Below are 122,586 nucleotides of genomic sequence, written 5' to 3'. Positions count from 1 at the left end.
AGTTGAATGATGAGTATGTACAGATGCTTCACTCTACTTTTCTACCTGTACACAAGTTTGAAAATGTCCAGTAAAAAAAGTATTTTAAGTGTTGTCAAAATGCTTTTGTTATTTTGGATTTTCCTTGCACCCGGAGACCAGGTGTTACCCTGCAAGGCTCCTCACCCCAGGAAAGTGTGGTTTCCTCCCCCAGGGAGTTTCATCGGCCTTGGCAGGTCTTCACAGTAAATCATTTTCAGGAATTAATTGCCTAACAATGCAAAGTTTACTGTAGAGCTTATACACACAGGGAGGATTTGTGCTATAAACCCCACAGCAAACCACCTAATTAAAATTCCCATTGCACATCTCTGTCCTCTCCCAAGTCGTCTCTGGTAGCAAGCCAGCCACAGGGAGTCCACTTTATTTTTCTTTTATTTTTTCCCCCAGGTTAACTTGGCATTTTATTTCATTTTGTAATTGAGATATAGTTGACATATAACATTGCATTAGGGGTGTGTATGTGTGTGTGTGTGCACTTAGTTGCTCAATCATGTCCAGCTCCTTGTGACCCATGGACTGTGTAGCCCTCCAGGCCCCTCTGTCCACGGGTATACAACAAAACAATTTGATACATGTGTATATTGCAAAATGGTCACCACAATCATTTTAGTTCACATCCATCACGGCACAGTTACAAGATTTTTTCTCGTGATGAGAACTTTCAAAATCTACTCTCTCAGCAACTTTCAAATATGCAATAAAGAGAAGTGAAATGGCATTTACAAGGTCACCAGTATATACAGAATGGCAGTGCTGGGTCCAGAGAGCAGGGTTTTGAGTCCTATTTTGTTATTCATGACAGCACACTAAAGTTGTTTTTTTTTTTTCTTATAAAAATTAACCCTAGGACTTCCTTGGTGGTCCAGTGGTTAAGAATCCGCCTGCAATGCAGGAAATACAGGTTCTATACCTGGTCAGGGAACTAAGATTCCACAGGCCACGGGGCAACTAAGCTCATGCTCCACAGCTACTGAGCCTGCGGGAAACGGACCCTGTATTCTGCAACAAGAGAATCCTCTGCAGTGAGAAGCCCACACGTCACAGCTAGAGAGTAGCCCCTGCTCACCATAGCTAGAGAAAACCCGCATGCAGAAACAAGGACCCGGTGCAGCCAAAAATTAATAAATAAAATTTAAAAAACTGGCCCCAGTGCTCAGGCTTCCAAGGATTGCTATTATAAACTTAGAGAATACCCTGTCTTTTGCCTTCCTAGCAGTCTTCATCTTTCTGTGTTTTGGTTTAACACCTGCACCGATGGTAATTGATAAGCATCATGAAAACAGAGACAGACCATATTTGTCCTAATTTCTTTCTTACTCACTCAGCACATGGAAAATATTGTGTCAAGAAGTCACTAGATTAGGTTCAAAGGTATAAAAGGTGGCAAGGATTGTAATCAGATAAGGCATTTGTGCAAAATGAAACTATTTGGAGTTTTTCCCAAGTCATTTTCCTTATGAAAATATGGGGTGATGTGCATGCTGTTTTATAAACTGTCTTGTTTTATGGCTTAACGACAAATTATGAAAGAGTTCTCATATTAGTAAATATCAAAAATAAGCAGTACAATGTTACTGACTATAGTCAGCATGTTGTACTTTGTACCCCCATGACTTATTCACTAGAAGTTTGTATCTTTGGACCACCCTCATTTGCCCACCTCCCACCTCTGGCAACCAACAATCTGTTCTCCGTATCTGTGAATCTGGGTGTTTTCGGTTTTGATTTGGTTTGGTTTTTTAGATTCCACATGTATGTGAGATCATATGATATTTGTCTCTCTGTCTGACTTATTTCACTAAGCATAATGCCTTTAAGTGGATATGTTTCACACACACACACACACACACACACACACACACACACACACGGTTTTCTGTATCCATTCATCTGTCTTGGTTGTTTCCATGTATTGGCTACTGTAAACGAGCTGCAGTGAGCGTGGGGGTGAAGCCCACGTACCTTTCTCATGCAGAGCAATTTAGTTCCATCTCAGCTTTCTAGTCCCAGAAATCATAGTCCCAGAGATGCAGAATGGGTCTCGTTGTTTTTCCATCTCTAAGTTGTGTCCAATTCTTTGCAACCCCATGGACTGCAGCACACCAGGCTTCCCTGTCCTTCACTATCTTCCCGGAGCTTTCTCAAACTCATGTCCATTGAGTCAGTGATGCCATCCAACCATCTCATCCTCTGTTGCCCTCTTCTCCTCCTGCCTTCAATCTTTCCCAGCATCAGAATATTTTCCAATGAGCTGACTCTTTGCATCAGGTGGCCAAAGTATTGGAGCTTCAGCATTAGTCCTTCCAATAATACTCAGGGTTGATTGGAATGGGTGTGGAACTCTGCTATTAAGCAAAATAATGTGCTTCCTATGTAGCTTATTTTAAAATTACTTTAAAGTTATGATAAATTAAAAAAAATTTTTTTAATCTTTGCTGTAGCTGTTGACAGTTTTTAGTGGTCTCAGTTTCCCACTCTTGATATTATGCTGTATCCAATATATTCCCAGTGGCTAAGGTTCCCTCACACCAGGCCAGTTCCCTTGTGTGTTAGTTGCTCAGTCATGTCTGACTCTTTGTGAGCACCACCAGGCTCCTCTGTCCCTGGGATTTCCCAGGGACTAGAATGCTAGAGTGGGTAGCCACTGACTTCTCCAAGGAATCTTCGCAACCCAGGGATCAAACCCTGGTCTTCTGCATTGCAAGCAGATTGCCATCTGAGTCACCAGGGAAACCTCCTGAAATCAAAACCTCCTTACATGCTACTTCATGCTAGAAGCAAATTGCCAGAGACAAGAAGGAGCAACTCTTCAGAGGAGGCTGAGGTTGGCGAGAAGACAAGTATTAATAGATTTACAAATTGACAAAGCCAAAGACAGCAGAAGAGAATTCATTTCACTTTTCCAGGGTATGTAATGATTATCCACGGAGCAGGCAATGGCACCCCACTCCAGTACTCTTGCCTGGAAAATCCCATGGACGGAGGAGCCTGGTGGGCTGCAGTCCATGGGGTCACTAAGAGTCAGACATGACTAAGTGACTTCACTTTCACTTTTCACTTTCATGCTTTGGAAAAGGAAATGGCAACCCACTCCAGTGTTCTTGCCTGGAGAATCCCAAGGACAGGGGAGCCTGGTGGGCTGCCATCTATGGCGTCAAACAGAGTCAGACACGACTGAGGTGACTTAGCAGCAGCAGCAGCAGCAATGATTATCCACACATTCTATCTGCCGTGGCTGCTCTATCAGAGTCAGCTGTTGCTGCTTAGTGGCTTAAACAACAGCCATTTCTTCTACTCAAGAGTCAATAATTTGCGGGACTTCCCTGGTGGTGCAGTGGATAGGAATTCACCTGCCAATGCAGAGGACACAGGTTCAATCCTTGGTCTAGGAGGATCCCACATGCCGCAAGGCAACTAAGCCTGTGCACCAAACTAATGAGCCCGTGCTCCACAACGAGAGAAGCCACCACAATGAGAAGCAACTAGAGAGTAGCCCTTGCTAGCTGCATCTAGAGAAAGCCCATATGCACCAACAAGGACCCAGGGCAGCCAAAAATAAATTAATTACTTAAAAAAAAAAAAGAGTTTATATTTTGGCACTTCCCTGGTGGCTCAGATTGTAAAGAATCCACCTGCCAATGCAGGAGACTTGGGTTAGATCCCTGGGTCGGGAAGATCCCCTGGAGAAGGAAATGGCTACTCACTCCGGTATTCTTGCCTAGAGAATTCTGTAGACAGAGGCGCCTGGTGGGCTACAGTCCAGGGAGTCGAAAAGAGTCAGCCACGACTGAGTGACTTTCATACTTTGGGTAGGATACTCTGCCTCTGTTCATGACGTGTGAACTGGGGAAGCTCAGCCAGGGCTGGGAAACAGTGCTGCCTCTTGGCTGTGGTTCAGCCAGGCCCGAGCCTAAGGGGTTGGGTTCCTCTCCACATTAGCCACGCCACCAGCTGCTCGGACTATCTCACCGTGGGGTTGTTGGGTGTCCAGGGCAAGCATCTTGATAAAACCATAAGGAAGTGAGTGATATTTTTATGATCTAGTTTTAGGAGCCACACAGCTTCACTTCTGCTGAACTGTCTTTATTGAGGAAGTGGCAAAGGTTAGCCTGGTTTCAAGAGAGAGTGGACACAGACTCTTACTTTTTAAAAACAAAAAATAAGGAAGAAAGAAAGTTTACTGCATCCGGGGAAAACAAGAACAACTTCTCATTTAAGGAACTCCAGACTCTAACTCGGCAGTCCCCAAGCTTTTTGGCACCAGGGACTGGTTTTGTGAGAGACAATAGGGGTTTCCCTGGTGGCTCACTTGGTCAAGAACCTGCCAGCCAGTGGAGAAGACATAAAGAAATGTGGGTTCAACCCCTGGGTCAGGAAGATCCCCTGGAGGAGGGAATGGCTACCCACTCTAGTACTCTTGCCTGGAAAATCCCATGGATGGAGGAGCCTGGTGGTCTACAGACCATGGGGTGGCAAAGAGATGGACACGACTGAGCGACTAACATTAATTTTTCTATGGATGGAGGCTGGGGGGATGGTTTTGGGATGATTCAAGTGCATTAGTTAGTGTGCACTTTATTTCTATTATTACATCAGTTCCACCTCATACTATCAGGCATTAGATCCTGGAGGTTGGGGACTCCTCCTCTAACTCTTAACGGAGTGTGGCCAAGTGCTTGAAGAATGCAAGAGACAGCTACTGTTGTAGCCATTTTGGAAAATGCAATCTGCCACAGACGCCTCGAAGTGCTCCGTGTCGTGTGTCTTGGGTCAGAGCTGCAGGCCATCTGTTCTCAGTAAAGTTCCTCTTGGAGGGCTGAGGCAAAGTGATGGCACGCTGCCCAGCCCGGGTTGTCAGTTATAATGACATAAATTCCATAGTACCAGCTAAGTCTTCCTGGTGACATTGAAAAGACTTCAGAGCATAAACGTGGTTGAAGCTTATAACAATGGCCTATTCTTCCAGAGGTTCTCATTCAGATCTATGGTGGGATCCAGGAGTCTGAATTTTTTAAAGGACAGCAAGTTTTTCTTTCTTTAATTTTTATTGGAATATAGTTGCTTTACAGTTAGTTTCTACACTACACCAAAATGAATCAGCCATATGTGTATATATATATATCCCTTTCCTTTTGGATTTCTTTTCCATTCTGGCCCCACAGAGCATTAAGGACAGTTCCCTCTGCTGTACAATAGGTTCTTATAGTTATCTGCTTCGTGCATGATAAGTGTATATGTCAAACCCAATCTCTCGATTTCTCCCACCCACCTCCTTTCCCCTTGGTGTCCATACATTTGTTTTCTACATCTGTGTCTCTATTTATCCTTTGCAAAGAGGCTCATCTGTACCCTTTTTCTAGATTCCAGATATATGTGTTAATATGAAATATTGGTTTTTCTCTTTCTGACTTACCTCACTCTGTATGACAGTCTCTAGGGAAAAGGACCACAAGTTTTCCTTATTCAGGTTGTCCCTCTGCTGTGAGACCAGTACCCTTCCCAGTCGCCAGTCACTGAAGGAGCCCAGATGTGGTAACTCGGGTACAGACCATGCTTGCAGCACTGGGGTTGAAGTTCTGAGCTGGGGTACCCTGTTTTACCCTCTGCTTCCTTTCTCAGTCCTCTCCACTTTAGTTTTCTTTTCCATTTCTGCTCTGAGCCCTATGTCCTGGCAATCTGGTTCTCTCTGTAGGGACAAAACCTCTATTCTATTCTATTCTACTCCTATTCTATCCTATCCTATCCTATCTTGGGAACAGGGCAGAACACAGTATTGTCGTTGCTCAGTGGCTGAGTCGTGTTAGCCACTTGCAGTCCCATGGACTGCAGCACGTCAGGCTTCCCAGTCCCTCTACAACAAGTCATTTTTTGCATTTCCCACAATCTCATCCTCCCGTTAATCAGTCTATTTTTCTCCACCCTCTACAGAATGTCGAGGTTTTCATTCTAGAGAGGCTGCTTTCTGCCACGAATTGCTGGGGGGCTTCTCCTGGGGGAGGTATTTTTGCAGTACTCTAACTAGAGAATGTCCCTAAAGACTTCTGAGCTGGAGCCCGGTCCAGATCATCTTACCACCTGATGAAGGTGACCCCCAAGCTTTGTTCTTACTCTCTTTCTTCCGTCTCAAGCTTTCACAGAACCTCTGCTTCAGACCTAGAAGTTAAGTTCCATTCCGCCACAAATTTCCGTGCGGCAGCAGGTTCTCAAACTGTTACCACTAATTTTTTCCAATATTTCTTATTGAGGTAAAATACACAACATAAAATTCACCACTTTAAAGTGCACTGTTCAGCAGTATTAAGTGCATTCACACTGTGGTACAGCCATCACATCGCCCACCTCCAGAACTCTCTCCATCCTGTAAAACTGAAATTCTGTACCCAAGTTACATTCCCGCCAACTGTGACCGAGGGTCTTCTTTTCTCCCCATCCTCACCGAAGCTTATTGTTTCCTCTCTTTCTGACTGTTCTGAGGGGTGTGAAGCGATGTCTCATCGTGGCTTTGATTGGGATGTCCCTGATGATTAATGTTGTGGAGCACCTTCTCACGTTGGCCATCTGTGTGCCTGCTTTGAAAAAAAAAGTCTATTCAAGTTCTCTGCCCATTTGTTTAACTGAGTTGTTTTTCTCCTTCCAGATACAATGAGTTCGGAATCTTTCAGTCTGGCCTAGAACAACCCAGGAATGACGGGTGTGGTAGCACTCCCTATTTGGTGGGTGGGCCACTTCCTATTCGGAGAACGCAATGGCACCCCACTCCAGTACTCTTGCCTGGAAAATCCCATGGATGGAGGAGCCTGGTGGGCTGCAGTCCATGGGGTCGCTAAGAGTCGGACACGACTGAGTGGCTTCACTTTCACTTTTCACTTTCATGCAATGGAGAAGGAAATGGCAACCCACTCCAGTGTTCTTGCCTGGAGAATCCCAGGGACGGGGGAGCCTGATGGGCTGCTGTCTATGGGGTCACACAGAGTCAGACACGACTGAAGCGACTTAGCAGCAGCAGCAGCCACTTCTGGCATGTTCAGTTTCAGATAATACTGTTTGGTGGTTGTTGTTCAGTAGCCCAGTCATGTGAGATGCTTTGAGGCCCCATGGACTGCAGCATGCCAGCCGTCCCTGTCCCTCACCATCACCTAAAGTTTGCCCAAGTTCAGGTCCATCGCATCGGTGACACCATCCAGCCATCTCATCCTCTGACACCCTCTTCTCCTTCTGCCCTCAATCTTTCCCAGCATGAGGGTCTCTTCCAATGAGTCGGCTCTTCTCATCAGGTGGTCGAAGAACTGGAGCTTCAGCATCAGTCCTTCCATTGAGTATTCAGGGTTGATTTCCCTAAAGATTGACTTGTTTAATCAACTGGTTGCTTACATTTAAAACCACACCGCTTATCTTCTTCTCATTCCTCCAGATGTGTCTGATGAAGATACATTAATACTTTTAAAGCCTCTGATGATTTGTTCAAACCAAGAAATGACTTTCTTTCCCCTAAATCTGAAAACAAAAGTATTTCTTCCAGGACAAAAGAGGACTCTTCCCTATGAATTTGCAATTTTTACTGACAACAGAAATAGAAATTTCTGGCGACTAAAATCAGCCATTTTTCAAGGTTTCCAGCTTTCAAAAGCATGTAGGTCCATACTCTGAAAGGCACAATCAAGAAAAGCTAAACACTAATGGATTTAACTGAGGGATGTGAAAAAAGGGAAGAAATTCAGGATAATTTGTTTTCCAGCATAAGCAGCCAGCTGGAAGAGAGAGCCAGATTGGAGTAGGGTGAGAAAAGAGTTTCAAGAACAGGAACACTGCAAGCTCTTTGGGACTTGTTAAGTTTGAGGTGAAGCATCCAAGGGGAGTCAAGAGAGCAGATGTCAAGAGTTTGTCAGTCAAAGGAGAGACTCAGGGGAGAAACACAAATTTAGGATTCCATGACACTTGAATCCATGGGAATGAATGAGATCAACAAGGAAGGGGGAAAAGAAAAGAGGAGGGTTGAGGGCCAGCACTGAAGAACTCCAAGATTGGGAAATCAGCTGGGAAAGGAAAGGATAGGGACTCCCTGGCAGTCTTTGGTTAAGACTTCACCTTCCAATGTAGGGGGTGTGGGCTTGATCCCTATCAGGGAGCTAGGATCCCATATACCTTGAGACCAAAAAGCCAAAATATTAAACAGAAGCAATATGTAATAAATTCAATAAAGACTTTTAAAATGGTCCACATCAAACAAAAAAATCTAAAAACAAAAGGAAAGGTTAGCAAAACTCAGAAGGAACAGCTTGTGTAAAGAGAGAGTAAAACCAAGGAAGATAAAAAAGCAGAGTGTTTCAAAAGTGAGAAACCAAATAATATGCAGACACTCAGTTTGAGCAGGTGGTGCCAGTGGTAAAGAACACTCCTGCCAACACAGAAGACATAAAGAGACACGGGTTCAATCCCTGAGTTGGGAAGACCCCCTGGCAAAGGAAATGGCAACCTACTCTGGTATTCTTGCCTGGAAAATCCGTTGGGCAGAGAAGCCTGGAGGGCTACAATCCTAGGGTTGCGAAGAGTTGGACACCACTGAAGCAACATAGCACGCACACAGAGACCTTTTGGAGAGCTTCTCTCATTTTGCAGGAGCCTGGGAAAGGACAGAAAATGATTTCCCCTGGAGCTGGCTATGGAAGGGTAAACATCTTGGGGGAGTGAAAGTGCTGGATCTTTCCTTTGTACATGTTGAGGATGATAAAGCCCAGAACAATGAATGGGGCAAGGGGAGGAGTTAGGAGGGAGACAACAAGAGGGCTAAACCAAAGAAAACGTCCCTTGGGTCCCTCAAATGAACTCAGCTTTGTTGGCGTGGCTCACTGTCAAGCCCCAAGGGCCCACTCTACCGAATAATCACTTGCAAAAGACTGATTGCTCAGTTATCTGCATTGCTTTAGAAATAAACTATCATCATTCTGGCATTTTACAGGATATGGCTGTCGTCTCAACCTTGGGTCATTTTTTAAAGACGTGCTGACCTGCATTGCTTTCTCAGAGCTTCAGCCAAGAATATCATTCATGGCAGGATGGGAGGCGGGGGATGGAGGGAGGCAGGCTCTGTCCACCTTCCCGGCAGTGTGATCAGGAATCTCACAGAAAGCATCCTGTCTTCTTCATTTCTTTACCCTCTTTGGAGCTTCGCAGATAGCTTGGCATGCAGGAAGCACTCCACAAATAATTCATTCAGCAAGTATTTACAGAGTGCTTATGATGTGCCTCTCTGTGCCTCAGTTTTTGAGCTCACAAAATGAGGATAATATTAGTACCTACTTCACAGGGCTGATGTAAAGATATAATGAAAATATATGTATAAAGTGCTTAGAAGAGAATCGAACACATGGCTGTTCAGTTGCTAAGTCATGTCCGACCGTGCAATCCCATGAACAGCAGCACACCAGGCTACCCTGTCCTTTATTATCTCCTGGAGCTTGCTCAGTTTCATGTTCATTGGTAATGCTATCCAACCATCTCATCTTCTGTTGCCCCCTTCTGCTCCTGCCTTCAATCTTTCCCTGCATTAGGGTCTTTTCCAATGAGTCAGCTCTTGACATCAAGTGGCAAAAGTACTGGAGCTTCAGCGTCAGCATCAGTCCGGTTCGGTTCAGTCGCTCAGTCGTGTCCGACTCTTTCTGACCCCATGAATCGCAGCACACCAGGCCTCCCTGTCCATCACCATCTCCCGGAGTTCACTCAGATTCACATCCATTGAGTCTGTGGTGCCATCCAGCCATCTAACCCTCAGTTGTCCCCTTCTCCTCCTGCCTCCAATCCCTCCCAGCATCAGAGTCTTTTCCAATGAGTCAACTCTTCTCATGAGGTGGCCAAAGTACTGGAGTTTCAGCTTTAGCATCATTCCTTCCAAAGAAATCCCAGGGTTGATCTCCTTCAGAATGGACTGGTTGGATCTCCTTGCAGTCCAAGGGACTCTCAAGAGTCTTCTCCAACACCACAGTTCAAAAGCATCAATTCTTTGAGGCTCAGCCTTCTTCACAGTCCAACTCTCACATCCATACATGACCACAGGAAAAACCATAGCCTTGACTAGACGGACCTTAGTTGGCAAAGTAATGTCTCTGCTTTTGAATATACTCTCTAGATTGGTCATAACTTTTCTTCCAAGGAGTAAGCATCTTTTAATTTCATGGCTGCAGTCACCATCTGCAGTGATTTTGGAGCCCCCCAAAATAAAGTCTGACACTGTTTCTACTGTTTTCCCACCTATTTCACATGAAGTGATGGGACCAGATGCCATGATCTTAGTTTTCTGAATGTTGAGCTTTAAGCCAACTTTTTCACTCTCCTCTTTCACTTTCATCAAGAGACTTTTGAGTTCTGCTTTCACTTTCTGCCATAAGGGTGGTGTCATCTGCATATCTGAGGTTATTGATATTTCTCCTGGCAATCTTGATTCCAGCTTGTGCTTCCTCCAGCCCAGTGTTTCTCATGATGTACTCTGCATATAAGTTAAGCATGGTGACAATATACAGCCTTGACGTACTCCTTATGGAATACAGTCTGTTGTATTTGGAAGCAGTCTGTTGTTCCATGTCCAGTTCTAACTGTTGCTTCCTGACCTGCATACAGATTTTTCAAGAGGCAGGTCAGGTGGTCTGGTATTCCCATCTCTCTCAGAATTTTCCAGTTTATTGTGATCCACACAGTCAAAGGCTTTGGCATAGTCAATAAAGCAGAAATAGATGTTTTTCTGGAACTCTCTTGCTTTTTCGATGATCCAGAGGATGTTGGCAATTTGATCTCTGGTTCCTCTGCCTTTTCTAAAACCAGCTTGAACATCAGGGAGTTCACAGTTCACGTATAGCTGAAGTCTGGCTTGGAGAATTTTGAGCATTACTTTACTAGCATGTGAGATGAGTGCAACTGTGCGGTAGTTTGAGCATTCTTTTGCATTGCCTTTCTTTGGAATTGGAATGAAAACTGACCTTTTCCAGCATCAGTCCTTCCAGTGAATATGCAGGGTTGATTTCCTGATGCCCAAGAAAAGTTAGTTGCCTTTGTTATCATTCTTGTCATTTGCCAAACATTATTTGAAGCTCTGGGGACACAGTAGGTTAAAAAAAAAAAAAAAAGACTCTATTATCATGGAGCTTAAACTCAAATCTGCTGTTGTAGAATGAGCAAATAACCTTTCCAACAATTTCTGTACAGGAATGTTTCCCTTTGTACTTTCTCTAGATCTCTGCTCACTCCCTCCAAGTTCCCCTGTGGTTCAGATAGTAAAGAGTCTGCCTGCAATGCTGGAGACTCAGGTTCAATCCCTGGGTAGGGAAGACCCTCTGAAGACAGAAATTGCAATCTACTCCAGTATTTCTGCCTGGAAAATCCCATGGACGGAGGAGCCTGGCAAGCTACAGTCCACGGGGTCACAAAAAGTCAGACATGACTGAGCAACTAACACACGCACACTGCTCACTCCGTACAAGTTCTCCCATCTCTACTCATTAAGAAACAGAAGAAAACAAAGCAGAAATTTCCTGTGAGACTCTCAAATGAGTGTTTTCTCTGGAATGGAAGGATTTGCTTTGGCGGCATGGCAAGGGGCCAGTCACTCTATGAAACTGGAGGGAATGCCCCACTCTAGGAGCACCCGCAGTGATGGGCTCCCCTCTGTTCAGCCAATGTGCCCTGAGTGTATTCTGTGGACAGGGGACATGGCATCTGCTCTCAAGAGCTCAGACAGGAGCCCAGCCTGGTCACCACTGCCTCGGCCTAAGCTGTCTGCCCTGCCAGAATTCAAACAGCTTTTCCAATATAGGATGAACTTGCGCCGTCTGTAGTCAATCTGCATGAAGACTGCAGAAATCCTGATTTCCCAAACCCCACCTTGCAAGAAAATACTCAGAGGTGTAAGCAGGGTGGGTGGGGAGGGGAGAGGGAAGCTGCACTTTCAGCACACTTACTGGTGATTCGGAGACACGCCGAAGTGTCAATATTGCTGCTTATTGGGTTAGTGGAAGTTTGACTCTGCTCTGTGGTTAGTCTCATTAACTGTAGGCTTTGCATGCTAAGTCCCTTTAGTCATGTCTGACTCTTTGTGACCCCATGAACTCTAGCTCGCCAGCCTCCTCTATTCATGAGATTCTCCAGGCAAGAATATTGGAGTGGGTGCCATGCCCCTCTCAGGGGATCTTTGTGACCCAGGAATTGAACCCGACTCTTTTGCATCTCCTGCATTGGCAGGCAAGTTCTTTACCACTAGCGTCACCTGTGAAGCCATTCTGTATGCTTAATCCCAGGTTACTTCAATTTCTGAGCTCTCAAGTCTTGGGTGAATTACATGAGTGTTCAGTTCAGTTCAGTTCAGTTCAGTTCAGTTCAGTTCAGTCGTTCAGTCATGTCCACCTCTTTGCGACCCCATGGACTGCATCAAGCCAGGCTTCCCTGTCCATCACCAACTCCCAGAGCTTACTCAAACCCATGTCCATTGCATCGGTGATGCCATCTAACCATCTCATCCTCTGTCGTCCTCTTCTCCTCCCTCCCTCAATCTTTCCCAGCATCAGGGTCTTTTCAAATGAGTCAATTCTTTGCATCAGCTGGCCAAAGTATTGGAGTTTCAACTTCAACATCAGTCCTTCCAATGAATATTTAGGACCAATTTCCTTTAGGATGGACTGGTTGGATCTTCTTGCTATTCATGAATGTTAGTTCTGTTTATGACAGCTACCCTGCTTTTGGTTTTTCAAAGCACCTTACCAGACGATAATTTTAAAATGTCACTTCGTTCATCAACATCCAAAGAAAAGTATTGAGATTTCATTTTTTTTGCAGATCATAAAGATGACTGTGTTCACCATCATTCCAACTTCTCACATCTTTCTTAGTTCCTTATTCATGCACAACAAAATTTTCCTATACTTACTGGTTTAAAATAACAATCATCATGTATTCTACCTCATGGTTTCTATGAGTCAGGAATTCAGGCAGCATCAATGTGAACAGCTTATCTTTGCTCCATCATATCTGATATCTAATTGAAAGACTCTAAGGCCAGGATTTGGAACAATGTGAAGTTCATTCATTCACGTATCTGGTGGTTGATGCTGGCTTGTTGACTGAGGGCTTTGTGACTGTTGGCCAGAGCACCCACATATGGCCTCTCCATATAGCTTGGTCTTCATCAAAATACAGTGGGGCTTTCCTGATGGCTCAGATGATAAAGAATCCTCCTTCAATGCAGGAGACCTGGGTTTGATCCCTGGGTTGGGAGGATTCCCTGGAGAAGGGAATGGCTACCCACTGCAGTATTCTTGCTGGGAGAATCCCATGGACCAAGGAGCCTGGTGGGCTACAAGCCATGGGATAGCAAAGAGTCAGACATGCCTGAGTGACCAATAATTTCACTTTTGCAGGGATAAGCACGGAGGGTGAGACAATCGTTTATATGACTGAGCTTGGAAGACACGTGGCATCGCTTCCACTGCTGCTCCACAGGTTGAGCAGCCACAAGCCTCTATCCAGATTCAAAGAGAGGGACATAGACCCCTACATGTGAGATGAGATTATCAGTCACATAGTGTGAGAAGATTATGACAAGCCTGTGGATTTTTATCTTTGGGAAATGTGATCTGCTATGTGCATGTACTTGGTAACAGGAACTTGTGATAAGATCCTTTCACCTTGTGTCAATAAACTTATCCTTGAGCACTGACACATAATTAACGAGGTTTGTTGCTATTCAGTCGCTCAGTCATGTCCGGCTCTTTGCGACCCCATGGACTGCAGCACACCAGGCTTCCCTGTCCTTCACCATCTCCCGGAGCTTGCTCAAACTCATGTCCATTAAGTCGGTGATGCCATCCAACCATCTCATCCTCTGTCGTCCCCTTCTTCTGAGGTTAGACCCCACAGAGGTTAAAACTCTTCCAGTGTGATACTAGAGCATCCTGCTTGCACGTACCACATGGAACTAGAATTGCCCTTCTGTCGGTCTTCCCTGAGAAAATGACCTAGACTCAGGAATTCTGTCTTGCTCACTTCTGCATTCTCAGAGCTCTGTGATGCCAGCTACATGCCTGGCGTTGATCATCCCACCAGTGCTGGCTGACCCAAAAAGCTGACCAAGCACGTCCCAAGTGAAAAAAGAAGTGAAAGTGTTAGTTGCTCAGTTGTGTCCGACTCTTTCTGACCCCATGAACAGTAGCCCCCCAGGCTCCTCTGTCCACGGAATTCTCCAGGCAAGAATACTGGAGTGGGTAGCCATTCCCTTCTCCGAGGGATCTTCCAGACCCAGGGATCAAACTCAAGTCTCCCGAATTGCAGGCAGATTCTTTATCCTCTGAGTCACCAGCCCAAGCACATACCCAGGGACCAAGCAAATCAGGGACACACACAGAGAAAAGAAAGGGAACAAGGTATTTCTCATCATTTGTCTAAGATTTGGCAAATTGAACATGCATTTGAATTTCTGCACATATAAATGCTGGGTCATTTCAAAAAGTAAACATTTATTTTGAACTAGATTTGGTAAGACAGAGAAACCATGATCTTTTCAGGGCTCAAGAGCTTGCAAGATTCCATCTGCAGCTCCTTCTCTTCACTACGGTGTGGTTACTTCCCCCCCCAATCCATCCCTACAGGTGAGATGCTGCGGAGGGGATGGCATTCTCATCACTGCTCCATTCCTTTAATCCCTCCTACCATCACACGCACAAGGCCTTATGGCTGGATTATGCTTTTCTAAAACACTGGCAGCTATTGCAAGGAATTATTGAATTTAATGGACAGGGAGAAAAAAAGAAATGATTAAAACGTGTATAAATTTATAAACCAAGACACATAAAATACTTTTTTTAAAAAGTAGAGGCTGTACCTCCTGGGATTTATTTTGTACTTTAGATTTTGTCAGAAACAAAAATCTTCAAGATAGATTGACAAAAATGCAAACAAAACACAAAGCCAGGAGGAGCATACAGCCATCGTATATAAGCCATTGTGTCTTTATACAGGGAGACAGTATAACTGGGGGTCCAGAGAGGGAAAGAAGACTTACTTTTCACAATGCACTCTTCTATCGCTTTTGAATTTTGTATATTATCTTTCCAAGTAAATGACACAATATTTAGAAAGAAAAATAACCGAAAGGGACAGTAACTGAAGAGAAACAGAATTCACTTAATCAGCAGAACCAACCAAACAAGGCTTGTCAGCAAGAAAATAGTGCCTGGGTCAACAAGACACAGAGGAAATACTGGACAATTTGACATCCTTGAGATGAGAGGCAAGACAGAAGGCTGGGGTGGGGGAGGATTTAGGAGGAAGCTGTGCAGAGAAATGGCAACCCACTCCAGTATTCATGCCTGGAAAATCCCATGGACTGAGGAGCCTGGTGGGCTACAGTCCATGGGGTCGCAAGGAGTCAGACATGACTGAGCCACTTCACTTCACTGTGCAGAAGTCATAGAACGAAACCATGTAAGGGAGACGGTCCAGCCCCGAGGTTGCGGGGCGGGGGTGGCGGGCGGATGTCGTATTAACAGAAAGAAATACACAGCACGGAGCGCTGAAGGTAGCAGGTCCGGAAAAGCTTCTCAAGGAAGCTGACAATTGAACTGAAATCTAGAAGATGATTAAGAATCAACCAGCCAAGAGGGACGGGAAGGGCAGTGCAGACAGTGAGTGAAAGAGCATGTGCAAAGGCAACGTGTGCAGAGAGCACAGACGCAGTTCACACTCAGAGCCCACACACCCGCTGCCACCAGGGAATTCAGATTTAGCAATCAGAATGTTCACTCCTCCCTCTGCCCAAGAGAAACCTTCCTCCACAGAGCTAAACTGTGGTGGGGAGCTGGCACCAATTATGTATCAGGGGAAGACATCTGATATAAATTGTGTGAGTGATAGTCACTCAGCCACGTCCAACTCTTTGTGACCCTATGGACTGCAGCCTGCCAGGCTCCTCTGTCCATGGGATTCTCCAGGCAAGAATACTGGAGTGGGTTGCCATTTCCTTCTCCAGGGGATCTTCCTGACCCAGGGACTGAACCTGGATCTTCCACATTGCGTGACACCTATGATTTTCTCTATTTGCTCACTGGTATATCTAGCATAGGAGAGAGAAGGAGAAGAGGGCGGCAGAGGATGAGACGGTTTGATAGCATCACTGATTCAATGGACATGAACTTGAGTGAACTCTGGGAGATATTGAGAGACAGGGAAGCCTGGCGTGCTACAGTCCATGGGATTGCAAAGAGTTGGAGACGACTTAGTGACTGAACAACAACATATCTAGTATTATTACCTCCATTTGAAACTAAAGCACAGATAAGAGAATCAACTTCTCTGTCCTAGATTATGCAGTTAGTGAGTAAAGGGTATTTGGGGGCACTCATTCAGGTGTACAGGTATGATTTCATCCAGGCACAGACTTCAATTCCTTTAGCTCTAGGCAATCCTCTCCCATTGGTTCGGTTTTCTCTCTGTATCCCAGAAAAACTGACAGAGTTTTGTGCTGAAGAGTCAACAAACAAGCATTTAAAAGATATTCCTGGAGGCCTGATGCATGAGACAGAGTGCTCAGGGCTGGTGCACTGGGATGACCTTGAGGGATGGGATGGGGAGGGAAGTGGGAAGGGGGTTCAGGATGGGGAACACATGTACACCCTTGGCTGATTCATATCAATGTATGGCAGAAACCACTACAATATTGTAAAGTAATTAGCCTCCAGTTAAAATTAATTAATTAATTAAAAAATATTCCTGGAGACTTATAGTTAAAATCAAGAAACTGGGAAAAGGGTCATCATAAAAAAGAAGAGAGTTCAATGAATTTCTAGATGTAGAGTAGATGAGAAAGTGGTAGTTGAAGAAAAACTAGCGGAAGCTATATTCTAGAATGCTTGTCTTCTACAAAGCTAAAGAGTGGTGGGAGATGCTCTTTCCCGTAAAATCCTGAAGACTGTTTCAGAAATATTGAAAACAATGGGAGATGGGATTAAGACATGCACTGTCATCAGAAGCAATAGCTGAATGAAATAACATGAGATTTTCCTAGTGCTGAAGGGATGAGTTTTTAGAGTGAAAGGAACCACGCAGGACCCAGCACAATGAAGGGGGGAATAGCTACGGCTAGACACCTGAGGTTACAAAACTTCAGAAACATAAGCATCAAAAAGAAAACTCTAAAAGCTTCCAAAGACACATTGCTTCCAAGGAATAAGTACTAGGTTGACATCTCAGTCACATCAAATAGTAGAAGACCATGGAGCAATGCCTTCAAAATTCCAAAGGATATTTGTAAATAAGAGTGCATATAACATACAAACTTGGCTTTAAAATAATAGTAAGTGAACACTCATGAATCTTCCACTTCACTGAAGACACTATAAACCAGGCCCTGTGACACACCTGCCAGCCCCACCATGGTCCTGCTCTTTCTTTCCCCACCAGAGGTAATCTGAATTTTGCACTAATCATTTTCTTTATTTCTATTATAATTTCACCACATATGTGAGTTGGACCATAAGGAAAACTGCACCGAAGAACTGATGTTTTTGAACTGTGATGTTGGAAAACACTTGACAGCCCCTTGGAAATCAGTCCTTGGAAACACGGAAGGACTGATGTTGAAGCTGAAGAAGCTCCAATACTTTGGAGCTGATGTGAAGATGAACCATCTGATGAGAAGAACTGACTCATTGGAAAAGACCTTGATGCTGGGAAAGGTTGAAGGCAGAAGGAGAAGGGGACGACAGAGGATGAGATGGTTGGTTGGCATCATCAACTCAGTAGACATGAGTTTGAGCAAGCTCCAGGAGTTGGTGATGGACAGAGAAGCCTGGTGTGCTGCAGCCCGTGGGATCACAAAGAGCCGGACACAACTGAGCAACTGAATTGAACTGATGTGTATTTTGCTGACCGATATAAATTTTGGTTTGGAAATATTACTATAAAACATACATTCATTATGTGAAATTTCTATAAATATCTTCTTATCATGTTTACTCTTTTGACGTGCTTTTTCCATGTGTTTTTGAGCTCACCCGTGTGGGTGTTGACCTCTGAGGTTTACCTACTTTCACTGCATTATAATATATTTGTCTCATAGTACTTAAATGATACTATCTTGCTTTTGGCTCGTTGCCTGGTAGATTTTTATCTATCCCTTGACTTTTAAAGTCTCTGGGTATTATGTTCCTGCAAATCTTGATGAGAACATGTGGTTAGATTTATCGGTTTATTTTAAATGTCTGATCTGATCTTTTTTTGTGTTATAATTGAGGTATTTAAAGTGAGTAATACGTCTGAGGGAGGGGGGAATCTGCCATCTTATTTTCTGCTTTCTATTTCTCTCTCTTTCTTTTCCTTCCTTCTTGTCTTCTTTTGGCTTCTGTCTCTCCTTGCATCTCATTCCTCCTTCCCATTTAGGACTTTTCTTTTAATTTATAATGTGATAATTTATTACATGTCTTTTCCAGTATTCTGGCCTAGAGAATTCCACGGACTGTATAGTCCATGGGGTCGAAAAGAGTCGGACATGACTGAGTGACTTTCACTTTCACCTCACTTTTTCCCATAAATAGCTCAATTACATTCTCCGTGTATTTAACAGTTCCATCTGGGGCAGCTCGTACCATATAGGGCAAAGCTGCAGTTTCTATTTTTCATTTGTGACTTGTTTCCATTAGAGGAAGTGTTTTCTCTTTTGCTCCATCCCTGGCTCCTTCCTCAACTCACCATGATAAGGCACATATAGCTCAGATGTATCCATATTGTTTTAAGTAAGGAGAGAAATGTAAAGAAATAGAGGATCTGGTCCCTCCCCCTGAGGGGCTTATTATTTAGCTTGGGAAGAGAAGTCTAAGACACATAGAGCAAATGGAAAACAGCCCAGAAGACACTAATGAAGCGCTGGAGCAGACGTTGCTGTCTCCGTGTGCTGGGGGTTGGCGGGGCGAGGGGAGAGATGGAGCTGTGTATTAGTGGGCTGAGGTTATAGGAGGGGGTCCTCTCCTGGCTCCCCTACTCATTGACTTGCACCTTCAAGGGGACTTTTCTTCATCTTTTATCCTCAGAGTTCCTGCAGCTTCAATTTCTAAGGGGAATTTATTTTAAATGTTGTTATAAGTCTAACTGAACTATGAGGTATGAAGGAAGGAAAAAAATTTTTTTTCAGATGTAGAAAGACTCAAAATATGAACTTGCCAGACTTCTTGTCTTAGGAAGTCCCATTCAGTGTGATCGAGCTAAATGAGAGCGTGAACCACGAAAAAGGATGCCTTAGACTCTGAAACCTCCTGAGAAGAACTAAAGGAAAGATTCAAGTGAATAGAAACACAGCAGGTCTAGAAAACAACTGGGTTGGCTGAGCGCCGGAGAACTGATGCTTTCGAACTGTGGGGCTGGAGAAGGCTCGAGAGTCGCTTGGACTACAAGGAGATTGAACTAATCAATTCTAAAGGAGATCAACCCGGACTGTTCATTGAGGGGACTGATGCTGAAGCTGAAGCTCCAGTACTTCGGCCACTTTATCCAAAAAGCCGACTCACTAGAAAAGACCCTGATGCTGGGAAAGATTGAAGGCAGGAGGAGAAGGGGGCAACAGAGGATGAGATGGTTGGATGGCATCACTGACTCAATGGACATGAGTTTGAACAAACTCTGGGAGATGGTGAAGGACAGGGATGCCTGGCAAGCTGTAGTCCACGAGGTCGCAAAGAGTCAGCCTGACTTAGAAACTGAACTACAAGAACAAACGAGAACAACTGGTCCAAACTGGAACAAGAAGATGCAAGGTTTTAGGAAGGAGCCCTCCAGGTACAACAGAATTCCCAAGATTTGAAACTGGCATTGAGAAGGTGATTAAAGTGCATAAGAAATACAGGAATAGAAACTTCAGAGGAAAAAAATCCTGACTCTTCAGTTAACTAACTCTGTGACTTTTTGCTAGTTGCTTAACTTTTCTACCTGGCAGTTTCAAAACTCATAATACGAGGTTAATTATAGTCCGTCTTTATAGAGCTGTCATGAGAACTAAGTTAGTAATTGCACAGTAACTACAAAAGAGCCCAGCAATTAATAAGGGTGCATTAAATGCATAAAGAAAAATGAAGTTTGGCTCTGCCCTTAAAAAGTCATATAGTCATAATAATGTTAATATTGCTTTAAAAAACTATTTAGATACAACAATTGGGCAATATACACATTTCTCAATTATGGGCACATAACAGGATGTAAGTTGTATCAGTTTCAAAAATGGAAAAGTAAAAACAGAAAGGACAGAAGCTGGGAAGCAGAAATGGGAAGGAAGGCAGGAGGGTATGGTCAAGACAAGACTCCTCTCACAAAAGGCAAAATTGGGAAATACGGTCACAAGCAGAGAAAACCAAAAACAAAGGTCTACATACAGCATTTAAAGTCACAAAGAAAGGACTTCCCTGGTGGTCCAGAGGTTGAGAATCTGCCTGCCGGTGCAGGGGTCACAGGTTCAATCCCCGGTCCAGGAAGATTTCACAAGCCAAGGGGTAGCTAAGCCTGTGTGCCACAACTACTGAGCCCGTGTGCCACAGCTGCTGAAGTCCATGCGCCCTAGAGCCCGTGCTCCACAGAGAAGCCACCACAACGCCCACGCACCACAGGAGAATGGCCCCCACGTGCTGCAACTAGGGAAAACCCACTTGCAGCAAAGAAGACCCACCACATCCTCCTCATCGTCATCAGTTCAGTCGCTCAGTCGTGTCTGACTCTTTGTGACCCCATGAACCGCAGCATGCCAGGCCTCCCTGTCCATCACCAGCTCCCGGAGCTTACCCAAACTCATGTCCATTGAGTTGGTGATGCCATCCAACCATCTCATCCTCTGTCACCCTCTTCTCCTCCCGCCCTCAATCTTTCTGAGCATCAGGGTCTTTTCAAATGAGTCAGTTCTCTGCATCAGGTGGCCAAAGTATTGAAGTTTCAGCTTCAGCATCAGTCCTTCCAGTGAATAATCAGGACCGGTGATCTCCTTTAGGATGGATTCGTTGGATCTCCTTGCAGTCCAAAGGACTCTCAAGAGTCTTCTCCAACACCACAGTTCAACCACAGCCATTAATAAAAAAATTTTTAAGTAAAGTTATGAAGGAATGAATGCAGAAATTTAAAATAGTCCTGATGCTATATCGAGAGTGGAGAGAAGAAGGAAACTGGGAATGTGTAATCCTCCATCATGCAGCAAGCCAGAGATAATGTCTAAAATTATTAACCAAGAAAGAGTAGTATATTTATGAAAAATATGAAGATAAACCCCAAAAAACTAAAAACAGAAACAAAAATGATTGAGTTAACATGATTTTGCTCTATGGAACAAGATTGCATCAACTGAAGGGTGGAACAGAAAGCTGCTACTTCTCTGGTTATAAAAACCTTCTGTATCATTTGGAAAAGTTCGGTTATTTGTATGATCTTCACTAGTGGCTCAGTGGTAAAGAATCCACCTGCCAATGCAGGAGATGCAGGCTTAATCCCTGGGTCAGGAAGATCCCCTGGAGAAGGAAATGGCACCCCACTCCAGTATTCCTGTGTGGAAAATTCCATGGACAGAGGAACCTGGCAGGCTACAGTTCATGGAGTCACAAAAGATTTGGACACTACTTAGCCACTGAACAAAAAAAGTTCACTTTGAAAAAAAATGAAAATGTTTTTGAAAATATATATTTACAATTTTTCTTGTAACAATTTTGCAGTTGTCAGGTTCTTAAGTGGTTCCTATAATTTGCTATCATTAGCATCTGAAACTGTTCTCAAATTCCTTCTTTTTTTCCTCTGGAAAGATGTATATGTATATGTATGGCTGAGTCCTTTTACTATTCACGTGACACTATCACATTGTTAATTGGCTATATCCCAATACAAAATAAAAAGATCAAAAGCAAAAAAGATAGAGAATTTTATTCAAGCCAACCTGAGGGTTATAACCCAGAAGACAGTCTTTCTTTGTTTTCAATACAGTTCCAGTTTTGGGGGGCTTTTTTTTTTTGGTTGTTTTTTGCTTTTTTTTATGACTCCTTGAAGATTAAATTTCTCTCTGATGCTGGAAGGAGGTTTTGATGTTGAACAAATATTGATAAGTTTGAAGGGGTACAAACTACTAGCTTTCCCAGTGAGTTCTCAAGCTGCAGTCTCTCCATTTTAATTATTTATTCCTTTGGTCTCTTGTTCAAGAGCTGGCAGATTTGCACAAAAATTAAAGCTTTCTAAACCCTCTAGAAACTTCCACCACAGCTGTCATTTCTCTTATACGCATCAGTTTTCTTTCTTGTTTGAGATGGGGAGGAAGTTAAGAAGAATCAAAGAATCAAGGTTTCCTTGATACTGGGAAGGAGGTTCAAGATCTTGCAAGGGTCCTCGGACTCAGTAACAAAGCTGGGTCTTTGCACATCTGAGCGCAAAGGGACGCCAGTGAAACCAAGGACACGGCTCAGTTCCCGGCTTCCTACTGAGCCATCACAGGGACCAAGGACACACTGGGGCAGTTGCACCTCCTCTTCAGTGTGCTTCTGCCAAGTGCCAGGCAAGCCTGTGATAAAAGGCATTTTCACCTGTTGAGATAGGAGGAAGTCATTCTGGCTATGCATGAGTTAACTTGAATTTTATGCTAAGATATCCTGTTTGTGGCCTATCAAGGATACACCACCATACATCTGTTTTAATTAGTATAGAAAAGGGCACGCTGATCAGAAGTAAAGAATGTCTGTGTGAAATATATAGAGGGTGGGATGATTTGGGAGAATGGCATTGAAACATGTATACTATCATGTAAGAAACGAATCACCAGTCTATGTTTGATACAGGATACAGGATGCTTGGGGCTGGTGCACGGGGATGATTCAGAGAGATGATATGGGGTGGGAGGTGGGAGGGGGGTTCAGGATTGGGAACTCATGTACACCCGTGGCTGATTCATGTCAATGTATGGCAAAACCAATACAGTATTGTAAAGCAAAATAAAGTAAAAATTAAAATTAAAAATAAATAAATAAATAAATAAAATGCCTCTCTTCCTGGAATTCCAGTGCTGGTCCTGCTTTGAGGATAAGATTTCCTTCCTAGGTGGCAAGGCCAGACCGACTGGCTGTATATGTACTGATCGATGTGGGGTGATTTTTTGGGAAATCTTGAAGACATGTATGGATTTCCCTGGTGGCTCAGATGGTAAAGAATCCGCCTGCAATGTGGGTGACCTGGGTTCTGTCCCTGGGTTAAGAAGATCTGCTGGAGGAGGGCATGGTAACCCCCTCCAGTATTCTCGCCTGGAGAATCCCCATGGACGGAGGAGCCTGGTGGGCTATGGTCCACAGGGTCACAAAGAGTCAGACACAACCAAGTGCCAAAGCACAGCACAGATATGTATCCCCAAGTTGGTTTGTTTTTGTTTGTTTTCTTTGTTTTTGTTTTGCTTGTCTGAGCTGAGTCTTCTTTGCTGCACAAGGGCTTTCTTTAGTTGTGGTGAGTAGGGTGGGGGGCTTCTCTCTAGTTGCAGTGGTCAGGCTTCTCACTGCAGTGGCTTCTCATGTTTCAGAGTATGGGCTTTAGGGCACATGGGCTCAGTAGTTTGGCTCACAGACTTACTTGCCCTGATGCATGTGGGATCTTCTTGGACCAGGGATCAAATCCGTGTCCCCTGCACTAGCAGACGGATTCTTAACCGCTGGACCACCAGGGAAGTCCCATTTAATGTTCTTTGTTCTGACAAGATACAAAATTGTGCTGGAAACCATGCTTTTCTGGAGCAGCATCTCAGAGCTCTCTGGGAAACTGACTTCTGGGCTAGTCTGTAGTTGGGCTCAGATAAAACTCTTTTGGGATTGTTCATTGATTATTTTCATTGACACTGTTCTACCACAGGTAGAATATTTGCAGCTTCCACTTCAATGAGTCTGGAGGAGTCCCATCATTTGATATGATTTTTGTCTACCCTGAGCCACACACCCACTTCCTATTTCAGACAAAGCCAGTACACAGTTTTAAAAAAGATGAGATGAAAAGAGATCACAACCTTATCCAAGTCCCTGGTTCTAGACATTTGGAAGGGCTGTTAAAACCCCTGTCTCAGTCTCTTGTTTCTTATTTTTTATGTTCTGCTTGGGGAAAGGGGTGGGGGAGTTGGGTAAGTAAGTGGGTTCTGTTACCTGCAGCCTATACACGGCCTCTCCCTAAGGAGAGTTGCTACATTTCATGAAGAAAGTTGGGCCTGTCTACAAGTCTACAGCCACTGAGTATGGAGACCGGATTCCCCCAAGAAAGGGAGAGTTGTCTTCTAGCTATAGAAGGACAGGCATTTAACCTGCAGTTGGAGCCCCTCAGTAAGATACAGGGAAACAAAGGTCACAACCTCTTCTATAGCACTTCCTCATTTATCATAAAACCATGTTCTCAGTTGCAACCTTCTGGAAATGTATATCCACCAGATATAAACTGACAGATTGCTGGCATGAGCTGGGGTGAATGCACATCTAAGCACAGAAATATATTTCCACAGAAACTGGTTTTGTAATATTGATCTTCTCCTCATTGGTACATATATACAATGGAATATTATTCAGTCATTAAAAAGAATGAAATAATGCCTTTCGCATGAGCTTCCCTGGAAGCTCAGCTGGTAAAGAATCTGCCAGCAATGTCGGAGACCTTGGTTAAATCCCTGGGTCGGGAAGATCCGCTGAAGAAGGAATATGCTACCCACTTCAGTATTCTTGAGTTTCCCTGGTAGCTCAGCTGATAAAGAATCCACCTGCAATGCAGGAAACCTGGGTTCAGTCCCTGGGTTGGGAAGATCCCTCGGAGAAGGGAAAGGCTACCCACTCCAGTATTCTGGCCTGGAGAATTCAATGAATTGTATAGCAGCCCATGGGGTCACAAAGAGTCTGACACGACCAAGCAACTTTCACTAATGCCATTAGCAACAACATGGATGAACCTAGACAGCATCATATTGACACTATCTGAAGTAAGTCAGACAGAGAAGGTGAAATATCATATGACATCCCTTAAATGAGAAATCTAAAAAGAAACTATGCAAATTAACTTACAAAACAGAAAGTGATTCACAGACTTAGAAAATGAACTTATGGTTGCCAGAGGGACAGGATAGGTTAGGGACTTTGGGAAGGGCATGTACACACCGCTATATTTGAAATGGATAACAAACAGACCTATTGTATAGCACAAGGAACTCTGCTCAATGTTATGTGCCAGCCTGGATGGGAGGGGGGTTTTGGGGAGAATGGATGCATGTGTATGTATGGCTGAGCCCCTTTGCTGTTCACTTGAAACTACCAAGACATTGTTATTGGCTATATCCCAATACAAAATAATTTTTGGTGTTAAAAAATTAAAATTAAAAAAATTTTAATAATGAAAAGCTATTTTGATTTTTTTTTAATATATTCTTCATTTCCTTTAACAAGTGTGTTGTGAATCATCTGGTATTTATTTATTCATTTTCCTTCCCCAGGAAAGAAATAATTATGTGAGCTGGACCCCTCTCTGAGCTGCACTAACTGTGCCGGCCAGTTCCTCCTCAGTCAGAGGTCACAGACTCTTAGTCTTCTCTCCACAGGAAGCTTAATCATTTGTATGCTATAACTAAAAAACAAGAACTCATAAACCAAGAGAATCTTTGGGAGCTGTCTTTTTAGGACAAAATATGACTGCTCCTGGAGAGCTGCCACGATTTCGAACAATGTTTATAACAATGAGCCCAGAGTAAAGCAAAGGAAACCAAGATTCATTTACACATGCCCTGAGAAAGAGAAACGCTTTGCCCTCATTCATATCTGAAACTGCTCAATTTTTCTACGAAATTTTTTACATAGTGGCCAATTTTCTGGCTAGAGGAATATGAACTACAGTTTTAAAAGAAACTGGTCCTCTGCTTGCTATGAATGATAGCTCCAATTATTCCAGATGCTGATTAGAAAATGGCATTCAGTACAGAACATAGCTCCAACTATTTTCTTTTTAAGAACGAAAAAGATTTCTAACTCACAGCTTTTTAAAATTTGACAGATGATTCACATATAAAATTCACCCTTTCAGAGTACAGTTCAGTGACTTTTGGCATGTTCACAAAATTGTTCAGAGGTGTAGCTTGTGCTAGATGTCAGTTCCTCTCCACACGAGTACAACATAAATGAATGAAGAAACGAAAAACCAGAAACTAAAGAGGCTGGTTACCTACAGGGGATGGGCAGGTAAAGAAGGTGGGAGGGGGACGGGAATAGGGCAGCAGAGATGAAGTGGGATAACCCTTTTCTGGGTAACCACGTCAAAGTGGACAGGAAAGAAAAGAAATAACCTACATAAGTTTGGATACCCGTGCTTTGACCTGAACCTGTAAAGCTAAAAACAAAAGAACTGTACACAGCTGAAGTCTAGTTGGTACATTGGCTGCTCACAGAAGTATGGGTTAGCAATTCTGAAAGCATCCTGTGTACATACTAGGAGTGAACAAATAAGTAAATACATTGTAGAAACCGAGAGCTCACTTTTTCATTGTCTGAAAAAGAACTTAAAATAAGACAAGTGGGAAAGCTAGAATTAAACCTCATGGAATTGGATTAGAATTAGAAGTATCAGTATGAAGTCATGGTTTTGATGGATAATGATGGATGGATGTACATGTATACAGATTCATTCATGTGTATAAGTAAATATACGTATGTCTCCTCTCTTTACTAAAGGACCCTAAAAGCAATGAGAATCCAACAGCCAGGAGCTTGCCTAAAACAGATCTTTTCTAAATACCATTCTCCAGTGAAAGAACCTAGGGCTTCTTGAAGAAGAGGTTAATTCCGCACAGATACTCTTCAAACAAGCCAGTCATGAAAACCAAGAGAAACCTGGGGCACTTCTCCAGTTAGCCAACCCAATAGTTGAGGCGTTCTCTACAGAGTTTGTTGTATGTTGCTTTGTCAAACAAGACTAGGTTGTTGAGCTTGTCACAAACTCTGCCTTCAGACTTCTTTTTGGCCTGGCCCCTGGATTTGTTCACTGGGTCTTTGTCTTTCTTGGCCGACTTTCCAGCATCTTTCTTCCTTCTTGTCATCTTTGAGTGGCACAGTGAAGCTGAAAGAGCAGATGCCACCTCTGCCACCTTGCTAAGATGTTGGTCCAAAAGGCTAGTCTTCTAATTTTAGAGGTAAGGAACCCAAAGGTTACATTTTGAGTTGATTTCCAGAGGCCTCACAGCTATCAAGGTGCACAACCAGGATTTTATTCCGCATCAGCTCAGCTACAAACATGTCTAATTTCTACATGTGATGTTACTACATCACATCCAATTTCTATGTAACATTTTTTTTTTACGCTTGAGCTTCTTCTTTTTGAAATAGCTTCATAACATTTTGATTTCTGATTCATAATTTAAGCCTTTCAGAAATGAGAGTGGCCAGTCTTTTCACTCCCTCTGAGGTTGTGTGGAATGGCAGATCTTTCTCCCGAGAGCAGACTGTAAGGTGAAAACGTGGGGCGGGATACAGCGTAGACCTCAGTGGACAAAGACTAGAGTCCCACGTCAGCCAATTCCTAGCTGCCACTTAACATTGCTGTGACTCAGTTTCCCCGCCAATTAAATGGAGGTGACAATCATACCTACCCCACAGAATTGTGTGTGTGTGTGTTCAGCTGCTCAGCCATGTTCAACTCTTTGAGACCTCATGGATGGTAGCCCACCAGGCTCCTCTGTTTATGGGATTCTCCAGGCAAGAATACCAGAGTGGGTTGCCATTTCCTCCCCCAGGGGTTCTTCTCAAGCTAGGGATTGAACCCTCATCTCCTGCTTCTCCGGCACTGCAGGTGGATTCTTTACCACTGGGCTGCCATACAATTTACATACAGAATTGTGAGGAAAATTCAATAAATCAACACATAAAAAGCTTTTAGAGGACCTCCCTGGTGGTCCAGTGGCCAAGACTCTGTGCTCTCACTGCCGGAGGCCCAGGTCTGATCCCTAATCAGGGAACTAGACCCACATGCTGCAACTAAAAGCTCACATGTGTCAACTATAAGTTGTCATTTGCCATCTGCCTCTGCAGGAATTCCTTGTGACTCAGCTGGTGAAGAATCTGCACGCAATGCAGGAGACCTGGGTTTGATCCCTGGGTTGGGAAAATGCCCTGGAGAAGGGAAAGGCTACCCACTCCGGTATTCTGGCCTGGAGAATTCCATGGGTCCATGGGGTCGCAAAGAGTCGAACATGACTGAGCGACTTTCACTTCGCTTCGCTTCACTTCTGCGGGAGCTGATTTCTGTGCTGCTGCAGCTCTCGACCTCCAACACGCCCTGAAGGGAATTCAGGAGTGGGGCACTCTGTGTTGGCAGAGTCAGGTCTTCAGAGAGTTAAATATTTTCGGGAACTGATTTTCTGAGCCCAATCCTTGCATTTCCTTGTCTCTAGAAAAGTACTAAATCCCTTCATGGGGGACATCAGCTCCTTGTGACTAGAAGAAAACTTTTGCCAATCAGGCAACTTTTGCCTGATTGAATGAACTCCCCCTTCATCAAAACCACATGTATACCGACTGTCCCCCCATCACTGTGGAGCAGCTTCTCAGCACTATCTGAGGTGCTATCTCCTGGGCTACAGTCCTCATTTTGCCCCAAAGAAAACTTAACTAGCAGCTCTCATGTTGTGCATCTTTTTAAGTTGACACATACCACCACTAAAGATCCCACATGACCCAATGCAACCAAACCCAAAATAAATAAATACTTAAATTAAAAAAAAAAAATTTTCGTACAGTGCCTAAAGTATTCCCACATGGCTCAGTGGTAAAGAACCCGCCTGCCAATGCAGGAGACAGTTTCGATCCCTGGGTGGGGAAGATCCCCTGGGAGAGGAAATGGTAACCCACTCCGGTATTCTTGCCAGGGAAATCTCATGGACAGAGGAGCCTGATGGGCTACAGTTCATGGGGTTGCAAAGAGTCAGACACGACTTAGCAACTAAATAATAACAACAATAAGGGAAAACAAATGAGTCCAAAGAGGCAGAAGAAAACAAGCAGTGTCTGATTAGATACAGAATTCCTGATAGCTTGTTTTCTCTTAACACTACCGAAGCTCCCCAGTTTAAAAATGGCAATAAATACACACTAAATCTTATTTATTGAGTTAAAGGGTAAAATTTTAAAATTGCTAAGTTCTGCCTGGCAGGTAAAATCAATCAAATTATATAATGAATCAAATCTGTTTTCACCTTAAAAAGATACGAGTGTACGTGATAAAAGGTAGGAGAAGGAACACTTTTTTTTCTTTTAATAGTTTCAGTTTCTAGGAAAAAGAAACATACTTTGAAAATTCTTCTGCCTGGATTTCATTGGCCAATAAAAAACCGCTGAGTATGTACTTTGACTAAAACAAACTGCAATTGACTACACTTCTTTCCTGAGTCTTTCACTTCTAGTGAGATTCTCTAAGCCACAAGACACAGCTGCCCAGAACCTATTTCTTAACTGTAAGTACTTTGAAATGAAGCATTTCTTTAAAACTTATCTCAGCACTTAACAAAGAAAGTTCTCTTTAAAAGTATTTGATTTCCTTGTTTCTATTTCTCAACTATAGAGAAATGTTTTAATTTGAGGTTCAGCAGAAGGACCAATGTTTTTTTGTCTAATTGTTTTAACTGTAGTAAATTGAGTCATATTCAACATGTGCTAAGCATGTGTGAGGTGCCACACTTTTCATAAGGTAGTCTTGAACTACTGCTTTCAGCAGGAAACATATATTAGTCTTTGTGTCTATAACGGGGTCATGAATTTCACTGTTTATTTCATACATAGGTATGTTTACTTGTGCTGGTCTAATGTCTTTGTATTTTGTAAACATTTTGCTTGGTTTTTGAAACTTGAGTTTTGAAACTATTCTACTTGAAAACAGAAGATGAAATTTTGCAGTTTTAGCTAAATTATGAGAATAATGAACGAACGAGAATAAATCTTGAGAATCCTTGAATGTGAATTTTTGGTAAGAAAGTAAGGAAAACAGACTAGAATGCTTCAGACTTAAATTCTAGTGCTTTATTTATATGTGTGAAGAAAGAGACCATTTCTCACTATACATTTGTGAGCTTTCAAGATGAGAAGTTATGAGATGAAAATGCTTCCATCCAAGTAAAAAAAAAATTTAACATGGATAAACACCAGAAAGAAGAGGAAAATTGAAGCGATATATTGTTTAATATTAATGAATTAGTGTAGTGTATTAATACTATTAGAAAGATAAGGGGCTATCCTTTTCAAGATAAGGGGCTATTCTTAGAAAGATGACATGTTCCAAGACTGGAAAGACAGGTATAATATTAATTGTGACTATTAGTGAATGAAATGAGGACGTTTAAATGGTGAACCAAATCCTGCAAGGTTTCTAGCCATTGAGATCACCCCATGAAAGGAGTCTTTTGCAGACAGGAGTCCCAGTCTCTCTTCCAAGCCTCTCCACCAAGATCCTCACTTCAATTCCTCCCGCCTCCATTCTACCTTTTTTCCTGAGTGGCCCCCGTCAACTCTTTTATCACTCACTCTGCTCTGTGGGATCAAAGTTGGCAAGAAATGCAACAACCGTGTAGTCACTCAGTGTTGGGCAGAGTTGCTGATCATGGGAAGGGAACTACAGACTCTCTTGAACCTCCGCTACCTTAAACACAGACACTTCACACACTGGGCACCCAGCAGTGTTTGCTAAAGTGGGTTCGATCTGCAGGTATGTTTGAATTTGTTTTCAGTTCTGCTGGGTCTTCACTGCAGCACACGAGCACTCCTTGTGGTTTGGAGCATGGACTTGTGTGACTGCAAGGCGGATTCCTAACCATCAGACCACCAGGGAAGCCCTATGTCAGCAGTTATTCTTTTTATTTTTAAAATTTTTACTTATTTATGGCTGAGTTGGGTCTTTGTTGCTGCACAGGTTTTCCCTAGTTGTGGCAAGCAGGGGCTACCCTCTAGTCGTGGTACACGAGCTTCTCATTCCAGTGGCTTCTCTTGAGGAGCTCTAGGGTGCGCGGGCTTCCATAGTTGCTGCATGGGCTTAGCTGCCCCTTGGCATGTGGAATCTTCTTGGACCACGGGTCAAACCCGGGTCCCCTACATTGACAGGTGGATTCTTAACCACTGACCACCAGGGAAATCCTACAGTTATTCTTAACAGACGAGAAATAAAAATGCCCAGAGATGTGGGTTAAAAATGTCCGTGGTAAAGTCACTGATGCTCCATTCTCCTGAGATGCACGGGCACACAGCCCAGGGGTGAGCGGGGCTAGTTCAGCCTGCGCTCCTTGACCAGCTGGAGGTCCTGGCATGACTGCATCTACCTGGAGAAGAGGAAGGCATTTTTTTTTCAGATTCTCACCAAGGTGGGTCTATGAAGAAGGGCTACATTACTCTACATGACAGCACCCTACGGCAAATGGGGCAGCAGGCCTGGGGGGCCTCAGTCAGATTCCCGGACCTCAGCCCAGCCCACCTAAATCACAATCTCCGGAGATAGTGCCCAAGAATCTACATTATAAACAGCCTCTCCGAGCGGCTTTTACGCACTGAAGCATTGAAGAACACTGAACGGAGGAGACAGGCTTATAGACAAGGTCCCAGAAATTCTTAGGAACGTTGCCAGGCACTAAAGTGATTTCGGGGAAGTTGTCTTTTGTTATCTTGCCCTCAACTCCTGCTGTTGATCTTTAACCTTGAGGGGTTACAGTTAAACACCGTCAGGGACTTAATGGCTGAAGCAACGAGATTTGCAGTTGTTTGGATGTTTTGTGTTTGTTTTTCTTTTATATTTTATTGCAACCTAAAGGATCCCTAGCGGAGAAGGCAACAGCACCCCACTCCAGTACTCTTGTCTGAAGAATCCCATGGATGGATGGGGGAGCCTGGGAGGCTGCAGTCCATGGGGTCGCTAAGAGTTGGACACGACTGAGCGACTTCACTTTCACTTTTCACTTTCATGCATTGGAGAAGGAAATGGCAACCCACTCCAGTGTTCTCGCCTGGAGAATCCCAGGGACGGCAGAGCCTGGTGGGCTGCTGTCTATGGGGTTGCGCAGAGTCGGACACGACTGAAGCGACTTAGCAGTAGCAGCAGCAAAGGACCCCTAGACTTGTGAAATGCTATTTAAGCCTCAGAGAAGCAAGCGTGTTTGTTTTCTCTCCCACTTGATGACTATCAGAGAGTTGAGTAAGAACTTGAATAAGTTCTTGAGTAACAACTCTCATGTGAGAAGATGTAAGATCTTTTACAGGATAAGCTACATTGGTCAAAAAAGAAGTCTGGGATGCTGGTTCTTACTGCTGTTTGCTCTGAGCCAGGCTGGATGGAGCAAGCTTCCCCGCTGCTATAGGAAACCTTTCCGAGAAATGAAATTTGAAACCTCCTGGGGACCCCACTCTCTGCTTGCTTCTCTGTGCTGAAGTCCACAGGTGCACCTGGGGCCTCACCATTTTTCATATTCAAAAGAGGAAGTCAAAAGAAATGAAAGAAACAGAAACCAACCAGAACTTTGACTTTGGGACTAAAAACTGTTTAGGCTCCTGTAAACTTTCCAACAAACTAACTGGCAGTCAGCACACAGCTGCTGGCTACAAAATATTCATATTACCTTTGGTGGACTTCAAAAGCACTGAGGATGCTCCAGTCTCTGCTTTCAGGGCTAACAGGAGCCAATCTGACTACACAAATACATGTAGTATATACTGAGTGAAGACAGTCAAAGGAAGGAAAGGATGGCTAGATAATTGCAGGCAAGTTTTTATTCTGAAATCTTCAGAAAATTATAATTAAATATTCATATAATGATATTAAAAATCACAGCATAAGTTTTCCCCATGGCTCAGTGGCAAAGAATCCACCTGTAAAGCAGGAGACACAGGAGATGCAGGTTCGATCCCTGGGTTGGGAAGATCCCTTGGAGGAGGAAATGGCAACCCACTCCAGTATTCTTGCCTGGAAAATTCCACAGACAGAGGAGCCTGGTGGGCTACAGTCCACAAGGTCACAAAGACTCAGAAGCAACTGAGCATGAGACAGTCAAACAGACAAACAAACATGTTTTTCCTGAAAGAGATCATGAGAAGCATATCAATTCATTCATTCATTTCTGAGTTTCATGAGATTCATGAATGCTAACTGTTTCCAGGCATTGGCTAGGGTCTAAGGAGAAAAATATTCAGACAGCTATAGGATAATCGGTGCAAACCTATACATTATTTTTTGGTCACTGCATTTTCTGTTTGTTTCCAAAATGGGTATTTCTTGCTTTGATTATAAAAGGAATAACTGCTAATTGTAAAACAAAGCTTTTTTCAGACAATGTACAAAATCACAAAGGTAGTTAAAAATATCTATCAACCAGGAACCTAGTGACAACCCCACTCTGCTTGGTTCTCTGCGCTGAAGAGAGAAAATGTGCAACATTTTGTATAGCCTTTCCTGGTTGTTTCGTTCTGATATCTGAAGATGAAAAGGAAAGGTAAAAGAAAGTTCAAACATACTTTGAAAAAAAAAAAAAAAGGCATTTCCTGCGATGCCTCTTCTTCCCAGGCCCCAGAAACGGGAAACCATCACTCAAAAGGATGGTTTCTGTCATGTGAGTACTGAGGTTTGGAATGTGGGCTGCCTGGCAGCCTAAGGAGTTTGGGAAAGAACTGCCACTGCTTAAGTGGTTTCCAAGGATGAGCGCTAGGCTGTGTCTGATGCACCCCAGCTGTAGTCAGGACGACACACTGAGACTAGTACCAGGCACGCTAATGGGCACCTACTGTGAGCCAGGCCCTCCACTGAGATTTGGAGATACCTCAGCAGACAAAGCCCACAAATATTCCCTGCCCTGGTAGAGCTTACATGCAGGATTGGGAGCTTCCTTTTTCTAAAATCAAGACAATTATTGTTAAAAAAAAAAAAAAAAGGTGCACAACAGAAATGGCATGACTGCAGTTTGTTGGAGAAGGCAATGGCACCCCATTCCAGTACTCCACTCCAGTCCTCTTGCCTAGAAAATCCATGGGTGGAGGAGCCTGGTAGGCTGCAGTCTATGGGGTCGCTAAGAGTCGGACACGACTGAGCAACTTCACTTTCACTTTTTACTTTCATGCATTGGAGAAGGAAATGGCAACCCACTCCAGTGTTCTTGCCTGGAGAATCCCAGGGACGGGGAAGCCTAGTGGGCTGCTGTCTATGGGGTCGCACAGAGTCAGACACGGCTGAAGCGACTTAGCATCAGCAGTAGCAGTAGCAGCAGCGGTTTGTTTACTTTTTTGTCATGAATCCACAGAAGGAATTTGTTTTGAAAGCTGTGGTTGCTTCTTGTTTATTAAAAAAAAAAAAAATAGACGTGCGCAGGAAGTAGAATCTGAGGCCAGCCTGTGTGTGTGCTGTGCTAAATTGCTTCAGCCGTGTGTGACTCTTTGCCACCCCATGGGCCATAGCCTGCCTGGCTCCTCTGTCCATGGGATTCTCCAGGCAAGAATACTGCAGTGGGTTGCCATGCCCTCCTCCAGGGGATCTTCCTTACCTAGGGATCAAATCTGGGTCTCCTATATTGGCAGGCAGGTTCTTTACCAAAGTCATGCCGCCTGGGAAGCCCGCTAAAGGGGTGCTAAAGTCAGCAGGGCCAGGAGTAGGGTGCTGGTGATGATATTTCTGTCTGTCTTACTTCCTGATCAGAAGTGAGCTGATCAGTCCACTCATCTGATGAAAACTTTAAAAAATGTATTATAAATGCCTGGTGAGGCTGGGTGACTCCTGCAGACAGAGCGACACGGGGCCAGGAAGGAGTGGGGCCCCAACCTCTGTCTCCGAGATAGGGACCAGCCCGAGTCCTGGCCTGGATACCCACCCCGTGGCCCTGAAGGTGCAGCCGCCTGGAGCCAGCCTGGCCCTGATCGCCTCTGACCCTGCCCTCTGGCTCCCCGTTGGCTGCCCCCGGCGGAAAAAGGTCAAAGTCGGGCCCCAGCAGAGAAGAAAGCCGGGTGCACAACCCACTTCCTGGAAGGCCGAGTGTGGGTGCCTTGTGAACACCGCACGCCGCGGGCACTCTCCATCCTGAGAGGCGAGCAGTCACCCAGCGGAGAACCCCACCCCGCCCTCCGCCCCGCCTTGCCTCCCCGCGGAGACCACACCTCCCGCGGGCACTGGAAAGGCAGGCGAGCGAGTTCTCAGCCCTAAAGGGCAAGGCCGAGACTGTTGCTGGGCAGAGATGGTTTGATAACTTGGTTCTGCCTAACGCGGACCTACCCGTCGGAACACACTCTGTCCTGCCCTTGTCACGGCCCCCCCTTGACCCTCCTCCCTGCAAGGGAGCCAGAGCCCAGGCAGAGAGGCAAGTTCACTTCGTTCTCTCGCCTGATGAACCTGCCCTTGAAGACAGACACCTCCTCCCTACACAAGGAGACCCACAAATAACACACGCCCACCACCACCAACACCAACACCAACACCATCCCTTCCTGCTTTTTGTTCACTTGCTAGAACCTTCTTTCGCATTGTTTCCTGAGAGATCCACAGTGGTTAGCATCTCTCTTTCATTGTAAAAAAGCAGTAAAAAGTCATTACGGCACATTGAAAAAAATAAAAAACCAAAATAAAAAGCCACCTTAATGTATATAAAAAATACAAACCTAATAAATTTTAAATAAGCTTCACCTATTCTGAATACATTTTACAGTGCTTTATACAAAAAGAAAGAAAGAAATTCTTTAGGATGGTTCCTAAGAATTATAAGGGGGAAAAGCAACCAGAGTTCAGAAATATTACAGCTATATTTACACCATATACTACTAGGATTTAGGAATATATATTTTTTACAGCTTTTGTGATAGATTGCTTTTGTATTTTTCGCTCTAAGTCCTATGGGGGCTTTTCCTTTTCCCATATTCTCTTTCATATCCTGTTTTTTATTTTTTGGAAATAATTTTAGCCTTATGAAAAGTATTGCAAAGTAACACATAGAAAGACAAGCAATAACAAATGTTGGCCACGATGACAGAAACTGCAAACAAAACCCAACCTTTTTGGAAAATAGTTTGAAGTAGTTGGAAACACTAAACATGGCTTTGATGGTATAGTGGTGAGCATAGCTACTTTCCAAAATGCTAAACGTAAGTTAGCATTTTGACCCAGCAATTCTACTTCGAGATATGCCCAAGAGAAATGAAAATACATGTCCTCACAAAAACCTGTGTGGTAGGCAGATAGTAACAGGAGCATTATTCATAGTAACAAAAAAGTAGAAACAACCTCAATATCCATTCACTGATGAATGGATAAACACAAAATGGTCTATCCACATAATGGAATATTATTCAGCAGTTTAAAAAAAGTACTAATACATGTTGTGACAAGACTGAGCCTTGAAAACATTGTGCTAACTAAAGGACATCAGTCACAAAAGATCATATATTCTCTGATTCCATTTGTATGAAATGACTAGAATAAGCAAAGCAATAGAGACAAAAAGCACATTAGATGTTGTTTGGAGGTGGAGGAGGCAAGAGGAAAGAGGAGTAACTGATAATGGATGTGGGTTTTCTTTAGAGGGTGTGCGTGAACATATTTCACAATTAGATTATGGTGGTGGTTGCGCAACTATAAATAGGCTAAAACCACTGAACTATATCCATTTGGAATGAGTGAATTCTATAGTATGTAAAATGATCAGTCCAGTGGTTAAGAAGACTCTGTATTTCCACTGTGGTGGGGCTGGTGGGGACAGGGTGTGCAAGTTCAATCCCTGGTGGGGGAAGTAGGATATAGCATGCTCCACAGGGCAGCCAAAAATAAATAAATAAATACTGCTGGCTACTATATTGTATGTAAAATGAGTATAAAATATATCTCAATAAAATATTTTTAAAATAACACACAGACTCCCCATACAGCCCTCACCTGGCTTTTCCAGTTAATATTTTACAAACCATAGTATAAATATCGAAACCAGGAAATTGATGTTGGCAAACTGCTATCAACTAATTAACCTATGGATCTATCTTTTTTTTTTTTTTGGATCTATCTTATCCAAGTGTTACCAGCTGTCCCACTCACATCCTGAGAAAGAGAAAGCAGCGCCTGCCACCTTGGAACTTGAGCGCGTGAGCTAGACTTTGGTCAGCTGTGAGCTGGCCTGGCACGCACACCAGGATGTTGGGTTTCTGGAGGGGTGGTTTGGAGATATAATTGACAGATAACATTATATTAGTTTCACTTGTACAACATAATGATTTGACATGTGTATATGTTGTGAAATGATTATCACAGTAAATCATTAACATCCATCACCACACAGTTACAAGTTTTTTCCTTGAGATGAGAACTTTTAAGACTTATTCTCTTAGAAACTATGAAATATGCAATACATGTTAGTAATGATAGTCACCATGCTGTATATCACTTCCCAAGACACATTTATTTTAAAACTGCAATTTTATACTGCTAGATAGTATAGCTTGTTGTTACTTCACCCATTTCACCCACACCCCACCCCTTACCTCTGACAACCCCCAACCTGCTCTTCATATACATAGTTTGGTTTGCTTATTTTAGATTCCAGGTATAAGCAAGATCATACTGTGTGTGTCTTGCTCTGTCTGACTTATTTCACTTAGTGTAATGATAGCTCAGTTGGTAAAAAATCTGCCTGCAATGTGGGAGACCTGGGTTTGATCCCTGGGTTGGGAAGATCCCCTGGAGAAGTGAAAGGCTGCCCACTCCAGTATTCTGGCCTGGAGAATTCCATGGATTGTATACCATAGGGTCGCGAAGAGTCAGACACGATCTTTCACTTAATGCCTTAAAGAATCAGACACGATCTTTCACTTAATGCCTTTAAGGTCCATTCATATTGTCCTTCACGCTGAGTCCTGACGCTCTCCTCTAGCACATGAACAATTTCACAGAGCATCAACATCAGCTAAGACCATGAGGGATCAAATAAAAATACTAGCACTCCATAATCAAATTTGAACACAGATGAACTTTAAACATTATCCAAGCCATAAAATATCAAACACTTCCCTTTCTTGAATAATATGAGTGATTGCTGTTTCTTTGCCTACTGCATAGTTAGACATGCTCTAGTCACCCCTACTCCATAGATGAGATTTATTAATATATCCAGTCATAGCATTGTCTCCACTTTTTGGAACACATCAGTATGTCCCACTACTGACAATTACTAACTTTGGTCACTTGACTGAGATAATGTCTGCCAGCTTATCCACTGGAGAGTTGCTATTTTTCCCTTTGTAATTAGTCAGCAGCCTGTGGGGTAATACTTTGAGATCATGTTAATGTGTTGTTTCTCATCATACTTTCGAAGTCTAGAATTAGCATCTACCCATGAGCCTTGCCTATAACAATTATTACTGTTGCCGTGCTTAGTTGCTCAGTTGTGTCTGACTCTTTGTGACCCCATGGACTGTAGCTTGCCAGGCTCCTCCATCCATGGGAATTCTCCAGGCCAGAATGCTGGAGTGGGTTGTCAGGCCCTCCCCCAGGGGATTTTTCCAAACCAGGGATCGAACCCAGGTCTCCCACATTGCAGGTGGATCTGAGCCATCAGGGAAGCCCAAGAATACTGGAGTGGATATCCTATCCCTTCTCCAGGGGAACTTCCTGGCCCAGGAATCGAATGGGGTTCTCCTGCCTTGCAGGCAGATTCTTTACCAGCTGAGCTTCCAGGGAAGCCCCAATTATTACTGTAGCATTTGCCAAATGATGATCTTATATTTCTATCACTCCTTTTTTAATTGATGGGAAATCTACCGAAAGAAAGCACTATCCCTTCTCCCTCATTTTAAAATTTATTCTTTTATTTTTATCAGTACTTGCATGTGTCCTAAGTCGCTTCAGTCGTGTCCAACTCTTTGCAACCCCGTGGACTGTAGCCCTCCAGGCTTCTCTGTTCATGGGATTTTCCAGGCAAGAATACTGGAGTGATTTGCCATTTCCTCCTTAAGGGAATCTTCCTAACCCAGGAATCAAACCAGCCATCTCTTATTGGCAGGCAGGTTTTTATTTATTTATTTATTTTATAATTTATTTATTTTAATTGGAGGCTAATTACTTTACAATATTGTATTGGTTTTGCCATACATCAAAGGTTTTTATTTTTACCACTAGCGCCACCTCAGTATAGAATTATGGATAGTTACTTTGCCTATAAGTTATAACCCAATATTGACATTGTTTGGTTACTCATATTGTCCCAGATTTAGCTATTGGAAGAGCTCTGAGGCCCTGTCTCTAGTCCAATTTTGAACTTTTTCACCTTGTGATTCCACAGGATGTTCCAGGCTTCTCTTGTACTTTACCTGCCCCAGTCCTGGAATCAGCCATTTCTCCAATAAACTCAGGCTCTTTTTTTAAACTGGAAAATGGCATTTAGAAACCAAGATTTGGGCACAAGATATGTTCATTGACAGTGGGCTGTTTTTGCTTCTAGGTCCTCTCAACAGACAGGGCTAGGAAATATTTATGTATTCATACATATGCACAAACTTCCCTGGTGGCTCAGCGGTAAAGAATTCACCCGCCAATGCAGGAGATGTGGGGGTTTTGATCCCTGGGTAGAAAAGATCCCCTGGAGGAGGAAATGATAACCCACTCCAGTACGCTTGCCTGGAGAATCCCATGGACAGAGGAACCTGGTGGACTATAACCCATGGGGTCGTGAAAAGCTGAACACGACTTAGCAACAAAACAACGAATAACAACATACACACACATTTCTGTGTGTGTGTGTGTGTGTGTGTGTGTGTGTGTGTGTGTAAAGCTGTTGTTTGTTGCCTCGGTGGCTTCCTAAGTGCTTGTCTTGAACTTTGACAGGGTTACTGCCCATTTCTAAGTTCTAAGCGACTGTACTAAGTCGCTTCATTTGTGTCTGACTCTGTGTGACCCATGGACTGTAGCCTGCCAGGCTCTTCCGTCCTTGGGATTCTCCAGGCAAGAAACCCACTGGAGTGGGTTTCCATGCCCTCCTCCAGGGGCTCTTCCCGACCCAGGGATTGCACCCATGTCTCTTATGTCTCCTGCGTTGGCAGGCATGTTCTTTATCACTGAGTCACCTGGGAAGCCCTCTTATTGTATAACTATAATCCTTTAATTAAAGTTTAGAAAAATATATGTTTGTATACTGCACTCACCAATGGAAAGGGAAATACCTAGAGCTATTTCTGGTGGTAGAAATGTCTAACAGGTATGAACATTTAGAAGAACATTTTACAGCTTCTTCTGTCTAAAAAATAAAATAAAAATAAACTCGTTTTATTCTCATCCAAAAACACTGAGTATTCTTCACATGAGGCTGTTGCTAGGACTCAGGGGACAATTTATAATGATAGATCTGGCTAATTTACAATTAGCTCCACTGGATCATAGAAAAAGTAAGAAAGTTCCAGAAAAACATCTACTTCTGCTTTATTGATTATGCCAAAGCCTTTGTGTGGATTACAACAATCTTAAAGAGATGGGAATAACAGACCACCATACCTGCCTCCTGAAAAATCTGTATACAGGTCAAGAAGCAAGAGTTAGAACCAGACATGAAACAATAGACTGGTTCCAAACTGGGAAAGGAATATGTCAGGGCTGTATACTGTCACTCTGCTTATTTAAAGTATATGCAGAGTATGTCATGTGAAATGCCAGGCTGGATAAAGCATAAGCTAGAATCAAGATTGCTGGGAGAAAGATCAATAACCTCAGATATGCAGATGACACCACCTTTATGGCAGAAAGTGAAGAAGAAATAAAGAGCCTCTTGATGAAAGTGAAAGAGGAGAGTGAAAAACCTGGCTTAAAACTCAACATTCAAAAAACTAAGATCATGGCATCTGGTCCCATCACCTCATGGCAAATAGATGGGGAAACAAGAAAAACAGAGACAGACTTTCTCTTCTTGGGCTTCAAAATCACTGCAAATGGTGACTGCAGCCATGAAATTAAAAGATGCTTACTCCTTGGAAGAAAAGCTATGACCAACATAGACAGCATATTAAAAAGCAGAGATATTACTTTGCAGACGAAGGTCCATCTAGTCAAAGCTGTGGCTTTTCCAGTAGTAATGTATGGATGTGAGAGTTGGACCATAAGGAAAGCTGAGCAGCAAAGAAATGATGCTTCTGAACTGTATTGGAGAAAACTCTTGAGAGTCCCTTGGACTGCAATGAGATCAAGCCAGTCAATCCTAAAGGAAATCAATCCTGAATATTCATTGGAAAGACTGATGCTGAAGCTGAAACTCCAATACTTTGACCACCTGATGTGAAGAGGGGACTCACTGGAAAAGACCCTGATGCTGGGAAGGATTGTAGGCAAGAGGAGAAGGGGACGACAGAGGATGAGATGGTTGGACGGCATCACCAACTTGATGGACATGAGTTTGAGCAAGCTCCGGGAGTTGGTGATGGACAGGGAAGCTTGGCATGCTGCAGTCCATGGGGTCACAAAGTGTCGGACACAACTGAACAACTGAGCTGACGATGAAGCCTGGGCAGATTTAGGCATGTTTGGATCATTGCTGATACACTGTCCCTGTGTGGATAAATATCCAAGGTGTTGCCCTGTGTTATGTACTGCTCTCCTTTTTTTGTTATGGGCACTACCCAACTATCCAGCTCACCTCAGACATGACTGAGCAGTGAAATCTAGAAAAGAAACCAGTGAACTCAAGAAATAGAAAAAGTAATATAGAACAACTGAGGTAATTTGCTTGTTTTTGAAACTGCCCTATGAGGAAAACAATACAAGAAAGCAAAGAGTATAATCATATTTCCTGAGTATCCGGAAGCACTGTATTTTCAATTTTAGCGTTTTTCTTTTGTCCTGATTCTGAAATGGAGATGTATTACATCTCACTGTCTAACACACTGTGAGTGAATTAAGCATATAACAAGCGCTTAGTTCAAGAAGACAATGAGAAGTACCTCTTATGAGCCTAATGCTTAATGTGATGATAACAGAATAAATGGGAAGAGAGGGTTCCAGTTCTCAAGGAGATCACGACAAACCAATGGCAATGCTACAATGCAGTCAGTGCTCTGAAGGAGCAGGCTCTTTAGCTGAGAGCAAAGGAAGGAACAGGGCCTGTGGAGTGAGCCAGAGAAGGGTTTGAATTTCACAATTTACTTAAAGTCTCAGAGCCTCCATTTCCTCATCAACTCAGTAAAGATAATAGTTCGTACTTAGCAGGGGCTATTGTAACATGAGGTGGACAGTGTGAGTCTAGTACAGTGCCTGATATAGGGTGACATCTCAGTAAATATTAACTGATACTTTTGCCAAGAATTATTTGTGGAAATGATCAAAAGAAATTTCCTTGCTGCATTTTTGTACATTTTAGCCACTCCCCTTTATATGAGTCTGATTTTTTTTAATGGTTCGTTAAATTCATCCTTGGACTTCATCTTACTTAATGCTCTCAATGAGTATATAAGGTGGATAGGTCAGACACCACTTCCATTTCACAGATGAGTAGGAGGAAATTTAAATGACTAGTTAAATGACTAGGCTGATCAAAGACTAGTCCAAGATCACATAGTTTAGAAAAAGAGAATTTGAGCAAAGATATTCTCACTTCCTGGTATTCCCTGGTAGCTCAGCTGGTAAAGAATCTTCCTGCATTGCAGGAAACCCTGGTTCAATTCCTGGGTTGGGAAGATCTCCTGGAGAAGGGAAAGGCTACCCACTCCAGTATTCTGGCCTGGGGAATTCCATGGACAGAAGAGCCTAGCGGGCTATAGTCCATGGGGTCACAAAGAGCCAGACATGACTGAGTAACTAAGCGCATCACAGCACATTCTCACTCCAAATCAAATCAGGGACTTTCCTGGCAGTCCAATGGTTAGGACTTTGCCTTCCAATGCAGGGGATGCAAGAGAGATCACTGGTTGGGGAGGGAGCTAAGATCCCATATGCCTGGTGACCAAAACATAAAACAGAAACAATACTTTAACAAATTCAATAAAAACTTTTAAAAATGGTTCACATCAAAAAAAAAAAGTTTTTTTAATCAAATCAATATTTAATTACCCCACACTGCCTCTCAGGATGGAGAGAAATTAGGACAAACCTAACAAAATGTACTTCATAATAAGCTTTGCTTGGGCACGCTATCTTTGCTTGCCCCCTAACAAGGCTTCAGGTAAATTTCAGGTGAAGGATCAACTTGGATGCAGGAAGATTGGAGAGGATTACTGTCATCATATCCCTGGAGAATGGATAGGCTACCCACTCCAGCATTCTTGGATTTCCTTGGTGGCTTAGATGGTAAAGAACCTGCCTGCAATGTGGGAGATCTGGGTTTGAGCCCTGGGTTGGGAATACCCCCTGGAGAAGGGATAGGGAACCCACTCCAGTGTTCTTGCCTAGAGAACCCCATGGACAGAGGAGCCTGGTGTGCTACTGTCCACGGTGTCGCAAAAAGTCAGACACAACTGAGTGACTAACTCTTTGCCTTTTGACTGTGGTTTATACATATTTGACTTTCATTCCTGTTCAGGGTACAGAGCTCCTAAAACCTTTGGAATTTATTAAGTGATAAAAGTGATAAAGGTGTCTTGTTATTCACAACAAGCTCCTCTCAACTACAGAGTTTATGCTAATGAAGGAACTTTTGGAAAACCCTTGAGGATGGGGAACCAACCTGTGATTGTTGTTGTTGTTGTTCAGTCATGTCCGACTCTTTGCAGCTCCGTGGACTGCAGCACACCAGGCTTCCCTGTCATTTGCAGTCTCCTGGAGTTTGCTCAAACTCATGTCCATTGAGTTGGCAATGCCATCCAACCATATCATCCTCTGCCACCCCCTTCTCCTCTTGCCTTCAATCTTACCCAGCATCAAGGTCTTTTCCAATGAGTCGGCTCCTCACATCAGGTGGTCAAAGTTTGGAGTTTCAGCTTCAGCATCAGTTCTTCTAATGAATATTCAGGATTGATTTCCTTTAGGATTTACTAGGGGTGGAACGTTCAGCCCCACCTCCCAGACTTTGAGGCAGGGAGGGGAGAAGAGTTTGGAGACTGAATTCAATCACCAATGGCCAATGATTTCATCAATTACGCCTATGCAATGAAGCCTCCATAAAACCCCAAAAGGACAGAGTTCAGAGAGTTTGGGGGTTTGTGTGCTGGGAGAGTGATGCACCCCAAACTCCACAGGCTCTGAATGTCCCCTTAGATACCTTTTCATCTGATTGTCCATCTGTATCCTTTAATACCCTTTGTAGTACATCAATAATATAATAATAAACTGTTTTCCTGAGTTCTGTGAACCACTTCAGCAAATTAATGGAAATGAAAAGGGGATCATGGGAACCTCTGATCTGCCTGGTCAGAAGCACAGGTGAGGACTTCCCTGGTGGCTCACTGGATTGGAAGGCTGCCTGCCAATGCAGGGGCACATGTGTTTGATCCCTGGTCTTGGAAGGTTCCACATGCTGTGGGATGTGCGCTACAACCACTGAGCCCAGGCACTATAGTCCTTGAGCAGCAACCACTGAGCCCATGTGCTGCAAAACTACTGAAGCCCATGTGCCTAGAGCCTGTGCTCCTCAGCAAGGGAAGCCGTCGCAATGAGAAGCCGGTGCACCCCAGTGAAGGGCGGCCTCCGCTTGTTGCAACCTGAGAAAGCCCGCGTGCAGTGACGAAGACCCTGTACAGCCAAAAAAATTAAAAATGAATAAATGAAAGGAATGCTTTAAGAAGAGGCACAGGTAACAAAGTGGATGTACAGTGGATATCTGAAGTAGGAGAGGGAGGGCAGTCCTATGGGACTGAGCCCTTAATACGTGGAATCTGACACTGTTTGCAGGTGGCAGTGTCAGAATTGAGCTGAATTGCCCTGTATGGGCAGGCTCCCCAAGATGACTGTACGCTTGCTCTCTCTGTTCATCCTCTGCTTGACCAGTCCCGTGTCACCTACATTCTACTCAGATGACTGACCTTCCCCAATCAGTAGATGCCTGCGTCCTTGCCAGCGACCCCAGCTATTAATTGTTCTAGGTTTTAGATCAGAACATCTCCACCCTGAGAGCTTATCAAAAGTGAAAGTGAAGTCGCTCAGTCGAGTCTGACTCTTTTGGACCCCATGGACTGTAGCCTGCCAGGCTCCTCTGTCCATGGGATTCTCCAGGCAAGAGTACTGGAGTGGGTTGCCATTTCCTTCTCCAGGGGATCTTCCCAACCCAGGGATCAAGCCCAGGTCTCTGGCATCTGCCGCATTGGCAGGCAGATTCTTTACCACTAGCGCCACTTGGGAAGCTATCTGTCTCCCAGAGTTTGCTCAAATTCATGTCCACTGAGTCAGTGATGTTATCTAACCATCTCATCCTCTGCTGCCTCTCCTAGAACCTGTACGAGAGAAAGCTCATGCAGCAAAGAAGATCCAGTGCAACTGAGAGTAATAAATAAAATTTTTTAAATGTGAGATCCCTCTACCCATGAAATTGAGGCAGGATGTAGATGGAACCCTCCCCCCCCCCACCCCCTCCTCCGGCCCACAGGGTAAATCTCAGGGTAAAATTCACTCTCTGTGGACAGAAACCCCATGACAAGAGTTAAGGGAGGAGGCCAGGCCCTGCCCAGACCACATATTTCTCATTCTTGAAGTCAGAAGACCTCCTGTAGACTGAAACTCCAAGATAACAATAGCAGGACAATTAAGGGAGGACTCTGGGCCCTGCCCAGACCACATATTTCTTGTTATCAAAATCAGATCCCCAACCACACATGCACAGAAAGGTCCCCTGGTGGTCAAAGGCTAATGATGCCAAGGGATGCTCTACCCTTTTGCCTTTTTGGTAGAATCCATTTTGGCTAAGAGATAAGAGATAAATGCACACACGGGAGGATCCTGTGATATACCAAATATAGACTGTGAACCAGGCAAACCCAAATGATTGGCCAAGGAAACCCAGAAGAAATGCCACATGAAACTGTTCAGACTGCCACAAGGGCAAAACTCAGTGACTCTCTCTGAGTCCCCCGCTTGAGTCTATCCACACGTACTGTGCTCTCTTCCTCCTAATAATCACTTCATTTGTTTCACTACTTTCTGTCTTTGCGGGAATTCTTTTTTGCAAAGCCAGGAAGCCAGGGTCTTGTCACTGACCATAGGTCTAGTGGTTAGGATCTGGTGCTCTCATCACTGTGACCCAGACTCAATCTCTGGCTGGTGAGCCCAAACCCCACTTCAAGCTGCTGCAGACTGAGGCCCCCCGAGATCAGATCTGGTATGGCAACTCGGGAATTTGGAAAGTCAAGATAAACCACGGGCTTCGCCCAGCTGTCACTTACAGCCCCTGACTTTTACTCCTGCCTTCTTTCTCTCATCTCCTCTTCACTTTCTTTTCAAGATTCAAATAATGCTTGGGTGACAGTTGATGCTGTCCTCTGGGACAAGGTGGACACGCAATTTCCAACCATGCAGGAGCCTGAAAGGCCTCTGTCTCTCCCTTGTTCTCACCATCTCTCTCTCACTGTCCTGTGTGAAACCCTCCACTACAGTTTTCTTTTCCACTTTACTCCCACAACTAGTTCTCTTTCTCACTCCTTATCTCCTTCTTATATATCCTTCTTCTAGGGAAGGATTTCTTGGATATCATTCCTAAGCTGCATCCCAGCCACTCTCACACTCTGTGCTGTCTGTGTCAGACAAAATCATCAGATGATTCTTAATTCTATCTCAGCTGCCAGGAAGACAGAGAAAAGGATTTGGGGGTTCTTCTGTTGTCTAGTCTCTCACCTCACTCAACGCCCAGAAATCTACTCTGAGAATTTTTCTGCCTGCTGGGCCTCAAAGCTTGAGCCCCATGCCGTCTTCCATAGTGCTCAACTCTAATCTCTCCAAGTTTCTTCTTTGCATCTATTGGACCCCTTCATTCCAGGCCTTGGTAGCCTACACATTCTTCTAGGGACAGCCTATTGGACTGGCTGCTACCCAGAAGCCCGAATCATAAACTTTGTAGATGCTCATTCATGAGGAATACACCCCAGCATGGAAAGACTTATCATAGGACATAAGCTCTACAGACAAGGGATCCCTCCTAAGGAAAGTCCTGGCAACCAGTTTATACTTAGCTTGAAAGCACTTCTCTAATTGCTGTGTGGGGTGTTCTGCATGTGGTATTACGGAGGCCAGAGATATCTGGTCAGAAATCAATGGGAGAGAAGAGGATGCTTGAAATACCATTAGGTCCAAAGAGAAACCCCTTCAGGTTAAAACCTCCTGGTAAAAGTTTCCGGGATGATGGATTCCATTCTAGGAGCACTGTCTGGTTCTCAGTTGCAGGTTACTCAACATGGGAGAATCCCCCTCCAAGTTAGAAAAAAACATCTCTGGAGTGTATCCTTAAGAACTGGAAATTCTTTAAAACTGAAGGGTTAAAGAAGGAGAAACTTAAATTCTACTGTAGCGGTGCCCAGACTTTGTTTAAGTTGGGAAATGGAGAAAAATGGCCTGAAAATAGGTCTCTAAATTATAATAACCTTCTGCAATTGCATCTTTATTGCCACCAGATGAGAAAGTGGAGTGACATTTCCTATATTCAGGCCTTCACAGTCCTTTACCAAAATCCTACCCTATGTGGCTCCTGTAATTTAAAACCTGGAGAACCAGAGACTCTCCCAACACTTTAGACGATCCCCTTCTAAGCTCTCTGATCTCTCAAGGTGGAAAAACCTAGCATATCCTCCTCCTGACAGTATTCCCACTTAGCCAGTCCACCCCTCATATCAGGCAGAAACTCCCAAAATTACAACTTGGCGCACAAACGCCCATGCCCCAGCTCACAGATGTGGCCTTTGGGGTATTTAATAATCAAGACCAAGCTCAGGAGGAAGAGAGAACCCAACATGAGAAAAGACAGGCCAGGGCTCGTGCAAAACTGATAGCTGTTGCTGTCAGTCATGCTTTGTGGCCTCAGGGGGGCCAAGAAAGCTCAACTATTCATCTGGAAATAAGACCAACAAGAGAAAATGCTACAAATGCAAGTCAACTGGCCACTGTGCCCAAGACTGCCAGAAAGAACCTCTCCACCTGGGCTATACCTAGAGAGCAGACAAACAGGTCATCGGAAGAGGGACTGCCCCCAGTCCTGAAGGGGAAGGGGGACTTTGGCTCCTGAGATGGCCATGCTGGACAACTGGCGTGGCCCTGGGGATTCTGGCGGCTCCCCTCAGTGAGATGCTAATCTCCATCAAGGATCCCTGGGTAGTCCTTGACTCCCATAGCAAAAAAGAAAATTGATTACTTAATTGATACAGGAGCCACTTGACTTTGTCTTAATTTTTCACACTGGACCTCTCTCCTCCAAAAGCTGTACCGTGACTGGCGTCGATGGAAATCCTTGCACTCATTATTTTACTGGGCATTTCACTTGCCGATTTAAACCGGCGGATTTTGCATGCCTTTCTAGTTGTGCCTCAGTGTCCTACCCCGTCCTTAGGAGAGATCTTCTGAGCTCCCCTGGGGCCATACTCAGGTCAGGAGGCCCTGAGCAGGCTTTTATCTTGACTCTGACTAAGATAGACCAGCTGCAAGGTCCTATTCCCAGCCATATCCTACGGGCAGTAGACCCTTAATGAGATAAAGGAACCATTGCAAGAGCAGTAAAGGCCCAACCTGTAAGAATGAGCCTTAGGCCAGAACCTGGCTGTACGATAAAGCTGGAAGGGAAGAAGAGTTTACAACCCCTCATGGATAAATTCCTAAAAGCTGACTCCATAAGTCAGGTTATTTGCCTTTTTCCTTTAGTTCCGCAAATCGTCCCCTTCTGTTCTATAAAGGAAACTAGCATCCAGACCCTGCCAAGATGGTTATTTTGAGACATTAGTCAACTATCCTCTCGGTCAGTCAGCTTTCCGAATAAACTCGCATTCCTTGCCTCAGCATCTCATCTCTTGGATTTATTGGCCTGTTGTGCTGAAAGCAAAGTTGAGCTTGGACTCATTAACAGGCAGGTGTGAGTTAAGTTTTATTTGGGGCAAATGAGGTCTATAGCCTGAGAGACAGCTTCTCAGATAGCTCTGAGGAACTGCTCTAAGAAGGTCAGAGGGGAGGTCGGTATGTATATGATTTTAGTGAAGAGGACACGTGCCATCAAGCATGCATTTTGGCAGAAGGTTGCTGCAGGTCAAATGGAGCAGTTGTCTCCGTTAATGATTTTTGTTCTTTTCTAGATATGAGACGATGTGAGAGACTGGGCCCATAAAATCTTGTCTCAAAAATATCTAACTCTCTGAAGACCTGTTCCCTAGAGCGCAGAGTGCTTCATTCCTAATTTCCTTTCAGGAACTCCTTTCAGGGCGTGTTGAAAGTCAGCAGCTGGAGTGGTTAATGACTTAGTTCTTGTGGCACCAGATAATGAGTGACACTTTTTAATTGGCATGGCTTTGCAGGTGGCACAGTGGTAAAGAATCTACCTGCCAATGCAGGAGATGCAGGAAACAAGGGTTTGATCCCTGCGTCAGGACGATCCCCTGGAGGAGGAAATGGCAAACCACTCCAGTGTTCTTGCCTGGGGAATCCCATGGACAGAGGAGACTGGTGGGCTAGAGTCTATGCGGTCACAAAGAGTCAGACACGACTGTGCACACACACGTGCCTTTTACACAGGTTTCCTCATCTGTTTCCCTGTCTTGTCTGGAGACCAGATAGGTGTTTAAAACAGTACTTACAAGCCTGTCTCATTTCCTAACTCCAAGAGAAGCATCTGTTCCTTTAACTGATTCAGTGAATCCCTTCCTCCAGGAGCCTCTGTAGAAACAAGTTCTTCCAAGATCAGCCAGCAGCTTGATCTAAACTGCCTCACTTGCCTGTGAAGCAGAGTCCCTGAAAACAGGCTTCCAAGAGCAACCTCCAGACTACTGACACCAAGTTTTTCCTTTCAGACCACACCTGCTTAAGGTCCTGCATCGAAAATGCAAGCTGCGCCTTCTCCAGTGGTCATTGTAACTCAGCCTGGAGTTGCAAGCGGTCCAGTACCTCAAAACTCCAACTGGCAGACGGGCATGTGTGACTGTTTCAGCGACTGCGGTGTCTGTAAGTGCTGGGATAACCTGTAACTGACTCAGAAGTGAATTTTAACCTTGTTGTTGTCCAGTCACTAAGTTGTATATAACTCTTGGTGACCCCATGGACTGTAGCATGCCAGGGTCCTCTGTCCTCCACAATTTCCCAGAGTTTACTCATATCTTTCCTTCATTTCTCCATTATGGTGTAATAAAAGTTCTCCTCTCATTCCTGCCTGTCAGGCAGTGCTTTGCTGATAGAAAAATCCTGTACCGATTGTAGGTTCATTCTTCTTCACCCTTCAAAGGATAGTCTTACTAAAAAGTAAGTAAAAGTAAAAAGTTAAAAAAAGGTCTGGAGTTAAGGTAACTGTAAAAAAAAAAAAAGCCAATGATTTGAACAATGAACAGGCTTGGCCTAATTATTATAAATAGACCATACATTATATTAGAAGAGACATTTAAAGTTTAACTTGTTTAAAAAGAAAAAAGACTGCTTTTGTTACACATCAATTAAACTCATTACAGTTACACTGTGGCCCGTACACAAGGGTTCATTTTCATCCATGGTTGCAGCATGAGCTCACATAAGCATTCTTTTTATTTATACATTTAGGATTGTTATACAGACAAGAATAAAGAACTGTGAAGGCAATTAACTGCTCAGTGGGTAAAATATCTCTAATTCTGCTTCATCTTCTGTTTTGTTTCATTTTATGAGATCTAAGTAAACCTGAGAGAAGAAAAGTTTGGGCTAAGATGTGCATGTCAGAGAGGCCAAATGCTTAGTTCTCAACAGGAAGCAAGAAACAAACAAACCTGCCTACAAAATTAAAAAATGAAACAAATTTTACTCTGAGGTTTTTTGTTCATTTGTTTCTTATTTTTACCTGTTTCAAATCTACCCAGTGTTCTGAGACAGGGAAGGAAAACCTTTTAACCTTTAACTCGGCAGAGGAATTAAAATTTGGAATGGGGTTGATAATTACATTGAAAAGCGTAGAGGGAAAGAATCACCTGGTACATGGAACCACTGAGCTTGTTGCTTTGCTCTCCTTGTCCTGCTGCATGACCCGGGCTGATGACTTGCACTTCTCAGGAGGTTAGTTCAACATCTGCAAATCATAGTGATCATGAAACCACAATAATAAAACCTTCTAAAGAGGAATATTCTAATCCTCCAAACCCTAGTATTGTTACTTGAATAAGTGAATTACAAGTTCTAATATGAGCTTAAAACCTTCACATAGAATTTCTTAAATCACAGATCTGACCAAATCGTTCTCCATTCTTAAAATATTTCAGAGGTTCCTCATGACTTCTGTGACCCCTCTGAACACTCATACTTCCAAATCATCCAGTCTCCACCCTGCCTTGGATCCAGCTTCATCCCCATTCTTCCCCATTCCTGGTTCCAGCCACGTTATGTGTAACCAGCCGTTTGCCAAGACAAACCAAGTTATCTAAAGAGGCTCTTTCCCCTTTCCTCAATCTATAAAATTCCTAATCATCATTACATATTCAGATCAAGCAATAGCATCTTCCCAGAGCACTGAAGGCCCCATTTCTGTGAGTGACACCTTGGCATCTTGAGTAGGTTCCTGTTGGAGAACTTTTCACATTATTTGACCTCACTCCTGGACTTCAGACAGAGGCATTGTGGGTAGTGAGGATAACCTCTGGAACAGGGCCAGGTTTCAGTGAGTCATTCAATGCATGGAAGAAGGCAGTACTGGGGGAGGTGGGGGGAAGCTGATGTGATGTTGAACAGAAGCAGTGAGGATGGCCTTGGCAGCAGACTAAGGCCCCAGGGTTTGGAACCCTGACAAAGGCCCCAGGGTTTGGAACTCCCATCCATGAGCACACCCTAACTCTCAACCATGGTGGAGGGCAGAATGGAGTAACGCGTACCTCTGATTCCACGCATCCAGGTCTCTGCGGCACATTTTGCTTCACGTGCCTTGCGTGTCAAGTTGCATCTGATATGAATGAATGCTGTCTGTGCGGAACAAGTGTCGCAATGAGGACCCTCTACAGGACTCGATACGGCATTCCGGTGAATCTTTACAATATTGTATCATTCGAATACACACCCACATTCAAAATAATTGTGATAAACATGGAGGCCATTTGATGGTATCTGTCAACTGAATGGGGGCTTCCCAGGTGGCGCTAGCGGTAAAGAAAGAGGCAGATGAAGAAGATGTAAGAGACGTGGGTTCGATCCCTGGGTGGGAAAGATCCCCTGGAGGAGGACACAGCCACCCACTCCAGTACTCTTGCCTGGAGAAACCCATGGACATAGGAGCCTGGCAGGCTACAGCCCACAGGGTCACAAAGAGTAGGACACAGCTGAAGCAACTTAGCAGGCCCACAGGCATCAACTAAATTTGGTTGGTAGGAGTTTCCTGGCATGTTCATTCTATTTTTGTAGCAATAGATCCTCTGGTTATGTGACCTCCTTCTACATTTCTGTGAAAACCGTAGAAAACAAACAACTCTCATATTTGCAATGTATGTCATACAGTGGAAGAGGATTGTTCAGGGCCATGCACGTACTCTGCCCCAAGTACATTACACGTTGTATCACAAAACCTTGCACCATCTCTGTGAAGTAAGTAGGTCTATCACACTCCACAGATGGGAAACGTTTTAAAAGGTAGAATAACTCAGGCAAAGATATGCACTAGTCATAAAGGAGTCATTACTCAACTTTTCATCCCTGCACATTCCATTACACCATGCTAAGTCACGTCAGTCGCGTCGGACTCTCTGTGGCCCTGTGCACTGTAGCCCACAAGGGCTCTGTCCACGGGACCCTGTCCATGGGATTCTCCAGGCAAGAATACTGGAGTGGGTTGCCATGCTCTCCTCCAGGGGATCTTCCTGACCCGAGGATCGAACCAGCGTCTAATGTTTCCTGCATTGGCGGGCAGGTTCTTTAGCACTAACGCCACCTGGGATGCCCCCTTCATTACACCATAAGCTTCACTTACGTAACAGAAGGTTTTAGTGCTCTCCAGAAACAGAATCAAAAGGAGATAGAGATGATGTGAATATAGATATATAAAGAGAGCAAGAAATTTTAAGGAATTGCCTCATAACATTGTGGGGACTGGTAAGTCCAAAAAGCAAGATAAGCTGACAGGCTGGGAAGAGTTGCGGAGTCCAAAGGCAGCCTGCTGGCAGAATTCCTTCTTGTTCAGGGGAGATCGCTCTTTCTCTATTAAGGCCTTCAACAATTAGGTGAGGCCCACCCACATTCTGGATGGTTACTCTAAGTTTACTGATGTAAGCCTTAAATTCATCTGAAATATTACCCTCACAGAAACATCCAGAATAACATTTGACTGAATATGTGGGTACTATGGCCTAGCCAAGTTGACACATAAAATTAACCATCATAGAACAAATAAATAGAATATTTAAGGAACTTTTTTTTTTTTTGCTTAAAATGTTTGTTAGATTTTTAATCATAAAAATACTACATGTATAGGTAATATTATGACAAATTCAAACACAGATATAAAAAATGAAAATTTAATTGCTTTATGCCCAATTCCACTACTCAGTGATAAATTTTATTAATATCGATTATTTGCTGTGCATCCTCCAATAAGGCTTTACCTCTTAGTGGTAAAGACTCTGCCTGCCAGAGCAGGAGACACAAGAGACACCAGTTTGATCCATGGATCGGGAATATCCCCTGGAGTACGAAACGGAAACCCACTCTAGTAACCTTGCCTGGGAAATTCTATGGGCAGGGGAGCCTGATGGGCTATAGTCCATGGGGTCACAAACAGTCAGACACAACAGAGTACTCAGTCTTTGGGCTTTTGGTTTCCTCTAAAGCATATAACGGGGAGAAGGCAATGGCAACCCACTCCAGTACTCTTGCCTGGAAAATCCCATGGGCGGAATAGCCTGGTAGGCTGCAGTTCCTAGGGTCGCTAAGAATTGGACACGACTGAGCGACTGCACTTTCCCTTTTCACTTTCATGCATTGGAGAAGGAAATGGCAACCCACTCCAGTGTTCTTGCCTGGAGAATCCCAGGGACGGGGGAGGCTGGTGGGCTACCGTCTATTGGGTCGCACAGAGTCAGACATGACTGAAGCGACTTAGCAGCAGCAGCAAGGCGTATAAACAGATAGATGGATAGATAGACTAGATGAAGCTACAGCTATAGCTGTAGAGCTAGACATATGTGATTTGGGATTTACAGGGCTCTTTTATTCTGTTTCTATGTTTTAATGGGTTTATACTATACTGTAACCTGTTTTTTTTCCACTTAATATATAGTAGATCCCCTTTATGTCCGTAATATAGATTCTTCTTCATGTCTGCATAGTATTCCATCATATAGATTATTTACTTAATCACTTTCTTATTGATGAAAGCTTAAACAACATTGCAGTTGTACATATATGATTTTGTACACACGCTGGTATTTTTGTAGAATCAGTTCAGTCGCTCAGTCGTGTCCGACTCTTTGCAACCCCATGAATTGCAGCACACCAGGCCTCCCTGTCCATCACCAACTCCCGGAGTTCACTCAGACACTGATCTCCAGTAGCGTGTTGGGCACCTACTGACCTGGGGAGTTCCTCTTTCAGTGTCCTATCATTTTGCCTTTTCATACTATTCATGGGGTTCTCAAGGCAAGAATACTGAAGTGGTTTGCCATTCCCTTCTCCAGTGGACCACATTCTGTCAGCCCTCTCCATCATGACCTGTCCGTCTTGGGTGGCCCCACGGGCATGGCTTAGTTTCATTGTTTTTGTAGGGTAATGTACTGTTAATAGATTTGATTGATAGGTCACAGGATATGCACATTCAAAATCTGAAAGGTACTATCTACTCACATACTTTTGTAATCTTTTCTTCTTTTCCCCCCTTCTTCCCAAAGTAACCACAAATATGCTTCTGTCACGGTAGATTAGTTTTCATTTTCTGCCATTTTATATAACAGAACTACATAGTGTGTGGGCTTCCCTGGTAGCTCAGCTAATAAAGAATCCGCCTACAGTGCAGGAGATCGCAGTTCAATTCCTGGGTCAGGAAGATCAGCTGAAGAAGGCATAAGCTACCCACTCCAGTATTTTTGGGCTTTTCTGGTGGCTCAGCTGGTAAAGAATCTGCCTGCAATGCAGAAGACTTGGATTCAATCCCTGGGTTGGGAAGGTCCCCTGGAGAAGGAAACAGCTACCCACTCCAGTATATAGTCCATGGGGTTGTAAAGAGTTGGGCAGGACTGAACGACTTTCACTTTTCACCACACACTGTGTACTATTTTATGCAGCTTCTTTCACTCAGTATGATTTTTTGAGGATTCATTAAGTTGTTGTGTATACCTAAAATGTGTTAAGAAGGCAGATCTCATGTTAAGTATTTTTAACCCCCCAAAAAATTAGAAAAAAAAAAGAAAATATTTGAATGGCAAATAAGTACATAAAAAGATGTTCAACATCATCAGTCACTAGAGAAATGCAAATGAAAACCATAGCGAGGTACTGCCAGACACCTATTGGGACAGCTAAAACAAACAGATGAACTCACACCAAGTGTTAGCTTATATGGAGGAACTGAAACCCTCGTGCACTGATGGTTGGAGTGTAAAATACAGTTTCTTAAAAAGTTAAACATAGACCTGCTTTTTGGCCCAGCCATTCTGCTCCTAGATATCTACCCTTTAAAAATATATATCTGTATCAAGACTTGTACACAAATGTTTAGCGTAGTTTTGCTTGCAATAGCCAAAAACTAAAAAAAACAACCCAAATGCCCCCCAGCAGGTGAATGAATAAACAAACTGTGGTCTATCCAGGTAATAGTATACTACTCAACAAAAAAAAGGAATGAACTATTGATACAATTTGGATGAATCTCAAGATAAATATAATATTAAGTTGTGGGTAAAAATTTCAGGATCATCACTAAAAGGATAAAAATTAGTTGTGGAACATCTGAAAGTATTAGATGAGGACTTCACTGATGGTCCAGTGGTTAAGACTTCACTTTCCAACGTAGGGTGGGGCATTCAATCTCTGCTCAAGCAGCCAAGATCCCACCTGTCTCAAGGCCAAAGAAACAAAACATGAAACGGAAGCAATAACGTGACAATTTCAACAAAGGCTGTAAAAACAGTCCCCATCAAAAAAAAAAAAAAACAAAAACTACTAAAGGGAACAAAGGGCTTCCCTACTGGCTCAGGAGGTAAAGAAACTGCCTGCAATGGGGGAGACCTGGGTTCAATCCCTGGGCTGGGAGGATCCCCTGGAGGAGGGCATGGCAACCCACTCCAGTATTCTTGCCTCCATGGGGTCGCAAAGAGTCCGACATGACTGAGTGACTAAGCATAGCACAGCAAAGGGAACAAAAGGAACCAGGAAAGGTCTATTCAGCCAAAAAAAAAAAGTAGGAAAAATTAACATTTGATGAATAGGAAACATAAAACAATTTGCCTATCTCATCGGTGGGAATGATTTAGATGTCTCTGCTGTACTAAAATGTCTTTACCTCTTATTATTTCTCTTAGCGCTTTTGTGGTGAGTCCTTGGGAGCCTGCGCTGTTATGCAGTGGGTAAATAGCTCCCCACTTATCTCACCCCTCTTCTTCCCTGGGGCCCCGAAACCCACATGAGGGCTGTCTGTTAAACAGCTCTGCACTGTGTCCCAGGCAAGGCCACAGCTGGCAGTTCTGGGCTGGCCCAGCCACTGAAGCTGGCTTCAGTTAACCTCCCATCTTTCATTCCCCAGCCTGTTCCTTCCTCCTTTCTGATCGCACAGGTTTTGGTTTGGGGTTTATCTAATGCAGTGCCCCTGACTAAGTTTCATGTTTCTGAGTTCTGTTTTACTTTCTCCATCAACATAATCCCATCTGCTTCATTTTTTTTTTTAATTTCTGAAGATTTCTGGCTTACTAAGTTCCCCTAGCCCTATTTTCTAGTGCAGCTTGAATATTATTTAACAAAGCTCTGCAAGCACATAATTGTTAAAATTATCTAATTTACAAGGTTTTTTGAGAAAAATAATAGTCTCCAAACTTCGATTCCCTATTTCCTCTTTCCCAGAGCCGTTTACCTCCATCTCTAAATTGTAGACTGGTATTGCTACCTTTTGACTGTTCAGATGGGGGCGTTGTCTATGGGCCTCCCATTGTGGAAGATGAGAATTTAGTTTTGTTTTCTCCCCCTTCTGCACCACGGACATGCACCCTACCCCCATCCCACTGCCTCCAATATGTGAAGTGAAAGCTGCTCAGTCGTGTCCAACTCTTTGCAACCCCATGGACTATACAGCCTACAGAATTCTCCAGGCTAGAATATTGGAGTGGGTAGCATTTCCTTTCTCCAAGGGATCTTCCCAATCCAGGGATCAAACCCAGGTCTCCCACATTGTAGGTGGATTCTTTACCAGCTGAGCCACAAGGGAAGCCCCCTTCCAATATGATTATATATAATTTTGGCTAAGTCCATATTTAGCATTTACATTATGACACTTATATTTGCTCTTCAGAGCTGAGTTGAATTGTGTAATGAACAATGATTGTCTTTTCTGCTAAACTTAGTTTTTCCTACTATTAATAACTTTTGACTTTTTCATTAGGAGTTTCCCATTTACTTAGAAGTAATCCAATCCCAAACTCTTTCCAGTTTTCTAAATCTCTTCCCTAAACATCAGACAGACATTATATCATCTTCATCTTCTTGATGAAATCACTCCAAGACCCTGCCATCTCCATCGTCATGACCTGGGGATTCCTTTAACCAATCCTGCATGTTAGGCTCTGGTTTCTTATACCCCACATCCTCTTCTTTCTTAGTTTGCTTCTTCATTCTGGTGGGGGCACCCTCTAGGAGCTTCCTGATACAGGGAAGGGTATAGGAGAAAAGAATTTTGAGATTTTACTTCCTGAAACCGTTTATTTTATGTTCCTTTGATAGTTGGTTGGATATTTTCTTTTTTTTTTTCAATCTTTTACCTCTCTTTAATCTTTTACCTCTTTTTAATCTTTTACCTCTTTTGCCTCATGGACTCTTTTTCCTTTTTAAATTTTATGTATTTAATTTTGGGGGCGCTGTGTTGGGTCTCTGTTCCTGCGAAGGCTTTTCTCCGGTTGCGGTACATGGGGGCTCTGCAGGGTGCGGGCTTCTCATTGCAGTGGCTTCTCTTGCTGCAGGGAACGGGCTCTAGGGAGCATGGACTTCAGCAGCTGTGGCACGTGGACTCAGTAATTGTGGCTCCTGGGGTCTGGAGTGTGGGCTCAATAGTTGTACGGGGATTAGTTGCTCCATAGCATGTGGGATCTTCCCAGACCAGGGATCCAACCTGGGTCTTCTGCACTGGCAGGCAGGTTCTTTACCACTGAGCCACAGGGAAGCCCCTGGTTGGATATCTTCTATTTTATATATTATAAAGTACAGGAAAACATTTGATGTGATAAAAAGAGACAGGAGTTATATAGAGACATCAACTAACATTTTCCTGAATGTATCCATCCAAACTTCAAATTCAAAGGCTCAGCGCCTTCTGCTTCTCTTCAAAATGTCTTGAAAACCCACAAGTCTTTATTTCCACATAGGTGGGTTTTTACATTCTGTTTCTTTTCTATTTTCCAACAGGGATCCATTTGTGACGACTACATGGTGACCCTTTTCTGTCCTCTGTGCTCTCTTTGCCAAATCAAGAGAGACATCAACAGAAGGAGAGCCAATCGCACTTTCTAAAAAAAGAATCAATGGTAAGTCCCAGAATCTGTGAATGTTTAGGAATGTAATAAAGGGCTTTGTAAATGAAGCATTATTTTGAACAATAATTCAATAATAGCAATTCTTTAAGTCTTTCAAATGTTATCTTAATATAAAGATAGATTTTGATTTCTTCTTATGAAGAAGATAGCCGTACTGGCTTGTTAAAGCTACTATGACAAAATCGCCTGAACAGGTTAAACATCAGGAACTTATGTCTCACAGTTCTAGAGAGAGAATATGTTTTGGTCTTTCTTCTTATTAGGACAGTAATCCCATCAAAGGGACCTCATCTAAACCTTGGGGACTTCATGATCTCATCTAAACCTTATTACCTCCCAAAGGCTGCATATCCTAATACCATCCCAGTTTGGGAAGTGAGACACAAACATTCAGCTCATAACTCTGTATTTTGAAACTGTATTTTTATAAATAAAGGGATGACTTTTCTAGACTTCTCAGAATTCTGGTGGTCTAATGAAAACATCACTTGCAAAAGCATATATATATATAATTATATATATATATATAATACAAGAGTGTGGTGAGATACGAAAGTAGTGGAAAACATGCTCCCTCCTAATACAAACAAACTGACAAAAGAAAATGGTAAATAATTATAAAGTAGTATAGCAAATGAAAATTATGTTATGTAATATTTGGATTGATTGTGGCATAAAGCATATCAACACTTGAGGTGAGGTTAAACAGAAAAGTCCTATTGGAGATGGTGGAATTTGAAAGAGGTGAAATACTATATAGAATATTTGGAAACGTTATGTAGAATGTCATCATCTCAAATTCAATCAAGTCATTTTTCAACTCACTCTTTCAAGATTCTCAGAATTAGCTATTGAGGATGTAGTAAAGTAGAAATCAACCTGATTTGGACAGTCTTCTGTAGACCATATCTTGAGTATGGGAAGAAAACATTAATTTTCCCATTCTTTGCAAAAATTCCACTTCTTTTCTCAAGTGAATGAGAACTCTGCATAGGTTAACAAACATAACTCTTGGAAGGTACATTTTTAAATAGTCACGCATTTAGCAAATAATGTCTCAAGTACCTAGTACTGTGCAGGACACTGTTAGGGGATTTGGGGGAACAAATGGATATAAGTTGTCCTCTTGTCCTTTGAGACTTTATACTCCAAAAAACGGCATTGATAAAATGCAAACTTTGACCAGTGCCTTTAGTCAAAGTGCTATTTTATGCTCAGAGGAAGAAAAGGTGATATTCTGTGAGATGTACAAGTGAAAGTTTCTTGAAAGAAGTGGTTTTTGATTCTGAAGAGGAAGTGAGCATCAGGGTCTCAAGAGGAAATAGGTGGCACTCAAGCTGTGGGAATAGAAGGATTTAACGAAACCACCTGCAGGGTGGGCGGGAGGCACAGGGACTTGCGGGGTGGGTGGGAGGAGACAGAAGATGGGAACCACAACCACCCCTGGGCCTCTGGAGGAGGGGAGGGAGCAGTGACTAGAACCCTGAAGGAGAAAGCTGTATGATGGCTGCACCGAGAGGACCTGAGCAGCTGGGGCAACCCTATAGGAAGAGTCACCAGGGAAGGCGCCCTGACCACATTCTGACATCCTTCTGGGCTTCCCATTGGCTGAACCCACCAGGAAGGCAGAGACAAGGGTGGTACTGCTGGGGTACACAGGTCAGCCTCCCAGAGCACAAGGCAGGGCGGACAAGGGTAGAAATAGATCAGATGGGACCAACAGAAGATTTCTGACTCAGGATGGGATTTTAATGAATAGAAAAGGGTGTTGCCTCTCAAGAGCAACATGAGTGAAACCTGAGTGCTGTGCTGTGATAAGGCGCTTCAGTCATGTCTGATTCTTTGTGACCCTATAGACCGTAGCCCACCAGGCTCCTCTGTCCATGGGATTCCCCTGGCAAGAATATTGACGTGGGTAGCCATGCTCTCCTCCAGGGTATCTTCCCAACCCAGGGATTGAACCTATGTCTCCTACTGCACTGCAGATGGATGCTTTCTGGTTGAGCCACCAGGGAAGCCCAATGAAACTGCAGAGGCAAAAAGAGGAAAAACATATTTATGAGTTTAGGTTCCTCTTGGCAGGAACATAAAAGGGGGAAAATAATGAGAAATGAAATATTTTACTGCAGTGTCATGAATATTAGGCTAATGATCTGGGCTTTTATTTGGTAAGCACTGGGGAGTTATTTGGGGGCTTCCCAGGTGACCCTAGTGATAAAGAATCTTCCCACCAACACAGGAGACATAAGAGACATGGGTCCAGTCCCTGAGTTGGGAAGATCCCCTGGAGAAGGGCATGGCAACCTACTCCAGTATTCTTGCCTGGGGAATCCCAAGGACAGAGGAGTCTGTTGGGCTACTACGGTCCATAGGGTTGTAAAGATCTGGACATGACTAAAGCAACTTAGCATGCAGGCAGGGGAATTATTTTAGGTTGTAAGTAAAGGAGTAACATAGGTAGAGTTATGTTTGAGAAAAATTAACCTGGTAATGTTAGGTACACAGACTGGACAGGGTAAGGTCAGAAGCAAACAGGTGGCATTTCAACACTGCTTAAATAAACACATGAGACAATTTGGATAAAATATTAAGAGCTACCCACACATACATAAATCCTGGCATCTGAGCTTTTTTTTTTTACTTCAAGGAAATTATTTCTCTGAATTTTTAAGCTGGTATGCTGTAGAAATATCTTGGTGGTCCTGACTCTTGCTCATCAGCTTGGACCCTATGTTATTCATTGACAATAAAACTTTAGATCTCCAAATATCTGTAATGGGAGAATCAAAAGATAAAGATCAATGAATAATGTGATTTATGTTGAAAACAGACTGAGGCAGAGAGGTACAAGAAACAACTAAAAAGGGAGAATATACAAATTTCCCAGAAGCACAGAATTTTAAATAATTAATGAAGGTATGCCTCCCCATAAGGAAAGAAAGCATTATTTCCCACCTCTTAAGTATGGGTTTGCATAGTGACTTTCAAAGTGTACAGTATGAAAGGGGGAGGGGTGGGGAGGCGAGAATAACCTTGGAAGACTAACCAGGTGGAAAAACCTGACAAAATTACTTTAGCCAGTTATCATCATCGGTGGTGTCCTGTTGATAGCATATACCCCTGAAATGATGTGATGAAACTGGCGCTTCACCTCTGCGGTCTTCCTCTCAACACCCCACAACTCCATTCTAACCATCAGAAAAACATTAGACAAAAAACTGAGGCCCATTCTACAAAATACAAAAATTAAGGCAGATTCTCCTCAAAACTGTCAAGGTCATCAGAAACAAGAAATGTCCAGTCACGGTTTAGAGGAGCCTGCTGCTGCTGCTGCTGCTGCTGCTAAGTCGCTTCAGTCGTGTCCGACTCTGTGCGACCCCATAGACAGCAGCCCACCAGGTTCCCCCGTCCCTTGGATTCTCCAGGCAAGAACACTGGAGTGGGTTGCCATTTCCTTCTCCAACGCATGAAAGTGAAAAGGGAAAGTGAAGTCGATCAGCCGTGTCCGACCCTCAGCGACCCCATGGACTGCAGCCCACCAGGCTCCTCCATCCATGGGATTTTCCAGGCAAGAGTAACTCATTATGTTTCCTTAGGCACGACTGAGTGACTTCACTGAGTGGGGTGCCATCTCCTTCTCCAATGCATGAAAGTGAAAAGTGAAAGTGAAGTCGCTCAGTCGTGCCTAAGGAAACATAATGAGTAAAGGTAATATGCTCTCTGAATGGAATCTTGGAACAGCAAAGGGACATTATGTAAAAACTGAGCAATCTGAATAAAGAACAGGCTTTGATTAAATAATCTATCAACACTGGTTCATTAGTTGTGATACACCTACCATAGCAAGATGCTAGCCAGTCAGGAAACTGGTACAGGTATATGGAAACTCTCTTGCAACTTTTCTATAAATCTAAAATGATTCTAAAATTAAATTCTTTATTAAAAATTAAAAAGTAGATTGAGAAAATTTAACCATATTTTTTGTGTGTCCCTCGTAGGTAAAGAGCTCCCTTTCCCCTTTTTTTCTGTGGTCTCTCTCCTGACCCGGTGAAGAGCTCTTCCTGAAGCAACTAAAATCAACACCTCTTCAGCTTTTCCACTTTCTGCAAGTGAAATAAAGTTGAAATTTTTAATCACAATCAGTGGGGTTTAAAAAAAAACTGAACTTTTATTTCAAAGGAGTGTTATCCCTTAGTTTTGCTAAATGGTCCAGCGTAGTTTCTCCTTGCTATTAAGTTTTCCACCTTATAAATTCTGTATTACATTTTAAAATATAATCAAATAAAAGATTTTACTAGCATGATTCTTTACGGTTCTTTGCTGTCAATAAAATGTCTTTATGTCATTAGTCAATTCCAAGGGTCAATATCATAATTTTGTTCTCGTAGTTTGTTTTCCTAACAGGAGATTTTGGCCCACAGCAATTCCGCTCTCTTTCATCTAAGAAGTTTAAGAGAGAGAGAAAAAGACTATAGACAACTCTTCTAAGAAAGTGGTCCCCAACCTTTTTGAACCAGGGACCGGTTCCATGGAAGACAATTTTGCCATGAAGGAGGGCTGGGGGCAGGGGTGGGGTGGGGTGGGGTGGGGTGGGGTGGGGTGGGGTGGGGTGGGGTGGGTGGAGGAGAGAGAGGGAAGGATGATTCAAGCACATTACATTAATTGTGCACTTTATTTCTACTATTATTACATCAGCTCCACCTCAGATCACCAGGCATTACATTCCAGAGGTTGGGGACTCCTGTTCTAAGACACTCACAGTACATTTAACCAACGCTTTCCCTCCTTTTCATGCTACCTACAAGCAGTATTAATGCTGACAAAGCAATAATGCACTAAGCTCTGCTTCCCAACTGCATACCTGATGGTTTCATTGTTGTGTTATTAATTTTCTCTTTTGCAAATGAGGAATCAAAACAAGTAATAAAAATTCAATTGTCAAATTCAGTATGATTCAATTTTGGTTAAAAACTGATAGATCAATGTGTGAAGTCATCATTTCTTTTTTTCACATTTCTCATCCTGTTTATCCTCTGCAACATTTTGCCCTGCTGAAAATCTCACTTCCTAATTTCCTTTCTTTCTCCCCCTACACTTCTGAGTCCGTTTCATTTGTTGGGGTGGAGGGTGGGGGAAGGCAACCTTCAGACTAGTAGAAATAGCTACTGTAAGTAGAAATATCTATTAGTAGAAACATCTACTGTAAATAAATATTTCACTATAAGTATATTGTGAAATTTCAGTGAGAAAAAATGTAAAACCACCTGGAACTTAGTAGGCACTCAAACTTGAGTCCTTTGCCCCCTTTTTTCACTTGCCTTATAGGTGTAGGTGTTTTGCAAGGTTCTATCCTGGGTCCATTCCTTTCACACCTCCTAGTCTTCTTGGAATCATCTACTCTCATAGCTTCAAATGCCTCCTATACACCAAGGAGGACTGTATTTCTAGTTCTTCTCTTACTGTTGATCAGAATGTCTCTTCCACTGCCTACAAAACAAGTGCTTCTTGGTCCCCTACCCATTCTCTACCCAACAGGTCAAACGACTTCACTACCTAGGTTTTCAAGGTAAGAAATCTAGATATCAGTGAAACCTAGGTTGTCTCATCACACCCTTCTCCCTTCTCACATCTACTCAGACACCAACTTCGGTCACTTAAACTCCACTTGATAACCCTAGTGGATGATCTTGTTTGTTCCTGTATCTGCAGTGCCTAGAAAAATGCCTGACACCTAGTAGATACATATGCAAATCGCTTGGGCCACCTGATACCAAGAACTGACTCACTGGAAAAGACCCTGATGCTGGGAAAGATTGAGGGCAGAAGGAGAAGGGACAACAGAGGATGAGATGGCTGGATGGCGTCACTGCCTCAATGGACATGAGTTTGAGCAGCCTCCAGGAGTTGGTGATGGACAGGGAAGCCTGGCATGCTGCAAAACATGGGGTCACAGAGTCAGACATGACTGAGCAACTGAACTGAAGAGATCGTTTATTGAATGAATTAATCTGTCCTCTCCTCTTTGTCAGAGAAGGCAAATGGCACCCCACTCCAGTACTCTTGCCTGGAAAATCCCATGGATGGAGGAGCCTGGTAGGCTGCAGTCCATGGGGTCGCTAAGAGTTGGGCACAACTGAGCGACTTCACTTTCACCTTTCACTTTCATGCATTGGAGAAGGAAATGGCAACCCACTCCAGTGTTCTTGCCTTGAGAATCCCAGGGATGGGGGAGCCTGGTGGGCTACCATCTATGGGGTCGCACAGAGTTGGACACAACTGAAGTGACTTAGCAGCAGTAGCAGCAGCTCCTCTTTGTCTCCACTGCCAAGAATGTAGTCCAAGCCCGTATTACATCTTTTGAGAATCATGTTTATAGCTCCTGAATTAGTTGGCCTCTAGTAACTCCAGCTCCCATTGCTTTCTCCCCAGTCCATCCTATACACTGCTTGCCATGAAAAAATTGTAAACATCCTAAAAATCCTAAAAAAATTTCCCTGATCCTTCACGACGTAGCCTCAATCTACCTCTTTAGCCTATTCCACCACCATCATCATGTTTTCCCTCTCCAAATTTCCTGTTTTCCCTACTTCGAACACACATACTTATTTCAAATTTCCAATTCCAAATGCTCGATGTTTAAAATATATCAATTGACTTTTTAAAATATATCTATCCGGTTGTGCTGGGTCTTGGTTGCAGCGCTTGGGATCTTCACTGCGGCACACAGGATCTATCATTGCACTGTGGAGGCGTCTCCAGTTGTAGCACTGGGCTCAGTAGTTGCAGCCTGTAGGCTCAGTTGCCCTACGACACACGGGTTCTTAGTTCCTGGACCAGGAATCAAACCTGCAACCCCGCATTGGAAGGCAGATTTGTAACCACTGGACCACCGGGTAAGTCCTGAAAGCAACTGACTTTTGTATATTAACCTCATATCCTGCAACTTTGCTATAACTGCTTATTAGTTGCAAGAATTTTTTCTTCTGGTTCCTTGAGATTTTCTACATAGATAATCATGTCAACTGTGAACAGAGATAGTTTTATTTCTTCCTTCCCAGTTCAGTTCAGTCGCTCAGTCATGTCCACTCTTTGTGACCCCATAGACTACAGCACACCAAGCTTCCTTGTCCATCACCAACTCCCAGAACTTGCTCAAACACATGTCCATTGAGTTGGTGATGCCATCCAACCATCTCATCCTCTGTCATCCCCTTCTTCTCCTGCCTTCAATCTTTCCCAGCATCAGGGTCTTTTCCAAGGAGTCACTTCTATGCATCAGGTGGTTGAAGTATTGGAGTTTCAGCTTCAGCATCAGTCCTTCCAATGAATATTCAGGACTGATTTCCTTTAGGACTGACTGGTTTGATCTCCTTGCAGTCCAAAAGACTCTCAAGAGTTTTCTCCAACACCACAGTTCAAAAGCATTAATTCTTCAGAACTTTCTTTATGGTCCAAATCTCACATCCATACATGACTACTGGAAAAACCATAGCTTTGACTATACGGACCTTTGTCAGCAAAGTAACATCTCCATTTTTTAATATGCTGTCTGGGTTGGTCATAGCTTTTCTTGCAAGGAGCAAACGTCTTTAATTTCATGGCTGCAGTCACTATCTGCAGCCAATCTGTATTCAAAGGCTAACTTTCTTTTCTGGTCTTACAGCATCACCCAGGACTTATAATACAATGTCCAATGAGAGTGGTGAGGGAATTCCCTGGTAGTCCAGTAGTTAGGGCTCTGTACTTTCGGTGCCAAGGGTGCAGGTTCAGTTACTCGTGAGGGATTCCACAAGCCCCTGGGCATGGCCAAAAAAATTGGAGCGGTGAGAGTGGACAGCTTTGCCTTATTCCTGATCTTAGGGAAAAGAATCTAGCAATCTAGTTTCTCACCATTATGATCTTAGCTATAGGGTTTTTGTACATCAGTTCAGTTCAGTCACTCAGTCATGTCCGACTCTGTAACCCCATGAGTCGCAGCATGCCAGGCCTCCCTGTCCGTCACCAACTACTAGAGTTCACTCAGACTCACGTCCATCAAGTCAGTGATGCCATCCAGCCATCTCATCCTCGGTCGTCCCCTTCTCCTGCCCCCAATCCCTCCCAGCATCAGTCTTTTCCAATGAGTCAACTCTTCCCATGAGGTGGCCAAAGTACTGTACTGGAGTTTCAGCTTTAGCATCATTCCTTTTGTACATATTTTTTATTAAATTGAGGAAATTCCTCTGTATTCCTAGCTTGTTGAAACTTATCATGAATAGGTGTTGGGTTTTATAAAAATGCTTTTTCTGTACTTACTGGTATGATCAAAGAACTTTTCTTCTATAGCTTATGGATGTGATGAAGTACATTAATTGATTTTTTAATATTGAACAATTTATACACCTGGAATAAATCCCACTTGGCCATGCCATGTAATTCTTTTTATGTATTGCTGGATTTGACTCACTAATATTTTGTTAAGAATTTTTGCATCTATGTTAATGATAGATACAGAACTGCACTTTTCCTTTCTTGTAATATCTTTATCTGGCTTTGGTGGAAGGATGATGCTTGCCTTAAAAAAAAATAAATGAAGAAGTGTTCTCATGCTTCTATTTTCTGAGATTGTGGAGAATTGGTATGATTTCTTCCTTAAATGTTTGATAAAATTCACTAGTGAACTCATCTAGGCCCAGTGCTTTCTGTTATGGAAAGTTATTAATTATTGATTTAAAAAATTTAATAGTTATAGGCCTATTCAGATTATTTCTTGTGAGAATTGGTAGATATCGCTCATAGAATTGGTCCATATCATCTAATTTATCAAATTTATCAGCATAGAGCTATTTATAATCATCCTTAATTATTCCTCTAATCTTCATAGGATCTGTAGTGATGACCCTTTTATTTCTGATATTAGTAATTTTTGTCTTCTCTTTTTATCTTAGTCTGGCTAGAGTCAATCATTTTATTCATTTTTTCAAAGAAACAGGCTTTGATTTCATTGATTTTCTATTACCTTCCTGTTTCCAAGTTACACTATTTACACTCTACTCTGATTTTTATTATTTCATCCCTTCTGCTTACTTTGGATTTAATTTTCTTTTTTTTCTAGTTTCCTCTTGTGGAAGCTTATTTAGATCTTTCGTCTTTCCTAATACATGCACTGCATCCCACAAATTTTGATAAGCTGTATTTTCATTTAGTTCAAAATATTTTCAAATTCTTCTTGAGATTTCTTCTTTAATCTGCATGTTATTTAGAAGTATGTTGTTTAATCTCCAAGTTTTAGGGGAATTTCCAGCTATGTTTATTTTCAGTTTCATTTCATTGTGGTCAGAGAGCATACATTTTATGATTTCTATTTTTTTTAACTTGTTAAGGTGTGTTTTATGACCCAGGATATGGTCTACTCTGGTGAATGTTCTATGTGAGCTTGAGTGTACTATCGTATGTAGTTTAGAAATATCAGATTAGATCCAGTTGATTGATGGTGCTGTTGAGTTCAGATACGTACTTAGTAACTTTCTGCCTGCTCAATCTGTCCACGGCTGACAGAATGGTGGTGAAGTTTTCAAGTATAGTGGATTCATCTATTTCTCCTTGCAGTTTCATCAGTTTTTGCCTCACATTTTTTGTTGTTGATGCTCTGGTTTTGATTAAAAATATTGATTCCATTTTCCCCATCCTTTCTTAGTGTATCAATTATATATATTTCTAAAATTTTATAGTTCTGAAATTTCAATCTCTCTGATTACACTACCCATCTGTCCTTGACACCTTCAGTTTCAGTTCAGTCGCTCAGTTGTGTCCGACTCTTTGCGACCCCATGAATCGCAGCACGCCAGCTTCCCTGTCCATCACCAACTACCAGAGTTCACTCAGACTCACGTCCATTGAGTCAGTGATGCCATCCAGCCCTCTCATCCTGTTGTCCTCTTTTCTTCCTGCCCCCAATCCCTCCCAGCATCAGAGTCTTTTCCAATAAGTCAACTCTTGACATGTTGTCTAAAAAAAAAATTGTTTAGTTGCTAAGTCATGTCACAAGTAGGCTAACAGGGACTGCAAATATCCAGCTGGCTTTTCCCCAAGTCAGATAAGGCCTTGGTAGAGTAATTTCCTTCAGAGGGCAGGCCTTTGTCATGGAAAATGACCTAGAAGTATTTCAAAATAGTCGCTTTCTCCTCCCCTGAAACACAAGGGGATCCCTCATCTTAATCATGAGAACTTCCTGGAGTGCCAGGGGGTTTTAACTGTCCTGCCAATCCAAACTTACTGCTATTATTTCAACCCCATGGGCTGCAGCCCACCAGACTCCTCTGTCCATGGGATTTCCCAGGCAAGAATACTGGAGTGGGTTGCCATTTCCCTCTTCAGGGGATCTTCCCAAAGCAGGGATCTAACGCACATCTCCCGCATTGCAAGCATTCTTTACCACTGAGCCTCCACAGAAGCCCTAGTCCATAGTTAGCCTCCAGTAATTTCTCAGTTACCATTTCACTATTCACCAGTTACTGGCTCAAGCTGGTCTGCTCCTGGTAAGCTGACCTTTACTGTGACTCTGTTTATTTTTCCAGTTTTGGGAGTGGTGGTGTGCCCTGTGACCTCAATTCTCTGGTGGACCTAAGAAAAGGAATTGATTTTTTTCCACCTGTTAAGCCTTCTCTTGCTGTGAGGATGGAGTGACTACTTGAGCTCCTTACATGTTTGAGTTGAAACTGGTAGTTGCCTACAGACTCTTTTTTAAAAGTCCTTCCCCATGTTCTCTATGAAGGGAGGCTGGAATGATTCTGAGGAGTCTTTGCTGATCCTTCTCTGCTAAATAAAAAATTCCCCACTGTGTGCTCTCAGACTTGGTACAAGTATTTCATGTGCTGCCTCTTCGCTCTGTGACTGTGAATACCTAGGGAAGAGGCTTTTTGGCTTATCTTTTCATTTCTTGCCTACAGGACAAATAATTGCAGAAGCGAAAGGGAAAAGGAACAAAAGACTATTCACTAATTAAAAATAAAAGTACTACTTTTATTTGGCTCACTTCTCCATTTATTAGAATAACCACCTGTGGAGAGGCACAAAGCACTTATTTTTACATGACTACAAAGTTATCACAAATCCCAAACTCCTTAGCCACAGATATGTCACTTACTCTGTTTAAAGAAAAAGCTTTCAAAACATCTGAGTTAGCTTGATACACAGAGACCCTGAATAAATGGGAACTACATATTTTTTAAATGCTTGTACTTCCTGCTCTAATAATGTCTTCTTTAAATAAAATCCAGCATAAAAGGGATTGAACTATGCAAGGTCATGATGCAAATGTTTCTGAGAGATAGTGAAATGAATCCGTACAACATGGGAAAGGTGTAGTGTGCACAGATGGCCTGCAGGAGTCACTGAGCCATCTGGGCCTCCATGGCTTGAGCTGTCCATTCTGGTGCTGTCTGGCTAATTTTCTCCAGCAGGTTATTCACTTGGAAACACAGTGACTGGATCTGTTTGTCCCATGTTGGCAGGGCTTCTCGTGCTAGAGAAAAAAGGAATAATGTACAAAGCTGAAGTTACTCTTTTGTGACCATAGTGAATGTGAGTTAGAAGACAAAATACAGAAACGCTGATTTTTAAAAGTTTAATACGAAACTCTCGGCTGATAAAATTAAGCTAATTAAGCAACAGTTAAGAAAAGTACTCCAGTCACTGGCACAGAATATAAAATAAAACAAAAATATACAAAATAAAACCAATCAAACCACCTCAGCCACAACAGTAAGATGACTTCACTGAAGTTAAAGCACTGAAGTACTTTTCTCACTCAGTTTATACCTTAAGATCCCCTGGAGGAGGGACAGGCTACCCACTCCAGGATTCTTGGGCTTCCCTGGTGGCTCAGTTGGTAAAAAATCTGCCTGCAACGCAGGAGACCTGGGTTGGATCCTTGGATTGGGAAGATCCCCTGGAGAAGGGAAAGGCTACCCACTCACAGTATTCTGGCCTGGAGAATTCCATGGAGTGTATAGTCTGTGGGGTCACAAAGAGTTCGACAGGACTGAGCGACTTTCACGTTCTTTCACTTTATACCTTCATAAGACACTGCCACCTACTGGGGAAAGTAAGCCTATTTACCTACTCCACGCTGTCTCTACTGGACTCTAAAGAATATTTTAATATTTAAACTCCAAACAAAAAACCTCATGATCTAGCAGGCTTTTCTCTGCACAGCAATCTGCAGTTAGAAATGAAAAACTAGGGAGGGAGCAGCTCCATCCAAAACAGCATCAACATTTACAAATTTGGGCACAGAATTAATGACAGGAAAAAAAACTGTAAAATCTGACTAAAGGACATAAAATAACTTGAGTAGATACAAACCACATTTCCAGCTGGAAAGACGTAATATCTTAAAAATATCAGTCCTCTTCTATTAATACATAAATTTAAAGAAATTTCCAAGACAATCCCCCCTTTCTCTGTTTTGCTTCCTGAACAAGATAAAATTACTGAAGTTAATATGGAAAAACTGATGTTTGAGAATAGCCAAGATAATTTTGAAAATTAAAAACAGGGAAAGGATTATGGTACATCTACACAACTAAGTATTATTCAGCCTTAGAAAGGAATGAAGTACTGACTACATGTTATAACATGAGTGAAACTTGAAAACACTACATTACGTGAAAGAAGCTGAAAGGTCACATATTGCATGGTTTCATTCATATCAAATATCCACAACAGGTAAATCCACAGAAACAACAGAAATTAGCTGCCAGGGGCTGGAGAGAGAGAGGTATGAGGAGTAAGTGCTTAAGGGGCATGGGGCTTCTTTTTGAGAAGATAAAACTATTCTGGAACCAGGCAGAGATGGTGGCTGTACAACACTGGAAACATACTAAATGATACTGAATGATTAATCTCACAGATGTGAATCTCAACTCAATTAAAAAATAGTAGTGGAGGGACAGGGTCTGCTCTATCAACAGCAAACTCTCTTATAAATTACGCAATATTGTTACAGATCCATGGAACAGAAAGAGATCCAAACTAATTTGTGAAACGTGTGTGCGTGCTAAGTCGCTTCAGTTGTGTCCGACTCTTTGCAACTCTACAGACTGCAGCCCGCCAGGCTCCTCTGCCCATGGGATTCTCCAGGCAAGAATACTGGAGTAGGTTGCCTTGCCCTACTCCACGGGATCTTCCTGACCCAGGGATCAAACCCACATCTCTTACATTTCCTGCACTGGCAGTCGGGTTCTTTACAACCAGCACCACGTGAAACCTAATACACTTCAAAGATCAGAAAGGATGCTTTATTTAATAAATGATACTCATATAATTGGCAATCTATCTTTAAAAAAAAACAGCTAGACTATGACTTAAAATTATATACAAAAATGAACTACAGACTGAATTTGTAAATATAAAACAATAAATAAAATATTAAAGAAACTTTAAATATTAATTTAACCCCAAAATGAAGGAGACTTTCTTACTCAATACAGAAAACACAAAAGTCATAAAATTTAAAATGGACATATTTGGCTGCAAAAAAAACTTCTAAATGTGTCTGGGGTTAGGGTTTATGGTACACATTGCCTAACAGAAACACAACTGATAGAATGAGAAAAGTATCTGTAACATTGATATAGGAAAGGTATGGAGAAGAAAGGAAGGAAATATGTAAGAAAAAATAACAATTCACAGATGAGAAAATGCTAAAGACCAATACATGAAAGATTTAAACTTCACCAGTGCCAAGGAAATGTACAGTAAGACAATAATGTAGTATTTCCCCCCAACAACTGGCAAAAGATGAAAAAAAAAAAAGAATATCCAATTGCTAAAGCTTCATTCTCTCATGTTGGTGGAAGTGTAAATGGCTACAGCCTTCTGAGTAGCTATTAATCAAAATACATATATCCTCTGCAACATCAAAGTATGCAACTTCTGAGACTTCGTTCTAGAGAACTAAGTGTCCCAGGATTTAAAGATTTGCACAAGGAAACCACCTGAATGTCTAGCAACAGGTGAATAGTTGAACTCCATGAAATAACCACACAACTATTAAAACAAATAAATTAGATTTTATATCTAGTGACTTGAAAATATGTTCACGGTACATTAACTTAAAAAAAAAAAACACTTTGTAGAATACTATGTACTTTAAGGCAGGACGCCATTTTTTAAAGTCCCTACCTTTTTTTACTTCTCTATATAAGTATGCAGAAAGACAGACAAGATTTCAGACTGATACTAGTTGTGCCAGACAGGTGGGGTTAGAGGAATGCAAGAGAAAGTGAAAAGATATTAGAGACTCTTCCTTTAGTCACTGGTGTAATATTTACTTAATAAGAGCAGATTTACCATTGTAATTTTTTTAATCTAAGAAAATTAGAAAGGAAAATATTCCATATTCTATCAAGTTGGCAGACATTAATTTAAATTGTTCTTTTACTTGGTGACCCCTCTGCTATACTATTCATCATATACTGTATTTGTTAATTCAATAATTATTTATTTCCCACTTACAATAGGCAGGGCATTGGAAAAGATGTTGGACATACCATGGAGAACAAGAAACACTTAATATTGATCACTAGGAAGCTGAGCTTGGTAACAGAAACAGGCATTTAGACAAAGAGCTACAGAAATGGAAATAATTATGATTAATGCCAGCAAGAAATTCAGGGTGACAAGAACATATTACTTAGAGCTACTCCTAAACTGAGGAGTCAGGAAAATCATTATTGATTAACGCTGTTGAAACTAAGACATGGGGACAAATAGAAGATGACTGGAGAGGCTAGCTGTGGAGGGATGGCTATTCTGGAATGTCTGATGTGGGAAGGAACTTACAGTGATGGAGAAAACAAAAAGACCTGTGGGCTGGACTGGAAAGAGAAATTCATAAAGGGTCATGCACGATCTTTCGGAGACTTTGCAGAATTTTACTCTACAAGCAATGGGGAAACCATTCAACCAGCATGTAATGGAATAGAGTAACACTGAATCATTTGGTTTTTATTTCTTTTTTCTGCCTATTTGCATTTTTCAAAGATCATGATCACTCTGGCTATAGCAGGGCAATGGGACTAGAAAGGAGCAATTGCAGACATGAGAAAAAACTTAGGCTATTTCTTAAGCCCAAAAGAGGGTACAGGAGCTTAGAATAGAGTGGTCACAGGAACAAATGAAGAAAAGTATGTGGATTCTAGATACACATAAGACAAAGTTGAAAGGATTCTGGGCAGCAAAGAAAAGAAGGGGTCAAGGATAAGGGTGCTGGAGAAGGTGAACACTCTAGTTCTGGATAGCTGGTTGGTTGTTCTGAGAGGCAGGCAGGGAGGGGAAATGGTCAATGTGGTTTTGGATATGTTCCTTCTGAGATGACCACGAAGCAGTCAGGTGGGAAACACCTACTTGTCAATTAGAGCCGCTGAGTCTGGGATTCAGAAGGGAGACTTACACTAGAAATCTAAGTATTGTCTGCATAGAGATGGATCAACAGGAGTAGATGAGAGGGTACTAGGTTACTAGGGTAACTCAGCAGAGCAAGGAGAAAAAAGCTGAGGAGTAAGTCCTAAGCAGCCCCAATATTTAAATGTAAAGCACTACAGAGTCTACAGAGATGGCTGGGAAGAACACCTGGAGAAAAAGGAGGAGAAGCAGGAGAACATGGTGAAGAAGATGGACAAAAGTCAAGGGGGTGGGGGGCAATCAAAAAGGAGTAAGTGGTCAACCCTATGCGATATGATGCAAAGCCAAGATGAAGCCTGAAAGATAAAAGGATTTTTACTTAAACAGAAGAGACCCAAGTATGTTTCAATATTGATAGAAAGAAGCCAACAAAGGAGGGGGAAAAAAGATGAAAATGGACAAAATAATTGCTAAGCTCAAGTTCTTTAAAAAGATTTCTGTTGGGGGTAGGGAGTGGCAGAGTTCGGAGAAGGGATCCTAAGTGGAAGAACTAGAGAGAGAGATGGAAACCATCTCCAGCATAACATGAAAGAAGAAAAAGACAAAATTCAATGTATATTTAACATTTAGGAGTTTATAAATCTGATAAAGAAGTTAAGATAATTTCATATGAACAGCTTTTTTTTCCTTCTATGAACAGGAAACGCAGTTTTCTCCTGGGTGAAGGAGGACAAAAGTCGGAGATTTAGGAAACTGAGATCAGAACCAGTCACAGCAGAATAGGGAAAAAGAGTGGGCTAGAGAAATGTACGAAGAATCCCAGGCAGTGTGGAGAACCGAGGACCCTGGATTTGCAGCCCTATCAATCAATCTGGGACTCTTGACTCTTGTCCAGCAACCCTAGTTCAGCTACTCAAGGACAGGCCTGGACAAGCCGAAGGATGGGGTCATTCAAGGTGAAGACCTGCTGGACAGCAGGAACAAAGTTAGTAGGCAAGTGGTCTGGGGCCTCTGCGAAAGAGTAACTGAAATGATGAACCATGAACTCTAAGCTGGATAGGAAGAACAGCAAAACTTTAAAAAGGGAGACGTCCCTGGAGGTCCCGTGGTTAAGACTCTGTACTCCCAATGCAGGGGACCTGGGTTCAATCCCTGGTCAGGGAACTAGATCCCACATGCCGTAACTAAAGAGTTCATATGCTGCAACTTAGAAAAAAAAAGATCCTGCATGCCACAACGAGGCACAGCCAAATACAAACAACTTTTTAAAATAATAAGATAAAGTAAAAGAATTTTAAAGGGCTAGGATGACAGGAGGAAAGTGAAAGTCACAGACAGAAGGCTCCAGCACGGTCAAGGAAGAGGTGAAGCAGACGTACCCGAGAGAGACCACTAGAAAGGCTGGGGAAAGGCCATGGCCAGAGTCGGGTATTTCAAGCCACAACTGTCCAAGCAGAATGGTTCTGGTACAGTAAGGTCCAGGGCACAAGTGAGGTGGCAAGAGGGGCTGAGGAGGTATTAAGACAAACGAGATCTACTTATCTGTCTGCCTCCATCAGTTTAGTGAGCTGTTGAATAGGAAATGCAACTGTCCTTTCTACACACCCATTACATGGTACAGTCAATAAATGTTTGGTGAGTAAATGAATGAATACAGCAATCCCAGTTTCCATTCTTCCTCCTTGCGTTCGGACTGCAAGGAGACCGAACTAGTCAATCCTAAAGAAAAGCTCCAATACTGTGGCCACCTGATGTGAAGAACTGACTCACTGGAAAAGACCCTGATGCTGGGAAAGACTGAAGGCAGGAAAAGGGGATGATAGAGAATGAGATGGTTGGATGGCATCACCAACTCGATGGACATGAGTTTGAGCAAGCTCCTGCTCATGGTGAAGGATGGGAAGCCTGGCATGCTGTAGTCCATGGGGTCACAAAGAGTCAGACCCGACTGAGTGACTGAACAACAACAACAACAATTTCTCTAGGAAATAAGTTCATTCCAGTAGTAAGATTCTGAGTCAAAGGAAAATGCTTGGCAATTGCTCACTCAGCATGTTTTAATCACAAATACACAATACTGTCATTTCATCATGCTATAACCAAGCAAAACTTCTTACTTTCAAAATGAACTATCCCATCAATCTGATCAATAAATCCATTCATACGTCCTTCTGTGATCATTTGTGATGCTATCTTTTCTGCCTGTTTAAAAAAAAAAACAAAACTCTTAGACATTTTAATTATCATATCGAGTTATTCACACATGCTCATCAACAGAACTGAAAGCTTTTGGGTTAGCTGACCATCACTAAGCCTTATGTATGTGTTCATCTGCCGTTTGTTACAAGAGCAAATCTTGTAAATCTGCCTATTTAATTCCCCAATTCTTTCTGGGTACAATCCATTCTTTTACGCTAACTGGGATCTGTTTCTCTTGTAAGATTTTGAACAAGCACCTAGCCCTCTTAGCAATTTTTCCTCTCTGCTCAAAATCAAACTCACAATTTTTCTTCTCTCTGGGATCCACACCTCAAAAAAATCCCTAGCTTTTCTTATTCCACTTCAGTTCAGTTTTCACATTATCACCCCCAAAACTATTTAAGACAGTAGTTTTTTTGAAGGAAAAACTGAAAGGAAGAAGAGTGTTCAAATTTAACAGGGAAATGAAAGGACTTAAAAGACAATTAAAGGGGAGCAGAAAGTCCTCTGATTCCTAAAGACATTACTTCATGTTTACTGTCTGTTAAGGAAACTGGATTGTAATAGTCATAGTAATTCTGATCATGTTCATAATCAACCCTAATTCACTCCCGAACAGACTGTGCTAGCATTTACTGCTAAAAATATATTCACTTCCCTTAGTCTCAGCAAGGAAGTTATGCCTCAAAGCCTAAGAAGCAAGCATCTATTAATGGGAACTAAAGCTTTGGTTCCAAAATGGTTCCACTGCCTCCATTGTGTATGAAATGCATACATGTAAAGGAACTGTGTTAGTGAAATTTTAATTCAGTATTTTCTACCAGATAAAGGAGACATGACCATAACTGCATGACTTTAAGGTCTACAAGTTAGTAAAAGTAAGGTTGATTGCTTGCTTTATCTAAAATTAACAGAGTGTTTTGTAGATGACACCTGAAATACCCTCTAAATAATACTGGCACTTTTCTGGAATTTACACATAGCCAACCAAATCATGACTAAGAATGAAATCAACTCCCTAATAACGCAGCCAACTTCTTAAGTTAAATCAACCACAGAAGTTACAATAGAATAGCTTATAGTATTACCATAGTCATTAAAGGGCAGGAAAAAGAACTGAGGCAAATGGTAGTTAAAAATCAGAAACCACTTTGAAGTGGATTTGAACAGATATGAAACAAAGATATTCTTACAAAATGGGAATCATAACCTGGAACCCCTTTAAGATTTCCATTCTAGGTCACTTTACCATGAATTACAACTTAAAAAAAATCCAAAACCAAAGACAATTAATTCCATTATAGTACTATTTTAACACTCAAATAATTTACTTCCATTTATCTGAGGCTTTTTATTTATGTTTTTATTGTATACATACAATGTATATAATATTTACCGATTATAGTCATCCCTCAATATCAGCCCTGGGGGGTTGGTTCCATGAGGGCCCTGGCTACCAAAATCCACTGAGGCTCCAGACCCTTACATAAAATGGAGTAGTACAATGAATACAGCTGGCCCCCTCCATATCCACAAATTTTTCATCCACAGTTCTTGAGGTCCAACTGTATGTATTTTATTTTCTCTTTATATCAATGATTTAGTCTCTTAACTTCCTTTTTATGTATTGGAAATAAGAAAATACCTTAGCTGCAGGAATCTCTAAAAGGGCTCCAAGTTCTTCAAAAGTAATATTATTATATAATTTGCTTGCAGACAATAAATTGTGTTCAATAACAGCTCTGTCCAAGATGCTAGAACCTTAAATATAAATAAGAAAGTTATAATTTTGAAACTAGGTTTACACTCTTAAAAAATGCATCTTTAAAAAAAAAATTTTCCAGACATGTAATAATTCATAATCATTGTCTTTATTCTTATCAACATTTTAAAAGCAACCAAGATACCCTAATTGGTACATTTGGAATCATACAATTGAATAAAAGTAACATTTAGAAGATGACTGGCAAGTAGCTACTTATTAGCTGAACAGATTTAGTCCTCTGGATTTGGGCTTTTGCTTCCTTGGACTAGTTAGCAGCTTCATTGCCTTCTCTTCTCTTGCTATAAGCACAGATTTCATCAGCAAGCAGCAGCATTCATGCAATCATGCTTACAGCTTGATAAGTCAAAACATACAGAGCAATGGGAATGTCTCTATTTCTCTGGGCACTGCACAAGCACTGTCCTGAGGCAAATGTGAGAAGTGTTTGGATGGCAAGATCCCTTCGTGAGATCTCAGGCATAGGATCTTCCCCTAAGAAAGATAAAACAGGGCCTGACAGAGTTCTGGACCTAAGGCCCCATCCTGAAAGTGTTAGACTGTTGGGCTCACCCAATTCTTTTTTTCCCTTTTATTGAGATATAATTAACATGTAACATTGTATTCATTTAAGGTATATAACACAGTGAGTTGATATATGTATATACTGTGAAATGATCATCACCAGTTTAGTTAACTAGCATCATCACCTCACAGTTACAATTTTTTTCTTGTGATGAGGACTTTTAAGATTGACTCTCTTAGCCACTTTCCAATATAAAGACCTAAATAAATAGGAAAATATAGAAGATTTAATATTGTTAACTCCCCAAATTGATCTACAGGCTCAGTGCGGTCCCTAACAAAATCCCATCTGGCTTCTTCACAGAGATTGACAAACTCATCTTAAAATTCACATGGAAACTCAAAGGACCCAGAGGAGCCAAAACAATTCTGAAAAAGAACAAAGCTGAAAGGCTCAAAATTTCTGATTTTCTGATTTTACTACTGAGACACAGTAATCAAGACCGGGGAATTCTGGTGTGAAGACAGACATATAGAATAACGGAATAGAATTTAGAGTCCAGAAATAAAGTCACATTTACAGTCAACTGATTGCCACCAAAGATGCCAAGGTAATTCAGTGGGGAAATAAGAGTCCAACAAATGGTGCTAGGACAGCTGAATATTCACAGGCAAAGTAAAGTTGGACCCCTACTTCACACCACATACAAAAATTAATTTAACATTAATCAAATACCTAAATATAAGTGCTGCAATTATAAAACTTATAGAAGAAAACAGAGCAACTTTTCATGACCCTGGATTAGGCAACAGCCTTTTAGATACAACACTTAAAGTACAAACAACAAAAGAAAAAACATAAATTGGATTTCATAAAAATTAATTAATAACTTTTGGGTTTCAAAAGATACCATCAACAGTGAAGAAACAACACATACAATGGGAGAAGACATTTATCTGGCAATGATAACATCTAGAATATATAAGAATTCACACAATTTAATAATAAAGAAAAAACAAATAACCCAATTTACAAGTGGTCAATAAGCATATGAAAAGGTGTTCAACATCATTAAGCCCTCGGGGAAATGCAAGTCAAAACCATAACAAGATACCACACTTCATACCCACTAGGATGACTAGTGCGTATGAAGACAATCAAAAAGACAGAGAATAACAACTGTGGGAGAAAACATGGAGAAAATGGAACCCTCACACACAGGAAGGTAAACTGCGGCAGTCACTTTGGAAAACAGTCTGGCAGCTCCTCAAAAGAATAAATATAGTTACCATGCAGCTGTTGCTATTCAGGTGCCCAGTCATGTCCAACTCTTTATGACCCCATGGACTGCAGCATACCTCTTTACCAGCTGATGGACATTTAGGGTGTTCAACGCTGATGTGAACATTCATGTAAGAGTTTTTGTACAGACATTAGCTACCATATGACCCAGTAATTCCACTCCTAGATATATATCCAAGAGAATCAAAAATTAAAAAAATAAAAAACCTATGTCCGTACAAAAACTTTTACATGAATGTTCACAACAGAACCTAACTGTCCATCAACTGATGAAATAAAATGAGGTAACACAATGTTATCTGGCAATAAAAGCGAATGAAGTACTGATGTACACTACAACACAGATGAACCGTGGAAACATCAAGGCAAGTGAAAGAAGCCAGTCACAACAGATCACACACTGTATGGTTCCGTTTATATGAAATGATCAGAATAGGCAAATCTACAGAGCAGAAAACAGCTTAGCAGTAACACTGTAAAACCCTGGGAATATGCTAAAACTGCTGAATTGTAAGAGTAACAACACTATGTCTCAAGAGTGCTAGCCTAGGGGTTGTAATGACAATAAACAAAGATGGTCACGAAAAATAAATAAAGTAACAAAGGCTAAAATGGAAGAAGAAGACAAAATACCTGTCCTATATACACAGTTTCCTGTGAGAAATTTGAAAATCATTTGCATTCTCAGAGATCCTAGTTAGAATCCCTCATTTTAGAAGAGTAATCTGATTTTATTTTTTCTTTCTCTGGCCAGAAAGCACAAAGTCAAATCTGAAGTTTAACTACATCAGTTCTGGAAACTTTTTCTTATTTATTTAGCTTTTATCAGATAACTTCCTGCAAAATAATTTATTAAAGTTGCTCAGAATACACAGGAGATAAGAAATCTTAAAATTAGAAAAAAAAGAATAGCAATGGTCAAAACACACCCATTACAGGTGGGCTACAAGTTTAATTTTTTAAACTTTCTAGCAGCCTATCAAATTAAGAAAATCAATCAGTTTATCAACTCACATTATTTAAATTAAATCAAGTGCTTGGAGAATTACAACTAATCCTAAGACTGAAATGGAATTTTTCTCACTATCTTCATAAAGAATATTCTATAGAATTAATTATCTCCTTTAGACAGAAAGATAATTATTTGTTTCTTAATGTACAATTAAATAAAAGAAATTCAATAGGTCAATATAATTGTTTCAGTAAATCTGGGATCTAGGGCAGTGACTGGTGAGGTATACATACCTTTTTGCCAAATCTTATATAAATAATTGTATACAGCTAGATTCTGTTCAATATGGGATGACAGTGAGTCCAAGGCAATGAGTTTGACAGATCTGCATGTCTGTCTTGACCTTTTCCATATTTCTAGTGATCTACATCGGTATTTTTAGTCATGTGTGCTACTGTTATAAGCTACCTTAAAATCTCTATAGATGAACATACATAAAATTATTGACATTATGAACAAGCATCTATTAAAAAATCTTTCCCAGCAAAGATAGTCTGACTTAAGCAAATAGTAGGAAACACAACACCAAGTTCTATTCTTATTGGAAACACTTACCCCTTAATAAGCTTGCACAAGCTACTGTGCCAAATTTTGCTCTATCTAAAACAGGACTGGGTAATTATGTTCTGTTACAAACTGATGTTTAAAATTCATTAAGGTACTTACCAAATGGTTTGAGTTTTAAAAAAATCAGGTGCTATAAGCCTAGCCTATAATTCTTCTGCCTTTTCAGTTTCCAAAAAATATTCCAAAAAATGCTTTCCAATAGGTCTACCCTTATATTTCAAACACATATCCATGTATGATATTCATCTTCAGTCAATATTCATTTCTTATCAAGCATTAGATAAAAATATTACAGAAAGATATCAAGACTCTTCAAATTTAAAATATGTTCCACTAGTGTGACCCGAATGTTCACTACCACATACTTATAAGAAGCAGTCATTACCATCAGCTGTAGTTGCTTTCTGGTGAGGCATCAGCATGGCAGCAAATTCTTGAAGTTGATTTCCTCTGATGATCCTATCTAGGTACATTTTCTCTAGGATCCCATAAGCAGCAAGCTGCTGGCACCTTTCATCCTTAAAAAGAGTAGCTAGCATCCGAGAACGCTGCTGTCCTAAGGGAAACAAATGAGCATCAAATACTCTCACTCTTCTTTCAGTGAAAATCTTTCTTAGGACCCAATTTTTGCCTACTAAAATATACAGTTGATCCTCATCATTTGTAGTAGCCATGTCCTATAAAGTCACTGCCAACACTGAATTAGTGAATACTCAACTGCTGCTCCTATGGTTGACACAGGATTAGGTTTCTATGAGCTCCTGGTCACAGCATTTTTGTCGGCTGGTCAACATGTAATCTCGTCTTGTGTGTTTGTTTAAAGGCACCTTAATTTATGGCTTACACTATAAACTCATGTGAAAGAACTTATCTAACTTACCACACGTATATTCTCCATAAGACACATCACAGACCTGCCACACTTGAGAACACAATATAATACTATGACACTATGCTTGGGGACCATTTAAAAACAGCAAAACCATCAACAAATGTGTGAAAATGTGAAGAGTATCAAATAGACCACAAAAAAGGACATTTGTTTATAGTAGGAGAGCTGAAACAATGTAGAACATCACCTTGTTTGACACCAGCTGGAAACAATATAAATAAGTAGGGGGCTCAAATTTCTTGCTGCTCTGCACATGTCTGCAAATGACTGTAAAAGCACCTCAAGTATTGATTTGGGAGGGGGTGACAAATTTTAGCAAGGAGGTAGATTCACCTACATGGAATCTGTGAATAATAAGGATCAACTATATTCATCTGTGAAGACTATGATACACAATCATTCTCTCAGTAGCCAACAGGGCCTGGTTCCAAGACTCCCTCATAAATACCAAAACCTGCCAATGCAAAAGTCACTTAAGTAGAATGATGCTCTATTTACATCACCTTCATATATCCTCTCATATTTTAGATCATCTCCAGATTATGTATAATACAATGTACATTGTAATGTAATGTAATACAATGTAAATGTAAATACAATGTAAATGTTATATAAATAGTTTTGGCTGGCAAATTCAAGTTTTGCTTTGGGAACGTTCTAAAAAATTTTTCCCCAAATATTTTTAATCCATGGGTGGTTGAATTTGCAGATGCAGAACCCATGGATATGGAGAACCAGTCATATGCCAAAATGTTACAAATGGTTCAAATTACAGCTAACTGCTATTTTCTTCTTCTTGCTTACTTATATTTCTGTAACAAACATGCATCCTTCTGGTAATAATAAACAATTGATAAAAGATGAACAACATTTCTCAGATGGAAAACTTGATTTTCATAGTCTCAATTTACACCTTCGAGTACCTTTAAGTGGTGGAAAATCACATGATAACTGATGATATTAAAAAGTGAACTAATGAAAATAAAATTATGAACAGACTTTTTCTTTTTAAATTTATTTTTAGCTCTATATATTCAAAGAGCCTAAATGACAATGACATCCAGCATCAGTGAGCATACCTAGTATCCTGATCTTGCTAACCTCATTAAGAGGAACTAGAAATCCTTAAAAAAATAGCTGATTTCATGTCTGGGGCAGGGAAAAAAACAAAAGGACCCTAAGGCATCTTCTTATACTATATATCGGGCAAGTACTCAAAGACTAACAGGGGGACCGTGTCAAAAAGACATAATTTGGTCATATTTGGGACAACTTGAGCATCAAGAAGAATCACAACCATAATTTATTGTAACACACAAATAAAATTTAAAAACTGAGTCAAATATGTAAGAATATTCATAGCAGTACTATTACTAATAGCCAATGACAAGGCAATAGGATAAACAATGCGGTATATTCACAGAATGGGATACCACATAACAACAAAAATGAAGAAAATACCTCTAACAATGTGGATAAATTTCATAAAGTTGAGCAAAAGAAGAAAGACAAGAGTATATATACTACATGATTTCATTTATATAAACATAAGAAGCAGGCAAAATTAACATATACTAATGACCACTCTTAGGGGTTGGGGGTTAGGGATAGAGATTAGGAGAAAGCAGGACAGAGGCTTTCATGGTGCTGGTAATATTTTGCTTCTTTTTCTGAGCACTGACTATATGGTGGCTTTCCTTTGTGATAATTCACTGAAGTGTATACTTTTGATATGTACAGTTTTCTGTGTGTACATGTTTTCTGTGCACACGTTTCTGTATGTACAGTTTTGTGTGCTTCTACATGCAGAAGAATAAGCACAGAAAAAGTTCACAGTGATATTTGGGAAAAAAAGGAACAAAGAATGAATAATTCACCATTTTTCATTTTCATTTTATACTACATGTAATGAGTGATCCAGCAAGGATTATTAACAGATATTAAATTATGGAAAGGAATTTGGAAAACAGAATTTTTGTGGTGTCAAAGCAGCACCCCATGAATTGCTTACAAAATACAGAGAGGACAATGTACCTTTACAATGGAGTTTCTGCCTTAATTAAATGAACAAACTCAGCATCACTAACAGTGGGACAATGTAGCAGTATGTGCTGACATGATTCAACAGCAAGTATACAGTATCATTATAAGATATTCTTGCTAGAAAAAAAATTAACCTGAATCTAATATAACCTTTGGGTATAACTTCTATTTTATAAGGAATCTATGGGATTAAGGAATAAATTAACTATATATATCATAGATACATGATATATATATGACAGATACATATATATATCTCAAAGAGGGATTCCCAGATGGCACAGTGTAAAGAATCCACCAAGCAGGAGATGCAAGAGACACAAGTTCAATCTCTAGGTAGGAAAGATCCCAAGAGGAGGAAATGGCAATTCCCTCCAATATTCTTGCCTAGAAAATTCCATGGACAGAGGAACCTGGTGGGCTATAGTCCATGGTGTCGCAAAGAGTCAGACATGACTGTGTGACTAAGCACAGTACATATCATATAGATCAAAAAATCTAGGATGAAGGATATTCTTTATAATAACTTCAAAGTCAGTATTTTTTTTTTTTTTTTTTTGGACAGGAACGTAAGATTCATCAGTGGGCAAGAGGAAGGAGGCGACCGCACCAAGGCTCTCATAAGGGCAGGGCCCCTCATTTGTCCAGAGGGCCACCATCAGGGCTGTGTACATAATATGTGACCCCTCGCCATCTGGGATGTGCTGCTTTTCTGCCACCATGCTTTCAAGTTCATCTGCACTAAACTTAGTAAACGCCCAGTTCTTGGAGATGTAGATCTTCTGGCGGCCAGGGAACTTGAACTTGGCCCCAAGGAGGGTCTCAATCACAGGCTCCATGTTCTGCAGCTCAGTGCGGATGGACATTATGACTTGGCCAATGTGGACCCTGGCCAGTGTGTCCCAGGGCTTTCCAAAGGGACCATGCACACCTGTCTGGAGCCTAGATTGGGGACAGCATGCTAGTCATGAATGTCCAATGGAAAGAGCTGTATCCAAGGTCCCTTAGGGCAACCTGTACAAGCAACAGGCTACATACACTACCGAGGAGGCTGCTGTTTGCAGCCACTGCACACTGGGCCCCCATGGGGAAAAGAGCACAGTCGGCTTAATTGGCTGCAAAAATTTTTTTTTTTTAAGTGAGGAAACTATATACAATGTTGTATGTGAACTATACCACAATAAAGTTGGGGGTGGGGGGAATGAGGAAACTCTTCTAGACTAAAAGAATCTAAAGAATCATAATCACCAAATAACACACATAAAATTCCTCCTTATTTAAGATGAAAAAGGCAGGTATAAAAGATATTCTTGAGCTAACTGAAGCAGTGATAATACAGACCAGCTGCTAAATTCTACAGTGTTAACTTTTTTAGGGATGATAATGGTATTACAGTTACACAGAAAAAATGTTTCTATTCTTAGGAAATACATCATGATATATGAAGGAGTGTCATGATGGCCCTCAAATTACTTTAAAATGATACATCAAAATGTGTGTGTGTGTGCGCGTGTGTGCATGCATGAGTGTGGGTGTGAGAAAGAAAGAGAGACAATGAGAGAATGCAAATATAGCAAAAAGCCAGGAAATTTTAGGAAAGAGTAATGAAGAGTAAGAAGATCTGCTAAGACACTATAAAGATAAAGGTATAATAATTTGAAGAACATAGTATTAGTATATTCAGAAATACACAGGCTAATTAATGGAACAGAATACTATGTCCAGAAATCTATTATAATGTGCTTCAAAGCAACAGGGAGAAAAGGGATTCACAATTCAATAAAGAATGCCAACTCAAATAACTAGCCATTTAGAAAAACAAGCATGGACTTCTCTGATGGTCCCAGGGTTAGGATTCCACATTTCCACTAAAGAGGATGTGGGTTCAATTCCTGGTCAGGAACTAAGAAGCCATGTGGTATGTCCAAAAAAGTCACTTATGTTTATATGTAACAGATCTATTATTGTTACTTTTAAATGAATTAATAAATATTTTTAAATTACTCACTTCAATTTCTAATACACTAAACAGCAGACATAAACAAAAGCTCTCTAGGGTTCTCAATTTTTCAGAGTCTAAATCACTGCACATGGTGATTGCAGCCACAAAATTAAAAGACGCTTACTCCTTAGAAGGAAAGTTATGACCAACCTAGATAGCACATTAAAAAGCAGAGACATTACTTTGTCAACAAAGGTCCAGCTAGTCAAGGCTATGGTTTTTCCAGTGGTCATGTATGGAGATGAGAGCTGGACCATAAAGAAGGCTAAGCCCCAAAGAATTGAAGCTTTTGAACTGTGGTGTTGGAGAAGACTCTTGAGAGTCCCCTGGACTGCAAGGAGATCCAACCAGTCATCCTAAAGGGGATCAATCTGGGTGTTCATTGTAAGGACTAATGTTGAAGCTGAAACTCCAATACTTTGGCCACCTGATGTGAAGAGCTGACTCATTTGAAAAGACCTTGATGCTGGGAAAGATTGAGGGCAGGAGGAGAAGGGGACGACAGAGGATGAGATGGTTGGATGGAATCACTGACTCAATGGACATGAGTTTGGGTAAACTCCAAGAGTTGGTGATGGATAGGGAGGCCTGGCGTCCCGCGGTTCACGGGGTCGCAAAGAGTCGGACATGACTGAGTGACTGAACTGAACTGAACTAAAAGATCAGAGGATTCAAGAACTTAAAGTACCAGAAGAAAACATGAAGAAATCTAAAATATGTAATTTCAGAATAGGAAAGACCTTTTAAGCAAGTCGACATAACCCCAAAGCTATAAAAGATTAAAATATTTAACTATATAGAAATCTAAAGTTTCTGAGTGGCAAAAATTAAAAAATAAATAAAGCCAAAAAAGAGATAATAAACTGGGAGAAAAACTTGTTAATTTCTTATATATGTGAACAGTTTTTATAAGAAAAAGATAAGGAATGGCTAATGAACGTAAACAGACTAATTTACTCCAAAAAAAAGGGTTTTTCAATAATGATTTTTTTAACACATGAAAAGATGCTCAAAAGTATTCATAGTAAATGAAATGCAAATTAAAACTAGAATGAAATATTACCTTTCTTCTACCAGGTTAGTAAGGATAAAAATATTTGGAAATGTGTGTGTGAATAACCAGGTACATCGGAAAAGACCTTGATGCTGGGAAAGACTGAAGGCAAAAGGAGAAGAGGGCGGCAGAGGATGAGATGGTTAGACAGTATCACTAATCCAATGGACATGAACTTGAGCAAACTCCAAGAGATAGTGAAGGACAGGGAAGCATGGCTTGCTGCAGTCCACGGGGTCACAAAAAGTCAGACACAACTAAGCAACTGAACAACACAACAACAATTAGGTACACACAGACATTGTTTAGAGGGTAACGTTAAAAGGCAACTTAAATTTCTATCAAAATTTTAAATGTATGCACCCTTAGATTCAAGAATTTAACCTATATATACACGTATAATCACTACAGCATCATAATTGGCTAATTATGATAAAGCCAAAGAATAGAAAATAAAAAAGAATGAGTTTTATGAGTTATACAAAGACCACCGTGATGGACAGCCACATAAAAAAAGCACCCTGCAAAAGTGTGTATATCATCTTATAATTTGTGTATAAAAAGGAGGATACACACTTATATACTGAAAGAGATAGAAGAAATCAGTAATAGTTCTTCAGAGTAGAAAGTGGTACCATTTTATGTACTGTCTTTTCAGTAACAAAAATAAATAAGATCACTGCTTTATACAGAATGAAATGTGTAGTCTGAATATGTCATTAGGGTCTCAACTAAATACAGTTCAAAAACAAACATTATAAAATGATTTAGAAACACCACAGCTTAGAATTATCAGCATTTCTTCTCAATGCCCTTTCCTGCTTTATAAGTTGAATGATTTACATGCTGTAGTTTAGTAAAAAGGACAAAGAGCAGTTTACTACTTATATTTACTGGAGAAAAAGATAAGTGCCAGGTCTAAAAGTGAGGCTTGAAGATTAAAAATTTTTAAAAATCCCCAAAGCAGTACATTAATTATATTACCCATTTCTAGATTTTAATTTTCATTTCCCTTTGTGTAATTCTCAATTTAATATCCATTTTGTTCAGTGATATTTTAGCAGAACTAACCTTCAGATTATCTCTTAACAATTCCTAATATCTGTGGGTAAGAGGCTGGTAAATACATATTTTCAAAACATCTTAAGTTAGCAACCTACTCTTACTGCTTAAATGTTTTAATTAAATTTATCATAGCTGTATTAATAAGACATTCTCTTGAAGAACAGTTTCTCACCAAATCCTCAAATAGCAGTGAAAGTCACTCCATCGTGTCTGACTCTTTGCAACCCCATGGACTATATAGTCCATGCAATTCTCCAGGCCAGAATACTGGAGTGGGTAGCCTTTCCCTTCTCCAGGGGATCTTCCCAACCCAGGGATCAAACCCAGGTCTTCCGCATTACAGGTGGATTCTTTACCAGCTGAGACACTAGGGAAGCCCAAGAATATTAGAGTGGGTAGCCTATCCCTTCTCCAGCAACGAACCTAAAATTATTAAGCAAAGATAGCTTTCTACTCATTAAAGCATAAATGATTTGTTTACCTGCTGACGCTAAGATGGTACAGTGCAGAGCATGTTTTAAGGCCTCTAGTCTTTCACTTTCATGTACTATTGTCTTGTAAGAGAGTTCATTGTACCTTTGTGCAGCTTCAATGAATTTTCTTCTATAATCAAGAACACGTGCATAGCATACCTTTAAGAGGGAAAACGTTTCAATTAGGGGGAAGAATTAAAAAGCAAAAGAAAAGAGAATTTCTAATGTATAACAACAGCATTTATCAGATATTCTGGAGCACCTTAATATTGTGGGATTCTCCAACACAAAATTAATTCCAAACCAGTTCATCAGTTACCTTATAATGTATCTGTAACTGTTCATTGGTTGATTCATTCTGAAGCAACGATGCCCGATTTATGTAAGCCTCTGCCTGGACTGGATCATCGTCCTCCAGATATAGCCGAGCAATCTTCAGATAGGTCTCCAGTTTATAATCAACATTGTACTGTCTAGGTGATAACAGAAAGACACAGAATGACTACTTCACCAAGAAAATTTTTAGGGGTGGTAGAAAATAAGTTATGTTTTCCTGATACGTACACATATATTCTGTTACTATAAGGGACTCAAACTTTTTACTGCATTGGAAAAACACAGAGAAGCTAAAAAACATTTCCAAATACATTTTACTGAATTTTCATTATTTTTGTCATTATTCATATCTATTTTAGCTTCTTCTAATCCCCAGATAATCTCACAAGTCAAAGATCTTTAAAAAAATTTTAAAAGCCCAGTTCAAGGACATATCATGTACCACCACCAAAAGAACTATGGACATGTACATCCATTCTGGACAATTTGGCAGTATGCTCTCCAACCATTCTTTGAATCCTTTAAAATGCATATACTCTTCACCTACTGTATTCTACCTCTAAAAAATAAATCCCCCCCAAAATCATGCATGTGCACACATATATGTGTAGAGAATATTCATTTGTAAAGTTATTCATAAATATCCATAATAGGAAAAAATGGAAATCACCATAATGGTATTTATGGTAATTAATTAAGTTCTGATAAATAAAGATGACACTACACAATTACATATATATAAAATAATTATATACAGTGTCATTATTATAATAATTATTTCTGATAATAGTCATAAGTTTTCAGTAAATGAACAAAAGGACAAAAAAGTACACAAAAACACTATCAAAATGTATTTCCATATACATACATCAAGAGAGGAATCGCAATTATCTCCCGGAGTGATAATACAGGTAGTTTTCATTTTTCTTCTTATCCCAAAGGTCACATTTATACGCAAGAAATGCATAACTGAAGACCTTATATAATTCAAAACTCACATAATTCAAGATTTACCCTCATAGAAAAGTTAATTCTACTTATCACCAAAAGTGGTGTTACCATGTGGCAAGAACAGAGTTTACAATTGACTTGGCCCTAACTTTGAAACTAACTCTTCAAAAAATTTTATATCAATTCAAAATTTTCCATAAGTCATATATTATTAATATTTTCTATTATCTCTATTCACAACTCATATTTACATATATTGCTATAAACAGCACCGTATTTTTCTGCATTTTCATTTCTTATGCCAAGTATATCTATTACTTTCATAATCAGAATGAATCCTTTATTAGGGAAACAAGCTCTCAATAATTTATCCAAATCACTTTAACTTGTTTAGAAAACCATAGAAATTTCAGTTCTTGGTATTCTCATACATAATGTTACAGTACTCTCAAAACGTTAATAACCACCACTGCAAAGAACTGTATTTACGTCAACTACCAATGAAAAATAGATCATTTGCTCTGTACTAACGAGACACTGCTCCAGACAGCATAAGACCAAAGCGATTAAGAAAGCCCTAAGCCTTTTCAGAGGCTTCCATGGAGGTTCAGATGGTAAAGAATCTGCCTACAATGCAGGAGACCTAAGTTCGATCTACAGGTCAGGAAGACCCCCTGGAGAAGGGAATGGAAACCCGTTCCAGTATTCTTGCCTGGAGAATTCTCTGGACAGAGGAGCCTGGCGGGCTTCAGTCTATAGGGTCGCAAAGAGTCAGACACAACTGAGAAACTAACACTTTAACTTTTTCAGCCTTTTCAAACTATCAAAGGAAAAAACTGAGTTAATAAGAAGCCTTAGAGAACAAAATTCAACATCTATATATAAAGGCATTTTTATATACTGACTGCTTTTTCAAGGGGCATCATTTCACACAAAAGGCAAGATACCTGAAGTAGTATTTGCCTTATGATCACAAATACTAAGGAAGACAAAATAAGAATCCCTTATTCATCTGGTGAAAGAGTAGAGAAGTAACTGAAAATATTTTTTGTCATTTAGTTCATATTTTTATAGTTGCCAACTGAAAAAGGAAGTATATTCAATAATACAACCAAGAGTTTCACAACTTTCATCTTTCTTATACAATATAAAGAACTATAAATTTTTTTAGAATCATATCAAAGGCAAGATTGGCTGAATAAGAGTTACAAACTATCATCTTAATTTTTCTAATCATTCTTCCATCTCATTTTCTCTAGTATCTCAAATCCAAAAATCCACTGAACTCACTGTGACCCTCAAACCACTGATCCTATTACATTGTTACTGTATTTTTCTCCTTAAAGGCCTCACTTTCCTCCTGACCTCACTTGACCCCTATGGCCAATCATTACAATCACTGAATTGCGTATGCACTCGTCTGCCTTGTTCCTCTCATGCTGTTGTACTTGTTGGGCAAAATCAAAATGCTGGTTAAACTGGAGAGTTCATCCACTCCTTTCTTCCAACCATGTAGCTGAACTCTGATGGAGAAAAACAGCCGACCAATCTGCCAGATCTCATTTTACAGACTACGACTGTTAAACGAGCCTTAATGCTGCCAAGTATACTGTCCATCTTTAGTCTATGTACTATCCCGCTCTCCTGGAGAATTTTTCTGATATTCTTGTATCTCTTCAACCTCACTACTCCCACCCCCATCAGCTGATGACTCTGACTCCAACCTCGCTAAGGATACTGAAATAATCAGAGTACTTACACAAGCTCCACCGCCGTATTACTAACATCTGCACCATCTACTCTGTGTTCCTGGCTGTTAGGGTAGATCGCTGGGGACTAGTCTGCCCACCAGGGACTATTCGGCAATGTCTGCATTTTTGATAGTCACAGCTAGGAGTAGCGGCACCACTGGCATCCAGTGAATAGAGGCCCCTGGTGCTGCTACACGTCTGCGTATACCTAGCACAGCCTCCCCAACAGGGAACTATCCAATCTAAAGTGCCAACAGCGCCAAGGTTGAAAAACTCTGTCAAGTATGAACCATCTGCTAGCCTATCTGAAGCCTATCCCTCCACTGGATTCCTTCCCCTCTATTCTACTCCTGCAAGAATCCCCTCCATTACTCCCCAAGATCAGAGTTTTGCCTTCCACTGAATCATGGAAAAAAACAATCTCTACTTAACGTCTGCTGTCATCTTCTACCCTACTTCTCTGCTCCCTTTGATGAACACTTCCCCGAGGATTTGCCCATGCTCACCAGCTCCAATTCTTCTCTTCCCTCTCCTGTAAACAACTCCAGTCGGGCTTTCGCTCTCACCATTTCACCAAACCAGCTTCCGTCAAGGCCACCAATGATCTCCACATCACTCACTCTTATGGTTAACCTTCAACTCCTCATCTTACGTGACCATCAGCACTGCAATGACCACTTGCTCCTTCCTGATACACTTTTCCTCGTTTGGCTCCACAGATACCACACTCCACATTCTCCTGGTTTCCCTCTTACCTCAGTGGACAATCCTCACCTGCTACATCTCCGTCCTGCCCTGACCTCTTAATGTCAGAAGACCCAATACTCAGTCCCCTTCTCTACCTCTATGTCCTGCCTCGGAGATCTCATCCAGTCTAATGGCTTTAAATTCCATTTATATACCAATGGTTCCCACAGGCGTCAATACATCTCTAGTCCAGACCTCTCTTCTAAACTCCAGACTAACAAATTCAACTCTCTACTAGGTATTTCTACTTGGTTATCACATGTCCAAAACAGAACTCTTGATCTTCCCTCAAAACCTGTTCTCTACCATTCAGTAGATGGCAACTCTGTTTTTCCAGTTGCTCAAACCAAAACTCAGGACTACTTCTCTTGGCTCTTTTTCTTATATCCAAGCTGTCAAAAAATCCTTAGCTTTACCTTAGAAACATATTCAAAGTCCAGCATTTCTCACAATCTCTGTCTCACCTGCAGTAGTGCATAAACCTCTCAGCTAATGTCCCTACTTCTATCACTGCATGCCTACAGTTCATTCTCAACCTAGTAGTTAGAATGACTCTAAAATATGCCAGGCACTTCCCTCGTGGTCCAGTGATTAAGAATGCACCCTCCAACGTAGGGGACATGGGTCTGATCCCTGGTCAGGGAACCAGGAATCCCACATGCTGTGGGGCAACTAAGTCTGTGCAACGTAACTACTGAGCCCACGTATCACAACTAGAGAAGCCCGGAAGCCAAAACAGAGAGCCTGTGTGCCACGACTAGGACCTGACGCAGCCAAGTAAATAAATGTTTTTTTAAAAAATGAAACATAACTCAGATCACGTCAGTCCTCTGTACAAAATCCCTCAAAGGCTTTTCACAGTTTCACTTAGAAAAATGCCAAAGGCCTTACAATGACTGACAAGGCTCCACGTACTCTGGTCCCCGGTCCTCTCTGATCTCACCCTCTGTCACTTTCCCCTTTGCTCACTCCACCCACAGTGGTCTCCTTGGTCTTCTTAAAACACTCTGAAGCTTCCATCTTAAAGCCTTTGCACTATCCATCCTCTCCAAGAGGATCTATTGACACTCTTCTCTCAGGGAGTGCACAGCCTCTCCGTTACCCGCTTCAAGTGTTTAGAAAGGTGGTATCAGGACCACCCTACCACTCTAATCACCCTGTTTAGTAACACATCCCACCCCCCACTTTATCCCCTTTCTCTATAGCCCTTATCACCTTCTAACATGGGACAAAATTTATCTATTTATTCATTAAATTGTTCATTATCTGTTTCCTGTTCTAAAATGGAAGAAAAAAGTAAGTGAACAGTTATACATATCCATCCAATATCCACTATTTACTATACTTTTGTCCTGTTTCCAAAGGAATTCCCACCAACACTTGGGCTGCATTTCTCCAATCTTCTTCTTTTTCATATATGGATGCAAGATGCTGTCTTATGGAAGCAACCTGAAATAGGAAGTATATGGGTTAAATTATTTCTATTGATATTAGTAACTAATTAAAATAAACAGAATGATAGTCTATCATGACAATGCTCTTATTCAACACACTCTACAGGCAGGTAAATAGTAAAAGTTTACCTTTACTACCCAAATTTCTTTTGTGAACTTTGCAGTCATAAAATATCAAAACAGTGAATGAACACATTTCTGTAATGTGGATTATGGCAATAATTTAAATATTAAGTTTTGCTTTTGTGTCACTGCACATATAATGCTGGAGTTCTCCTATGTTCTCAGCCTAATTAACAATTTATTGATTTTTAAAAGTAATCTAGGGCTTCCCTGGAAGTCTGGTGGTAAAGAATCTGCCTGCCAATGCAGGGGACACAGGTTTGATCCCTGGGTCAGGAAGAATTCCACTTCCTGAGGAGCAACTAAGCCCATGAGCCACAACTACTGAGCCTGTGTGCCGAGAGCCTGCATTCTGCAACAAGAGAAGCCACTGCAATGAGAAGTCCTCACATTGCGACTAGAGAGTGGCCCCTGGTCCCCACAACTACAGAAAAGCCTGCACAGCAATAAAGACCCAGCACAGTCCTAAGTAAATACATAAATAACTTTCAAAAATAAAATAGTCTAAAAAGTAGTATTTGGTTCACAAAAGCAAATTATAGTATATAAGCAAATGTCAGCTGGACTTAAAGTATCATAATACTTATTTGATCTTATATTGTAAAATGCTGTTTGGCACACTATTTTGTAGAAATAAAATTGAATGATTATCTCCTTTAAAAATTTAATGGTATCTCTCAAAATAATTGCTGCTATCTCAGGTTTAAAAATCACCACTCTTAATAGCCAATACTTTATAATATTAACTATAAATGGGATATAACCTGTAAAACTTGTGAATCACTCTACCATACACCTGAAACTTATAATCAACAATCAACAATACTTTAAAAAAAAAGAAAACATAATAAACAAATTCCTAAAAATAAAACAAAAATCACTGCTCTAGGTATTTACCTGCTCCTCAAAGGAAATGACTCTAGGCTGGATCTTTTCCAAGGTGAAATGATAGATTTCTTTGGCTGTGCTATCAGGCAGGTTAGGGAGATGGGTGCAGAAATCAGTCAGCAACTGGCGAGAGATCACGAGGCTGACATTCTCATTTACCACTTGTTAAAAAAAGTAAAGGATAAGAAAAACATGAATAATCTGTATATTTTCACTAAGCAATCAATTTTCACCTAAAATTAATACTAAAATATATTAGTGTACCTTTCAAAGCATTACTTACTGATCTCCATACTCCTATGACCTTATATTACAGAACCAGTTTTTCTTATTCTGAATTATTTGATCGCTTAACAACTGCACCAAAACATTAAAAATACCTAGTGCCACCTGGTGGAGAAGGCAATGGCACCCCACTCCAGTACTCTTGCCTGGAAAATCCCATGGATGGAGGAGCCTGGTGGGCTGCAGTCCATGGGGTCACTAAGAGTCGGACACGACTGAGCAACTTCACTTTCACTTTTCACTTTCATGCATTGGAGAAGGAAATAGCAACCCACTCCAGTGTTCTTGCCTGGAGAATCCCAGGGACGGGGGAGCCTGGTGGGTTTCCGTCTATGGGGTCACACAGAGTCGGACACGACTGAAGTGGCTTAGCAGCAGTAGCAGCAGTAGTAGTGCCACCTGGGAAGCACTTGAAATACCACAACTTTTCTAAGAATCAGAAATGGCTGAGAAAAGTTAACAGTTGAGAATTTTATGTTATTCCTTTCTCTTCTTTTGGACTTCCCTGGTGGCTCAGACAGTAAAGTGTCTGTCTACAATGTAGGAGACCCGGGTTCGATCGCTGGGTCGCAAAGATCCCCTGGAGAAGGAAATGGCAATCCACTCCAGTACTATTGCCTAGAAAATCCCATGGACAGAGGAGCCTAGTAGGCTACAGTCCATGGAGTCTCAAAGAGTCAGACACTTTAAATACCACAACTTTTCTAAGAATCAGAAATGGCTGAGAAAAAGTTAACAGTTGAGAATTTTATGTTATTCCTTTCTCTTCTTTATATTTCTACAAAGTGAAGGCACAGAAGTACCTATATTTTTATTTACATCCTTATAGCCCATGTAGCTACAGAAAAAAAAAAGCTAAAGAAGAAACAGTGAAACAATTTGCATTCAGTTTAAATAAAGTGAGTAGACATAGTTACTGCCACTTGTACTTTACCAACAAAAACAACAAATAAGAACTTAGGTCAGTACTAGGAAATTTCCTGGTTGTCCAGTGGTCAGGAAGCCATGATTTCACAGGAGTGGGCATGGGTTTGATCCCTGTCAGTGAACTAAGATCCATATGCTGAACTAACATCCTGTATGCTGCATGGTGAAGCCAAAAAAGAAAAGAACAAAAAAATTTTAATAAATAGAGGCTTAAAAATATTTTTTAAAAAAAGTCACTTTCTACTATAAAAAAAAAGAACTTAGGTCAGCACAGATGTATGGATGGATTTCCCTGGTGGCTCAGAGGTAAAGAATCTGCCTGCCAACGCAGGAGACGTAGGTTTGAGCCTTGAGTCAGGAAGATCCCCTGGAGAAGGAAATGGCAACCCACTCCAGTATTCTTGCTTGGAGAATCCCCTGGACAGAGGAGCCTGGAGGGTTACAGTTCATGGGGTTGCAAAGAGTTGGACAGGACTTAGTGACAAAACAACAAGATGTATAAACATATTTTATGCCTTTGCTTGTAAACATTTATGCTGTATTATTATACACGATTAAGGATAAAAACTCTGAAGCCACACTGCTTACAAACCCTCCTGACTATATGCCCTCAGGCAAGAGACTTATTTCCCTGTGCTTCTCTTTCCTCTTTTGTGAAGTTAGGTTCACAGAAGAAACCTGTGAAGAAGGTTGCTGTGAAACTTAAATGCAATTTACCTAAAGCGCTTTAAGCAATACCTGGCACATATCATTCAACAAATGTCAGTTATTATTATCACTTTAATTACATTTTTAAAAGATGCATCGTGTTTGTAAACCACTCCTTAGATAAATTAAGTTTAAATCAGTAGTTACTAGGGAAATAAATGATGGTTCAAAAACTACTCAGCTGATGCAAATGACTATAACAGTAGACTGCTTTTTTTTTTTGGTGGTTCACTGGATTCAAAGTTTATAAAAAGCACTACTCTTTTACTACTCAGTGCAGTGGCCTTTAAAAAGCCATGAGTTTTTCTGAAACCACTGCCAGTTTGTTTCACACTGCAAGCCCGAGTTATCTGAGGCAGTAACTGACAGGCTGTGTAACTAATCAGTTTACAGTGTACTAATTGGAATTGGATGATACCGGATGTGATGGAGAACAGTTTCATTACAACTGCCATTAGGCACCTATAACTGTTAAAAGTCTAGGCTCTGCCACAGACTAACGAAATGTCCTTGGGGAAAAAAAATCACTTAATCCTGAGACTCATTTTATAATATATTATATAGGGCTAGCGAAGACTCTTGAAAGTCCCTTGGACTGCAAGGAGATCCAACCAGTCCATTCTGAAGGAGATCAGCCCTGGGATTTCTTTGGAAGGAATGAAGCTAAAGCTGAAACTCCAGTACTTTGGCCACCTCATGCGAAGAGTTGACTCATTGGAAAAGACTCTGATGCTGGGAGGGATTGGGGGCAGCAGGAGAAGGGGACAACTGAGGATGAGATGGCTGGATAGCATCACTGACTCGATGGACGTGAGTCTGAGTGAACTGAGGGAGTTGGTGATGGACAGGGAGGCCTGGCGTGCTGCGATTCATGGGGTCGCAAAGAGTCGGACACGACTGAGCGACTGAACTGAACTGAACTCACACCTATATTGTTAATCACAGGGTTACAAAACAGAGGCTGTGTGATGCATGTGTGTGAAAGCATACTGTAACTAGAGCACCATCAAGTATCATTAATATTGTGAACTCAGAATAAATTCCAGCCTGAATCCTGAGTAATTTTCAAAATAACTGGGTATATTTGAAGTAAGGGAGTAGGGAAGAATATCTTAAAAGGATGGAAATTTCTAGTTCCCATTCAAAAGAAATGTTCTTAACAACAGCTAATTCTTCTCTAGCACTTATCATATGCCAGGTACTGTTGTAAGCACTTTATTATGGATATTAACTCATTTAATTTTCCAACAGTTCTACAGGGTAGTTATCATATCCCCATTTTATAGACAAGGAAATAAAGAGGCATAGAGAAGTTATATAATCTACCCAAGATCTCACAGCTAATAAAAGAGCAGACCAGAATTTGAATCCAGACTATTCTCTGTCATTTGCTATACTGCCTCTCAGCAGTTATTATATTAATAACTATGCAAAACCATATATGTAAACGTAACAACGTCTTCACAGTTGATTGAAAAACAAATATCAAGTGGCATGTAGTTTAAATTCTAAAATCAATCAAGCTCAATGCATATTTCATTTACTTGCAATGTAAATTATATTGACAATTTAATCTAAAACAAGGCTTGAGCAAGCTTTTAAGTCTTAACTTGGTAATATAAGGCAAACATGGAATTTTTCTTCCACTTACTTGATTCCACAAAAGCTTTTAAAGCTTCTAGTTGTTCTGCCCCAGATAACTGAATGGCTTTTTCCAGGATCTGACGATACCTAAAATAATACAGAGAAAAAATGTGTGTTTAGAAGTCACCTATATAGACTATGGGCTTCCCAGGTGGCTCACTAATAAAGAATCTGTCTGCCAGTGCAAGAGATGCAGGACACACGAGTTTGATTCCTGGCTCAGGAAGATCCCCTGGAGGAAATGGCAATCCACTCCAACATTTTGCCTAAATACTTCCATGGATAAAGGAGCCTGGAGGGCTGCAGTCCATGGGGTCGCACACTGAGCAACTGAGCATGAGCATATAATCTAATACTAACTCTGATGTTTATTTCTATTTACCCTGGTTTCTTTCATTGTGCTCTAGTTTGTGGCTTTCTTTATAGTAGTACACTACAGATTTTTTTTTAAGTTTTCAGTCCATCATAAGAAACATTAAATCTATAATTCAAAGTGCCACTTCTAGTTTTCTTTACAGTATACCACAATTTTTAAAGTTTTCATGTCCATCACAAAAAGACTAAGTTACTGGATCTAAGATGTCACTTTTTCTTTAAAGTTTCAGTTCTGAATTTAAAACATCAATTTTCTTTCAAGTGCCTCAAAAGGTAAACTATATATCCTTCACTAATGTACGCACAAGGACATTATTTGAAGTGACCCAGAACCTTTTCCTTATGGCCCTAATGAATATAGGATTACCAACAACAGGGTAATGTTGACTGGCAATGAAGCCACATACTAGAGATCAAGTGTCTTAGTGTGTACAGAACACACCCTACCAAGCCAAATGTACTGACTGAACGTCCTTCATGCTGTCAGGCAGTGCCCGTTAGTTCCTTACTTGCATTCGCTTCTAACAACTATTCTAATATTCATGATCACAAAAATTCAAAGCAGCATTCTAAAAATGAGGGGGTAATGCTAAAAACAAGACTGATAAGAATTATTAAGCGATAGCAAATTGCTTCCTAACCTGTCAACTCCATCAGGACAAGGATTTTTTGTTTTGTTTACTCCTATGTGGAGGAGGGCATGGCAACCCACTCCAATATTCTTGCCTGGAGAATCCCCATGGACAGAGGAGCCTGGCGGGCTATAGTCCATGGGGTCACAGAGGGTCAAACATGACTGAGCAACTAAGTATAGCACATATAATGCCTAGAACAGTACTTGGCACATCATAAGCACTCAAAGATACAACAGTATTAAAACATTTTATTTCTTAAATTGAGTGGTTGATACATAGGTATTATACTATTCTTAATCCTCTTTATTTGTCTCAATCATAATATTTATTAAAAGCATTCATTAATGCTTTTTAAAAACCTAATTGCAATTATTCAAAACAGTATCCAGAATATAGTCAAGAAACAAAAACACACAAATAGGACCCAAATTCTTTCAAATTTATGACTTCTATTTGTAAGGCACACCCTCAAGCTACAGTTCAGCACTCACTGATTCTCATCTGATATTCTCACAAGCTTGACTGTCTGATTTCTCAAAACTGCAATGAATCAAACTGGCTTTGTAAAGCAGGTATACTGACAGAAAAGACAGCCAACTCCAAAAGAAAAGTCAAACTAGTCTAAGAAAGAAAGGAAATATTATTAAGCTTTAAAATAAAAATTGCTAAATTTGAGGGATAAAATACAGTCATCCAATAACTTATTCAGATGGAATCTCGTTTTCAGGAGTTCCCTGGTGCCCTACTAGTTAGGATTCCAGGCTTTCACTGCCATGGTCCGGGGTTCAATCCCTGGTCAAGGAACTGAGATCCCACACACAAAAAATCTCATTCTCTCTGTATATATACATATACACACACTCATATGCACATGGATTTTTTTCCCTATCTACATTTATACATACACTTTATTGCCCTGGGCATGATTTTAGTTAATACATTCATTGGTTTATGATTTCTTTTTTAGATTAGCTTATTTTTCATACAAATTAAATCAAGACTATGGCTAAACCCTCTTATCCTTAAATCCCAGTTATCTTATACTAATAATATTATATTCAAAAATGACAATGTCTCACTTATAAAAATTTGCTAATAACTTAAGTTTTAATATACAGTTTCACAACTTAACTAATCTACATTGGGAACATCAAAAAAATTTTTTAAAATCTAAAACAATGGAAAGATGGAAAAATGCCTGATGTGGAGTGGTACATGACAAGTACCATATATTTTTCCTTAAAAAAAGAAAAAATACTATGGAGGAAAAGAAATTTAGTTAATTAAGGCAATCCTGTATCTGTCCCATGCATTTATCATCAACAAATGTTTATCAAGCACCTATCACTTGTGTGAATTAAAGTTCAGTATATCAATTTCTGATTTCTTGGCGCTTGAGGGATTTGGAGGTCAATAAAACACATACACGTGAAAACGTACCACAGTCACTATATATGCTCAAAACGAGTATAACAGGTATGTATTCACAGATCTTTCTGTTTATAATATTGGTGAACTAGAGATTGGACCATAACGACCTCCAAAAAAACATAGAAAGTTGAAAGAAATGAAAAAAAAAAATTTAATAGCATAAAATCCTAACAAGAAAGGGTAATCAGAAGAGACTAAGGGCACAAAGAGGTTCACAGCTTCTGCCTGAAAGCATTTGCTGATTGCGGAAGGATGTCTGCGAGGCAGAGGCGCGCCTGGGGGGAGAAGAGAGTGGGCTGGCTCTGGGGTGTTCTGCTGTCTGCTGGAAACACGGCAAGCTGCAATTTCTGGCCAACTAATAAAAACTAGAACAGGAGTCTGAGGGGTTTTATGTGCCAGAGGAAGAAACATTCACACTTTGGAAGTAAGGTTACAAATTCTATTCTAAGGATCATCTGGTAGGAAGACCAGTAAATCTGGAAACCTTGGTCCTAGACTCCTAGCACTGTCAGGTACCTGGCAGAAGGAAACGAAATTCCTCCCTGAAAGGTAATATCATAGGCCTCCAGTTGTTTCTAAAAATACATTTTAAAACAATTTGCCCAGCAAAAAAAATTACAAGGTATATGACAATATTAATAATACGCTGAGATGCTCAGGCACATCTGACTCTTTGTGACCCCACAGACTGCATGCAGCCCACCAGACTCCCCAGTCCATGGGATTTTCCAGGCAAAGATACTGGAGTGGGCTGCCATTTCCTTCTCCAGCAGATCTTCCTGACCCAGGGATCGAACCTGGGTCTCCTGTACTGCAGGCAGATTCTTTACCAACTAAGCCATCAGGGAAACCACTATGACAATATTACCTGGAATCAACAGAAACAACAGACAACAGCAAAAAACAGGGACTCCAGATACTGGTATTATCAGAAAGACTGAAATACACTTATGTTTATCAGGTTTATAGAGAAAAAGACAAGCTTTTAAAGTTTCAGCAATAAACTCAGTTCAGTTCAGTTCAGTCACTCTTTGTGTCTGACTCTTTGCGACCCCATGAACCGCAGCACGCCAGGCCTCCCTGTCCATCTTCAACTCCCGGAGTCCACCCAAACCCACGTCCATTGAGTCAGTGATGCCATCCAACCATCTCATCCTCTGTCGTCCCCTTCTCCTCCTGCCCTCAATCTTTCCCAAAACCTTGCTTCTATCACCAGTCCCATCCACAATTGGGTGTTGTTTTTGCTTTGGCTCCATCCCTTCATTCTTTCTAGAGTTATTTCTCCACTGAACTCCAGTAGCATATTAGGCACCTACCGACCTGCAGAGTTCATCTTTCAGTGTCCTATCTTTTTGCCTTTTCATACTGTTCATGGGGCAAGAATACTGAAGTGGTTTGCCATTCCCTTCTCCAGTGGACCACATTCTGTCAGACCTCTCCACCATGACCCATCCATCTTGGGTGGCTCCACACGGCACGGCTTAGTTTCAAGTTAGACAAGGCTGTGGTCCGTGTGATCAGATTGGCTAGTTGTCTTTACAAAAAGTTCATTTGAAAACAAAGAATCACCAAAACTACATAACTAAGAAGTAATGTCACCAAAACTTAAAACTCAGTTGAGTTCTTCCCAGTGGACTAGACACTCTTGAAGAACTGGTAAAGTAGAAAGCAGGTCGGAAGAACTTATCCAGAATAAAGCACTGAAACAGAAAGTACAGAAGACAGAGTAAAGGGCAGAGGGGTCACAGTAAGACGGCCTGACAAGGGTTTCCCTGGGGTCCTAGAGGAGAAAACAGAATATGATAGAGGCAACATTTACAGATAACGAGCTTAAAAACCTCTAAGACAATGAAATAATCCAATCCTTTGATTCAAGAAACACAAGGAAGCTTAACCAGGATAATGCCATAGAGCATTTACAAAAATTGGCCCCAATTCTTTTACTCTCTCTACGTGCCTTTGCAATGTGACTTTTTGTACGTCTTTGCATCAAGAGGTCGAGTTTATCTCCCCACCCTCTGATCTGAGCTTGTTTTGACCAGTAGAAGGCAGTGGAAGTAACATGCCTGTTCCAAGCACAGACTTCAAGAGAATTTGTGTTTATCTTTATCTCCTGGAACCTGACTTTGCCACATGAATTAGTCCAGGCCAACTTACTGGATGGGGCTTCCCTGGTGGCTCAGATGGTAAAGAATCTGCTGCAATGCAAGAGACCTGGCTTTTATCCTTGGGTTGGGACAATCCCCTGGAGAAGAGAATGGCTACCCACTTCAGTATGCTTGCCTGGAGAATTCCATGGACAGAGGAGCCTGGCGGGCTGCAGCCCATGGGGTTACACAGAGTTGGACCCAACTGAGCAACTTTCACTTGCACTTGCACAATCTTTTGGATAATAAGGTTAAGTAGCCTAGTCAGCGCCACTGCCCCAGCCAACGCAGAGAAGCAGAGTTGCCTACCTGATCTGATGCACGTGGAGCCCCTGTGGAACCAAGACCATGTGGAGAAGGGAAGAATCAACCAGCTGGGCCCAGCTCAAACTGCCAATCAACGCAACTGTGAGCTAAATAAATGACTCTCGTTTTAAGCCTCAAAGTTCTGGGGTGGTTTATTTCACAGCAAAACTTAACTGACACAGATGAGCAAAATCAAATCCACAGACTCATCATAATGAAGTTGCACAAAATTAAAGACAAAATCTTACAGCTAAGCACTAATTTAGAAGAGAAATAATTTTCTAATGAGGTTAATCTGTAAGCATTTTAAATATCTGAACTTAGTGGTAAGTGGGAAACATGGGAGAAGAAGATATCCCAGGCCAAAAAAAAAAAAAAAATCAATATCTGAAAAGGCGTCCAGTTTGCTGAAAATATAAAACCAAAAGGTAGGTGTATTTCGAGTTAAGGGCATTGAGCCAAGCAGACAGACTGTATTCTGGCTTTGTCGCTAGCTATGCGACCTCGGAGCAAAGGATTTCACCTGTTTTCTCATTTGTAATGTAAATAATATCTGGGGCTTCACTGGTGACTCAGATACTACAGAATCTGCCTGCGATGCAGGTGACCTGGGTTCAATTCCTCAGTCGGGAAGACCCTCCAGAGAAGGGGATGGCTACCCACTCTAGTATTCTTGCCTGGAAATTTCAAGGACAGAGGAGCCTGGCGGGCTACAGTCCATGGGCCACAAAGAGTCAGACACGACTGAGCAACTACCACCACCATCACCAATGTAAATAATATCATTTACTGTTTAAGATTAAAATGTAATTAAAGTTATGCTTGGCATATGGCAAACACTAGACTTTACAGAACGCCTCTCTTCAGATGTGAATCACTGAAATTTGTGTGTGGGAATAACAGAGAACCAGAGAATCTGCATTAGAAGGGGTCTTTGAGGCTATGTAACCTGCCTGTGGGGCATGTGTGTGTATAGTGTATGTAATGTGTATAGTCTGTCATGGACAGAGGACTCTGGCGGGCTACAGTGCACAGGGTTGCAGAGAGTTGGACATGACTGAGTGTATTTTTTGACAATCTATTCTACTGTATTATCAGAAAGCTCTGATCCAAAATCTCCCTCTGTGAGGCAGAAACGTCTTATTTTCTTTTCTGCAAAATAACCTTTTTTATAGTCATGGCAACTAAAAGAGCCCCCATTCTCTTCTTTCTCCAGGTTAACAGTTTTCTTGTAAAATGCAATGTTTAGATTTCAAAGGCCTGATATCTTCCTCTGGGTACCCTCCATCCCACAGAACTGGGGGTGGGTGGGCAGGGTCATATCTGTATAACATTGACTCAGCAAAGACCTTTAATCCATGACCTCAAACCTGCCCTCAGAGAAGTAACAATCTAGCTGGAAAAGCAGAGAAGTTAAAAGACAAAACAGTGATGCGCTATCCTAGAGGTAAACACAGGATGCCACTGGGCAGAGGGAGAGGAGATAACCGAGTCCTCGACGTGATAATGGTTGTTCCCAGAAGGCTTTATGGAAGAAGTAACATCTGAACTGAATTCTGAAGAGCCACACAGGTTTTAGCCAAGTGAATAAGCTAGCACAACAAATGCCCTCTCTCAAGGATTTCCTCTTATGAAACTTATATGAGATTATCAACACAATGCATACGTACAAAAGCAGCATATATAATCTGCAAAATTGCTTCTCACATGGCCGATTTTTTGTATCAATTTTAAACTGCAATATTATTTCACAGTTATGGGAAAGTATTTCTAATTGAAGTTTTGACAAGAAAAGCAGCGTAGTCTGGGTTAAAAATTAGCTTTTTGGAGTACAGAAACCTGGTTTCAAATATAAACTCTACACCTTTCCAGCTATTCACTGAGTCAAGCAATATTTATTGAATAACTACTCATAGATATTCTGTAAATTGCTGGTAATTCAGCAATATTTCAAAAAGGAATTTATTCCATTATTTCTTAATATGGACTCCTCTGCTGCATGCATGCATGCTAAGTCGCTTCAGTCGTGACCGACTCTGTGTGACCCCATGGACAGCAGACCACCAAGTTCCTCTGCCCACAGAATTCTCCAGGCAAGAATACTGGAGTGGGTTGCCATTTCCTTCTCCGATTTAATCGCTAAGTTATGTCTAACTCTTTGGAACCCTAGGGACCATAGCCCACCAGGCCCCTCTGTCCATGGGATTTCCCAGGCAAGAATACCGGAGTGGGTAGCCATTTCCTTCTCCACCTTTGTTACTCCGCTCCTAATACAAACCCTAAAACCACTGGTATAAGAGTATTTCTCTCATAGAGCATGTAGCTGGCAGAACTGTTTTCTTGTGAAAATAAATATGACATATTCTTGCCCAGACAGGACCAGATATGTACCTACAGGCAAGGCCAAGACTTTCCTTAAGAAGCACTGGCTAGTAGTTATCAAGTACTTTATTCCATTTAATCTTCACAATAATCAGTGCACTAGACTCTTACAAAATAGCATCCAATTACTGCCTCCCCCTAACCCCGCCCCTCTGCAATGTAACCTGGCCACTAGAGGTAGATTGCATTTCCTCTAGCCTTGAATCCAGCCTGGTCTTGGGACTTACTCTGACCAGTGCTTGAGACCAGATGTTGTGAGACTTCCAAGGGTAGCCTTAAGAGGACTTGCCAGCTTCTTCTTTCACCCCCTTGAAACCTTCCTAAGGCCCTGAATGAGAGACAGTGTGCAGAAAGACAGACCCAGCCAACAGCTACATGTGTATGCAAGTCCATTTTAGCCCTACCAACCCCAGCTGAGCTGCCAGATGACTGCACTTGCATGAGTAGGCCCAGACAAGACCAGCAAAACGATCTACTTGATCTAAAGCATATTGAGAAATTACACTTCTTTTACACCACTAAGTTTTTATTTGTTACAGAGCAGTAAATAACTGACGCACCCAATAAGGCAGACACTATTGTTTATCCACAATTCAGAGCTGAGGAAGTAAATGCTTAAGTTTCAGAAATCTGCAAATACGTGAAAACTATCTCTTCTGATAACTAACACACTTATCTTTTTTTTAACAAAACAAAAAGGAAAGCAAACATGGAAAAAAAAATGTGAGTTTTACTTTCATCCAAATCTATCAAAATTACATGCAAAAAGAATTGAGCAGTGAGACATATTCAATTTATTTCCAACCCAGGGATTAAGTCAATATGTACTTACCAGCTTCTTAATAATAATAAGGAGGACAATCCTGTGGCTCTAAGTGTCAGGTACTGTTCTAGGTGCACATACACACTCTATTTTGTCCTCAGACAGAATAATTATCTTATAATTATCCCATCTTCCTGAGAGGGAAATTGCCCCACAAAGTAGTTAAGCCCAAGAGCACTGCTAAATTTCCCAATGATATACTGGATTACATTTACTAGCAGACAAAATACATTACAGCCTACATAAAACAAAGTCAATGTTTCAATGGCCAGGTTAAAACAGGTGTAGCCTGTTAAAATGGATCAACCTGATCTTAGCTGTCAAATGTCAATAGGATCAATTTGAGAAGCACACTTGAAACAGAATGCATGTTAATTACAAAAAAAAATTTAGTGCTGTGAAATCTACAAAGAGGAAACAGACATCTATCTATCTCCCTATCTGTCTATCTAGATGTAATTAATACTGTTGAATAACTGGCTGCAGGGCAGGCACAAATCTCAAATTTAAGTTGGAGTGGACTTAACCCTTCTACATAATTTCCGACAAAATTTCTAATCATGTTTAAAATTCTGCAAACATCACTACTCTAGACATCCTGACCCACGTTGTGGTGACATTCCTCCATGCCCTCCTTCAGAGTGGGTGGCGGGGAGAGACAGTACCCAAAACACAACCCACAGAAGATGGTTCAAGTAGTTCTGGACGTCATGATAGCGGCCATACCTGAGCAGCCCCCGTCAGCCTCAAGAAGCCATCTCCGCGGAAAACTCTAAACCAAGGTTCCAGAATACAAATGGCCCTCAGTCAAAGAGAAAAAACGGGCGCAACAAAGGCAAACAGAGGCCAGAATTCGGTGTGAGAGGCCGGCCAGCGAAGGGAAGGGGCGCCAGGGTAGGTTTAGAAGGCCATGGGCGCAGTCGCCCCACAGACCGCGCTGCCAGAATCTTTAGAGAACGGAAAGGATGCCATCAAGGGCTGAAAAAGTTGACAGCCACTCCAGATCTATGGTCCTGAGCGCTCCCTGCACAAGGTCCCCTCCAGTTTTCTGCTGCTCCCAACATCTGCCTCCACGACCGACCTCAGGCCCGCCCCCTTCATCTTCAGGCCCGCTCCTAGCTTCACATCCGAAAGCCGCCGTCAATCCAAGGACAACAAGTCTCTGGCTTGCCTCTCCACCTCCCAGGCTCCCGGGAAATACTCACTTGCCCGCCAGATCTTTATGAGAGCCGCTCGAATTCATGAGCTGGGCCAAATCCTGTCGCACGGCTGCCGCCATCTTTCTCCCAGCTCGGCGGAGGCTGCGGGGCCTTTCGCGGCCGAAAGAAACCGAGTGTAGTCCTCCAGAGTGCGGCTAGAGGGAACCCGAGATGCCACAGAGTAGCGCCTGTGTAGGCCAGACCGCCGAGCCTGCGTTAGGTCCGCCCCCAAGGTTGATTGACGCGAAGCTCCACTCCTCAAATCCTAGGCCCGCCCGGGCTTCTCTTACAGGCTCGGGCTCACGCGCTCCCACTTCGGATTGGCGGATGAACTCCAAGGGACTGTGTCGCTTGTGCAACCCCAGTAAGTGCCCGATTCGCAAAACTTCGGGGTTTTCGTCAAGTTCCGTATCTCATATCTGTAGTTTACCATCCCTTGTTCTTTAAGGCTGCACTTAAACTACCCGTGGGAAAGAACGAGGTTTTTTGTTTGTTTGTTTACAATTCACCACAGACCGGTACTTTTGTAAAGTACAATAAAAAATGTCCCCATTCCATTCCTACTCTGCGTCTGTATATAGATTGATCATACATCTCAGTTTATCCAGGACAGTGCCATTTTCCATCTGTCGTCCTGGAGTAATTGTTAATAACATACCCTTTCACTCTGGAAACTGTTCCATTTGGATGACAAATTATATGATAGCCTTACTTTGATACGTAATTGTATTTATGTATTTATATAGGAGTGCAAATTTCTGCAGCCTTGCCTACAAAGGATGTTAAACTTGAATTTCTGCCACTTTATATGTGAAAAAGAACATGTTCTTTATTTGGGGAAGGGGAAAGAAAAGTCCAGAACGAAGAAATCCTTTGAGAAAGTACTGTGGCGATTTGTTGTCGTTGTTCCGTCTCTCAGTCGTGTCCAAAACTTTGCGACCCCATGGACTGCAGCAAGCCAGGCTTTCCTGTCCTTCACTATCAGTTCAGATGTCCCTCCATAGTTAAAAACTTAGTGAGATCTCCATGCCTGGCAACTGTGAATCTGGATATTTAGTTTCCTTTTGCCTAGGACAAAGGAAAGGATGGTTTTGGAGCATCAACCAGCAGTCTCCACTACCGTTTGTCCCTGTGATCATAATACCGTATCTGTGTGTATCCTTCTTACAGTAGGACACTCAACCCTAAAGAAGAGAGTTCAAGTTCCCACTCAGTTTCTGTATCAGCTTAAAATCCAGGATGTCTGATAATGTACAACCCTCTCCAAAAGTTTGGATGTAATTGTTCATGGTCCAGACATATATACACTATAGAAGAAATTATCGGCCTCAGGCCCAAACATGTAATACAAAACAATAGAGGAGCAAGGACAGAAGCAATAGGATAACTACAGTTCCAGAAAAGTAAGAGTGTGAAACACAGTAGTTACTTGTCCACAGCAATGGTGGAATCCTGCCCAGGAATTATGAACACCCATTACCGTTGTTATATCTGCATGGTGGTGAGACACCATGGTTAGTACTGCATTTTGAGAGGATAATTGCATTGTTCATTGTATTTGGTGGACCCCAGCTTTGCCTTCTCGGAGAAGGCAATGGCACCTCACTCCAGTACTCTTGCCTGGCAAATCCACTGGACGGAGGAGCCTGGTAGGCTACAGTCCATGAGCAGTCTCTAAGAGTCGGACACAACTGAGCAACTTCACTTTCGCTTTTCACTTTCATGCATTGGAGAAGGAAATGGCAACCCACTCTGGTGTTCTTGCCTGGAGAATCCCAGGGACCGGGGAGCCTGGTGGGCTGCCGTCTATGGGGTCACACAGAGTTGGACACGGCTGAAGCGACTTAGCAGCAGCAGCAGCTTTGCCTTCTAAATACAAGTTAACTGGATGTTGGAGGGTATTCCCTCTCTGCTGCTGTTGCTGCTAAATTACTTCAGTCGTGTCCGACTCTGTGCGACCCCAGAGATGGCAGCCCACCAGGCTCCCCCATCCCCGGGATTCTCCAGGCAAGAACACCGGAGTGGGTTGCCATTTCCTTCTCCAATGCATGAAAGTAAAAAGTGAAAGTGAAGTCGCTCAGTCGTGTCCGACTCCCAGTGACCCCATGGACTGCAGCCCACCAGGCTCCTCCGTCCAAGGGATTTGCCAGGCAAGAGTACTGGAGTGGGTTGCCATTGCCTTCTCCATTCCCTCTCTAGAGGGACACTTTAGGACTTGAACAGTTGAGGGCATTTGTAGTCCTGGTTTTTCAGTGGGATTTTTTTTAACATAACTTTATTGAATATTCAGTAAACTCTGCTTCCTTTAGAGACAGTTTCAGGTGCCAATAAACATACTCAAAGTCGTTTTTGAAGTGAGGTGTTAATTGCTCAGTCATGTCCAGCTCTTTGCGATCCCATGGACTGTAGCCCACAGGGCTCCTCTGTCCATGGTATTCTCTAGGCAAGAATACTAGAGTGGGTTGCCATTTCCTCCTCCAGGGGATCTTCCCGACTCAGGGACTGAACCCAGGTCTCTTGCATGGTAGGCAAATTCTTTAATGTCTGAGCCACCAAGGAAGCTCCTAAAGGTTTTTTTTAGAAGTAGTCATTAAATCTGCCCTATATCCTGACTTCCATATGCAACCCATTCTTAACATCTTAATGATGATATCCTTGAAATCATCTGAAAGAATAAGCTTAAGTGAGAAGAGAACTCTGTTAATAGTTTGATTTTTGCTTCAGTGTATCTTTCCTTTCTGTTGTTTTTTGTTTATGTGTGTTTGCCAAAAAAATCACATTGGGCTCTGAGAAATCTCTAAACCAAGTTTTCTCTCCTGTAATTTAGGGTTACACAAGCCGTCAACTTTTTCAACTTAGTGAAGCTCCAGAATTTCCAGACATTCTGTTCTCTATCTACCCTGACTTCAAACTTTACATGTAGTACCTTATGCATGCTTGCTCAGTTACCCCTGACTCTTTGCGGCCCCATGGGCTGTAGCTCTCCAGGCTCCTCTGCCCATGGAATTTTCCAGGCAAGAAATACTGGAGTGGGGTTTCATTTACTACTCTAGGGGATCTTTCTAACCCAGTGATTGAACTTGAATCTCTTGTGTCTCTGAACTGGCAGGCAGATTCTTTCCCACTAGCGCCACCTGGGAAACTCTTGTGATACCTTGCTGAAAAATAAAAGCAGCAGCCACATACATAAAGTAGCTCTTTTCAAGATATCTCCACTAGACCTACAAGCTAGTGAGGGAGGTTCTCTGCCTTTCTAGTTATTGTAGGCAACAGTTTTACTAAAACTTTTTGATGTGACAAAGCCTCCCTTTCCAGACTATTACGCATGCTCAACTATTACGCATGTAGTATTCTAAGAGAATACGACATAGTTTTAGGTTTGGTTATAGCAGTGAGAAAAACAATTGGGTGGCAATGAGAATTTTTCCCTCCCTTATTTCAGTTGTTTAACAAGAAACTAGCTGGGCATCTCTGAGTTATGGGAAGAGCACAAATCTTAGTTCTTTTAACTAGGTCAAACCTTGGGTCCCAGTCCCAACTTAACTGAGTCAAAACTGTCATGTTGACAAAATTCCTTTACTAATTGTTGCCCATTAAATTGGAGTAGCACTGCTTTAGCAGATGTCACTACTAGTAGAGCTCTTCTCACTAAACCCTTATTTAATAAGGCCGTTTCCTTGGTCAGACATCTCCTGTTTTCACATAATCAGCTCTTAGTAGATGGTCTCTTCCTCCTTACAGTTTCCCTGCGGATATGCAAAGAAGGCTATCCTAGGGTCCTTTTCCTAGCACATCTTTCACTCTGCGTCTTGTGTGCCCAGCTCAAATATGCCTTGCTGTAGAAGTAATAATAATAATTTTTTAAAAAGAATAGGTGAGTGCATATGTTCTGCTGTTTTCTGAGCACTAGTTCCTACTCTGAATTTGTTCCATATGTTCTTGATGCTATTATCAATATTGTTCTAGAGTTATCTTGTGTTTCCCAGACTACTCCCTGAATCAGCCATTTCTCCAAGAAGGCCTTGTTCCTTTTTAAAAAAAAAAAAAAAAATCTTTAAAAAATTTTATTTTTATTTTTTTTAACACCAAAAACATTTTGTATTGGGGTATGGCAGACTAATGTTGTGATAGTTTCAGGTGAACACCTTTTTATGTTTGAAAATCAATTTGCTTAGATATAATCAACCTTGGCTCACTTTTCTTTAGACTGTTAAGTGTGATACTCTATTTTCCTGGGGAATAAAGCATTGCTGAAAAATGCCTCATGAGAGTCTAATTTTCTTTTCTTGTAAATGACCTACATTTTTTTTTTACCTAGATTTCCCCCAATTTATTTTCCTCTCACATTAAGTAGTTTTACTAGACTATGTGTTGTTTTTGTCATTCTGGGTCATTCTCAGGTACACAGTGTGCTCTTTAAATACATAGTTTCAATTTTTTTTCAACATCATTGTCTTTCATTATAATTTCTTGTACTTGCTGTATTCCTTTGGTTTCTTTCTTCAGAAACTACTATATCTATATGTTAAATCTGAAGATCTACCTATCTTTAATACTATCCACCTTTCTTCAAAATCTTTTTATTCTTATTTTTAAAAATTTCCTCCTTTTCACTCTCTCTGTCTCTTAAGGCATTATTTGTTATTTTAATTTACTCCTGGTTTCCTCCGAGTCTAGTCTTCATTTCAAAAATTATATTTTTATTTCTAATTCTTTCCCAAGTTCCACCATTCATTCTGGGTGTTTCTAATTTTATGATGTTACCCCAGTATGTCCTCTGTTGTTTTTTTTTTTCAATTTCACTCATGAAAAAAGTGTATGAAGGCTTAAAAAAATATAGCATCTTCTTTTCAGTTTGACTACTGATTACCTTCCCCAGCATGAGTTTGAGCAAGCTCTGGGAGTTGGTTAAGAACAGGGAAGCCTGATGTGTTGAAGTCCATGGGGTCACAAAGAGTTGGACACAGCTGAGCGACTGAACTGAAATACCTTCCCTCTTCTGACATTCACTATCAAACACTTTTTCTTCAGTAATATATGAGAATATGTTTTCATATTTCCTTCCTTTTAGACATGTTAGTACCCCCATTGCCTCTTTGTGGCGGTGGTTTAGTTACTCAGTCATATCGGACTCTTACGACCCCATGGACTGTAGTCTACCAGGCTCCTCTGTCCATGGGTTTCTCCAGGCAAGAATACTGAAGTGGGTTGCTATGGCCTCCTCCAGGGGATCTTCCTGACCCAGAGATCAAACTCAAGTCTCATGCATTGCAGGCAGATTCTTAACTGGCTGAGCCACCAGGGAAGCCCTCATTGCCTCTTTATTACACCTCAAGAAGTGGGACTCTTAAAATAATTTTATTTCTACCCTCTTCAGTGCTAGTGGAAACCTTCAGATCATAGAGTATTTATTTCTGCCCCTTCCACTTCCATCACATTCCCAGGTTTCACTGAGAAAAGTTGGTACTTTTATTCTATTCCACCAAATATTTTGTTTTCCTTTGCACTGTTTCTTCTATTCAAGGAATCCTTAATTTACCATGTGTGTTATAATTCCCAGTTACATTGTCATTATTCACTTGAACTACTATATAAATTTGAAGTGAATTACTCACCAAATTTCCTCTCTCTTCGTCTTCCTTGTCTTGTTATGAGGTCTCTGTTCCGATTGTTTCGTTGTTTGGTAGTGTTTACTCTGAAGCGGTCCCCCAGATATGGTGCCTGGGTAACAAACTTGTGAATCTGTACACATTCATAAATATCTATCATCCTGACGTTTAAATGGAATTTGGGCTGAGTTGCTGCCCTTTTCCCTCAGTGATCTGTAAATGGTATTCCACACAGTCTTCTAGCTTCCAGGATTTCAGGTAAGACCAGTGCAGTGGCGGATATGTAGGAGGTGTAAGAGATGTGGGTTCAGTCCCCGGGTCGGGAAGATCCCCTGCAGGAGGGCACAGCAACGCACTCCAGTATTCTTGCCTGGAGAGTCTCATGGACAGAGGAGCCTGGCGGGCTACGGTCCATGGGGTTGCAAAGAGTCGGACACGACTGAGCATGCATGCGTGCTCCAATGCAGTGGTTTCGCTCGCTCTCTTTCCTGCTCCCTCTCTTTTTCTTTCTCCTTCCTTTACCCCCTCCCTCCTCCATTCTCTATCTCCCCTTTTTTTCTCTTTCTTTATTCTCTTTGAGAGACTAAACAGGCAAACAGGCAGTGGCAAGACCATATATTAAAATAAAACTCTTGACCCACAGTCTACAGCATCTGGACCAAAAAATCAGTTCACCATCTGCATCAACCATTACAGGATCCAAACAGCAGCTCCTATAGCCTTCAGTCCCAAATAGTCACCACTTGATCAATAACTACCAGACTCCCGAATTTTTGCTCCCAGTTGTAACTTCAGTTCAATCCAGTCGCTCAGTAGCGTCCGACTCTTTGCGACCCCATGGACTGCAGCACACCACGCCTCTCTGTTCATCGCCAACTCCCAGAGCTTGCTCAAGCTCATGTCCATGGAGTCGGTGATGCCATCTAACCAACTCATCCTCTATCATCCCCGTCTCCTGCTGCCTTCAGTCTTTCCTAGGATCAGGGTCTTTTCCAATGAGTCAGTTCTTCGCAAAAGGTGGCCAAGGTATTGGAACCTCAGCTATAACTTAAGACCAACGAAGGAAAGCTAAATATGCACCCCCTAAAGATTCACATGATACCTCCCTTCAAGTTAGGCTGCTGGCAGCCTCCTCATGTCCACAGCCTCTTGTCAGGGCACACCTGAATTCCCTTTTTTCCACTGTAAAGATGCCTGCCTTTGACTCAGACACAAGTGATGGTGACCACCTCCTTGCTATAGAAAGCTCTGAATAAATACCTTTGCTTACTGTCATTTGGTTGCTCCCTGTCTGTTTCCACACTTTCTTCCTCCGTTTTCTTCCCAGTACCTTGTCTCCCTCTCCCCCACCCCTTATCCACCTCATTGTTCTTCTTTCTTTTTTCATCTTTTTGTAGGAAACTTGTTCTTTCCACTTGGAAGCTTTTAAAATCTTTTCTTAACAGGAATTTCCCTCAAATGTGCTTGGGTGTGTCTTTTCCCACTGATCTTAGTTTAAACTCAGCAACCTCTTTTATCTGTAAATGCAAATCTGTCTTTAGGTGAGGGAAATTTTCTAGTATCATCTGTTTAATATTACCTCTCTTTTTTTTTTTTTATCATTTTCTTTCTTTCCTTCTGAAACTGCAACTAGTCAAAAATGACAGATCTCTTGGATATCTCTTCAAAGTGATTTGCCTTTTTCATTGTAATTTCTCTCCTTATATTTTTGTTTTGTTTTGCGTTCTCTCTTCCACTTTTTTGGCCACTTAGCAAGATTCAGTTTTCCTTCAATATATCTTCGATGTTATATTTTTAAAATCATGATTTTCATGTGGATAGTTGTATAAAAATGTTATAACTGCTTTATTTATAATGGTGCCAAGGACAGAAATGGTATGGACCTAACGAAAGCAAAAGATGTTAAGAAGATGTGGCAAGAATGCACAGAAGAACTATACAAAAAGATCTTCATGACCCAGATAACCACAATGGTGTGATCACTCACCTAGAGCCAGACATCCTGGAATGTGAAGTCAAGTGGGCCTTAGGAAGCATCACTACAAACAAAGCTAGTGGAGGTGATGGAGTTCCAACTGAGTTATTTCAGATCCTAAAAGATGATGCTGTGAAAGTGTTGCACTCAATATGCCAGCAAATTTGGAGAACTCAGCAGTGACCACAGGACTGGAAAAGATCAGTTTTCATTTCAATCTTAAAGAAAGGCAAAAACAAAGAATGTTGAAACTACCTCACAATTGCACTCATCACACATGCTAGCAAAGTAATGCTGAAAATTTTCCAAGCTAGGCTTCAACAGTATGTGAACCAAGAAATTCCAGATGTTCAAGCTGGATTTAGAAAAGGCAGAGGAACCAGAGATAAAATGGCCAACATCCATTGGATCATAGAAAAAGCAAGAGAGTTCCAGAAAAACATCTACTTCTGCTTCATTGACTACTCTAAGCCTTTGACTGTGTGGATCACAACAAACTGTGGCAAATTCTTCAAGAGATGGGAATTTCTTATCTGCCTTACCTACCTACCTCCTATGAAACCTGTATGCAGGTCAAGAAGCAACAATTAGAACTGGACATGGAACAATGGACGGGTTCCAAATTGGGAAAGGAGTACATCAAGGCTGTATATTGTCACCCTGCTTATTTAACTTATATGCAGAGAACATCATGCAAAATGCCAGGCTGGATGAAGCACAAGCTGGAATCAAGATTGCCAGGAGAAATATCAGTAACTTCAGATAGGCAGATGACACCACGCTTATGGCAGAAAGTGAAGATGAACTCAAGAATCTCTTGATGAAAGTGAAAGAGGAGAGTGAAAAGGTTGGCTTAAAGCTCAACATTCAGAAAACGAAGATCATGGCTTCTGGTCCTATCACTTCATGGGAAATAGATGGGGAAACAGTGGAAACAGTAGCTGACTTTATTTTTGGGGGCTCCAAAATCACTGCAGATGGTGATTACATCCATGAAATTAAAAGATGCTTACTCTTTGGAAGGAAAGTTATGACCAACCTAGACAGCATATTAAAAAGCAGAGACATTACTTTGCCAGCAAAGGTCTGTCTAGTCAAGTCTATAGTTTCCCCAGTAGTCATGTATGGATGTGAGAGTTGGACTATAAAGAAAGCTGAGCATCAAAGAATTGATGCTTTTGAACTGTGGTGTTCGAGAAGCCGCTTGAGAGTCCCTTGGACTGCAAGGAGATCAAACCAGTCAATCCTGAATATTCACTGGAGGGACTGATGCTGAAGCTGAAGCTGCAATACTTTTGCCACCTGATGTGAAGAGCTAACTCATTAGAAAAGACCCTGATGCTGGGGAAGATTGAAGGCAGGAGGAGAGGGGGATGACAGAGGATGAGATGGTTGGATGGCATCACTGACTCAATGGACATGAGTTGGAGCAAACTCTGGGAGTTGGTAATGGACAGGGAAGCCTGGCGTGCTGCAGTCCATGGGGTCAAAAAGTCAACATGACTGAGGGACTGAACAATGACAACAGGTGAAAACAAAAAGCATATCATCAAGAAAGTGGGTAAAGAAAGTGTGGTATATTCATTCAATACAATACTAACCAGCATTGAAAAGGAAAAACTACAGATATATGCAACAACATAAATGAATATCAGAAACAATATGCTGAGTGAAAGAAGCCAGACAGTAAGAAAAAATGCATGTAATATGGTTCCATCTATATGAAGTTCTGAATTAGGAAAAGCCTATCTATGATAATAGAGAATCAGAAACTGCTTAAAAAGGAGAAAGTGAAGAAGGGTAGGAATTTACTGGGAGATAACAAGAGGTGTAAGTGATGGAAATGTTCCATATGTTGGTAGGTGTGTGGGTTACATGAAGTGTATGGATTTATCAAGTTTTATCAGACTGTACACTTAAGATCTGTGCATTTCACTAAGTGTTAAACCTTAATGTTAAAAGGGAACAAAGTCATGCTTTTTGTTCCATAATCTTGTGTGTATGTATTGAATTTAGCCTTCTTGGGTGCTTTTATGAGTTTTACGTGTTTTTATGTTTATGGTTTAAGTTGTCTTAAGTTGTCTTCTGCCTTCTTTCGTGGTTTCAAAGGCTATGCTCTTAGAACCTTTGAGGAAGAGACGTTCTAACCCAACTGTGTGGCTTCCCCAAAGGTCCTCTGATATCAAGATAACCAACAGATCCTCTAAACAGTAGTGCCAGGGTAGGTTTTATCGTTCCATCCATGAGGTCCATAGATGTTCACAGGCTACAGTCTCTTTATTATCCAGCTGTTCCAATCTTCTTTGCTTTCTGTCTCTCTACTCACTGCAACCTGAGGCTTCATTTGTGCCACCTAACGCCTGCCATGTCTGTCTGCTGGTTCCCCTGTGTTAATGTTTCAAGCCGAGTCATATCGCTGAAAGTGGGTGAAAGAGATGTGCTAGCCTGATTGTTTTTTGTAAACCACCCAGTATCCAGAACTGTGTGCTTTATATTATGTAATCACTCAAAAAATACTTGTTCAGTAGAGAACACAGCTGGATACAGACTTCCCTGGTGGCCCAGTGGTTAAGACTTTGTCTTCCATTGCAAAGGGTGTGGGTTCGATCCCTGGTCAGGGAGATAAGATCCCACATGCCTGGTGGCCAAAAAAACAAAACATAAAACAGAAACAATATTGTAACAAATTCAATGAAGACTTTAAAAATGGTCCACATCAAAAAATCTTTTCAAAAAGAACATAGTTGGATAAATAGGAGACTCAGAGAATCCCAGCATCACAGAATGTGCTAGTGTTTCAATCGAAGTCTCCCTTCTCTGGGGGCATTACAAACAAGGCGTAGACAAATCCAAAGCTGAGTAGGAACTCATGTTGGGAAGGTGAAGAGGATGATCCGAATCTGCCACCAACCGTGGCAGCAACCGGAAGCAGATATTCAACATGCGTTGTAAAGCAAGAGGTCTGTGGGCTACCAAGACAAATAGGAAGGGGTGGGTTGAGAGAGTAAGCAGAAGGATTGTCCTCGGAAAAACTGTGTAAGCTTTGTGGTCCAACAATAGAGACCCTCAGACCCCCTTAATAAAGTAACACCTGGAGGACTTCCAGCTTCTGTTTAGCTGGAGAGAGCTGGAAAAAACATTGCTCCCTCCATATAACAGTAATCTAGGTAACCTAAAGAATCATAGATTTTATTAAGCCGCTCAAAGAGCTGAGGACATAGAGCAACTCATGACCTGAAATCTCAGGAAAGACAGGTGCCTCTAAATGCAGAGGGGATGCAGGCACTGTGTCACCTGTGGGAGAGTGTGGGCAGGAAGATGGGGCAGCCATACAGAGAGGAAGGTAGAATTCTGCTGAATGTTTAAATACATTGCTAATGACTAAGTGCAGACTAGGGCTTCCTAGGTGGCATTAGTGGTAGAGAACCTGCCTGCCAATGCAGGAAACATAAGAGGTGTGGGTTCGATCCCTGGTTAAGGAAGATCCCCTGGAGTAGGAAATGACAACCCACTCCAGTATTCTTGCCTGGAAAATCTCATTAACAAAGGAGCCTGGAGGGCTACAGTCCATGGGGTTGCAAAGAATTGGACACGACTGAAGCAACTCAGCACGCAGAGACAAGTGCAGGTTGGCATGCTTGTAGAACCCCGTGGGAACCACAATCATATAAAGAGTTCATATCCACTCACAGGCTCTTCTCCAGGGACCACTGAGCAGCCAAGACAAAGATTGGGGGCAGAGTGGAAGGTAAGGGAAAGACTTCTGTGTCCTTCAGGCCTAGTGGAGAGGCGTGGCTGCCATTGCAGGAAAAGCAGGGAGAAGCCCAGACCCTCCTCCCGAAAGGAACAAAGACTTAAACTGATGGGAGAAGGCAGCAAACCCAGTTGTTCTCCAAGGGACAGGTAAACCCCTGCTGCAGCTGGAAAAATGGGAAAAATGAAACAAACAAACAAACGAAAAATCCCCAAAGCAAAACTTCTGATCCTGAAGAGTGGCCTGGAAACTGTCTAATGCTCAAGAGAGGGTCAGGATCCCCAAGACCCTAAGACACAGAGCCTGCCTGAGAATGAACCTGGAACAGGACCACACAGAAACTGTCTTCCTTCCCCGTCACCACAAGCAGTCTAGTAAGCACCAAATAGCAAGCAGGTTACTGCTGGAAGAAGCGCATGACCTTAGAGGGACTCCTCTGAGTGGTAAAAGCACAGAAAGCCTAAAGGCTGAAAGTGGAACAGTAACACTGATGGGGGAAAAAAAAAAACCTTTAGAAAAGCAGCCCCAACTCTAAGCAGAAAATAACTTTAGAGGAATTTGAAAATGATGATGCACTGAAGGTAACCATAGCAACGCTAAAACCCAAGCCCAGCTCAACTCCTGACTAGAATAACTCAAACTCTTACACTAACAGCTTAGCAGAAAAAGATGTGTGCTCATTTCCAGGCATATATAATATTTACCTCCATCTCTCCAGTTCACAGCTTCCCTGGTGGCTCAATGGTAAAGAATGTGCCTGCCAATGCAGGAGATGTGAGTTTGATCCCTGGGTTGGGGAACATCCCCTGGAGTAGGAAATGAAAATGCACTCCAATATTCTTGCCTGGAAAATTCTGTGGAGAGAGGAGCCCGGTGGGCTTCAGTCCATGGGAGCACAGACAGTCAGACACAACTGAGCGACTAAGCACAGCACAGAAGGGTCACAAATTACGTGATTCAGAAGACAATGGAGTGATATGTTGGAGTGATAAAAGGGAGGGTGTCTGGACCTTACATTTTAATGGTTTTCCCTTCAGCTGTACCTTTTCTTTGGGGATAGTTCAATAAACACTATCATTCTATGAAAACCCACTGCTACCCCATAACATCCTCATACCCATCTACGCATTGACTTTTCCTTTAATTTACCCCAGCAGCAGTGGATGATGGAACCATTCAGTAATGGTTTCTAAGATTTAACTCAGGACTTGGGGAGAGCAGAGGAAATTACACGTGTGTGACGTGGCAACCGTAACACTGGTACTGTGCTCAGGGAAGGTAGGCCTTTCTTCATTTCCTAAGGTAGGTCATGGTCGATCTGGGCAGGAGCCTGCAAGCGCTTTCTGTTAAGGGTCAAATTGTATTTTAGATATTGTGAGTCACCTTGTCGTCTTTGCTGCTTCTTCTTCGTCTTCTGCTTCCTTTCCCCCTTTTCCCTTCTTCTTCTTCCATTTACAAGTGTAAAAACAGAGAAACATTCTTAGCTTGTGGGCCATTGAAAAAAGGCCGAATGTGCCCTGTGAGACAATTTGATTTGCCAACCCTGCTCTAGGCCATTTACTGTAACTCCATTTCCTTTTGATAGTGAATGGTTTAAGATGACATACGCAGTCCAGGTCTGGCCAGTGCATCGTGATGGGAAGTCTTCCAGGGAACAAGTTGAACCTTGCAAATAAAAAGTGGTGCAGGGGAAGAAATCTCTCTCCCCTGTGGTTAATATTTGTGTGTTGTGTGTGTTATGTCTGTGTATGGTACTAGGTGATAGCCACTGGAAGGCAAGCCTGTGAATTAAAACCTTGAGAACTGTGGTATGGCAAGGAGGAATGAGCCAGGAAGTTTAAGGATATCTTTTCTTTACTGAATTATCCCAGAGAAGTCTGCTGCTGCTGCTGCCAAGTCGCTTCAGTCATGTCCAACTCTGTGCGACCCCATAGACAGCAGCCCATGAGGCTCCTCCGTCCCTGGGATTCTCCAGGCTAGAACACTGGAGTGGGTTGCCATTTCCTTCTCCAATGCATGAAAGTGAAAAGTGAAAGTGAAGACGCTCAGTCGTATCCAATTCTCAGCGACCCCATGCACTGCAGCCTACCAGGCTCCTCCGTCCATGGGATTTTCCAGGCAAAAGTACTGGAGTGGGTTGCCATTGCCTTCTCTGAAGAGAAGTCCATTTCTATGCTATTTATTTTATTAGCTATGCAGACAGTTCATGGTGGTCCAATGGTTGGGACTCCAGACTCCCAATGCAGGAGCCTGAGTTTGATCCCTGATCTGGAAGCTGGGTCCCACATGCCGCAACTAAAGACCCCTAGTAACTATGACACAGCACAGTCAAATAAGTAAATAAATAATACATAGGGGTAACCCATAAGGACATGCATATAGCACTGGGAACTCTGCTCAATGTTATGTGGCACTTTGGATGCAAGGGGAGTTTGGGGGAGAATGGATACATGTATATATAGGGCTGAGTCCTTTTGCTGTCTATCTGAAACTATCACATTGTTAACTGGCTATATGCCAGTACAAAATTAAAAGTTAAAAAAATGAATGAAATATATAAGCTACTTTTCCTTGGGCTTTCTGTGGCTTGCGACTGAAAGCAGAGTAGTTACTATAGTCAATAAGTTACAACTATGTAGCAGATAGCTTTGTGGGTAGCTTTGTGAGTTCACAGGCTCCAGGCCAGGGCCAGGTCTAGAAGTTTTACAGAGGAAGAACAAAGAATAACAGTTTCACTGGAATAAGGAGGTTGATTCTGTGTAAGCGCTGCAATTTACAAAAGATGGAAGGGTCATTTGTCTTCGTCAAAGAAAGGGGGTGTTTTCATGAAGATTATAAAGTGTGAAGTGCTCTGACCTCCTCCCATGCTACACCTGTTTAGGCTGGTGTACACTGCATCTTCGCATTTAACCTCCTCTGCTGGTTGGAATCCACGCTCCCAATTCTTCATTTCCTCTTTGTATTAGAATTTGTAATACATCCATACCCTTTGCAGTACCTCTCACTAGAGTACAAAGAAATATATACCCTCCATCTCATTGATG

General features: G+C 41.6%; 2 protein-coding genes across 3 annotated transcripts; one reads left to right on the top strand and one right to left on the bottom strand.

Annotated features, from left to right (window-relative positions):
* PLAC8 (placenta specific 8) lies at positions 29,419-63,161 on the top strand. The gene is made up of 5 exons (XM_005681847.3): positions 29,419-29,521; positions 49,938-50,088; positions 51,989-52,113; positions 58,681-58,799; positions 62,807-63,161. The coding sequence occupies exons 2-4, from the start codon at positions 49,968-49,970 to the stop codon at positions 58,783-58,785; spliced, it is 351 nt and encodes a 116-aa protein (XP_005681904.1). The 5' UTR covers positions 29,419-29,521; positions 49,938-49,967; the 3' UTR covers positions 58,786-58,799; positions 62,807-63,161.
* On the bottom strand, positions 69,786-108,407 carry COPS4 (COP9 signalosome subunit 4). Of its 2 annotated transcripts, XM_018049672.1 has the most exons (10): positions 108,211-108,407; positions 98,914-98,993; positions 95,352-95,503; positions 94,223-94,326; positions 89,412-89,565; positions 89,101-89,251; positions 81,949-82,119; positions 78,040-78,155; positions 76,313-76,397; positions 69,786-70,311 (listed from the first exon to the last, which is right to left on the bottom strand). In XM_018049672.1, exons 1-10 carry the CDS (start codon positions 108,282-108,284, stop codon positions 70,178-70,180), a joined length of 1,221 nt encoding a protein of 406 aa, XP_017905161.1. In that variant the 5' UTR covers positions 108,285-108,407; the 3' UTR covers positions 69,786-70,177. The 2 variants fall into 2 exon arrangements, with proteins under 2 accessions (XP_017905161.1, XP_017905162.1); XM_018049673.1 differs by lacking the exon at positions 76,313-76,397 and having other exon boundaries at positions 70,255-70,311.

The sequence above is a fragment of the Capra hircus genome, chromosome 6 (genome assembly GCF_001704415.2).
Source record: "Capra hircus breed San Clemente chromosome 6, ASM170441v1, whole genome shotgun sequence".
Taxonomy (NCBI): domain Eukaryota; kingdom Metazoa; phylum Chordata; class Mammalia; order Artiodactyla; family Bovidae; genus Capra; species Capra hircus.
The sequence above is the reverse complement of the archived record's forward strand: the minus strand, read 5'-3'. Positions and strand labels throughout refer to the sequence as shown.

What these genes read in the sequence shown, in the direction of transcription:
- PLAC8 (XM_005681847.3), top strand. Translation starts at nt 49,968, where the DNA reads ATGCAAGCTGCGCCTTCTCCAGTGGTCATTGTAACTCAGCCTGGAGTT. An exon ending in TTTCAGCGACTGCGGTGTCT is followed by an intron (nt 50,089 to 51,988) that starts GTAAGTGCTGGG and finishes CCACGCATCCAG; the next exon opens with GTCTCTGCGGCACATTTTGC. An exon ending in GGACTCGATACGGCATTCCG is followed by an intron (nt 52,114 to 58,680) that starts GTGAATCTTTAC and finishes ATTTTCCAACAG; the next exon opens with GGATCCATTTGTGACGACTA.
- COPS4 (XM_018049672.1), bottom strand. Translation starts at nt 108,284, where the DNA reads ATGGCGGCAGCCGTGCGACAGGATTTGGCCCAGCTCATGAATTCGAGC. An exon ending in TCATTTCCTTTGAGGAGCAG is followed by an intron (nt 94,327 to 95,351) that starts GTAAATACCTAG and finishes TTCCTATTTCAG; the next exon opens with GTTGCTTCCATAAGACAGCA. An exon ending in GAAAGCAACTACAGCTGATG is followed by an intron (nt 78,156 to 81,948) that starts GTAATGACTGCT and finishes TTTATATTTAAG; the next exon opens with GTTCTAGCATCTTGGACAGA.